Source organism: Artemia sp. Qi Xiang Cuo, chromosome 3 (genome assembly GCF_049724085.1).
Source record: "Artemia sp. Qi Xiang Cuo chromosome 3, ASM4972408v1, whole genome shotgun sequence".
NCBI lineage: Eukaryota > Metazoa > Arthropoda > Branchiopoda > Anostraca > Artemiidae > Artemia > Artemia sp. Qi Xiang Cuo.
Genome location: NC_142796.1, coordinates 4,162,539 through 4,305,653, shown reverse-complemented (window position 1 = coordinate 4,305,653; position 143,115 = coordinate 4,162,539). Strand labels below are relative to the sequence as shown.

The window sequence follows — 143,115 nt, the reverse complement described above, 5'->3', positions numbered from 1 at the left end:
CCGGGTTGCAGCGGTAGCTAGCAACCTAGTAAGAGACGATCACGTCCAATGTTAAGAAATATAAAAACCCATAGTTCTTAAAAAAAGAGTCAGATCAAAACAAAAAGTACACCATTAGAACCGCCTTGTCCGAAACCCCTGCATATTAAAATTTCTGTCCCTTGGCTCGAACAGCAAGGGAAATATATGGGCTTGAAAATCAAGAAAAGTGGCAGCCTCTACAACATTCTGCCTAAACGGGATATTTTTTCTTTTTTTTTTCTTTTTTTGTATCCAGAGATAGCTTGGCACTGGAACATCGTAGAGGGTTGTTCAATAGCTCATTTTAAAGGAAATTAATTGGGTTAAAAATCTATAGTAACTAAAATAAATTATTTCTAAAAGAGAATAAATTTTTCCACCAAAAACTGCATTTTGATGTCTTTTCACACTGTATTATAATAAAGATCGAACTCTTCCCTATACTAACTTGCATATTACATTAAAAGACGATCATTGGAATAACATACCACTGTATACATTGGACTTACTTACTCTTCTTTTGGACTTAGTTCGTCTCTTACTATTCCAAAGAAGAAAAAGCCGTAGGCTTTTTCCTGTTTGTAATTTATTTCATAATAAAGTATTACAGTAAAGAACGATCTTTCACCCGTAGTAACTGATATATGGTTGTTCCATGGGTAGTCCGGGTTGCAGCGGTAGCTAGCAACCTAGTAAGAGACGATCACCTCCAATGTTAAGTAATATAAAACCCCCCAACTCCTAAAAAAAAGTCAGATCAAAACAAAAAGTACACCATTAGAACCGCCTTGTCCAAAACCTCTATAAAGGAAACTTACCGCCCTTTGGCTTGAATAACAATTTATAATAAAGAACGACCTCTTGCCTACACTAAATTTTATACGCCACTTAGTTATAGTATAGGTTAGTAATTCAACAGATAGTTATAATAAAGAACGACCTCTTGCCTATACTAAATTTTATACGCCACTTAATTATAGTATAGGTTAGTAATTCCACAGATAGCTTGGCACTGGAACATCGTAGAGAGTTGTTTAATGGCTCATTTTAAAGCAAATTAATGGGGTTAAAAACTTTTTGTAGTTATAAGACAAATTATTTTTAAATAGAATCATTTTTCTTACGAAATTATCCGGGTTGCAGCGGTAGCTAGCAACCTAGTAAGAGACGATCACGTCCAATGTTAAGAAATATAAAAACCCATAGTTCCTAACAGAGGAGTCAGATCAAAACAAAAAGTACACCATTAGAACCGCCTTGTCCGAAACCCCTGTATAGGAAACTTTCTGTCCCTTGGCTTGAACAGCAAGGGAAATATATTGGCTTGAAAATCAAGAAAAGTGGCAGCTACTACAACATTCTGCCTAAACGAGATATGTTTTTCTTTTTTTCTTTTTTCTTTTCCACAGATAGCTTGGCACTGGAACATCGTAGAGAGTTGTTCAATAGCTCATTTTAAACGAAATTAATTGGGTTAAAAATCTATAGTAACTAAAATAAATTATTTCTAAAAGAGAATAAATTTTTCCACCAAAAACTGCATTTTTGATGTCTTTTCACACTGCAGTCTTTCAAACATAATCGTATACCAGCGGTAAGATTTGAACCCACACCTCCGAAAAGACTGGTGGCTAACACCAGTGTCTTGGACCACTCGGCCAGGCTGCCTCTTATAATTTGGGTTGCAGCAGTATTACATATAGGACAGATGTAGTTCATCATAAATGGTGTTTGTCAATACCTTTTTTTTATATAATTATTCTTTATTACAATAAAGAACGAACTCTAACCTATACTTACTGAAAGATGTGTATGTGTGTGTGTGGAGAGGTTTTAGTACCATGGTAGCAGCTGTGGCTGTAATCTAATTTACAGTAAAGAACGAGGTCTAGCCAATTTTAACTGAAATAATTTAGTGTTTCAAGATATCTTGAAGCAAATAGTTTTTGAAATTTGCTTCTTTAAGGTATTTTTTATAAGGGATCATTAATCATAAATAAGGATTATATAGGTTTCATCGATATCATGAGCGTAGAGATGACTGAGAGCCAGTAAAGAACAAATCAGGACACACATTGGACTTAGTTAGCTGCCTGATTCTCTAAACCTCGTCTCTTACTATTCCAAATAAAAAAAAATCCATATGTTTTTCCTGTTTCATAGGCAGTGCAATAGCGCTGCCTAAGCAAAGAACGATGTCGGCACAATGTGTTATTTATTTTTTTCTTGGTTTTAGACCAGGGCACTTAGTATTGAAGGAGTTGTCGTAAAAACTTCTAAAAGGGCTCATTTGATTGGAAATTGGAGTGGTCAGTGTCCTTTTTAATAGTCAAAAGTGATTGGAAGGAAACTAGACCCCCCCCCACGTCCATCATTCCCCAGACACATTCAATAAAAATTTTGAGATATCCATTTTGTTCAGCGTAGTTAATTTCCAGATAGAAATATAATAAAGAACGACCTCTTGCCTATACTAAATGTTATACGCCACTTAATTATAGTATAGGTTAGTAATTCCACAGATAGCTTGGCACTGGAAGATCGTAGAGAGTTGTTCAATGGCTCATTTTAAAGGAAATTAATGAGGTTGAAAATTTTTTGTAATTAAAACAAATTTTTACATTAAAAGACGATCACTGAAAAGGCAAACCATTCCATACATTGGATTTAGCTACTTGATTGTTTGAGTTTCGTCTCTTACTATTTAAAGGAAGAAAAAGCCGTAGGCTTTTTCCTGTTTGTATTTACAGTTAAAAAACGAACTCAAGCCCAAAGAAACTGAACCCTGTGGTTCATTCATATTATCTCCATTATTTTAGCTAGAATGTAAATAAACAAATTTCTTTTTTAAATTTTAAATTTAAAGAATAGTGATTTTAATTCAACACATTAAAAGTGCTCCCCAACAGGGAATCGAACCCCGTTCTCCCATGTAACAAGTGGGCAGTGCTTACCATTAGACTATCGAAGACTTATAAAATAAAAGTTACATGTAAGGTATGATAATAATTTTTATCCGGGTTACAGCAGTAGCTAGCAACCTAGTAAGAGACGATCACATCCAATGATAAGAAATATAAAAACCCATAGTTCCTAACAAAGTATAATAAAGATCGAACTCTTCCCTATACTAACTTGCATAGGCAACTTCACTATAGTTAAGATTACAGTATTTATATTATACATCATTATAAATTATAAAAGGTTCAAATTGTTCGAAGATTATAGAGTTAAAAATTTTCCACACCGGGAATCGAACCCGGGCCTGTTGAGTAAAAGTCAATCATCCTAGCCACTAGACCATATGGGACCATAAAGAAGTATGATTTAAGAACCATATGCATATTATTATTTCACCATATCAATTATAATAAGGCCAAAACAATATCGTCGACTTGCAACCTTAATTTTGACACATTAGTTAAATCTTCATCAGACTTAAAAAATGTTTTGCTAGTTTTACATTAAAGAACGAACCTTAGCCCACAGTAGCAGAAATAAGAATATCTAGGTTGCAGCGGTAGCTAGCAACTTATTAATTACATAATCTGAGTATAAGTGGTAGCTAGCAACCTAGTAAGAAACGCCAAATTAAAAGATGATCATTAGAAGAACAAACAATTGCTTATATTGGACTTAGTTAGCTGCCTGATTCTTTGAGGTTCGTCTCTTACTATTTCAAAGAAGAAAAAGCCATAGGCTTTTTCCTGTTTGTAATCCGGGTTGCAGTGGTAGCTAGCAACCTAGTAAGAGACGATCAAGTCCAATGTTAAGAATTATAATAAAGAATGACCTCTTGCCTATACTAAATTTTATACGCCACTTAATTATAGAATAGGTTAGTAATTCCACAAATAGCTTGGCACTGGAATATTGTAGAGCGTTGTTCAATGGCTCATTTTAAAGGAAATTAATGGAGAAAAAAATCTGAGTTGCAGCGGTAGCTAGCAACCTAGTAAGAGACGGTCACGTCCAATGTTAAGAAATATAAAAACCCATAGTTCCTAACAAAGGAGTCAGATCAAAACAAAAAGTACACCATTAGAACCGCCTTGTCCGAAACCCCTGTATAGGAAACTTTCTGTCCCTTGGCTTGAACAGCAAGGGAAGTATATTGGCTTGAAAATCAAGAAAATTGGCAGCTACTACAACATTCTGCCTAAACGGGATATTTTTTCTTTCCTTTTTTCCTTTTTCTTTTCCACAGATAGCTTGGCACTGGAACATCGTAGAGGGTTGTTCAATAGCTCATTTTAAAGGAAATTAATTGGGTTAAAAACCTTTTGTAACTAAAATAAATTATTTCTAAAAGAGAATAAATTTTCCCACCAAAAACTGCATTTTTGATGTCTTTTCACACTGCAGTTTTTCAAACATAATCGTATACCAGCGTTAAGTACAATAAAGAACGACCTCTTGCCTATACTAAATTTTATACGCCACTTAATTATAGTATTGTTACATTAAAAGACGATCATTGGAATAACAAACAATTGCATACATTGGAATTAGTTAGCTACTTGACTGTTTCTACATTTAAGAACAAACTGTAGTCCATTATAACTGAAGTGCTATAAGGAATAAAATTACATTAAAAGACGATCCCTTAAATAACAAACCATTCCATACGTTAGACTTAGTTTGCTAATTGATTGTTTAAGTTTCGTCTCTATCTATTTAAAAGAAGAAAAAGCCGTAGGCTTTTTCCTGTTTGTATTTATAGTTAAAAAACGACCCCAAAGAAATTGAACCCTATGGTTCATTCATATTATCTCCATTATTTTAGCTAGGATCTAAATAAACAAGTTTCTTTTTTAAATTTTAAATTTAAAAGATAGTGCTTTTAATCCGGGTTGCAGCGGTAGCTAGCAACCTAGTAAGAGACGATCACGTCCAGTGCTAAGAAATATAAAATTATAATAAAGAACGACCTCTTGCCTATACTAAATTATGTACGCCACTTAACTATAGTTTAGGTTAGTAATTCAACAGATAGTATGGCATTGGAACATCGTAGAGAGTTGTTCAATGGCTCATTTTAAAGGAAATTAATGGAGTTAAAAACTTTTTGTAATTAAATTATAATAAAGAACGACCTCTTGCATATACGAAATTTTATAGGCCACTTAACTATAGTATATGTTAGTAAAGTTTACGTGTTTACATAAAGAGGCGATAGAGTTCATCATAATCAGAGGCAACGCAATAGCGTTGCCTAAAGTAAAGTCCTTACGGCTCCAATGTGTTAGTATTATTATTATTTTTTTCCAGAGGCACTCCATATGAAAGGGGTCGTCGTAAAAACTTCAAAGGGGGCTCATGCGAATGGAAATCGAGAGTTCTAGTAACCTTTTCAAGGGTCAAAAGTGATTTAAAGGCAACTAGCCCCCACCCCACGCCCATCATTCACCCAAAAACATCCAATCAAAATTTTGAGATAGCCATTTTGTTCAGCGTAGTTGATTTCCAGATAGAAAATATGTTTTTGAGGAGGACACTCCCCAACAACCCTCAGGTCAAGGGTTTTAAGTCCGGGTTGCAGCGGTAGCTAGCAACCTAGGAAGAGACGATCACCTCCAATGTTAAGAAATATAAAACCCCCCAACTCCCAAAAAAAGAGTCAGATCAAAACAAAAAGTACACCATTAGAACTGCCTTGTCCGAATCCTCTATAAAGGAATCCGGGTTGCAGCGGTAGCTAGCAACCTAGTAAGAGACGATCACGTCCAATGTTAAGAAATATAAAAACCCCTAACTCCTATAAAAACAGAGTCAGATCAAAACAAAAAGTACACCATTAGAACCGCCTTGTCCGAAACCCCTATAAAGGAAACTTACCGCCCTGCGGCTTGAATAACAAAGAAAATATATTGGCTTGATAATCAAGAAAATTGACTTTAACCACGTTATTCTCCACAAACGGGATATTTTTTCTTTCTTTTCCACAGATAGCTTGGCACTGGAACATCGTAGAGAGTTGTTCAATGACTCATTTTAAAGGAAATCTCTAGATCTAGCGCTATTTGTACTTAATTTTTTTTTTTTTATGGATTTTTTTTACGAAAAAATTAATTTTTTATATAAAATATTAAACAATGACGTCATAGTCTTTGGATGTATTAGTACATAAAGTCTGGATCATCGAATTAAAGCTGAAACTAAGTAAAGAACAATTATGCCTCCATATATTAACAGTGATCTATAAAATTTCCCATTACATCTATAAACTGTTCCACAGTTGCCTGTTCATACCTTGGAAGCTTTTCACTAAACATGCAACATTTCTTTTGGATATTACTATGAAGTTTTGCGAAAGCATCTCTAGCTGACTTTTCAACAAAATCCATTCTTTCAGAAATAATTTTAATCTTTAATTTTGAATATTTTTCGTAATCCCGGTAAAAAATTCGTAAAATTTTTCTAAATTTACTAAGATCAGTCAGCATTGTTGCCATGTTTTTGGACTTCTGAATATAATTTTTAATTTTGCCCTTATGCGTTCATTGCAGCTTGTGTAAACTGCAAAATATCCATGGTATCCGAGCAATAGTTTGAATATTTCAATTCAAGCTAGAAAAATACCTGAAAATGTTAAAATTAGTTTTATTTTTAGTTAGGTTCTAACTACCCGATGTGGAATTTACTATGTATTTTCAGACCAAAAAATTCAATTTTTTAATATATTTCATTTTTCAGTTTAGAATCGCTAAAGTTATTATGTAAACTGCAAAAATATTTATGATATATGATTATAATAAAGAACGAATATTTTACCGATTATCTACTAATAACCATATATGACGTAATAAGTGGCATGACGTAATATCTAAAACCTATTCTGTACTAATAACCATATATGACTTAATGAGCGACGTGACGTAAAAATTGAAAAAATTAATTTTTATTTTATTTTCGTTTTTAGTTCAGAATCTCTAAAGTTATAAACTGCAAAAATATTTATGGTGTCTGAACAATAGTTTTAATCTTTTAATTTAGACTAGAAAAATACCTGAAAATTTAAATATTAGTTTAATTTTTTGTTAGGTTCTTGATACTTGATACGGGAAATAAAAATTCAACTAATGGTCACATAATGATTTCAATTAAGCAAGCTAAACGCAAGTTAAAAAAAGAGTACTACCAAAAAAACAGAGATAGCATCTTGAAAAGAGAAAAGCAAAGGTATTCAACCGATAAGGCGTATCGAGATGCGAAAATTGATAGTGACAAACAGCGTTATTATAATGATGTAGTTTATAGACCTGCGAAAATTGAGACAGCCAAACAAAAGAGCAAGGAACGGTATGATAACGATATAGATTACCGAAACAAACATAAGAAAAAACTTGCTACCAGAATAATGGGTAGATACTGGGGTGACAAAAGCTATAATGAAAAAATTAAATTCTCTGCGAGGTTGTACCGAAGAACGCATAAGGACAAAGGGAAAAATTACATTCAGAAATACAAGAAGATGGTAAAAATGCAAGCTGATCTTTATAAATTGAGAAACATTTTACGCATGTTTTATCGGGATCACGAAAAGTATTCAAAATTACAGATTCAAATTCTCTTTGAAAGAGCGGATGCTGTTGAAAAGTCGGCTAGATCCGGGTTGCAGCGGTAGCTAGCAACCTAGTAAGAGACGATCACGTCCAATGTTAAGAAATATAAAAACCCATAGTTCCTAACAAAGGAGTCAGATCAAAACAAAAAGTACACCATTAGAACCGCCTTGTCCGAAACCCCTGTATAGGAAACTTTCTGTCCCTTGGCTTGAACAGCAAGGGAAATATATTGGCTTGAAAATCAAGAAAATTGACTTTAACCACGTTATTCTCCCCAAACGGGATATTTTTTTCTCTTTTCTTTTTTTTTCCACAGATAGCTTGGCACTGGAAATATCGTAGAGGGTTGTTCAATAGCTCATTTTAAAGGAAATTAATTGGGTTAAAAATCTATAGTAACTAAAATAAATTATTTCTAAAAGAGAATAAATTTTTCCACCAAAAACTGCATTTTTGATGTCTTTTCACACTGCAGTCTTTCAAACATAATCGTATACCAGCGGTAAGATTTGAACCCACGTTACAATAAAGAACGACACCTAGCCCATGTTAACTGAAACATAAATAGGGATTATGTAATTTCCATCCGGGTTGCAGCGGTAGCTAGTTTACAGTAAAGAACGAAGTTCCAGCCCATAGTAACTAAAATAAGATTATAATTTCATCATGTCAAAGATTGATCAATGATGCCATAATCGTAGATTGTAGCCAGGTTGTCTCTTACTATTCCAATTAAGAAAAATCCCTAGGCTTTTTTCTGTTGGTTATATTATTGCTATTTAAGTTGTGTTCTAACAAATACTTATATTATGAGATGTCATTACTCCTTGTATTATGACGTCAGAGTCATGACACATCCGGGTTGCAGTGGTAGCTAGCAACCTAGTAAGAGACGATCACGTCCAATGTTAAGAAATATAAAAACCCCTAACTCCTGAGAAAAGAGTCAGATGAAAACAAAAATTACACCATTAGAACCACCTTGTCCAAAACCCCTATTAAGGAAACTTATCACTCTTTGGCTTGAATAACAAAGAAAATATATTGGCTTGAAAATCAAGAAAATTGACTTTAACCACGTTATTCTCCACAAACGGGATATTTTTTTGTTTCCGCTTGATTTTCCTCCTCAACTAGCTGGGCACTGGAAAATCATAGAGAGCTGTATAATAGCTCATTTTAAAGGAAATTACAACATCTAGTCACTTTTGTAATTAAAAATAAAATACTTTTTAAAGTAGAATCAATTTTGCCAAAAAATTACATTTTTGATGTATTTTCATACTGCAGTCTTTTCAAAGATATTTGAATTTTGAAGCAATCAAATCCGGGTTGCAGCGGTAGCTAGCAACCTAGTAAGAGACGATCACCTCCAATGTAAAGAAATATAAAACCCCTAACTCCTAAAAAAAGAGTCAGATCAAGACAAAAAGTATACCATTAGAACCACCTTGTCCGAAACCCCTATTAAGGAAACTTACCGCCCTTTGGCTTGAATAACAAAGAAAATATATTGGCTTGAAAATCAAAAAAATTGACTTTTACCACGTTATTCTCCACAAACGGGATATTTTTTTCTTTCCACTTGATTTTTCTTCTCAGCTAGCTGGGCACTGGAAAATCATAGAGAGCTGTATAATAGCTCATTTTAAAGGAAATTGCAACATCTAGTCACTTTTGTAATTAAAAATAAAATACTTTTTAAAGTAGAATCAATTTTGTCAAAAAAATTGTATTTTTGATGTATTTTCATGCTGCAGTCTTTTCAAAGATATTTCAATTTTGAAGCAATCAAACCGTTCATGGTAATGAACTCTATAGTAATAATAGCTACTTGTCTCAATAGTAACCGAAACTCCTGGAACCAAAATTTTCTTTTTTGGCTTAATCGCTAAAATTATTATGTAAACTGCAAAAATATCTATGATGCCTAATCAGTAATAGAAATTTCTTAATTTAAACAACAAAAATACATGAAAATTTTATAATTAGTTTTACTTTTTGTCTCCTGGAAGAAAATTTTTTTTCATCTCAGTTCAAAGTTATTATTGTATCGTGGAACCAAACTTTTTTTGGTTTGTAACCCGTAAAGTACGTATCTCCATATTATTGTCTTATAATTGCAATTATTTTAGTTTTCAGTCCAGAATCGCTAAACTTATTATGTAAACTGTAGTGATAAAGAACAACATCTTGCCTATACTAAATTTTATAGGTTATCCGGGTCGCAGCGGTAGCTGACAGTCCAGTAAGAGATTACCACGTCCAATGTTAAAAAATGTATAGACCCATAACTCCTAAAAAAGAGTCAGATCAAAACACAAAGTACCCCATTAGAACCGCCATGTCTGAAGCCCCTGTATAGGAAACTTTCTATCCCTTGGTTTGAACAGCAAGGGAAATATATTGGCTTGAAAATCAAGAAAAGTGGCAGCTACTACAGCGTTCTGCCTCAACGGAATCTTTTTTTTCTTTTTATTTCTTCTTTTCCACAGATAGCATGGCCCTGGTACATCGTAGAGAGTTGTTCAATGGCTTATTTAAAAAAAATTAACTGGGTAAAAAAAAACTTTTGTAACTAAAACAAATTATTCTTAAAACAGAATAAATTTTTTCACTAAAAACTGCATTTTGATGTCTTTTCATACTGCAGTTTTTTCAAAGATATTTGAATTTTGAAGCAATTAAACAGTTCGTGGTAAATTCATGTTAAAATTTTATATACCATAGATAGCATGGCACTAGAACATCGTAGAGTTGTTCAATGGCTCATTTTAAAAGAAATTAATGGGGTTAAAAACCTTCTGTAATTAAAACAATTAATTTTAAAATAGAATCATTTTTTACGAGAAACTGCATATTTCATGTTAAAGATTGATCAATGACGTCATAATCGTATACCAGCAGTAAGATTTGAACCCGCGCCTCCCAAAAGACTGGTGGCTAACACCGGTGCCTTCGGCCACTTGGTCAAGCTGTAACTCCTAAAAATAGAGTCAGATCAAAACAAAAGTAAATTATTAGAACAACCTTGTCTGAAACCCTACTAGATAAAATAATGAACTTCGTCATAATTTTATTAGAACTATGACGTGAATAGAAAAACACGACATTATGTTGTTGTTTCTGAAGACGTCATGAAATACTATCATTACAATGGTTTCATCCATGCACTGACAGTAAAGAACAAACTTTCAACCCATAGTATGTAAGATAGGATTATAACTCCATTTTAATGATTGATGAACGATGACATAATTGTAAGTTGTAGACAGGTCGTCTCTTACTATTCCAATTAAGAAAAAGCAATAGGCTTTTTCCTGTTTGTAATTTTAGATAGGGGATCGATACTGTAAAGCGGAATTTTGTAATCCGGGTTGCAGCAGTAGCTACCAATCCGGGTTGCAGCAGTAGCTAGCAACCTAGTAGGAGACGATTACGCCCCATAGTAAAAACTAAAGTAACCCATAACTCCTGAAAAAAGATTTAGATCAAAGCAGCAAGTACTTTATTAGAACCGCCTTGTCCAAAACTTGTATATAGCAAACTTACCGTCATTTGGTTAAAAAAAAGAGGCCGTATATGCAGAATATTGTGGTTTCAGCCACTTTTCTTGATTTTCAAGTCAATTTTTTTTCCTTGTTGTTCAAGCCAAGAGAAAGTAAGTTTCCTATATAGGGGTTTTAGACAAGACAACTCTAATAGTGTACTTCTTATTTTGGTCTGACACTATTTTTAGGAGTTATGCACTATTTTATGTCTCAGTATTGGACGTGGTCATCTCTTACTAGGTTTAAAGCTACCACTGCAACCCAGATAATAACTTTAAACTGAGAGACAAAATAATATTATCTTATTGAAAATTTTCAGGAATTACTCTAATTTCGGTTGACAAATCAGATCTTTTGTTAAGACTCTGAAAGAATTATTGTATGTTACATAACCATATCTAAACGCTGTTTATAATAGAGTTAAAAATCCTATTTTGATTTTTGTCTTCAAGATGATGTTTATATACAATAAAGAACGACACCTAGCCCATGTTAACTGAAAGCTTTTTCTTTCTCCTCAGCTAGCTGGGCACTGGAAAATCATAGAGAGCTGTATAATAGCTCATTTTAAAGGAAATTTCTACATCAAGTGCTTTTTGTAATTAAAAAAAAAGATTTTAAAGTAGAATCAATGTTGTAAAAAAACTGCATTTTTGATGTATTTTCATACTGCATTGTTTTCAAAGATATTTGAATTTTGAAGTTACATTAAAAGACAATCATTGGGATAAAAAACCATTGCACATATTGGAATTAGTTAGCCCTTTGATTGTTTGAGGTTCGTCTCTTACTATTTCAAAGAAGAAAAAGCCTTAGGCTTTTTCTTGTTTGTTACTAGGTAGCTAGCAACCTAGTAAGAGATTATCTGGGTTGCAGTAGTAGCTAGCAACCTAGTAAGAGACGATCACGTCCAATGTTATGAAATATAAAAACCCATAGCTCCTAAAAAAGGAGCCAGATCAAAACAAAAAGTACACCATTAGAACCGCCTTGTCCGAAACCCCTGTCTAGGAAACTTTCTGTCATTTAGCTTGAACAGCAAGGGAAATACATTGGCTTGAAAATCAAGAAAATTGACTTTAACCACGTTATTCTCCACAAACGGCATATTTTTTTTTGTTTCTTTTCCACAGATAGCTTGGCACTGGAACATCGTAGAGAGTTGTTCAATAGCTCATTTTAAAGGAAATTAATTGGGTTAAAAATCTTTAGTAACTAAAATAAATTGTTTCTAAAAGAGAATAAATACAGTAAAGAACGATCTCTCTCCCATACTAACTGATATATGGTGGTTCCAGGTGTAGTTACATTTTCCGGGTTGCAGCTGTAGCTAGCAACCTAGTAAGAGACGATCACGTCCAATGTTAAGAAATATAAAAACCCAAAGTTCCTAACAAAGGAGTAAGATCAAAACAAAAAGTACACCATTAGAACCGCCTTGTCCGAAACCCCTTTATAGGAAACTTTCTGTCCCTTGGCTTGAACAGCAAGGGAAATATTTTGGCTTGAAAATCAAGCAAATTGACTTTAACCACGTTATTTTCCACAAACGGGATATTTTTTTTTCTTTTTTTCTTTTTTTTTGTATCCAGAGATAGCTTGGCACTGGAACATCGTAGAGGGTTGTTCAATAGCTCATTTTAAAGGAAATTAATTGGGTTAAAAATCTATAGTAACTAAAATAAATTATTTCTAAAAGAGAATAAATTTTTCCACCAAAAACTGCATTTTTGATGTCTTTTCACACTGCAGTCTTTCAAACATAATCGTATGCCAGCGGTAAGATTTGAACCCACGCCTCCGAAGAGACTGGTGGCTGACACCAGTGCCTTGGACCACTCGGCCAGGCTGCCTCTCATAAATAAATATATATGTGAATTTGGGTTGCAGCAGTAGCTAGCAACCTAGTAAGATTTATAATAAAGAACGACCTCTTGCCTATACTAAATTTTATACGCCACTTAAATATAGTATAGGTTAGTAATTCAACAGATAGTTTGGCACCGGGACATCGTAGAGAGTTGTTCAATGGCTCATTTTAAAGCAAAATTAATGGGGTTAAAAACTTCTTGTAATAAAAATAAATTATTTTCATTACATTAAGATCCGGGTTGCAGCAGTAGCTAGCAACCTAATAAGAGACGATCACGTCCAATGTTAAGAAATATAAAAACCCATAGCTCCTAAAAAAGGAGTCAGATCAAAACAAAAAGTACACCATTAGAACCGCCTTGTCCAAAACCCCTGTATAGGAAACTTTCTGTCCCTTGGCTTGAACAGCAAGGGAAATATATTGGCTTGAAAATCAAGAAAATTGACTTTAACCACGTTATTCTCCCCAAAAGGGATATTTTTTTCTTTTTTCTTTTTTTGTATCCAGAGATAGCTTGGCACTGGAGCATCGTAGAGGGTTGTTCAATAGCTCATTTTAAAGGAAATTAATTGGGTTAAAAATCTATAGTAACTAAAATAAATTATTTCTAAAAGAGAATAAATTTTTTCAATAAAAACTGTATTTTTGATGCAGTTACGTCATAATTACTATATAAGAAACGTCAAAACTGTAAATGGTCTCATTTATGAATACATAATGGTTAGATCAAAGCAAGCTACACGCCAGTTAAAAAATCAGTACTAAAAAATCAAGAAAAGTGGCAGCTACTACAACATTCTGCCTAAACGGGAAATTTTTTTCTCTTTTCTTTGTTTCCAGTATAATAAAGATCAAACTTTTCCCTATACTAACTTGCATATGCAACTTTACTATAGTTAAGATTACAGTATTTATATTTTTTTTTACATTAAAAGACGATCACTGAAATAACAAACAATTCCATACATTGGACTTAGTTAGCTACTTGATTGTTTGAGTTTTGTCTCTTACTATTTAAAAGAAGAAAAAAGCCGTAGGCTTTTTCCTGTTTGTATTTATAGTTAAAAAACGAACTCAAGTCCAAAGAAACTGAACACTGTGGTTCATTCATATTATCTTCATTATTTTAGCTAGAATGTAAATAAACAAGTTTCTTTTTTAAATTTTTAAATTGAAAAGATAGTGCTTTTAATTACATTAAAAGACGATCACTGAAATAACAAACCATTCCATACATTGGACTTAGTTAGCTACTTGATTGTTTGAGTTTCGTCTCTTACTATTTAAAAGAAGAAAAAGTTACAGTAAAGAACAAACTTCCAGCCCATAGTAACTAAAATAAGATTATAATCCGGGTTGCAGCGGTAGCTAGCAACCTAGTAAGAGACGATCACGTCCAATGTTGAGAAATATAAAAACCCATAGTTCCTAAAAAAGGAGTCAGATCAAATTCAAATGTACACCATTAGAACCGCCTTGTCCGAAACCCCTGTACAGTAAACTTTCTGTCCCTTAGCTTGAACAGCAAGGGAAATATATTGGCTTGAAAATCAAGAAAAGTTGCAGCTACTACAACATTCTGCCTAAACGGGATATTTTTTTCTTTTTTTTTCTTTTGTATCCAGAGATAGCTTTGCACTGGAACATTGTAGAGGGTTGTTCAATAGCTCATTTTAAAGGAAATTAATTGGGTTAAAAACCTTTTGCAACAAAAATAAATTATTTCTAAAAGAGAATAAATTTTACCACCAAAAACTGCATTTTTGATGTCTTTTCACACTGCAGTCTTTCAAACATAATCGTATACCGGCGGTAAGATTTGAACCCACGCCTCCGAAGAGACTGGTGGCTAACACCAGTGCCTTAGACCACTCGGCCAGGCTGCTTCTCATAATCTGGGTTGCAGCAGTAGTTAGCAACCTAGCAAGAGACGATCAGTCCAATGCTAAGAAATATAAAAACCCAAAACTCCTAAAAATACAGTCAGATCAAAACAAATTACAGTAAAGAACGATTTCTCTCCCATAGTAGCTGATATGTTACATTAAAAGACGATCATTGGAATAAAAAGTTATTGCATTCATTGGACTTAGTTAGCTACTTGATCGTTTGAGGTTCGTCTCTTACTATTTCAAAGAAGAAAAAGCCGTAGGCTTTTTCCTGTTTGTAATATTTTCCTGTTTGTTATCAGGGTTACAGCGGTATCCGGGTCGCAGCGGTAGCTAGCAACCTAGTAAGAGACGATCACGTCTATTGTTAAGAAATAAAAAAAAACATAGCTCCTAAAAAAGGAGTCAGATCAAAACAAAAAGTACACCATTAGAACCGCCTTGTCCGAAATCTCTGTATAGGAAACTTTCTGTTTACAATAAAGAATTATAATAAAGAACGACCTCTTGCCTATACTAAACTTTATAGGCCACTTAACTATAGTATAGGCTAGTACAGTTATTATATTTAACGTCAATATATTAATCCGGGTTGCAGCGGTAGCTAGCAACCTAGTAAGAGACGATCACGTCCAATCTTAAGAAATATAAAAACCCATAGCTCCTAAAAAAGGAGTCAGATCAAATTCAAAAGTACACCATTAGACCCGCCTTGTCCAAAACTCCTGTGTAGTAAACTTTCTGTCCCTTGGCTTGAACAGCAAGGGAAATATATTGGCTTGAAAATCAAGAAAAGTGGCAGCTACTACAACATTCTGCCTAAACGGGATATTTTTTCTTTCTTTTTTTCTTTCTTTTCCAGAGATAGCTTGGGACTGGAACATCGTAGAGAGTTGTTCAATGGCTCATTTTAAAGGAAATTAATTGGGTTAAAAATCTATAGTAACTAAAATAAATTATTTCTAAGAGAGAATAAATTTTTCCACCAAAAACTGCATTTTTGATGTCTTTTCACACTGCAGTCTTTCAAACATAATCGTATACCAGCGGTAAGATTTGAACCCATGCCTCCGAAGAGACTGGTGGCTAACACCAGTGCCTTGGACCACTCGGCCAGGCTGCCTCTCATAATTTGGGTTGCAGCAGTAGCTAGCAACCTAGTAAGAGACGATCAGTTCAATGCTAAGAAATATAAAAACCCAAAACTCCTAAACATAGAGTCAGATCAAAGCAAAAGTACATCATTAGAACTACTTTGTCTTAAACCCTACTAGATAAATAATGAATGTCGTCATAGGTTTATATTAGACCTATGACGTGAATAGAAAAACACGACATTATGTTGTTGTTTCTGAAGACGTCATGAAATAATACCATTGCGCCATGACGTTTTGAAATATCCGGGTTGCAGCGGTAGCTAGCAACCTAGTAAGAGACGATCACGTCCAATGTTAAGAAATCCGGGTTGCAGCGGTAGCTAGCAACCTAGTAAGAGACGATCACGTCCAATGTTAAGAAATAAAAAAACCCATAGCTCCTAAAGCAGGAGTCAGATCAAAACAAAAAGTACACCATTAGAACCGCCTTGTCCGAAACCCCTGTATAGGAAACTTTCTGTCCCTTGGCTTGAACAGCAAGGGAAATATATTGGCTTGAAAATCGAGAAAATTGACTTTAACCACGTTATTCTCCCCAAACGAGATATTTTTTTCTTTTTTTTTTCTTTTTTGTATCCAGAGATAGCTTGGCACTGGAACATCGTAGAGGGTTGTTCAATAGCTCATTTTAAAGGAAATTAATTGGGTTAAAAATCTATAGTAACTAAAATAAATTATTTCTAAAAGAGAATAAATTTTTCCAATAAAAACTGTATTTTTAATGCAGTGACGTCATAATTACTATATAAGAAACGTCAAAACTGTAAATGGTCTCATTCATGAATACATAATGGTTAGATCAAAGCAAGCTACACACAAGTTAAAAAATTTATAATAAAGATCGAACTCTTCCCTATACTAACTTGCATACGCAACTTCACTATAGTTAAGATTACAGTATTTATATTATGCATCATTATAAATTATAAAAGGTTCAAATGTTCGAAGATTATAGAGTTAAAAATTTTCCCACCCCGGGAATCGAACCCGAGCCTGTTAAGTGAAAGTTAACTATCCTAGCCACTAGACCATATTGAACCATAAAGAAGTATGATTTAAGAGCCATATGCGTATTATTATTTCACCATACCAATTATAATACGGCCAAAACAAAATCGTCGACTTGCAACCTTACTTTTGACACATTAGTTAAATCTTCATCAGGCTTAAAAAATGTTTTGCTAGTTTTACATGCAAGAACGAACCTTAGTCCATATCCGGGTTGCAGCGGTAGCTAGCAACCTAGTAAGAGACGATCACCTCCAATGTCAAGAAATATAAAACCCCCCAACTCCTAAAAAAAGAGTCAGATCAAAACAAAAAGTACACCATTAGAACCGCCTTGTCCGAATCCTCTATAAAGGAAACTTACCGCCCTTTGGCTTGAATAACAAAGAAAATATATTGGCTTGAAAATCAAGAAAATTGACTTTTACCACGTTATTCTCCACAAACGAGATATTTTTTTCTTTCCGCTTTTTTTTCTGCTCAGCTAGCTGGGCACTGGAAAATCATAGAGAGCTGTATAATAGCTCATTTTAAAGGAAATTGCAACATCTAGTCACTTTTGTATTTAAAAATAAAATACTTTTTAAAGTAGAATCAATTTTGTCAAAAAAATTGCATTTTTGATGTATTTTCATACTGCAGTCTTTTCAAAGATATTTGAATTTTGAAGCAATAAAACAGTCCATGTAATGAACTCTATAGTAATAATAGCTACTTGTCTCAATAGTAACCGAAACTCCTGGAACCAAAATTTTCTTTTTTGGCTTAATCGCTAAAATTATTATGTAAACTGCAAAAATATTTATGATACCTAATCAGTAATAGTAATTTTTTAATTTAAACAACAAAAATACATGAAAATTCTAAAATTAGTTTTGCTTTTTGTCTCCTGGAAGAAATTTTTTTTTAATATCAGTTCAAATTTATTATTTTATACTGTAACCAAGCTTTTTTTTTTTTGTAAACAGTAAAGTACATATCTCCATATTATTGTCTCATAATTGAAATTATTTTAGTTTTCAGTCCAGAATCACTAAACTTATTATGTAAACTGCAAAAATATTTATGGTGTCTAACCAATAATACTAATTTTGTAATTCAAACAAGATAAATACCTGAAAATTTTAAAATTAGTTTTGTTTTATGCTAGGTTTTAGATACTCGACACGGGATTTTGTGTGCTTAATAATTTTAAACCTTGAAAAAATATGATCTCACGCGAGTGGAAAAAAAGAAAGAATAACCAAAAACAATATCAAAATAGAACAATCCAAATTTCTACTAATAGAAAACTTTACTACACAAAAAATAAAGCTAACATCCTGAAATATCAGAAAAGTTTATTTAAAAGAGATAAAAATGCCACCAAACGCAATAAAGCTCGAGCACGCGTAAGGATTGCTACTAAGATGTCTTGTGATCCAGGATTTAAGAAAATGAAATATGACAGAGCAAAACAGAGGTATCTTACGGATCAGGGGTATCGAGAAGGGAAAATTGAGACAGCGAAACAAAAGAGCAAGGAAAGGTATGATAACGATATAGATTACCGAAACAAACATAAGAAAAAAGTTGCTACCAGAATAATGGGTAGATACTGGGGTGACAAAAGCTATAATGAAGAAATTAAATTCTCTGCGAGGTTGTACCGAAGAACGCATAAGGACAAAGGGAAAAATTACATTCAGAAATACAAGAAGATGGCAAAAATGCAGGCTGATCTTTGTAAATTGAGAAACATTTTACGCATGTTTTATCGGGATCACGAAAAGTATTCGAAATTACAGATTAAAATTCTCTTTGAAAGAGCGGATGCTGTTGAAAAGTCGGCTAGAAATGCTTTGGCAAAGCTTCATAGCAATATCCAAAAGAAATTTTGTCAGTTTAACGAAAAGCTTCCAAGGTATGGATTGGCAACTGCGGAACAGTTTATAGATGCAATGGAAAATGTTCGACAACACAGTGAATATACGGAGGCGTACTTCTTAGAAAATTCGTATATTAATTTAGCGTATATAAGGCAGTATCAAAATGTAAGATTATACAACATATTAATCTACTAAAAGTCGAGGGTTCGTACAAGGAACTAAGTCATCCGGGTTGCAGCGGTAGCTAGCAACCTAGTAAGAGACGATCACATCCAATATTAAGAAATGTAAAAACCCATAGTTCCTAACAAAGGAGTCAGATCAAAACAAAAAGAACACCATTAGAACCGCCTTGTCCGAAACCCCTGTATAGGAAACTTTCTGTCTCTTGGCTTGAACAGCAAGGGAAATATATTGGCTCGAAAATCAAGAAAATTGACTTTAACCACGTTATTCTCCCCAAACGGGATATTTTTTTTCTCTTTTCTTTTTTCTTTTCCACAGATAGCTTGGCACTGAAACATCGTAGAGGGTTGTTCAATAGCTCATTTTAAAGGAAATTAATTGGGTTAAAAATCTATAGTAACTAAAATAAATTATTTCTAAAAGAGAATAAATTTTTCCACCAAAAACTGCATTTTTGATGTCTTTTCACACTGCAGTCTTTCAAACATAATCGTATACCAGCGGTAAGATTTGAACCCACGCCTCTGAAGAGACTGGTGGCTAACACCAGTGTCTTGGACCACTCGGCCAGGCTGCCTCTTATAATTTGGATTGCAGCAGTAGCTAGCAACCTAGTAAGAGACGATCAGTCCCATGCTAAGAAATATAAAAACCCAAAACTCCTAAAAATAGAGTAAGATCAAAACAAAAGTACATCATTAGAACTACCTTGTCTGAAACCCTACTAGATAAATAATATTATATTAAAGAACGAACTCAATCCCAGAGTAATTGTTGAGGTATTTATACTATAGAACGAACGCTAGCTGATAGTAAATAAAATATAAAATAATAGTAGTAGCCTTAGCTTTAGTGGTAGTATTATCATCGGTAAACTTTTCTAGGGTATCCGGGTTGCAGCGGTAGCTAGCAACCTAGTAAGAGACGATCACGTCCAATGTTAAGAAATATAAAAACCCATAGCTCCTAAAAAAGGAATAAGATCAAAACAAAAGTACACCATTAGAACCGCCTTGTCCGAAACCCCTGTATACTAAACTTTCTGTCCCTTGGCTTGAACAGCAAGGGATATATATTGGCTTGAAAATTAAGAAAAGTGGCAGCTTTTACAACATTCTGCCTAAAAGGGATTTTTTTTTCTTGTTTTCCAGAGATAGCTTGGCACTGGAATATCGTAGAAAATTGTTCAATGGCTCATTTTAAAGAATTTACAATAAAAGACGATCATTGGTTATTACATTAAATACATAAAGGACCGATACAGTTAAGTATAAATGGGGAATATGTACGTTTCATCGGATATAGCTGAAATCCGGGTTGCAGTGGTAGCTAGCAACCTAGTAAGAGACGTTCACGTCCAATGTTAAGAAATATAAAATCCGGGTTGCAGCGGTAGCTAGCAACCTAGTAAGAGACGATCACCTCCAATGTCAAGAAATATAAAACCCCCCAACTCCTAAAAAAAGAGTCAGATCAAAACAAAAAGTACACCATTAGAACCGCCTTGTCCGAATCCTCTATAAAGGAAACTTATCGCCCTTTGGCTTGAATAACAAAGAAAATATATTGGCTTGAAAATCAAGAAAATTGACTTTTACCACGTTATTCTCCACAAACGGGATATTTTTTTCTTTCCGCTTTTTTTTCTGCTCAGCTAGCTGGGCACTGGAAAATCATAGAGAGCTGTATAATAGCTCATTTTAAAGGAAATTGCAACATCTAGTCACTTTTGTATTTAAAAATAAAATACTTTTTAAAGTAGAATCAATTTTGTCAAAAAAATTGCATTTTTGATGTATTTTCATACTGCAGTCTTTTCAAAGATATTTGAATTTTGAAGCAATAAAACAGTCCATGTAATGAACTCTATAGTAATAATAGCTACTTGTCTCACTAGTAACCGAAACTCCTGGAACCAAAATTTTCTTTTTGGCTTAATCGCTAAAATTATTATGTAAACTGCAAAAATATTTATGATGCCTAATCAGTAATAGTAATTTTTTAATTTAAACAACAAAAATACATGAAAATTCTAAAATTAGTTTTGCTTTTTGTCTCCTGGAAGAAATTTTTTTTTCATCTCAGTTCAAATTTATTATTGTATCCTGGAACCAAGCTTTTTTTGGTTTGTAACCCGTAAAGTACATATCTCCATATTATTGTCTCATAATTGCAATTATTTTAGTTTTCAGTCCAGAATCACTAAACTTATTATGTAAACTGCAAAAATATTTATGGTGTCTAACCAATAATACTAATTTTGTAATTCAAACAAGATAAATACCTGAAAATTTTAAAATTAGTTTTGTTTTATGCTAGGTTTTAGATACTCGACACGGGATTTTGTGTGCTTAATAATTTTAAACCTTGAAAAAATATTGTCTCACGCGAGTGGAAAAAAAGAAAGAATAACCAAAAACAATATCAAAATAGAACAATCCAAATTTCTACTTATAGAAAACTTTACTACACAAAAAATAAAGCTAACATCCTGAAATATCAGAAAAGTTTATTTAAAAGAGATAAAAATGCCACCAAACGCAATAAAGCTCGAGCACGCGTAAGGATTGCTACTAAGATGTCTTGTGATCCAGGATTTAAGAAAATGAAATATGACAGAGCAAAACAGAGGTATCTTACGGATCAGGGGTATCGAGAAGGGAAAATTGAGACAGCGAAACAAAAGAGTAAGGAAAGGTATGATAACGATATAGATTACCGAAACAAACATAAGAAAAAAGTTGCTACCAGAATAATGGGTAGATACTGGGGTGACAAAAGCTATAATGAAAAAATTAAATTCTCTGCGAGGTTGTACCGAAGAACGCATAAGGACAAAGGGAAAAATTACATTCACAAATACAAGAAGATGGCAAAAATGCAGGCTGATCTTTGTAAATTGAGAAACATTTTACGCATGTTTTATCGGGATCACGAAAAGTATTCGAAATTACAGATTAAAATTCTCTTTGAAAGAGCGGATGCTGTTGAAAAGTCGGCTAGAAATGCTTTGGAAAGCTTCATAGCAATATCCAAATGAAATGTTGTCAGTTTAACGAAAAGCTTCCAAGGTATGGATTGGCAACTGCGGAACAGTTTATAGATGCAATGGAAAATGTTCGACAACACAGTGAATATACGGAGGCGTACTTCTTAGAAAACTCGTATATTAATTTTGGAAGGAGCAATTGCAGTTTATGCAGCAGTAATAAAAATATATATACAAGCATACCTATCAACAGCGAAGAAAAACCAATGTTTTTAAATTATGGCGAAAACGAGCCTGTTAGGGTTATTAGTAAATGTGTTTGTAAGACTAATGATTCAGAACAAATTCCTGGAACACCGACTCAAGAAAAAAGCATTTCTAACTGTGTTTTAAACAGTTCGTTTAGTTCTACTGAATATTTGGCAAAAAATTCTCTGTGTAGTAGAACAAACTGCCCTGAAAAGTACGAGACAACTATTGAAAAATGCTCTAAGACTAGATCTGACAAGGAAATTATGATGGCTGAAGTCACCTATAACAATCTGAGTAAACATTCAAAACCAAAAATTGGGCAGCAGGTTACTTGGGAATGTCACCCTGATATCTGCAAGCTCTATCCGACGGATATTGAATTATGTCAAATTCTTTTTGATATCCTTGAAAACAATATAGCATTAAAATTTTCAACTGACAAAGTGGTTAATTTCTACCTTGGCGGCTTGGATTATTGTGAAATCAATTACAGGGACACAAGAAAGCATGGGCATTCGTTATACTGTAGCCCAAATGAGGGATGTCAGAGCTATTTGCGTTCTCTAAGGGCACTAGCTCCACATTTTCCTGTCTTGAACTGTTTCATTAATAGCGTATATAAGGCAGTATCAAAATGTAATTACAGTAAAGAACGAACTTCAGCCCATAGTATTATAATAAAGAACGACCACTTGCCTCTACTAAATTTTAAAGGCCACTTAACTATAGTGTAGGCTAGTACAGTTATATTTAAGGCCAATATATTAAAATTTTCCATTAAATACGACCATTGGAATAAAAACCCATTACATACATTTGATTTAGTTAGCTATTTGATTGCTTAAGGCTAGACTCTTACTATTTCAAAGAAGAAAAAGCCGTAGGCTTTTCCTGTTTGTAATCAATTAGAAAAATTTATAATAAAGAACAGACTCTAGCCAATAGTAACTTAAATATTTTATATAAAGATGTTTAGTAAAGAATGGGCTCAATTCCAAAGGAACTGAACCCTGTGGTTCATTCATATAATCTCCACTATTTTAGCTAGGGGGTAACTAAACAAGTTTCTTTTCAAATTTCAAATTTAAAAGATATTGCTTTAAATTCAATAATTTAAAAGTTCTCCCCAACGGGGAATCGAACCCCGTTCTCCCATCTAACAAGTGTGTATGCTTACACTGTACCATCAGAGACTTGTAAAATACAAGTTACATGTAAAACATGATAATAAATTCGTTAATACAATAAAGAACGACACCTTGCCCATGTTAACTAAAACATAAATAGGGATTATGTAATTTCCAATAGTATCATGGCTGTAGAGATGGCTGAAACCTAGTTACAATAAAAAACGAGCATTGGAATAACAAAAATTGCATACCTTTGGAATTAGCTAGCTACTTGATTATTTGAGACTCGTCTCTTACTATTTAAAGGAAGTAAAAGCCGTAGGCTTTTTCTTGTGTGTAATCATTTTATTATCATAGGCAGCGCGCTAGCACTGCCTGAGTAAAGAACGATGTGGGCACAATGTGTTTTTTTTCGGGTTGCAGCGATAGCTAGCAACCTAGTAAGAGACGATCACGTCCAATGTTAAGAAATATAAAAACCCATAGTTCCCAACAAAGGAGTTAGATCAAAACAAAAAGTACACCATTAGAACCGCCTTGTCCGAAACCCCTGTATAGGAAACTTTCTGTCCCTTGGCGTGAACAGCAAGGGAAATATATTGGCTTGAACATCAAGAAAATTGACTTTAACCACGTTATTCTTCCCAAACGGGATATTTTTTTCTCTTTTCTTTTTTTTCTTTTCCACAGTTATAATAAAGAGCAAACTCTTGCGTATAGTAACCAAAATATTAAAATTAACAATTACATAAAAGCTTGATTTAGTTCATTATAATTACATTAATAGAATGTACTGTAGCCCATGGTAACTGAAGTATTAAAAGGAATCATTATATAGAGGATGAAGCAACACATACTAATCTTTAGATAAGGTAATATAGCATAAATTAATTTTGATTAGTTTCCTTAAGTAGTCATCATAAGTAAAAGTTTCCCATACCGGGAATGGAATTAATTTTATAATAAAGAACGAATATTCTACCGATTGTCTACTAATAACCGTATAAAACGTATTAAGTGATATAACGTAATAGCTAACACCGATTGTGTACTAATAACAATATATGTGATGAGTGACGTCACTTAAATTAAATTTACGAACGAACTATCTTCCATAGTAATCCGGGTTGCAGCGGTAGCTAGCAACCTAGTAAGAGACGATCACGTCCAATGTTAAGAAATATAAAAACCCCTAACTCCTAGAATTATAATAAAGAACGACCTCTTGCCTATACTAAAGGCTTGAAAATCAATAAAAGTGGCAGCTACTACAACATTCTGCCTAAATTACTACTTAAGAACGACAAAGATGTAAATTCTCTCATTCTTGATTAGATAATGGTTAGATCGAAGCAAGCTATACGCAAGTTGAAAAAACAGTATTACACAAACAACAGAGATAGTAACTTGAAAAGAATGCTGATAAGGAGTCATCCTACCAAGCTCTTTAATCATTGGCATCAGAAGTCCCAACAAATGACCTTCTTTGTGTGGTTGGGGACTTCAAATCAAAGGTCGGAGATGAAAGAGACTACTGCCCGCAAGTCCTAGGGAGACATGGTCTTGGTGAAATGAACGAAAACGGAGCCCTTCTGGTAGATTATTCTCTGAGGAATGATCTTACGGTCGGCACAACTCAGTTAGAACATAAAACCATCCACAAACAGTCATGGATCTCGCCAGACGGCAGGACGAAGAACCAATTAGATCATTTCCTAATCTTAAGGAGATGGCGGACAAGTCTTCTAGACGTACGTGGCTTCAGAGGGGCAGATGCCCAGTCGGACCACATCCTTATGGTATCAAAATTGAACGTTAAGCTGAAAGTGCCCAAAAACGCAAAGTCAAACTCTACGAAGCTTTATGTTGTGGATAAGTTACATGTCTGAGAAACCTGAAGAAAATTTTGTATGGAGCTGAAGAACTCATTCGCTCTGCTTGAAATAGAAAACGGTACAGACAGTCCTGAAACAGCATGGCAAGAAATGAAGACAACATACAATCAAGTTGCTAGGGATGTGCTCAGGATAAAGAAGAAACCGAAGGAAAGATGGATATCACAAGAAACTTGGAAACTAATTGATGAGCGCAATGACTTGAGACAGCAAATTTTCTCTGCTGGCGGCGACAGACCTTCGGTCTTCACAAATGTCTAATATAGAATGAAGGACAGAGAAATCAAGAAGTCGGCAAAAGCTGACAAGCGGAGATGTGCAGAAGAGAAGGCTAGACTAGCAGAGGAAGCAGCTAAAAAAAGAAACTCCAAAGCAGTTTACAGGCTCACAAATGAAATGCTAGGAAAGCTAACCAGCAGATTCAACCAAGTCAAAGATGAGAGAGGAAATGTTCTCACCGAAATTATAATAAAGAACGAATATTTTACCGATTATCTACTAATAACCATATATGACGTAATAAGTGACATGACGTAATATCTAAAACCTATTGTGTACTAATAACCATATATGATTTAATGAGCGACGTGACGTAAAAATTAAAAAAATTAATTTTTATTTTATTTTCGTTTTTAGTTCAGAATCGCTAAAGTTATAAACTGCACAAATATTTATGGTGTCTGAACAATAGTTCTAATCTTTTAATTTAGACTAGAAAAATACCTGAAAATTTAAAAATTAGTTTAATTTTTTGTTAGGTTCTTGATACTTGATACGGGACCTAAAAATTCAACTAATGGTTACATAATGGTTTCAATCAAGCAAGCTACACGCAAGTTAAAAAAAGAGTACTACCAAAAAAACAGAGATAGCATCTTGAAAAGAGAAAAGCAAAGGTATTCAACCGACCAGGCGTATCGAGATGCGAAAATTGATAGTGATAAACAATGTTATTATAATGATGTAGTTTATAGACATGCGAAAATTGAGACAGCCAAACAAAAGAGCAAGGAACGGTATGATCCGGGTTGCAGCGGTAGCTAGCAACCTAGTAAGAGACGATCACGTCCAATGTTAAGAAATATAAAAACCCATAGTTCTTAAAAAAAGAGTCAGATCAAAACAAAAAGTACACCATTAGAACCGCCTTGTCCGAAACCCCTGCATAGTAAAATTTCTGTCCCTTGGCTTGAACAGCAAGGGAAATATATTGGCTTGAAAATCAAGAAAAGTGGCAGCTACTACAACATTCTGCCTAAACGGGATATTTTTTTCTTTTTTTCTTTTTTTTCTTTTGTATCCAGAGATAGCTTGGCACTGGAACATCGTAGAGGGTTGTTCAATAGCTCATTTTAAAGGAAATTAATTGGGTTAAAAATCTATAGTAACTAAAATAAATTATTTCTAAAAGAGAATAAATTTTTCCACCAAAAACTGCATTTTGATGTCTTTTCACACTGCAGTCTTTCAAACATAATCGTATACCAGCGGTAAGAATTGAACCCACGCCTCTGAAGAGACTGGTGGCTAACACCAGTGCCTTGGACCACTCGGCCAGGCTGCCTCTCATATATAGTAAAGAACGAGCTCTAAATGATAGTTGTAGCTATAGCTGCAATCAAGTGAAAGACAAACCGAAGCATATAGTAACTAAAAGTTTTAAATATGTTTTGGAAAATCATAATTGCTATAGATGGCAAAACCTAGTGAAAGGCGAACCAGAGCCCATAGTAACTAAAAATTGAAAAAACGCGCTTTGAAAACACGCTTTGAAAACATCCGGGTTGCAGCGGTAGCTAGCAACCTAGTAAGAGACGATCACGTCCAATGTTAAGAAAGATAAAAACCCATAGTTCTTAAAAAAAGAGTCAGATCAAAACAAAAAGTACACCATTAGAACCGCCTTGTCCGAAACCCCTGCATAGTAAAATTTCTGTCCCTTGGCTTGAACAGCAAGGGAAATATATTGGCTTGAAAATCAAGAAAAGTGGCAGCTACTACAACATTCTGCCTAAACGGGATATTTTTTTTTTTTTTCTTTTTTTTTTCTTTTGTATCCAGAGATAGCTTGGCACTGGAACATCGTAGAGGGTTGTTCAATAGCTCATTTTAAAGGAAATTAATTGGGTTAAAAATCTATAGTAACTAAAATAAATTATTTCTAAAAGAGAATAAATTTTTCCAATAAAAACTGTATTTTTGATGCAGTGACGTCATAATCCGGGTTGCAGCGGTAGCTAGCAACCTAGTAAGAGACGATAACCTCCAATGTCAAGAAATATAAAACCCCCCAACTCCTAAAAAAAGAGTCAGATCAAAACAAAAAGTACACCATTAGAACCGCATTGTCCGAATCCTCTATAAAGGAAACTTACCTCCCTTTGGCTTGAATAACAAAGAAAATATATTGGCTTGAAAATCAAGAAAATTGACTTTTACCACGTTATTCTCCACAAACGGGATATTTTTTTCTTTCCGCTTTTTCTTTCTGCTCAGCTAGCTGGGCACTGGAAAATCATAGAGAGCTGTATAATAGCTCATTTTAAAGGAAATTGCAACATCTAGTCACTTTTGTATTTAAAAATAAAATACTTTTTAAAGTAGAATCAATTTTGTCAAAAAAATTGCATTTTTGATGTATTTTCATACTGCAGTCTTTTCAAAGATATTTGAATTTTGAAGCAATAAAACAGTCCATGTAATGAACTCTATAGTAATAATAGCTACTTGTCTCAATAGTAACCGAAACTCCTGGAACCAAAATTTTCTTTTTTGGCTTAATCGCTAAAATTATTATGTAAACTGCAAAAATATTTATGATGCCTAATCAGTAATAGTAATTTTTTAATTTAAACAACAAAAATACATGAAAATTCTAAAATTAGTTTTGCTTTTTGTCTCCTGGAAGAAATTTTTTTTTCATCTCAGTTCAAATTTATTATTGTATCCTGTAACCCGTAAAGTACATATCTCCATATTATTGTCTCATAATTGCAATTATTTTAGTTTTCAGTCCAGAATCACTAAACTTATTATTTAAACTGCAAAAATATTTATGGTGTCTAACCAATAATACTAATTTTGTAATTCAAACAAGATAAATACCTGAAAATTTTAAAATTAGTTTTGTTTTATGCTAGGTTTTAGATACTCGACACGGGATTTTGTGTGCTTAATAATTTTAAATCTTGAAAAAATATGGTCTCACGCGAGTGGAAAAAAAGAAAGAATAACCAAAAACAATATCAAAATAGAACAATCCAAATTTCTACTAATAGAAAACTTTACTACACAAAAAATAAAGCTAACATCCTGAAATATAAGAAAAGTTTATTTAAAAGAGATAAAAATGCCACCAAACTCAATAAAGCTCGAGCACGCGTAAGGATTGCTACTAAGATGTCTTGTGATCCAGGATTTAAGAAAATGAAATATGACAGAGCAAAACAGAGGTATCTTACGTATCAGAGGTATCGAGAAGGAAAAATTGAGACAGCGAAACAAAAGAGCAAGGAACGGTATGATAACGATATAGATTACCGAAACAAGCATAAGAAAAAAGTTGCTACCAGAATAATGGGTAGATACTGGGGTGACAAAAGCTATAATGAAAAAATTAAATTCTCTGCGAGGTTGTACCGAAGAACGCATAAGGACAAAGGGAAAAATTACATTCAGAAATACAAGAAGATGGCAAAAATGCAGGCTGATCTTTGTAAATTGAGAAACATTTTACGCATGTTTTATCGGGATCACGAAAAGTATTCGAAATTACAGATTAAAATTCTCTTTGAAAGAGCGGATGCTGTTGAAAAGTCGGCTAGAAATGCTTTGGCAAAGCTTCATGGCAATATCCAAAAGAAATGTTGTCAGTTTAACGAAAAGCTTCCAAGGTATGGATTGGCAACTGCGGAACAGTTTATAGATGCAATGGAAAATGTCCGACAACATATAATAAAGAACGACACCTTGCCCATGTTAACTAAAACATAAATAGGGATTATGTAATTTCCAATAGTATCATGGCTGTAGAGATGGCTGAAACCTAGTTACAATAAAAAACGATCATTGGAATAACAAAAATTGCATACCTTTGGAATTAGCTAGCTACTTGATTATTTGAGACTTGTCTCTTATTTTATAGTAAAGAACGAGCTCTAAATGATGGTTGTAGCTATAGCTGCAATCAAGTAAAAAACAAACCGAAGCATATAGTAACTAAAAGTTTAAAATATGTTTTGAAAAATCACAATTGCTGTAGTTGGCACAACCTAGTGAAAGGCGAACCAGAGCACATAGTAACCAAAAAGTGGAAAAAAACCGTTTTGAAAACATTAATAAAGAAAGAAATCTAGGCCATAGTAACTGAAATGTTAAAATAAATCAACATATTCATTTTTGCTAAATCCACAATTTTAAATCCGGGTTGCAGCGGTAGCTAGCAACCTAGTAAGAGACGATCACCTCCAATGTCAAGAAATATAAAACCCCCCAACTCCTAAAAAAAGAGTCAGATCAAAACAAAAAGTACACCATTAGAACCGCCTTGTCCGAATCCTCTATAAAGGAAACTTACCTCCCTTTGGCTTGAATAACAAAGAAAATATATTGGCTTGAAAATCAAGAAAATTGACTTTTACCACGTTATTCTCCACAAACGGGATATTTTTTTCTTTCCGCTTTTTCTTTCTGCTCAGCTAGCTGGGCACTGGAAAATCATAGAGAGCTGTATAATAGCTCATTTTAAAGAAAATTGCAACATCTAGTCACTTTTGTATTTAAAAATAAAATACTTTTTAAAGTAGAATCAATTTTGTCAAAAAAATTGCATTTTTGATGTATTTTCATACTGCAGTCTTTTCAAAGATATTTGAATTTTGAAGCAATAAAACAGTCCATGTAATGAACTCTATAGTAATAATAGCTACTTGTCTCAATAGTAACCGAAACTCCTGGAACCAAAATTTTCTTTTTTGGCTTAATCGCTAAAATTATTATGTAAACTGCAAAAATATTTATGATGCCTAATCAGTAATAGTAATTTTTTAATTTAAACAACAAAAATACATGAAAATTCTAAAATTAGTTTTGCTTTTTGTCTCCTGGAAGAAATTTTTTTTTCATCTCAGTTCAAATTTATTATTGTATCCTGTAACCCGTAAAGTACATATCTCCATATTATTGTCTCATAATTGCAATTATTTTAGTTTTCAGTCCAGAATCACTAAACTTATTATTTAAACTGCAAAAATATTTATGGTGTCTAACCAATAATACTAATTTTGTAATTCAAACAAGATAAATACCTGAAAATTTTAAAATTAGTTTTGTTTTATGCTAGGTTTTAGATACTCGACACGGGATTTTGTGTGCTTATTATAATAAAGATCGAACTCTTCCCTATACTAACTTGCATACGCAACTTCACTATAGTTAATATAGTTAAGATTACAGTATTTATATTATACATCATTATAAATTATAAAAGGTTCAAATATTCGAAGATTATAGAGTTAAAAATTTTCCCACACCGGGAATCGAACCCGAGCCTGTTTTATAGTAGAGAACGAATTCTTGCCCTTAGTTACCTATGTCTTGTCAAATTAGCTAATTAATTTCACCTGATTTTGTTTTAAAAATAATTCCCACACCGGGATTCGAACCCAAGCCAATTGGTTAAAAGCCAACTATCCTAAACCACTAGACCATATGAGATATGTGTAAAAAGCTAATTAATTGTTTTATGATATTATAATAAATTACAGTAAAGAACGATCTTTCTCCCATACTAACTGATATATGGTGGTTCCAGGTGTAGTTACATCCGGGTTGCAGCGGTAGCTAGCAACCTAGTAAGAGACGATTACGACCAATGTTAAGAAATATAAAAACCCATAGTTCCTAAAAAAGGAGTCAGATCAAATTCAAAAGTACACCATTAGAACCGCCTTGTCTGAAACCCCTGTATAGGAAACTTTCTTTCCCTTGGCTTAAACAGCAAGGGAAATATATTGGCTTGAAAATCAAGAAAAGTGGCAGCTACTACAACATTCTGCCTAAACGGGATATTTTTTTCTTTTTTTTTTCTTTTGTATTCAGAGATAGCTTGGCACTGGAACATCGTAGAGGGTTGTTCAATAGCTCATTTTAAAGGAAATTAATTGGGTTAAAAATCTATAGTAACTAAAATAAACTATTTCTAAAAGAGAATAAATTTTTCCACCCAAAACTGCATTTTTGATGTCTTTTCACACTGCAGTCTTTCAAACATAATTGTATACCAGCGGTAAGATTTGAACCCACGCCTCCGAAGAGACTGGTGGCTAACACCAGTGCCTTAGACCACTCGGCCAGGCTGCTTCTCATAATTTGGGTTGCAGCAGTAGCTAGCAACCTAGCAAGAGACGATCAGTCCAATGCTAAGAAATATAAAAACCAAAAACTCCTAAAAATACAGTCAGATCAAAACAAAGGTGCATCATTAGAACTACCTTGTCTGAAACCCTACTAGATTAATTAGAGCTATGACGTGAATAGAAATACACAAATCCGGGTTGCAGCGGTAGCTAGCATCCTAGTAAGAGACGATCACGTCCAATGTTAAGAAATATAAAAACCCCTAACTCCTAGAAAAATAGTCAGATCAAAACAAAAAGTACACCATTAGAGCCGCCTTGTCCGAAAGCCCTATAAAGGAAACTTACCACCCTTTGGCTTGAATAACAAAGAAAATATATTGGCTTGAAAATCAAGAAAATTGACTTTAACCACGTTATTCTGCACAAACGGGATATTTTTTTCTTTCTTTTGTTTCCAGAGATAGCTTGGCACTGGAACATCGTAGAGAGCTGTTCAATGGCTCATTTTAAAGGAAATCTCTAGATCTAGCGCCTTTTGCACTTAATTTTTTTATTTATTATTTTTCACGAAAAACTTAATTTTGTATATACAATATTGATCAATGACGTCATGGTCGTTGGATGTAGTACATAAAGGCTCGATCATCGAATTTAAGCTGAAACTAAGTAAAGGACAATTATGCCTCCATATATTCACAGTGATGTATAAGATTTCCCATTACATCTGTAAACTGTTCCACAGTTGCCGGTCCATACCTTGGAAGCTTTTCACTAAACATGCAACATTTCTTTTGGATATTACTATGAAGTTTTGCGAAAGCATCTCTAGCTGACTTTTCAACAAAATCTATTCTTTCAGAGATAATTTTAGTCTTTAATTTTGAATATTTTTCGTAATCCCGGTAAAACATTCGTAAAATTTTTCTCAGTTTACAAAGATCAGCCTGTGCGTTCTTTGCAGCTTGTTTAAACTGCAAAAATATCCATGGTATCCGAGCAATAGTTTGAATATTTCAATACAAGCTGGAAAAATACCTTAAAATGTTAAAATTTGTTTTATTTTTGGTTAGGTTCTAACTACCCGATGTGGGATTGACTATGTATTTTCAGACCAAAAAATTACATTTTTTAATATATATTTTATTTTTCAGTTTAGAATCGCTAAAGTTATTATGTAAACTGCAAAAATATTTATGATATCTGAGCAATAATTTAAATTTTTTCATTCAAACTAACAAAATACCTGAAAATTTAAAAATTAGTTTTATTTTTTGTTAGGTTATGGATACCTGATACGAGTTATAAGAAGTGTTAATTAGATGAAAATATTATTTCTTGTTTTGTAATAAGATGCCTTCTAAGCGAGTTATTATACGTATTTTAAAAAAACAGTACTATACAAAAAACAGAGACAACATCATGGAAAGAAAAAAGCAAAGGTATTCAACTGACAAGGCGTATCGAGAAGTAATAATTGAGAGAGCAAAACAAAACAGCAAGATGTGTTATCACAATGATGAAGATTATAGACATGCGAAAATTGAGACAGCTAAACAAAAGAGTAAGGAACGGTATGATAATGATGAAGATTACCGAAACAAACATAAGAAAAAAGTTGCTACCAGAATAATGGGTAGATACTGGGGTGACAAAAGCTATAATGAAAAAATTAAAATCTCTGCGAGGTTGTACCGAAGAACGCATAAGGACAAAGGGAAAAATTACATTCAGAAATTACTATATAAGAAACGTCAAAACTGTAAATGGTCTCATTCATGAATACATAATGGCTAGATCAAAGCAAGCTACACGCAAGTTAAAAAATCAGTACTAAAAAATCAAGAAAAGTGGCAGCTACTACAACATTCTGCCTAAACTGGATATTTTTTTCTCTTTTCTTTGTTTCCAGTATAATAAAGATCAAACTCTTCCCTATACTAACTTGCATACGCAACTTTACTATAGTTAAGATTACAGTATTTATATTTTTTTTTACATTAAAAGATCCGGGTTGCAGCGGTAGCTAGCAATCTAGTAAGATCCGGGTTGCAGCGGTAGCTAGCAACCCGGGTTGCAGCGGTAGCTAGCAACCTAGTAAGAGACGATCACGTCCAATGATAAGAAATATAAAAACCCATAGTTCTTAAAAAAAGAGTCAGATCAAAACAAAAAGTACACCATTAGAACCACCTTGTCCGAAACCCCTGCATAGTAAAATTTCTGTCCCTTGGCTTGAACAGCAAGGGAAATATATTGGCTTGAAAATCAAGAAAAGTGGCAGCTACTACAACATTCTGCCTAAACGGGATATTTTTTTACATTAAAAGACGATCATTGGAATAAAAACTTATTGCATACATTGGACTTAGTTAGCTACTTGATCGTTTGACGTTCGTCTCTTACTATTTCAAAGAAGATCCGGGTTGCAGCGGTAGCTAGCAACCTAGTAAGAGACTTATAATAAAGAACTACCTCTTGCCTATACTAATTTTTATGCACCACTTAATTAAAGTATAGGTTAGTAATTCCACAGATAGCTACACACTGGAACATCGTAGGGAGTTGTTCAATGGCTCATTTTAAAGGAAATTAATGGGGTTGAAAATATCCGGGTTGCAACGGTAGCTAGCGACCTAGTAAGAGACGATCACGTCCAATGTTAAGAAATATAAAAATCCCTAACTCCTAAAAAAAGTCAGATCCAAACAAAAAGTACACCATTAGTATTACAGTAAAGAACGACATGACCATGCTAAGTGAAATAATCTATTTTACATTAAAAGACGATCATTAGAATAATAAACCATTGCATACATTCGACTTAGTTAGCTACTTGATTGTTTGAGGTTCGTCTCTTACTATTTCAGAGAAGAAAAAGCCGTAGGCTTTTTCCTGTTTGTAATATTTTCCTGTTTGTTATCAGGGTTACAGCGGTATCCGGGTCGCAGCGGTTGCTAGCAACCTAGTAAGAGACGATCACGTCCAATGTTAAGAAAAAAAAAAAAACATATCTCCTAAAAAAGGAGTCAGATCAAAACAAAAATTACACCATTAGAACCGCCTTGTCCGAAATCTCTGTATAGGAAACTTTCTGTTTACAATAAAGAATTATAATAAAGAACGACCTCTTGCCTATACTAAATTTTAAAAGCCACTTAACTATAGTATAGGCTAGTACAGTTATTATATTTAAGGTCAATATATTAATCCGGGTTGCAGCGGTAGCTAGCAACCTAGTAAGAGACGATCACGTCCAATGTTAAAAAATATAAAAACCTATAACTCCTAAAAAGAGGTCAGATCAAAAGTACCCCATTAGAACCACCATGTCTGAAAGCCCTGTATAGGAAACTTTCTGTCATTTGCCTTGAACAGCAAGGGAAATATATCGGCTTGAAAATCAAGAAAAGTGGCAGCTACTACAGCATTCTGCCTAAACGGCATCTTTTTTTTCTTTCTTTCTTTTCCATTATAATAAAGAACGACCTCTTGCCTATACTAAATTTTATACGCCACTTAATTTTTGTATAGGTTAGTAATTCCACAGATAGCTTGGCACTGGATCCGGGTTGTAGCGGTAGCTAGCAACCTAGTAAGAGACGATCACGTCCAATGTTAAGAAATATAAAAACCCATAGTTCTTAAAAAAAGAGTCAGATAAAAACAAAAAGTACACCATTAGAACCACCTTGTCCGAAACCCCTGCATAGTAAAATTTCTGTCCCTTGGCTTGAACAGCAAGGGAAATATATTGGCTTGAAAATCAAGAAAAGTGGCAGCTACTACAACATTCTGCCTAAACGGGATATTTTTTCTTTTTTTTTCTTTTTTTTCTTTTTTCTTTTCCACAGATAGCTTGGCACTGGAACATCGTAAAGGGTTGTTCAATAGCGCATTTTAAAGGAAATTAATTGGGTTAAAAATCTATAGTAACTAAAATAAATTATTTCTAAAAGAGAATAAATTTTTCCACCAAAAACTGCATTTTTGATGTCTTTTCACACTGCAGTCTTTCAAACATAATCGTATACCAGCGGTAAGAATTGAACCCACGCCTCTGAAGAGACTGGTGGCTAACACCAGTGCCTTGGACCACTCGGCCAGGCTGCCTCTCATAAATAAATATATATGTGAATTTGGGTTGCAGCAGTAGCTAGCAACCTAGTAATAGACGATCAGTCCAATGCTAAGAAATATAAAAACCCAAAACTCCTAAAAATAGAGTCAGATCAAAACAAAAGTACATCATTAGAAATACCTTGTCTGAAACCCTACTAGATAAATAATGAACGTCATCATAGTTTTATATTAGAGCTATGACGTGAATAGAGTGACGTCATAATTAGTATATAAGGAAAGTAAAAACTGAAAATTATCTCATTCTTTATTATAATAATGGTTAGATCGAAGCAAGCTATACGCAATTTGAAGAAAGAGTACTACACAAACAACAGAGCTAGTATCTTGAAAAGAGAAAAGCAAAGGTATTCAACCGACCAGGCGTATCGAGAAGTAAAAATTGAGAGAGCAAAACAAAGGTATTCATCCGGGTTGCAGCGGTAGCTAGCAACCTAGTAAGAGACGATCACCTCCAATGTCAAGAAATATAAAACCCCCCAACTCCTAAGAAAAGAGTCAGATCAAAACAAAAAGTACACCATTAGAACCGCCTTGTCCGAATCCTCTATAAAGGAAACTTACCGCCCTTTGGCTTGAATAAGAAAAAAAATATATTGGCTTGAAAATCAAGAAAATTGACTTTTACCACGTTATTCTCCACAAACGGGATATTTTTTTCTTTCCGCTTTTTTTTTCTGCTCAGCTAGCTGGGCACTGGAAAATCATAGAGAGCTGTATAATAGCTCATTTTAAAGGAAATTGCAACATCTAGTCACTTTTGTATTTAAAAATAAAATACTTTTTAAAGTAGAATCAATTTTGTCAAAAAAATTGCATTTTTGATGTATTTTCATACTGCAGTCTTTTCAAAGATATTTGAATTTTGAAGCAATAAAACAGTCCATGTAATGAACTCTATAGTAATAATAGCTACTTGTCTCAATAGTAACCGAAACTCCTGGAACCAAAATTTTCTTTTTTGGCTTAATCGCTAAAATTATTATGTAAACTGCAAAAATATTTATGATACCTAATCAGTAATAGTAATTTTTTAATTTAAACAACAAAAATACATGAAAATTCTAAAATTAGTTTTGCTTTTTGTCTCCTGGAAGAAATTTTTTTTTCATCTCAGTTCAAATTTATTATTGTATCCTGGAACCAAGCTTTTTTTGGTTTGTAACCCGTAAAGTACATATCTCCATATTATTGTCTCATAATTGCAATTATTTTAGTTTTCAGTCCAGAATCACTAAACTTATTATGTAAACTGCAAAAATATTTATGGTGTCTAACCAATAATACTAATTTTGTAATTCAAACAAGATAAATACCTGAAAATTTTAAAATTAGTTTTGTTTTATGCTAGGTTTTAGATACTCGACACGGGATTTTGTGTGCTTAATAATTTTAAACCTTGAAAAAATATGATCTCACGCGAGTGGAAAAAAAGAAAGAATAACCAAAAACAATATCAAAATAGAACAATCCAAATTTCTACTAATAGAAAACTTTACTACACAAAAAATAAAGCTAACATCCTGAAATATCAGAAAAGTTTATTTAAAAGAGATAAAAATGCCACGAAACGCAATAAAGCTCGAGCACGCGTAAGGATTGCTACTAAGATGTCTTGTGATCCAGGATTTAAGAAAATGAAATATGACAGAGCAAAACAGAGGTATCTTACGGATCAGGGGTATCGAGAATTATAATAAAGATCGAACTCTTCCCTATACTAACTTGCATACGCAACTTCACTATAGTTAAGATTACAGTATTTATATTATGCATCATTATAAATTATAAAAGGTTCAAATGTTCGAAGATTATAGAGTTAAAACTTTTCCCACCCCGGGAATCGAACCCGAGCCTGTTAAGTGAAAGTTAACTATCCTAGCCACTAGACCATATTGAACCATAAAGAAGTATGATTTAAGAGCCATATGTGTATTATTATTTCACCATACCAATTATAATAAGGCCAAAACAAAATCGTCGACTTGCATCCTTACTTTTGACACATTAGTTAAATCTTCATCAGGCTTAAAAAATGTTTTGCTAGTTTTACATGAAAGAACGAACCTTAGTCCATATACAATAAAGAACGACACCTTGCCCATGTTAACTAAAACATAAATAGGGATTATGTAATTTCCAATAGTATCATGGCTGTAGAGATGGCTGAAACCTAGTTACAATAAAAAACGATCATTGGAATAACAAAAATTGAATACCTTTGTAATTAGCTAGCTACTTGATTATTTGAGACTCGTATCTTACTATTTAAAAGAAGAAAAAGCCGTAGGCTTTTTCCTGTGTGTAATCAGTTTATTATCATAGGCAGCGCGCTAGCACTGCCTGAGTAAAGAACGATGTGGGCACAATGTGTTTTTTTTCCGGGTTGCAGCGATAGCTAGCAACCTAGTAAGAGACGATCACGTCCAATGTTAAGAAATATAAAAACCCATAGTTCCTAACAAAGGAGTCAGATCAAAACAAAAAGTACACCATTAGAACCGCCTTGTCCGAAACCCCTGTATAGGAAACTTTCTGTCCCTTGGCTTGAACAGCAAGGGAAATAAATTGGCTTGAAAATCAAGAAAATTGACTTTAACCACGTTATTCTCCCCAAACGGGATATTTTTTTTTACATTAAAAGACGATCACTGAAATAACAAACCATTCCATACATTGGACTTAGTTAGTTACTTGATTGTTTGAGTTTCGTCTCTTACTATTTAAAAGAAGAAAAAGCCGTAGGCTTTTTCCTGTTTGTATTTATAGTTAAAAAACGAACTCAAGTCCAAAGAATGTCTAACCAATATGTCCTGTTGTAGGTGTTCTAAAATCGTGGCCATCATTACATCAAAACCTTTCTTATTTGAAAGGGATCTTAGACTCTTCAATTGGTATTTTGTATTTATCTGCTCGCAACTGTCACAATGCATTGTGGGGTATACATCCCTGATGTTAGCTACCTTATCAAGGCTCTCACCAAATAATTTTATTATTGTATTTTCATCCACAGAAACTCTAATATTGCTATCACCGTAGATGAAGTCTTGACTATTATCACGACATAGTCTACTTGACACTTCTTCTATATAATGACTTAGTTCCTTGTACGAGCCCTCGACTTTTCGTAGATTAATATGTTGTATAATCTTAGATTTTGATACTGCCTTATATACGCTATTAATGAAACAGGTCAAGACAGTAAAATGTGGAGCTAGTGCCCTTAGAGAAAGCAAATAGCTCTGACATCCCTCATTTGGGCTTCAGTATAACGAATGCCCATGCTTTCTTGTGTCCCTGTAATTGATTTCACAATAAACCCAAGCAGCCAAGGTAGAAATTAACCACTTTGTCAGTTGAAAATTTTAATGCTATATTATTTTCAAGGATATCAAAAAGAATTTGACATAATTCAATATCCGTCGGATAGAGCTTGCAGGATGACATTGCCAAGTAACCTGCTGCCCAAGTTTTGGTTTTGAATGTTTACTCAGATTGTTATAGGTGACTTCAGCCATCATAATTTCCTTGTCAGATCTAGATTCAGAGCATTTTTCAATAGTTGTCTCGTACTTTTCAGGACAGTTTTTTCTACTACACAGAGAATTTTTTGCCAAATATTCAGTAGAACTAAAAGAACTGTTTAAAACACAGTTAGAAATACTTTTTTCTTGAGTCGGTGTTCCAGGAATTTGTTCTAAATCATTAGTCTTACAAACACATATACTAATAACTTTGCTAATAACTTTTTTTCAATTTGGTTTCCATAAGTGAAAAAAACACTTTCAAGAATTGTTAAATATTGCTTCAAACAAGTGTTGAGCAATTTCCTCTTTAATAGCAAGAAAGTTGTACTTTTCTACTATGTATATTAATGCATCTCTGTTTCTTGATTCGAAACCAGAAGCCTTGTTCCAGATAATTTGCTCATTGTTCCACAAACCTGTTTCAAAACCTTCCTTATAGTAATCTATAATACTTTTCATAGTTTCAAAGTTCAAATCATGGGCTAGAACAAGATTGGTTCGTTTTTCAAGCATGTCCGTTTCTAGCATGGCCTTGAAGACATCACTAACAGCTGTTAAAAGTGATTTCTGGACTTCAATGTCACCATTATCACATTGAATAGTAATCACAGGGCTTTGTTCCATATTGAAATTGGTCAAAATTTGTGTAAGTCCAGAAATTCGACTCATTTCTGAAACCGAATTTGTCTTATTCTCTTTGTCTTGTGGTTGTGTTTCTTTACGTTTGAAGATTTTCTTTTCTTTTCTTTATTTATTTGTTTCTTTCTTTCCTTTTACTTTTTTAATACTTAAATCGGAGAATTTTTGTATACCGTTCAATAATGATTTAGTCATATTTAATTGAAACCTCACCTCACATAAAGGATGTTCAGTTCTCGTATCAAGTAACAAAAAACCAACAAAAAATAAAACTAGTTTCAGATTTTTCAGGTATTTTTATAGTTTAAATTAAAAAATTAGAAATATTGCTCAGATACCATAAATATTTTTGCAGTTTATAACTTTAGCATTTCTGAACTGAAATCTATAAAAAAATTGATTTTTTTCAATTTTTACGTCACGTTACTCATTACATCATATTTGGTTATTAGTACATAATTGGTGCTAGATATTACAACATGTCACTTAATACGTCATATATGGTTATTAGTAGACAATCGGTAGAATATTTGTTCTTTATTTTAAAAAAAGGGACAATCAATACGTATCTGTGATCTTTCTTCTGACAAAAAATACAAAATTCCACGTTTTTACAGATAGGAGCTTTAAACCTCTACAGTAAGGATCTCTGATACGCTGAATCTGGCGGTGTGATTTTCATTAAGATTCTATGACTTTTAGGGGGTTTTTCTCTTTTTTCAAAAATAGGGCAAATTTTCTCAATTTTCTCATCACTTTTGATGGGTATAACTAAACTTAATGAAACTTACATATTTAAAATCAGCATAAAAATTCATTTCTTTTGATGTATCTATTGTTATCAAAATTCCGTTTTTTAGAGTTTCGTTTGCTATTGAGACGGGTCGCTCTTACTATACAGTTCGTTACCATGAACGGTTTGAAAAAAAGAGAGAAAAAAAAGATGCCGTTTAGTCAGAATGCTGTAGTATCTGCCACTTTTCTTGATTTTTAAGCCAATATATTTCCCTTACTGTCAAAGCCAAATGACAGAAAGTTTCCTATATAGGGGTTTTGGACAATACATTAAGGAACGAACTGTAACCCATAGTAACTGAAATATTAAAAGGAATCATTATATAGATAACTGTGTTAATTATATTCGTTAAAATCAAACAGTTAGTGCTAACGAACTGTAAAGTAAGAGCGACTAGTCTCAATAGTAACCGAAACTCTAAAACACGGAATTTTGATACCAATAGATACATCAAAAGAATTGGATATTTATGCAGATTTTAAATATATAAGTTTCATCAAGTTTATTTTTACTGCTAAAAAGTTACAAGCCTGAGAAAATTTTGCTTTATTTTCGAAAAAACGGGGAAACACCCCTTAAACCTCATAGAATTTTAATGAAAATCACACCATCAGAATCAGCGTTTTAGGAAATATTACTGTCGAGTTTTCAAGCTCCTATCTGCAAAAATGTCGAATTTGGTATTTTTTGCCAGAAGAAAGATCACGGATGTGTGTTTATTTGTTTTTATTCCCAGGAGTGATCGTATCGAACCCTTGGTCCTAAAATTTCGCAAAAGGGCTCTTTGGAACGGAAATTCAAAGTTCTAGTGCCTCTTCAATTAAAAAACAAAAAAAAATTAAATAGAATCACTTTATACAAAAAAACTACATTTTTGATGTCTTTTCATACTGTATATTTTCAAAGATATTTGATTTTTCAAGTAGGTCCAATTTCTAACACCGATTGTCTAGAAACAATCAAACAGTTCGTGGTAACGAACTGTATAGTAAGAGGCACTTCTCAATAGTAACCGAAACTCTAAAAACGGAATTTATTATTATAGATACATCAAACGAATAGATTTTTACACTGATTTTAAATATATAAGTTTCATCAAGTTTACTCCTGTCCATCAATAGTTACGAGCCTGAGAAAATTTGCCTTATGTTAAAAAAAAGGGATAATCACCCTCGAAAATTCATAGAATCTTAATGAAAAACACACCATCAATTTCAGTCTATCAGTTTCAGTGTAGAAAACCTTACTGTAAAGGTTTCAAGGTCCTATCTAGAAAAATATGGAATTTTGTGTTTTTTCCCAGAAGAAAGATCACGGATGCGTGTTTATTTGTCTTTTTTTCCCAGGGGTGATCGTATCGACCCAGAGGTCATATAATTTTGCGAGAAGGCTTATTTGAACAGAAATTAAAAGTTCTAGTGCCGTTTAGTAAAAGATGAAAAAAATAAAATCACTTTTGATGTCTTTTCACACTGCAGTCTTTTCTAAGATGTGATTTTTTTATTACATAAGGATTAATGCTAAAGTTTGATCAATGATGTCATAATTGAGGGTTGTAATCAGGTCGTCTCTTACTATTCTAATTAACAAAAAGTCAGGGGATTTTTTCTGTTTGTAATTATCAAGCAGTTCGTGGTAACGAACTGTATAGTAAGACCAACTCGTCTCAATAGTAGCTGAAACTCTAAAAAGGGAATTTTAATATCAGTAGATATATCAAAAGAATAAAATTTTTATGCCAATTCTAAATATATAAGTTTCATCAAGTTTACTCATTTGTTTCAAAAGTTACGAGCCTGAGAAAATTTGCTTTATTTTCAAAAAATGGGAAAAACACCTCTTAAAAGTCATAGAATCTAAATGAAAATCACACTTATGATTCAGCGTATTGGAGAACCTTACTGCAGAGGTTTCAAGCTCCTAACTGCAAAAATCTTGAATTTTGTATTTTTGCTAAAATTATAGTAAAGAACGACCTCTAGAATATGCTAAACGAAACAAGCTATTGACAATCATATAAAAGGCAGTAATGTTTATAGGTTTACTTTAAGAACTGGACATTGTCCGGGTTGAAGCGGTAGCTAGCAATTCGGGTTGCAGCGGTAGCTAGCAACCTAGTAAGAGACGATCGCGTCCCTTACCAAAAACCGCAATAGCCCATAACTCCTGAAAATAAAGGCAGATCAGAACAAGAAACGAATAAATCCGAATGGCTTAAGCAAAGGCACAATGTACATAAAGGATCAAAATAGTTCATTATAAATGGGGACTAAGTAAGTTTCATCGGATATAGTTTAAATCCGGGTTGCAGCGGTAGCTAGCAACCTAGTAAGAGACGATCACGTCCAATGTTAAGAAATGTAAAAAATTATAGTTCCTAAAAAAGAAGTCAGATCAAAACAAAAAGTACACCATTACAACCGCTTCGTCCGAAATCCCTGTATAGGAAAATTTTTGTCATTTGGCTTGAACAGCAAGGGAAATATATTGGCTTGAAAATCAAGAAAAGTGGCAGCTACTACAACATTCTGCCTAAACAGGATATTTTTTTTCTGCCTTGTTATCCAGAGATAGCTTTGCACTGGAACATCGTAGAAAGTTGTTCAATGGCTCATTTTAAAGGAATACATTAAGGAACGAACTGTAGCCCATTGTAACTGAGACTCGGATTTAAACCCAGAGTACCGCTGCAACCCGGATTTAAAATATCAAATATTTTTTCAAAATGTTTTGTAGCTTGAAATAAGATAGGGAAATAGGCGATAGTGTTGCGTAAAATCTACTGTTACTTGAAATTTAGATGAAAAATAAGCAAATACATTATCAACAACGCAATGTCTTTTTAAGACATAAAAAAGTTTAAAAAAAATAAGTCCAGTTCAGAATTGCTAGAGCTATTATGTAAACTGCAAAAAAACCTATGGTTTCCGAGCAATAGTTTTAATATTTTAATTCAAACTAGAAAAATACCTGAAAATTTTTAAATTAGTTTGTTTTTTTGTTAGATAAAATCATCTCGATACGTGATTAAGCTTACATAAAATGAAATCAAATGCTAGTTGTGATAGATGTTTCGGGTAACACACCCTTACACTTCGGAAAATTAGCTGTTGGTAAGTTGTTAGTTTCAAATGGTGACAACGTAAAATATTTTGACACAGGGTAGGCCACACCTTTACACAATGCTGCTGAGCAAATAAAGTAACAGCTTGTAATTGGCTGCTTTCAAAAGGTTACAATATAAATGCCTCCATGAATTTGAATTACAAACTATTACACAGTGCTGCTGTAAAAGGAAAAGTAGCTGTTTGTAATCTATTAATTTCAAAAGGTGCTAATATCAATGCCGCCGACAGTGACTTTTATCTCACACCGTTAGTTATAATAATGGATGAATCTTTACGGAGATTAGATAGTATTTTTAAGGTCAAACAAATTATCTGGTTTTTTAGTGGCGGAAGAATTAACCTTTTTTTGATTGTTGTAAAGGGTATCTATAAGACTAGCCCTAACTTCATCTGGGTTCGAAATAGATGTATAAAATTTGTGCACAGAGGTCTCTAGAGAAGAAATTAAATCTGCCACAGGGACATGTCTTGGAAGAAAAGAGAATTTTGGACCTTTTTCGAGAATTTGAATTTCCTTTGGTTCAAGCGATATAGGGGATAGATTAGCAACAGCCGGTCCAGGAGTGATTCTTGGAGTGTAAGTAGGGCTATTCCTCGAAAATTCATATCGTAGGTTTTCCAATTTCTTAATAAGTCGTTCCCTTGATAAGCAGAAATCATGTTCTTGATAAGCGGAAATCAAGCGGAATTGAAAACCAGAATTTAGAAAAGCGCATACAAAAGCATAAAGATGATATAGTCAAAGCTCTAACTTCTAATATTTCCACTGTTTCATTGGATTCTGCGTTAGCGAGCCATATTTTTGAAAATCGTAGCCACAATATACTTTTTGATGAATCCGCCCTTATTAGCAATGAACTAGGCATAAAGCAGGTAGTCCGAGAATCAATTGAAATCAGACTTAAGATTATCAATCATATTTCCTTAAATAGGGACTTGGAGGAATATACACTAAATGCTCTATACACAAATTTAATTAAAAATGATCTTACAAAATATTTAAAAAAACCAATAGACATTAACACAGAACCGAACACAAAAAGACCTTTAAGGTTAGCTGCCAAAAGGGCTGGATTAGCAATAAGAACGTGTTTTTAAATTATTTTTCTTTCATCTCATTGAATCGCCTTGTTTTAACTTACTTTTTATCAGTCCTGGTTGAATTTCGCTGAAGTAAGGATGCTAGGACTGCTTTGAAATTTTTGTTTTATTTTTGGTTTTACTGGTCGCATGTTGCTGTGAGTATTTTTCTTTTAAATATTTCTGTCTTGCTGAGGACGGCCCTTGGACATAGGGCCGAAATATTCATTCAAATTATCTCCACTGTCTTGCAAAAAGATTTCCCTGTTGTTCTTCGTGCTTTTGTTGCTTATTACAACAACTCAAATACCTTTAAAAAGAAAACCTTTTTGAATGCAACCAGTTATATACTGCAGTAGGAAGGCCCAAAAACCGAAAACTTCCAATTATAAAAATGATGATTCTCTATTTTGACAAGAGATTACAACAATTCAAATACATTAAAAAGAAAACCAAAAGTTTGAGGCTCAGTACATATCGTTGTTAGAAATTGGACTTGCTTCAATAATCAGATATCTTTGAACAGACAACAGTATGAAAAGACATTAAATTGCGTAAAGAGCAAAAAACTGGTAACTGCAAAAATATTTTTATATATTTTAACAAGGGATTACAACAATTCAAAAACCATAACAAAACCAAGCTTAGTAGAAATCGTTGATAGAAATTGGCTTGCTTTAATTACCAAATATGTTTGAAAAGAAACAGTATGAAAAGACATTAAAATGCGTAAAGAGCGAAAAACTGGTAGTTGCCAAAAATATTTGTATATATTTTTAGCAAGGGATTGCAACAATTCAAAAGCCTTAAAAAAGAAAACCAAAAGTTTGAAGCTTAGTAGATATCGTTTTTAGAAATCGGACTAGCTTCAATAATCAAATATCTTTGAAGAGAGACCAGTACGAAAAGATATTAAATTGTGTAAAGAGCAAAAAATTGGTAACAGAGGCACCATTTCAGCCAAACCTTAGGGTGGGCAAGCAATCGACATGGGCCCCGAAGCAGGCTTGTATAAAAAAAAATTGCCTCTAGCTTTATCCCCCCAAAAAAAACTGCCTTCCATGGGAGTTACCGTAAAAATTAAGGAAATTGTCTCAATTGCTTTGCCTTTCCTTCTTTCGCTCTTATGCCATAGGTTCGGAAAAGGCCAGATATCTGAAGAAAGCGGAAACAGTATGTGCGATGTTAAAAAAACAGCCGTTTGGGAATCTTCCACTTTTCCGAACCTATAACTTAACAAAAGCCGAACCTCAGTAGAAACTGACGCCTTGACTAACGTATATTTTGTAGCCGAATTCTTCAGCTCGCTGCTTACAGTAAATACTTTAGTCCAAGTCGGAGTCACGCTACGGCTATGAAGATGCAAAACTTTGATGGATCAAGTATTTTAAAAAAATAGAAAATAAAACAAAATTTTGAAACAGATCAGTGAACACTCAAGGCAACAAGGGGAACCATCGTGGCTTCATCTTCGCAAAGTCGTCAACAAGCTAGTCAAAATCCAAGCTTTTGACTAAATCCTTCTCTGCAAAGATAAAAAGCAGGTGACTAAGACAATCATCTCCTGTGGTCGAGCGCAGATAGTTCTACACTATTTCCAGCCCAGAAAACAAGCGTTCATTGCTGGCTGTCGTGACAGGAAGTATGGCAGCAATATGAAGAACTTTGATAATTTCTGAATAGGCCACTGGAAGTGTCTCGATATTATCGATGACGCCTATGAAGTTTTTCGGCTTTGCCTCCTTCTCGAGCAAAAACCGCTTGGCAATACCAGCCTGGGCCTCAAGAAGAATCTAGTCAATGTCCATTTCAGAATAAAGTTCAGAGAATTGCTTGAGGAGCCCTGCATCCATGAACTTGTTAGAGCTGGGGTCCAGAGCTTCGAGTGTACTGAGCACTGGAAGGTTATCTCTAAACCGTCTGTCGAATTCCGCAGTCAGACGATCTACAGTCTCCAGGTATTCTCTATTCAGTTCTTCCGCTAGACTTGGAGCTCTATTGTCGGATTCAACAAAGTGTTTTCCTAACGTCGAAGTGGTCATGAATTCTTTCAGGTGTTTGAAAATTTTTTGGGTTCTTTTAGGTCGTCCCTTCTGACCCGCAGAGGAGGATCCGGTCGCGGGTCCATTCACGTCAGGTACTTCAATTTCAAGACCTTCAGCAAACTCTTTTGCCTTCTCCAAAAGCGATGCAAATGAAGTGTCAGAGCACAGTTCAGCTATTTCCTTCCTTGTTGCTTGAATCAAGGTGCGGGACCTAGATATTACCAGATCAACTGCCTAAAGCTGCTCAGAAAAGGAGTTTATCGTCCTCAGAATCACTTTCATATAGAGAAACTGGAATATAACTGTGGAAGATTCCATTTTTCTCTGGAGCCCAGCTACTTCTGCTCGAGCTTCACTATCAGCTCCCTCGCTGACTGCAGACAGTACAGCCAGAACGTATTCATATCGGAGTCTTATCTTTGATATTGATCGATACCAGTATGACCATCTTGTCGCAGCACTCCTTTCTAATTACAGGACTGGCAGTTGAGTAGCCTTTTGGGACTTGAAAAGAAGCTGATGTCTGGTGTTGCTGTTGGAAATGAACGTGTACAGATTTTGGACTAACGAAAAAAATGATCCAACAGTCCAAAGACCTTCAACGCAGTTTGCAATGACCAAATTTAGTCTATGCGCATGGAAATGAATGTATATTGCTTGTGGCGCTTTCGCTCTCAGTCGCGCTTGAACACCAGAGAAGGGCCCGCTCATTACGCTTGCTCCGTTGTAGCACTGAGCAACACAATAGTTCCAGTCGAGACCAAGTTTCACCACTGTGTCGTGAATGAAGCTAGCTAAACTGTCAGCATCCAGGCTTTTCATATGGTAGCATCCTATTGGTCTTTCTCGTACTTTTCCCTCGTCAAAGTACATCAGAAGAATGGCGAGCTGTTCTTTCTTCAAATTATCTTTTGTCTCGTCGACAATAACAGCAAAGTATTTGGCACGCTTAACTTCTTGCACTATTGTAGACCGAAGCCTAGATCCGATAACTGAAATTAGATCGTTTTGGTATTTGTGGGACGTATAGTGGCCGTATCGTCCTTGTAGCTTGTTGAAAAGCGTCGGAGAATACTCGGCGAGAAGACTGCAAGTTTCGACGAAATGTCCTTTGTTTGCCGAAGATTCAGTCTCATCGTGGCCGCGAAAGGCTGTACCCAGTCGCCCCAGTAGGGCCTTTACTTTCAGTAAAGCCTTTACGTGTTCCCTGTTTTCATTCATCTCCTTAATCCTTTCCGTTGAAAAAACAGATACGATGGGTTGCATCTCCTTGGCATGTATAGCTTTGCACTTCGTCCACGAAACTGCACTGTCCCTGTGGCGGTCACTTTTCGCATGCTCTTCTAGAACGCTTGAGATGTCCTTCCATCTTCTAACGCCAGTCTCGATGAAAGGCCTCGCCCCGTATCTCTGTCCGCGAAGGGTTGACGTGCCGCCAAAGTGTCTGCAGCAGTATAATAAAGATCGAACTCTTCCCTATACTAACTTGCATAGGCAACTTCACTATAGTTAAGATTACAGTATTTATATTATACATCATTATAAATTATAAAAGGTTTGATTTGAACCCACGCCTCTGAAGAGACTGGTGGCCAACACCAGTGCCTTGGACTACTCGGCCAGGCTGCCTCTCATAAATAAATATATATGTGAATTTGGGTTGCAGCAGTAGCTAGCAACCTAGTAAGAGACGATCAGTCCAATGCTAAGAAATATAACAAAACTCCTAAAAATAGAGTCAAATCAAAACAAAAGTACATCATTAGAACTACCTTGTCTGAAACCCTACTAGATAAATAATGAATGTCATCATAATTTTGTATTAGAGCTATGACGTGGATAGAAAAACGCGAAATTATATTATTGTTTCTGAAGACGTCATGAAATAATACCATTGCGCCATGACGGCATGAAAAAAAATCATTACACCGTGACGTCATAATCCGGGTTGCAGCGGTAGCTAGCAACCTAGTAAGAGACGATCACCTCCAATGTAAAGAAATATAAAACCCCCGAACTCCTAAATTAAGAGTCAGATAAAAACAAAAAGTACACCATTAGAACCGCCTTGTCCGAATCCCCTATAAAGGAAACTTACCGCCCTTTGGCTTGAATAGCAAAGAAAATATATTGGCTTGAAAATCAATTTTACAATAAAGAACGACACCTAATCCATGTTAACTGAAACATAAATAGTGATTATGTAATTTTCATCAGTATCATGGCTGTAGAGATGGCTGAAACCTAGTAAAGAAAAAACCATTACAGTAAAGTACAGCACGCAACCTAGGTTGCGTAGGTTGCGGTAGCTAGCAACCTAGTAAGAGATGATCACGTCCAATGTTAAGAAATATAAAAACCCATAGTTCCTAAAAAAGGAGTCAGATCAAAAAAGAAAGTACACCATTAGAACCGCCTTGTCTGAAACCCCTGTATAGGAAACTTTCTGTCCCTTGGCTTGAACAGCAAGGGAGATATATTGGCTTGAAAATCAAGAAAAGTGGCAGCTACTACAACATTCTGCCTAAACGAGATATTTTTTTTTCTTTCTTCTTTTCCACATATAGCTTGGCACTGGAACATCGTAGAGAGTTGTTCAATGGCTCATTTTAAAGGAAATCTCTAGATCTAGCGCCTTTTGCACTTAATTTTTTTTTTAATTAATAATTTCTTACGAAAAACTTAATTTTTATATAAATTATTGATCAATGACATCATAGTTGTTGGATGTTTATCCGGGTTGCAGCGGTAGCTAGTAAGTTAGAACCATTTAGAACCGTCTTGTCCGAAACCCCTGTATAGGAAACTTTCTGTCCCTTGGCTTGAACAGCAAGGGAAATATATTGGCTTGAAAATCAAGAAAATTGACATTTACCACGTTATTCTCCCCAAACGGGATATTTTTTTCTTTTTTCTTTTTTTGTATCCAGAGATAGCTTGGCACTGGAAAATCGTAGATAGTTGTTCAATAGCTCATTTTAAAGGAAATTAATTGGGTTAAAAAGCTTTTGTAACTAAAATAAATTATTTCTAAAAGAGAATAAATTTTTCTAATAAAAACTGTATTTTTGATGCAGTGACGTCATAATTACTATATTAGAAACGTCAAAACTGTAAATGGTCTCATTCATGAATTATAATTATAATTATCCGGGTTGCTACACTAAAGAACGATCTCTCATCCATAGTAACTGATAAATGGTGGTTCCAGGGGTAGTACACTTGAGGTTCGTCTCTTACTATTTAAAAGAAGAAAAAGCCGTAGGCTTTTTCCTGTTTGTAATGATTATAATAAAGAATTACTTCTTCCCTATGCTAAATTTTATACGCCACTTAATTATCCGGGTTGCAGCGGTAGCTAGCAACCTAGTAAGAGACGATCACGTCCAATGTTAAGAGAATATAAAAACCCATAGTTCCTAAAAAAGGAGTCAGATCAAAACAAAAAGTACATCATTAGAACCGCCTTATCCGAAACCCCTGTATAGTAAACTTTCTGTCCCTTGGCTTGAAAAGCAAGGTAAATATATTGGCTTGAAAATCAAGAAAAGTGGCAGCTACTACAACATTCTGCCTAAACGGGATATGTTTTTTTTCTTTTTTTCTTTTGTATCCAGAGATAGCTTGGCACTGGAACATCGTAGATAGTTGTTCAATGGCTCATTTTAAAGGAAATTAATTGGGTTAAAAATCTATAGTAACTAAAATAAATTATTTCTAAAAGAGAATAAATTTTTCCACCAAAAACTGCATTTCTGATGTCTTTTCACACTGCAGTCGTTCAAACATAATCTTATGCCAGCGGCAAGATTTTTCTACAATAAAGAACGACACCTTGCCCATGTTAACTAAAACATAAATAGGGATTATATAATTTCCATCAGTATCATGGCTGTAGAGATGGCTGAAACCTATCCTGGTTGCAGCGGTAGCTAGCAACCTAGTAAGAGACATTCACGTCCAATGTTAAGAAATATAAAAACCCATAGTTCCTAGCAAAGGAGTCAGATCAAGTTCAAAAGTACACCATTAGAACCGCCTTGTCCGAAACCCCTGTATAGGTAACTTTCTGTCCCTTGGCTTGAACAGCAAGGGCAATATATTGGCTTGAAAATCAAGAAAAGTGGCAGCTACTACAACATTCTGCCTAAACGGGATATTTTTTTTTCTTTTTTTCTTTTTTCTTTTCCACAGATAGCTTGGCACTGGAACATCGTAGAGGGTTGTTCAATAACTCATTTTAAAGAAAATTAATTGTGTTAAAAATCTATAGTAACTAAAATAAATTATTTCTAAAAGAGAATAAATTTTTCCACCAAAAACTGCATTTTTGATGTCTTTTCACACTGCAGTCTTTCAAACATAATCGTATACCAGCGGTAAGATTTGAACCAACGCCTCCGAAGAGACTGGTGGCTAACACCAGTGTCTTGGACCACTCGGCCAGGCTGCCTCTTATAATTTGGGTTGCAGCAGTAGCTAGCAACCTAGAAAGAGACGATCAGTCCCATGCTAAGAAATATAAAAACCCAAAACTCCTAAAAATAGAGTAAGATCAAAACAAAAGTACATCATTAGAACTACCTTGTCTGAAACCCTACTAGATAAATAATGAATGTCGTCATAGATTTATATTAGAGTTATGACGTGAATAGAAAAACACGAAATTATGTTGTGGTTTCTGAAGACGTCATGGAATAATATCATTGCGCCATGACGTCATCATGAAATAAAATCATTACGCCGTGACGTCATAATTACTACATAAGAACTACAAAGATGAAAATGGTCTCATTCGTGAATTACATAATGGTTAGATCAAAGCAAGCTGCACGCAATTTAAAAAAACAGTACTACACAGACAACAGAGATAGTATCTTGAAAAGAGAAAAGAAAAGGTATTCAACCGACCAGGCGTATCGAGAAGTAAAAATTGAGAGAGCCAAACAAAAGATCAAGGAGCTTTATCACAATGATGAAGATTACCGAATCAAATATAAGAAGAAAGAAAAGCAAAGGTATTCAACCGTCCAGGTGTATCGAGAAGTAAAAATTGAAACAGCCAAACAAAAGATCAAGGAGCGTTATCAAAATGATAAACTTTATAGAGAAGCAACAATTGAGCAGGCTAGAAAAAAGAGCAAGGAACGGTATGATAATGATAAAGATTACAGAGAAGCAAGAATTGAGCAGGCTAGACAAAAGTTTACAGTAAAGAATGATCTCTCGCCCATAGTAACTGATATGTGGTGGTTCCAGGGGTAGCTGCAAGTTATCCAGATTACAGCGGTATCCGGGTTGCAGCGGCAGCTGTAACCCGGACTCTCTTTGCTTAACTAACAATTCGGGTTGCAGCGGTAGATAGCAACCTAGTAAGAGACGATCACGTCCAATGTTAAGAAATATAAAAACCAATAACTCCAAAAAAAAGTCAGATCAAAACAAAAAGTATACCATTAGAACTGCCTTGTCCAAAACCCCTATATAGGAATCCGGGTTGCAGCGGTAGCTAGCAACCTAGTAAGAGACGATCACGTCCAATGTTAAGAAATATAAAAACCCATAGTTCCTAACAGAGGAGTCAGATCAATCCAAAAAGTACACATTTAGAACCGCCTTGTCCGAAACCCCTGTATAGGAAACTTTCTGTCCCTTGGCTTGAACAGCAAGGGAAATATATTGGCTTGAAAATCAAGAAAAGTGGCAGCTACTAGAATCGTCTGCCTAAATGCGATATTTTTTTCTTTTTTTTTCTTTTTTCTTCCTTTACCACAGATAGCTTGGCACTGGAACATCGTAGAGAGTTGTTCAATACCTCATTTTAAAGGACATTAATTGGGTTACAAATATATAGTAACTAAAATAAATTATTTCTAAAAGAGAATAAATTTTTCCACCAAAAACTGCATTTTTGATGTCTTTTCACACTGCAGTATTTCAAACATAATCGTATATCAGCGGTAAGATTTGAACCCACGCCTCCGAAGAGACTGGTGGCTAACACCAGTGTCTTGGACCACTCGGCCAGGCTGCCTCTTATAATTTGGGTTGCAGCAGTAGCTAGCAACCTAGTAAGAGACGATCAGTCCAATGCTAAGAAATATAAAAACCCAAAACCATTTTATATGTTCCTTAAGAAATCATCATAAGTAAAAATTTCCCATACAGAAATTGAACTCAAGCCTACTGGGGGAGAGCTATCCCAATTTATGGAACAAATACATAATGATACGAAAAAGCCTTAGGCTTTTTACTGTTTGTAATAATATATTAATAATGACGGTATTTCTAATGACCATATCAGAATTTACACAAAGAATGGTAAGGAATGAACTATAGACCATAAAATACATCTGTCAAACAGTTCATGGCTTAAAACTGTATAGTAAGAGCAACCCGGCTCAATAGTGACCAAAACTCTAAAAAAAGGAATTTTGATACAAAGAGATAAAAGAGCCCATGGAACGAAATGTAGCCCATGGTAACTGAAGTATTAAAAGGAATCGTTATATGGAGGATGATGCAACACATACTAATCTTTAGATAAGATAGTATAGCATAAAATAATTTTAATTATCCAGGTTGCAGCGGTAGCTAGCAACCTAGTAAGAGACGATCACGTCCAATGTTAAGAAATATAAAAACCCATAGCTCCTGAAAAAGGAGGCAGATCAAAGCAAAAAGTACACAAATAGAACCGTTTTGTTCGAAACCCCTGTATAGGAAACTTTCTGTCATTTGGCTTGAACAGCAAGGGAAATATATTGGCTTGAAAATCAAGAAAATTGACTTTAACCACGTTATTCTCCACAAACGGCATATTTTTTTTCCACAGATAGCTTGGCACTGGAACATCGTAGAGAGTTATTCAATACCTCATTTTAAAGGAAATTAATTCGGTTAAATATCTTTTGTAACTAAAATAAATTATTTCCAAGACAGAATAAATTTTTTCACTAAAAACTGCATTTTTGATGTCGAAAACTGCATTTTTGATTTTTGTACATAAATCATAATTGTATACCAGCGGTAAGGTTTGAAACCATTTATCCGGGTTGCAGCGGTAGCTAGCAACCTGGTAAGAGACGATCACGTCCAATGTTAAGAAATATAAAAACCCATAGTTCCTAACAGAGGAGTCAGATCAAAACAAAAAGTACACCATTAGAACCGCCTTGTCCGAAACCCCTGTATAGGAAACTTTCTGTCCCTTGGCTTGAACAGCAAGGGAAATATATTGGCTTGAAAATCAAGAAAAGTGGCAGCAACTACAACATTCTGCCTAAACGGGATATTTTTTCTTTTTTTTCTTTTTTCTTTCTTTTCCACAGATAGCTTGGCACTGGAACATCGTAGAGAGTTGTTCAATAGCTCATTTTAAAGGAAATTAATTGGGTTAATTACATTAAAGAACGATCTTCAGTCCATAGTAACTGAAGTGTTATAAGGAACCATTATATAGATCCGGGTTGCAGCGGTAGCTAGCAACCTAGTAAGAGACGATCACGTCCAATGTTTAGAAATGTAAAAACCCATAGTCCCTCAAAAAGGAGTCAGATCAAAACAAAAAATACACCTTTAGAACCGCCTTGTCCGAAACCCCTGTATAGGAAACTTTCTGTCCCTTGGCTTGAAAATCAAGAGAAATATATTGGCCTGGAAATCAAGAAAAGTGGCAGCTACTACAGCATTCTGCCTAAACGGTATCTTTTTTCTTTTTTCTTTCTTGTATTCCACTGATAGCTTGGCACTGGAACATCATTGAAAATTGTTCAATGGCTCATTTTAAAGGAAAATAATTGGGTTAAAAGTCTTTTGTAACTAAAATAAAATATTTCTAAGAGAGAGTAAATTTTTCAATTAAAAACTGCCTTTTTGATGTCTTTTCATACTGCAGCCTTTTCAAAGGCATTTGATTTTTATACACAAATCATAATAGTATACCATTATGTCTACTAATAACCATATATGACGTAGAAAGTGACATGACGTAATATCTAAAGCCTATTGTTTATTAATAACCATATATGACGTAATCCAGGTTGCAGCGGTAGCTAGCAACCTAGTAAGAGACGATCACGTCCAATGTTAAGAAATATAAAAACCCATAGTTCCTAAAAAAAAGAGTCAGATCAGAACAAAAAGTACACCATTAGAACCGTCTTGTCCGAAACCCCTGTATAGGAAACTTCCTGTCCCTTGGCTTGAACAGCAAGGGAAATATATTGGCTTGAAAATCAAGAAAAGTGGCAGCTACTACAACATTCTGCCTGAACGGGATATTTTTTTCTTTTTTTTTCTTTTATAATAAAGAACGACCTTTTGCCTATACTAAATTTTATACGCCACTTATTTATAGTATAGGTTAGTAATTGAACAAATAGCTTGGCACTGGAACATCGTAGAAATTTGTTCAATGGTTCATTTTAATTACAGTAAAGAACGAACACAAAGGATCGATCATCGTTGTCCGGGTGGTAGTCGTTATATAAATAATTATATTAAAGAACGAACTTTAGCCCATAGTAATCCGGGTTAATCCAGGTGAACCTAGTAAGAGACGATCACGTCCAATGTTAAGAAATATAAGAACTCATAACTCCTAAAAAGAGAGTCAGATCAAAACAAAAAGTACACCATTAGAACCACTTTGTCCGAAACTCCTATGTATGAAACTTTCTGTCCCTTGGCGTGAACAGCAAGGGAAATACATTGGCTTAAAAATCAAGAAAAGTGGCAGCTACTACAGCATTCTGCCTAAACGGCATCTTTTATTTCTTTTTTTTTATTTTCTTCTAAAGATAGCTTGATACTCGAACATCGTAGAGAGTTGTTCAATGGCTAATTTTAAAAGAAATTAATGGGGTTAAAAACCTTTTGTAATTAAAACAAATAATTTTTAAAATAGAATTAATTTTTCTATAAAAAAAAACTCCATATTTCATGTTAAAGATTGGTCAATGACGTCATCATTATAGGTTGTAGCCAGGTCGTCTCTTACTATTCCAACTTAGAAAAAGTCATAGGCTTTTTCTGTTTGTAATTTCACATCAAACAAAAAGCATCTATATTAGAGAACAGCCAGCTTAAGTTCATCCTTTTTTTTGTCTTTTTGTCTTTACAAAAAGGATCGATATATTTCATCCTAAATTATGTCAGTCAAGAGGATCTCATGTTGTAGTTATTAATAGAAGTTTTGTTTAATGACTCATTTTATTATTAGACTTTATTTGAAAAATGTGTAAAAATTGCCCGCAGCAGGAATAGTATTTGCGACCTTCGGAATAGAATTCAAACAGGCTATCCACTGCACAACGTAGGCTCTTAAAGACCCAATGTTAAAATACTTTATGTTATACTTGCTACAGACGTAGCTAGCAATCCAGGTTGCAGCGGTAGCTAGCAGCTTAGTAGAAGGTGATCATCATAGGCAGCGCACTAGTGCTGCCTAAGTAAAGAACGATGTTGGCACAATGTATTATGTGTTTTTCCATACCAGGGCACTTGGTATCGAAGGAGTTGTCGTAGAAACTTTGAAAAGGGTTGATTCGATTGAAAATTGGAATGACTAGTGCCCTTCTTAATAGTCGAAAGTGACTGGAAGGAAACTATAACCCCTTCTACACCCACCATTCCTCCAAGCACATCTGATCAATATTTTGAGATAGCCATTTTCTTCAGCGTAGTTGATTTCCAGATAGAAATTATGCTATTACGAGGACACTCCCCCACAGCCCTCAGGGCAAGGGTTGTAAGTTATGCCCTGGGGGCGTATAAGGTTCTTAGAGAAAGCGTTGTCGTAGAAACTTCAAAAAAGGCTCATTCAATTGGAAATTCAAAGTGCTAGTGCCCTTTTTAATCGTCGAAAGTGATTGGAGGGCAACAATTACTTGTTAAAAGTTCTGGAAACTAGGTCTTTGAGGATGACAAACCCTGCCCCCCCCCAAAGCCTTCGGGGCAAGGAGTGTAAGTTCTGCCCAAAAGGCATATAAGGTTTTTATAGAAAGTATTGTTGTAGAAACTTAAAAAGGGCTCATTCGATTGGAAATTGAAATGACTAGTGACCTTTTTAATACTCGAAAGTGATTGTAGGGCAACTAACACTCCTTCCAGACCCATCATTTCCTCCAACACATTTTGAGATAGTTACATGAAAAAATTTTAAAATTAAAAATTTTGAGATAGTTACATGAAAAGACGATCATTGGAATAACAAATCATTGTATATATTCGATTCAGTTATCTACTTGATTGTTTGAAGTTACAGTAAGAACCGAAGTCTATCTCATATCAACTGATGCAACACGGAAAAGAAAATAGGTCTGTGGTATATATGAAGTCATAGGCGGTTTCATTTGATCCGGGTTGCAGCGGTAGCAAGCAACCTAGTAAGAGACGATCACGTCCAATGTTAAGAAATATATAAACCCATAACTATTACTTTTTTGTAGCTTATGGATGGAATTAGAGCCAACTTTTTATGTTCTAAAATCAAAAGTGGCCAATATTTTCCGTTTGAAAAGCTTTTTGGTACCATCGCGAGCGACGCAAAGCTTGTGAGCGGCAAAATTTTAGAAAATGACACTTTTTATACGAAATTGACACTATTTTGCCACCGAAAGTGGCACCAGAAAAACCTACTTAGTGACAACCCTGCTTTTTGGCTCGTCTACTTCTCTCTGGACCTGCAGACCGCAAACACTGTACGACAGGGGGATATAGATGACAGAAAAACCTTCTTCTTGCATAATGGCGGATTACAGGAGCCTACCTAGACTAATAATGTAGGCCTCTACCCTTTTTATTGCTTGTAAGATAGTCTAATTATTTTTTTAGATATCATTGATAGCTTAAACATAATCATACCACTGGATGCGCTTTTTAATGCTGATTCCAAATGTGCTAGGCTATACTAGGTTAATTACCATCACCACAAATACAACCCCCCCCCCCTTCCAATAGGATCTGGAATAGCCTTAGACTATCCTATAAATAATTTTGAAGTACCTACCTCCACTCCTGCCTCTAGATAGTAATGCCCTTTAAAAATCTGTGTGCTATAAAAGTGAAACCTTGCAAAATAGATCTTCTGCTGAGATGAAGTACAACAAAGTTGTTTTCAGCTTCACAACTTTGCTCAATCTTATGTTGGAGCAATCAACTTTGCTCAAAATTTATAAGGTTTTAAAGATATGCAAATACATTTCCTAAATTTGAAAAAAAATCATTGTTATGGCTTAAAATACTACTCAAATGACAGGAATTGCATTTTCAGAACTAAAGTGAGAGAAAAAGTAACCAACAAGTGAAAATTAAGGTAAAATGTTGTTTTGTCAAAATTGCAATAGGTATAGACCTGTCATGTATGCAAATTTCAGGACCCTCTAGAGGGAGGAGTAGAGGTAGGTACTTCAAAATACCATCCCAGGACATACTTTGATAAATTTTTTGCAGGTAATATTATTGTCTTATGAATAAAGCAGGAAACAGAATTGGGAAAAATCTGCATCCCTAATAATATGCTCATTAAAAAAAAAAAAATATCTTGCTTTTGCTATTAACAAAGCTGAACATTGATACACAGTCATATGAAAAATAAATCAACAACACAAAACATATCAATACTCCAGTGGAATGTAAGATCACTCACAGAAAACAAGCTAAATGAACTTATATCTTTTATGAATAATAAATCCATCAATATTGCTTGCCTCCAGGAAACTCATTTAACCCAAAATCAACAAATTAAGTCTCTGGGATATACTATCCTGAGAAAGGATAGATCATCAGAGAGAAAAGGAGGTGGAGTAGCATTAATAGTTAATAATAATATAAAATTCTGTGGCATCAACTTTCCAGATTTTGTAAATGATTGTTGGTGCAATTGGAATCAGTGTTTGGCTGAATAATACAAAAACTTACATAATAAGCTTTTATAACCCTAATGGCCAAACTACAGATGCCATGGATTTCTTCAACTATATAAATAATTCTAATATGTTAAAAAATATCATTATTTGTGGAGACTTCAATGCCCACAGCCTCTTGCAGGGGAATAAACCAGCAAATAAAGCTGGTAATTTCATTGAGCATATGACTTCAAATATTTTTGAATTAGCTGCTGCTACCCCTTCAAACCTGAATACATATTTCAACCACAACAGCGACAGCTTCTTTACAATTGACCAAAACATTGTGTCATTAAATATTTTGAATGGAATTTGAGAAAATGAAATTGACAATCTATGTACTGACCACTTTGCTATCGTTTGCTCCCTAAATGAACCTGCTGAAATCTTATCACCTACCTCTAGATATGTCAACACTAAAGCCAATTGGGCTATGTTCCAAAATAAGCTTTATGATGAAGTTACAATTTTCACCCAAAATTCATGCATTAGAAACACAACAGCCGACACACATGTTGAAATTTTGGCATCTTTACTAATAAATACAGCTAATCAGGCTATCCCAAGGACAACACCCAAGAAAACCTTCCCTAAACACATTCCCAAAGCACGGTGGACTAATGAGTGTCAAAATAAATGGAGAAGGAAAAAGGCAGCTAGGAGAACATTCATAAAAAACCATCACCTACTATGTATTTAAACAAATTACAAGCAGAATCTAATCTGAAAAGGACTATAATAAATGCTAAATATAACTACTGGAATAATTTTGCAAATAATCTCTCCAGAGAAACACATGGGCCAATTATACATAAAGTTGTAAGCCACATCTGTGGGAAAAAGACTTCCCCCAACCCACTCCTGTATGAGCTTAACTCAGGCACTTCTTTAGGTACTTCCTAAAACACTTGAAGCAAGATTATCTATAATACTGATACAATGGTAAGTGTCAATGTCCAACTTATACTGAGGAGCTGAGGCCAGCAACTCAAGGCTTGATAAAGAATCGGAATATACTATAATATTATCTGAATTAGCAATCAAAGCTTGTTTTTTCTTAAGGGGTTCTATTGACATGATTAAGGCTTTTAACGAGGAAAATACTCTGGGCACTGTATTATAATCTGTTACCCATTGCAATGCTTAAGAGAGGAAGGACAGCACCACTTGCGACCTTCTCATTCATTTAGGACAAGTCAACAAATATTTGGAAATGATTTTTATAGGTAATTGTATTAAATTCAGCAAATTTTTTCTGGACAAAAGTAGTGGAGGTTAAATCTTTATTCCACTTGGAGAAATCAGTATTTATATTATGGGAATTGACCAATTCCATGGAGGGGATTGGGGGAAAGTAAGTGCAATAGACTTTGCGGGTACGCGGAACATCTTCTGAACATTGGCATACTCATCTGCAATGCCTCTATACATAGCTGGATTTCTTAACCAATTATGTAGGGTGTGTGAGCTGTTTGATTCAATTTTTGTAAGATGTTTTGTCAAGAGAATGCTACATTTCTCCCTTAATGTTGATAAGGGAGCAGATGAGTAGTGAAAAAGCTTTATGTATAATAGAAAGCAGAAAGGACTTGTACAAGAAATATCAGAGTGATAGATCGTATGAAAATAAAAGAAATGTAAAGAGAGTGGAGAAAGCATTGAAATATGAAGTAAGGAGGTGTGAAGTGGAGGCCATGGATAAAGTTGCCAAGGATCTGGAAGATGCAGCTAGACGGCATAATAGTAAAAATATTGTACTGGCACGTTAACAAATTGAGTGGGAGTAGTGAATCTGGACTTGTCCCAGTTAAAGATAGGAATGGGGTCACAATTAGTGATAAGGAAAAAACTAAAGCGAAATGGGCTGAACATTTTGAGAACTTGCTTAACTGAGATAGAGTTGCAGGAAAAAATATAGAGGAAAATGAAAAAGTTTGTGATACCTTGGATGTGAAGGAAGATTTGTTTTGTGAGGAGGAATTAGCAACAGTACTAAAAGGATTAAAGAATAATAATGCTCAAGGTGCTGATAGGGTGGTAAGTGAGTTTCTTAAATATGGCGGCTCTGAGGTTAGAAATAAGTTATTGAAGATTATGAATATGATTTTTGAAAAAGGGGAAGTACCTAACGAATTTAGGAAAACCTAAATTAAGCCACTTTATAAGAAAGTTGATAAAAGTGAGTTTGGTAATTATCAAGGCATTAGTCTGGTCTCTGTAAGTAGCAAATTACTTAGTAATATGATACTTTTTAGACTGAGAGATGCCATAGACAAAGTTTTAAGAGAAGAGCAGTGCGGTTTTAGAAAAGGTAGAGGAGGTGTCGACCAAATTTTCACTCTTAGGCTAATAATTGAGAAGTGCCTGAGTTTTCAAACACCAGAAAACAATAATCTTTGCAGAAAGATGCAAGATCTTAGTCTTAAAATGGCCCTAATATCTAAAATCTTGCATCTTTCTGCAAAGATTATTGTTTTTTAACTCATCTTTGTTCTAAGGTCTTACAGCTCACTGATGTTAGCAAAAAGTTTGAAGAACACCACTGTTCTGCCATATAGAACAATGATGAGAGAACTTTGATGATATACTCATCAATAGGACCAGTTTTTTGCTCATCAATGTGCTAAGATCTTTTGTCAGAAAACGCTTAGAAGTGAAATCTTTTAACTAAGATCTTGCATCTTTTGTCATTTTTATGCAAATGTCTTTCATCATTCTGCTCTGATCAGTGGTCTGAGAACAATGATGAGTATATCATCAAAGTTCTCTCATCATTGGTGTTCTTCACACTTTTTGCTAACATCAGTGAGCTGTAAGATCTTAAAACAAAGATGAGTTAAAAAACAATAATTGTTGCAGAAAGATGCAAGATCTTAGTGCTAAAAAACAGCCCTGATCAGAGCAGAATGATGAAAGACGTTTGCATAAAAATGACAAAAGATGTAAGATCTTAGTTCAAAGATTTCACTTTTAAGTGTTTTCTGACAAAAGATGTAATATCTTAGCACATTGATGAGTGAAAAAACAGCTCTATTGTTCTATATGGGAGAAAGATGGCATCTTTCACACTCTTTGCTAACATCAGTGAGCTGTAAGATCTTAGAAAAAAAGATGAATTAAAAGAATGGAAATCTTTGCAGAAAGATGTGAGATCTTAGATGTAAGATCTTAGTGCAAAAGAGCAGGCCTATAATAATAATTTTTGTCAGAAATGAATTTTACCCCCACCCCTATATATACCAATTCAGGGTATGTATTTGCACATAAGGGGGGGGGCGTAATGGTTAAACTTACCTCTCATTTACATCAGCTAAAATTTACCCCCCCCCTCCCTAATGTGCAAATATATACCCTGTATGGACATATATAAGGGTGTGGGTAAAATTTCCAACAAAAATAATTATTATATTTGGAAAGAGCATAAAAAAGGCATCAAGTGGTATGTTTACTTTATTTGTAAGTCAATAATATGAACTGCAAAAAATTTACCCATACTTTAGCCTGTAGACCCATCCCCAAAAGTTTCATTTTCCTAACCTAACCCCTTTCCAAGATAGCCAAAATTAGCTTAAGTAGAATTTTGCCAAATTTATTTTATTAATCCTCTCTGAGAGATGTGGAGTCACCAGTGGTATCCTGCAGGATAGTGTCTTAGGACCTACCCTATTCAATATCTATATAAATGATGTTTTCAATTAACTATAAATCATCTAAATCTCTATGCTGACAGCTAAGTTGATTGGTTCAGTCAATTATGAGTTACTACAGGCAAATCTCAACCATATTCAAAACTAGGCTACAGTATGGCACATAACCTTCAATATTGACAAATGTAGTGTTATTTGTCATGGCAAGTCCAACCCAAGTTTCAAGTATACTATGGTCAATCCAGCTGTAAGTAACATTCAAGAGCTGCAAAGTGTGGATAAGGAAAGGGATCTTAGAATTGTTGTTGACAGCCAGTGTAAATTCCATTCAAACTGCAAAATGACTGTCTTATGAAACTCTATCCTAGCACTCTTAAAAAAACTATCCAGCAGGTCTCCCTAGGTTTTTGTAAGGTTGTACAAGGTCCTTGTTAGACCAGTGCTTGATTTTGGAATATGCATAGCATGACCAGGATACAGGGATGATGCATAGCTTCTGGAAGGGGTGCAAAGGAGAGCCACAAAAGCAGTAACTAAGATGAGAGACAAGTCTTATGATGAATGTTTGAAGGAGCTGAATTTATACTGGTTTACTGACAATGAAGAGCTGATCTGTTTATGTCATAATAGCTTACTTCACAAGACCCCCCCCCCAATTCATTTGTCTATTTACCAAAATATTGGCACTAACAGGAGAGGACATTCAAAGAAGTTTTTCAAGCCATCTGTCAAAACTCAATACCAACAACAGTTTTTCTCCTGCCATGTAGTAAACTACTGGAATAGTCTTTCAAATACAACAGTCTCAGCACTCAAGGATGAATTTCAAGAAGTTAGTTCAAGAAGTCACTTTTTCCAAATATTATCTTTGTTTTTGCAACAATGTGCTGTAATCCTGCTGCTAGTCCAAAATACCAGAACACTTCCACCAAACACCTGTTAATTGCAGGTGTCAAAGATTTCCACCAAACACTTCATCTTGCATTACCATTTAATTGACACTGAAGTTATTAACACCCAAAACTTAGGCAAAAGGACCCAATCAGCAGTACTCCAGCAGGACCAACACCAATTGTCCCAGTAGTATTCACAGTGAGTAGCCCTTAAGTTGCATTTAAAATAGCCAAACAGAATAAGTGAGCACTCAAAGATATAGTAAAGTTTTGTAAAAACAACTTGAAAGAGGATAGAGAAAAGCAAAGAGCTCTAGTTACAGAGCTGCAGGACTGGATGTCTAATGGAAAAAACAATCTTGTCATAAGAGGTAAAAAAATTGGAGCCAATGCAGCAATTTGTAGCAATGCTCCATCTTCTTTGTATAGTGTATTTAGTGAGCAAAGTTTATTGTCTGAAAGTAAAGACTGTTTATCTGAAAGTGTTGCCATATTGATATAAATAATGAAATGCAAAGTGATTCAATATCTAGTTCAGAATCAGCAGCGTTTGTCACAGCTGAATCTTTCTCAAGTATTAATTATGTTTCATCCCTTCCATTTGAGTTGATGTGTAGTGACAACAGTGTCTCAGAACCAAGCAGAGCAGATGAGGTTGAAAAAGAATATATTCAAAAACATAAGGAGTTTCTATGAAGCATTTCAGAAGCAACAGCAACATTTTAAGAAATTTAAAATAAATTTTCTTGTGAAATTTATCTCAATTAATCAGTAGTTGTATTGAACCAATCCGGCTCAATTCATCCTCAGGGCTATACTGTGGTGTTTCTCCTCCCAATAGTATAGTGCAGATGGTTTGATATCTTTCTATTATCCCTTCTTGTTTTAGTTTTGTTTTTGTTTAAAGCTTTGTACAATAGGCAATGGTAAGAAGTCCTCCAAAAAAAAGTCCCCCCAGATCCCACCTCAAATAACAATGGAACTGATACTCATCTTAGCTGATCAACCTCACTATTTCAAAGTTCAAATGATAGCTCCAATTCTGAGAATAGGACAATGATAAGTGTAGGGGCTAATGTCACCATAAATGATGATAATGGATTTCAAGAGGTCCTTTCTAGAAGCTCTAAAAAAGGAAAAAAAAATCTCCCCAATCAAAAAAATTTCCCCTCTCCCTGCCCAAGATCCACCCTCCCAAAACTTAGGAATTTATCTTAAAATTACTCTTATCACCCCCTTTGAAATAAAAAAGATTACTGCAATAAGAGTTGCAATTTTCAAATTGCTAAAATCAATGTTCTCTCTTAATATTTACCGTGATGGATCTCTGCTAATATCTGTCCAAGATCAGAAATCAGCAGACACAATAATTAACCTAAAATCCCTTCTGAATACTCCAATTAATGCATCTAAATGGAACCCAAAACAATCACCAACAAAAATAGTACTTTATAGTATTCGCCCAGAAATATCCATTCAGGAGTTAAAAGAAGGGCTCTCAGATAGGGCTGGCAACACAATCCCAGTTGAAGATGTTACCCAACTTGGCAAACCTAACTCTAATGGCCTAAAAACAAGTAGATCCTTCTTATTTACACTGAAGGAAAAAATTAATATCCCAGAAAAATTATTCCTATTTGGGCAAATCAAACCACACAAGGAATACAAACCTAAGCCTATCCAGTGTCAGAAGTGTCTCAAACTGGGACACAAAACAAACAAATGCAATGAAATTCTCCTTGAGTGTAGTAATTGTAAAGCATTCCATCCTAAAGAGTTGACAACTTGCAACAACACTCAGCCTACATGCATCAATTGCAAAGGCCCACATGAATCTACAAATAAATCACTATGCCCTGCATATAAGAAAAGAGCTCTAACACTCCAAATAGCAACAGAGAAGGCCATCATATACCCCTTTGCAGCAATGGAAGCAAATGCTGCCCAACAATACCAAATAAAGCCCGTAATGAAACCAACCATAATCCCCAAGTCAAACGCCCCCAATGCATCAAGTACCCCATATAAAACACCATCTTCTAAGCCCCCTAGCTCATATCCCTATCAGAAGGAATCACCAAGTCAACTAGCCTCCTTGTCCGGTGAGATGAGGTCAGCCTGGCCCCCCACTCCCAAGAAGATACAAACCTGAAACACTACCAGGAATTAATCCCTTAACTGACAAACAGGATGCACAACCAAACATGCAATCCCCAAATATATGCTTATTCGTTCTAAACTGTAATGCAGTTCAGGCCATGAACATACATCAAATACAGAAACTTAAAATCATTGCAGAATTGGCAAAAATCTACATCCCTGATGATATGCTCATTCAAGCAAAAAAAGATCTTGCTTTACTTCTAACAAAGCTGAACATTGATACACAGTCATATGAAAAATAAATCAACTACACAACACATATCAATACTCCAGTGGAATGTAAGATCACTCACAGAAAATAAGTTAAATGAACTAATATCTTCTATGAATAATAATTCCATTAATATTGCTCGCCTCCAGGTAACTCATTTAACCCAAAACCAACAAATTAAGTCTCTGGGATATACTATCCTGAGAAAGGATAGATCATCAGAGAGAAAAGGAGGTGGAGTAGCTTTATTAGTTAAAAATAATATAAAATTCTGTGGCATAAATTTTCCAGATTTTGCAAATAATGTTGATGCAATTGGTATCAGTGTTTGGCTGAATAATACAAAAACCCACATAATAAGCTTTGATAACCCTAATGGACAAACTGCAGATGCCATGGATTTTCTTAGCCATATATATAATCCTAATAATTAAAAAAATATCATTATTTGTTGAGACTTCAATGACCAAAAACATTTGTGGGGGAATAAACAAGTAAATAAAGTTGGTAAATTCATTGAACTTATGACTTCAAATAATAATGAATTAGCTGTTGCTACCCCTCCAAACCTGAATACATATTTCAACCCCAAAACTGACAGATTCTCCACAATTGACCTATAAATTGTGTCTTTAAATATTTTGAATAAAATTTATATAAATAAAATTGACAGTCTATGTACTGACCACTTTGCTATAGTTTGCTCCCTAAATGAACCTGCTGACACTCTGTCACATACCTCCAAATATATCAACACTAAAGCAAATTGGTCTATGTTCCAAAATAAGCTAAATGATGAAATTACAAGTTTCACCCAAAATTCATGCATTTCAAAGACAACAGTTGACCCACATGCTGAAGTTTTGACATCTTTAATAATAAATATAGCTAATCATGCTATTCCCAGGACAACACCTAAGAAAACATTCCCTAAACACATTCCTAAAGCATGGTGGACAAATGAGTGCCTAAATAAATGGAGAATAAAAAAGGCAGCTAGGACAGAATTCATAAAAAAAAACATCACCTACTACATATTTAAAAAAAATTACAAGCAGAATCTAATCTAAAAAGGACTATTATAGATGCTAAATATAAATACTGGAATAATTTTGCTAATAGTCTCTCCAGAGAAACACATGAGTCATTTATACGTAAAGTCATAAGCCACATCTGTGGGAAAAAGACTTCCCCAAACCCACTCCTGTATGGGCTTATACATAATAATACCATTATGACAATGATAATCAAAAAGCTAAGCTATTTGCAACTCTTTTTGGTAATAAGCTAACATCAAACAATCAAAGCAAAATGTCCCCAATTCCTATGAACCCAAGTTACCAACCAAGCCCAGGATCCGAGTATATAACTAGCTCATTTTCAATCCAGGAAATGAATAAGGCAATACATCATATTAGGACCAAAACTAGCGGCAGCTATGACAATATACACCCTACATGGATAAAGAATCTCACCCCTTCATACAAACAAGAACTGCTAAATTGTTATAATCACGCTTGAGCATAGTTTGTATCCGTCAGTATATGGAAATTTTTGTCCCTTCTAGCAATCCTAAAGAAAAATAAACTCAAAGAGAAACCTTAGTCCTATAGACCCATACTGATTAATTCTTTGATAGTAACAATCAGGGAGAAAATGATCTACTACAGATCCATGATTTTTTGAAAAAAATAATATGATCCCTCACACTCAAACTGGATTCAGGAAACACCTCCTCAACAGATGGTTTCATTTTGCTAACAAATGCAATCAACGAATCTTTCTAAAAAAAATAATGTCCTAGTTGCAGCTTTCCTAGATTTTGAAGGGGCATATGACAATGTGAACCACCAAATCCTTTTAAACAAACTTGCAAACCTTGGAGTACCCCCTAAGCTAGTATCTTTTATTAAATATTTCATAGAAGTGCGAAGTTTCATCATTTGTGTTGGTTCAGCCACTTCACCCCAAAAGACAATAACCAAAGTTCGACCCCTGGGAGTAGTCCTCAGTTACCTCCTGTTTGCCCTACATCTCTTGGACATGAACCCACTCCACACAAATCTACGATATGCTGACGATCTGGTGCTCTGGTCATCTGGCAAGACCTTTGAGATAGCACAGTCAAATCAGCAAAAGTCACTTTTCCAATTTGAAAAATTCTCTCAACATTCAGATTTAATCATTGCACCTAGGAAGTCATAAATAATCCAATTTCACCAAAAGAGAAACCATATTAATGCAAAATTAACTAAATAAAACAGATTTTCCAAAAGATAATAATATTAATTACATAAGTCTCATGCTTGACCAAAAACTTAATTTCCACCTCCACATTTCAAACACAATAAAAATATGCTATAGAAAAACAAATATACTAAAAAGACTCCTTTCCACTCCCTGGGGTTGTAAGGAGAAAACCTTACTCCAGTTTTATAAATCACATATAAGACCCCATATTGACTATGGGCTCATCGTTTATGCTGCATGTGCAAAGACACAGATGAAAAAAATTGAAACAACACAAAATGATATAATGCGTCTCATATTTAGTCTTAGGAAACCCACAAGCACCAAGTTTCTGCTTATGGAGAGTGGATTAACAACAATAAGGGAGAGACGTAGCTTTCTCTTGACAAAACATCTTACAAAAATTGAATCAAATAGCTCACACACACTACATAATTGGTTAAGAAATCCAGCCATGTATAGAGGAATGGCAGATGAGTATGCCAATATTCAGAAGAAGATCCCCATACCAGCAAAGTCTATTGCGCCCAATTTCCCCCAATCCCCTCCATGGAATTGGTCAAGCCCCATAATAAATACTGAATTCTCAAAGTGGAACAAAGATTTAACACCCATTGCTTTTGTCCAGAAAAAATTTGCAGAATTTAATACAATCACCTATAAAAATCACTTCCAAATATTTGTTGATGTGTCAAAAATGAATGAGAAGGTTGCAAGTGGTGCTTTCCTTCCTCACCTGAAAATTGCAATGGGCGAGAGATTATATAATAATTTATCTATAATGTCTGCTGAGTTAAATGCCAAAATCGTGGCATTAAAACACCTTAAGGAAAACCAACCTTTGATTGCAAATTCAAATAATATTATCATATATTCCGACTCTCTATCAAGCCTTGAGTTGCTGGCCTCAGCTCCTCAGTATAAGTTGGACATTGACACTTATCATTGTCTCAGTATTATAGATAATCTTGCTTCAAGTGGCATAAAAACTTATTTTCAGTATATTCCTAGCCACTCTGGAATAAGTGGTAATCATCAGGTTGATGAAAGAGCAAAAAATGCTATAAATATTGACCAGCCAAGTGGGAGACCAATCCCAACTAGAGATATTTACCGATGGAGGCTATCAGATATTAATTTTAATAAGATTAATCCTATCCTTTCCCCCTTTCCCAATAAGTATCTTTCTAAAATGTATCATAGAATTCGTTATGGAACAAATGGAATAGATTTTTTTGCATTCCCATACAAATTTTCTAATTCAAGCGGCTCAACTCCCCTTTCCTGTTTTTACAGGAATTGCAATATGAATAATGAAACAATTGACCATTATTTATATTTATGTTATACGCTGATGTCTGCACAATACACCTTGCTTTGTAAATTGTTAAAATGCTTCAAACACCACAAAATCTCATTATCAGCCAAGAGCCTAGCCAACTATACCTGCACACTGAGCACAGAAATTGATATCTATCATCTTATGTTTGAACTCCTTGAGTCGAAAGATCTACTGAAAGATATCTGAGAATATCTAATAAATAAGAGACAACCAAGCCAGTAGCTCTGTTGCCCACAGAGTGAAGCAAAAAGAAAAGGGCTAAATAGTATCAACTGAATAGCCTGCCTGCTGTGAATTAGAAGAAGAAGAAGATTCTATTCAAAAACATAAGGAGAACTAAACAACAACAGCAACACTTTAAGAAATTTTAAAAATAAGTTTCTTGTGAATTATTGTCTCGATTAATCAGTAGCTGTACTGAACCCCTCGTGCTCAAAATCCTCCTCAGGGCAATACTGTGGTGTTTCATTTGTGGATGGTAAAGTTTTCACCACTGTAGAGTGCACACGGTCTGGTATCATACTATTATCCTTTCCTTTTTAGCTTAAAGCTTATTCAAAAAGGCAATGCAAAGAACCCCCCCCCCCAAAAAAAAGGTCCCTCTGGATCCCACCCCAAATACTAATTAAATTGATCCATTTTTGCCCCATCCTGGCTGGTCAAGCTCCCTATCACAAAGCTCACATGAAAGCTCAAATTCTGAGAATAGGACAACGATCAGTGTTGGAGCAAATGTCACTATAGATGATAAGGGCTTTCAAGAGGTCCTTTCTAGGAGCTCCAAAAAAAGGAAAAAAGTATCCCCAATCAAAAGTATTTCCCCGCCTCCTTTCCAAGATTATCCTTCCCAAAACTTAGGAATTTACCTCTAAATTTCTCCAAATACCCCCTTTGAAATAACAGATTACTACAATAAGGGTTGCAATTTTCAAAATGTTATAATCAATGTTTTCTCTTAACATTCACCGTGATGGATCTTTGCTAATAGCTGTCCAAGATAAGAAATCAGCTGATATAATACTTAATCTAAAATCTCTTCTGAATGCCCCAATTAACTCATCTAAATGGAACCCAAAACAATCCCCAACCAAAATAGTAGTATATAATGTTCCCCTAGAAATACCAATTCAGGAGTTAAAAGAAGGGCTCTCAGATAGAACTGGTAACACAATCCTTGTAGAAGATGTCACTCAACTGGGTAAACCCAACTCTAATGGATTCAAAAAAAATAGATCTGTGCTATTTACACTGAAGGAAAAAATTAATATCCCAGAAAAGTTATTCCTATTTGGGCAAATCAAACCAAACAAGGAATACAAGCCAAAGCCTATCTAGTGTCAGAAGTGTCTGAAACTGGGACACACAACAAATAAATGCAATGAAATTCTCCTAGCCTGTAGTAATTGTAAAGGCTCTATCCTAAAGAGTTGACAACTTGCAACAACACTCAGCCTACAGGTATCAATTGTAAAGGCCCACATGAATCCACCAATAAATCACAATGCCCTGCATATGAGAAAAGAGCACTAACGCTCCAAATAGCAACAGAGAAGGCCATTCCATACCCTTTTGCAGCTATGGAAGCAAATACTGCCCAATCACACCAAATAAAACCTATGTTGAAATCAAATAAAACTCCCAAGTCAAACACTGCCAATGCATCAAGTACTCCATGCAAAACACCATCCTTTAAGCCCCCCAGCTCACATCTCCAACAGAAAGAGTCACCAAGACAACAAGCCTCCTTGCCTAGTGAAATGAGGTCGGCCTAGCACCCCCTCCCAGCAAGAAACGAACCAGAAACACTACCAGGAATTAATCTCTTAACTGAAAAACTGGATGCACTGCCAAACATGCAAACCCCAAATATATACTTATTCATTCCAAACTGCAGTGCAGTTCAGGCCATGAATATACAACAACAACAGAAAACAAAAATCATTGCTGAATTGGCAAAAATCTACATCCCTAATCATATGCTCATTCAAGCAAAAAAAGATCTTGCTCTACTTTTAACAAAGTTGAACATTGATACACAGTCATATGAAAAATAAATCAACAACACAACACATATCAATACTCCAGTGGAACGTAAGATCACTTACAGAAAATAAGTTAAATTAACTAATATCTTTTATGAATAATAATTCCATCAATATTGCTTGCCTCCAGTAAACTCATTTAACTCAAAATCAACAAATCAAGTCTCTGGGATACACTATCCTGAGAAAGGATAGATCATCAAAGAGAAAAGGAGGGGGAGTAGCTTTATTAATTAAAAATAAAATACAATTCTGTTGCATCAACTTTTCCTGATTTTGTAAATTATTTTGATAGAATTGGTATCAGTGTTTGGCTGAATAATACCAAAACTTACATAATAAGCTTTTATAACGCTAATGGCCAAACCCCAGATGCCATGGATTTCTTCAGCTATATAAATAATTCTAATATGTTGAAAAATATTATTATTTGTAGAGACTTTAATGCCCACAGCCTTTGGTGGGGGAATAAACCAGCAAATAAAGCTGGTAAGTTCATTGAGCATATGACTTCAAATAATAATGAATTAGCTGTTGCTACCCCTCCAAACCTGAATACATATTTCAACCCCAAAAGTGGCAGTTTCTCTACAATTGACCTACAAATTGTGTCTTTAAATATTTTGAATAAAATTGATAGTCTATGTACTGACCACTTTGCCATAGTTTGCTCCCTAAAGGAACCTGCTGAAACCCTATCACATACCTCCAAATATATCAACACTAAAGCAAATTGGCCTATGTTTCAAAATAAGCTAAATGATGAAATTACAAGTTTCACCCAAAATTCATGCATTTCAAACGCAATCGTTTAATAGCAAGCTTAAGTTATGGCTATGAAACTTATATGTGCTACTATTCGTGCCATGCCCATGATCACACAAAGGAAAACAATCCTTAGACATAGTATAAGCGTATGGTGTACAACTTATTGCAAACATATAGGGAGAACAAAAAGGCCGCTTGGAGAACATTCTTAAAAAAACTATCACCTACTACATATTTAAAAAAATTACAAGCAGAATCTAATCTAAAAAGGACCATAATAAATGCCTACTACATATTTAAAAAAATTACAAGCAGAATCTAATCTAAAAAGGACCATAATAAATGCTAAATATAACTACTGGAATAATTTTGCAAATAATCTCTCCAGAGAAACGAGCCAATTATACATAAAGTCATAAGCCACATCTGTGGGAAAAAGACTTCCCCCAACCCATTCCTGTATGAGCTTATACATAACAATACCCAGTATGACAACGATAATAAAAAAGCTAAGTTATTTGCCACTCTTTGTTAATAAGTTAACTTCACAGAACTGTAGCAAAATACCCCCAATTCCTATGAACCCAAGTTACCAACCTCTCCCAGGATCCGAGTATATAACCAGCCCATATTTAATCCAGGAAATGAACAATGCAATACATCATATTTGGACCAAGACTAGCGGCAGCTATGACAATATACACCCTACATGGATAAAGAATCTCACCCCTTCATACAAACAGAAATCTAAATTGTTATAATCATGCTTGGGCTTCATCTATGTTCCCCAATATCTGGAAATGTTCGTCCCTCTTACCAATCCTAAAGAAAAATAAACCCAAAGATAATCCTGAGTCCTATCGGCCCATAATGATTACTCCTGTGATGGGGAAAATAATGGAGAAAATGATCTATTACCGACTCCTCTGGTTTGTTGAAAAAAATAATATAATCCCTCACACTCAAACTGGCTTCAGGAAACACCATTCCTCAACAGATGCTTTCATATTCTCAACAAATGTAATAAATGAATCATTCTAAAAAAATAACATCCTAGTTGCAGCTTTCCTAGATTTTGAAGGGGTATATAACAATGTGAACCATCAAATCCTTTTAATTAAACTTGCAAACCTTGGACTACCCCTCAAGCTAGTATCTTTTATAAAATCTTTCATAGAATTGCGAAGTTTCATTGTTTGTGTATGTTCATTCTCTTCACCCCAAAAGACAATAACCAAGGACCTTCCTGAGGGAGCAGTTCTCAGCTGCCTCCTTTTTGCCCTGTATCTCTGGGACATGAACCTCCCCCACACGAATCTACAATATGCTGATGATCTGGTACTATGGTCATCTGGCAACACCTTTGAGATTGCACAGTCAAAGCTGCAAAAGTCACTTTTCCAGTTTAAAAAACTATCTCGGCATTCAGATTTCCCCATTGCACCTATCAAGTCAAAAATAATCCAATGTCACCGAAAGCGAAATCATGTTAATGCAAGACTAACTCTAAATGGAACAACTATTCCAGAAGATAATCATATTAATTACCTAGGTCTCATGCTTGACCAAAAACTTAATTTCCCCCTCCACATTTCAAACACAATAAAAAAATGCTATAGAAAAACAATTATACTAAAAGACTTCTTTGTACACCCTGGGGCTGTAAGGAGAAAACCTTACTCTAGTTTTATAAATCACATATAAGACCCCATATTGACTATGGGCTTATCATCTATGGTTCCTGTGCAAAGACCCAGATGCAAAAAATTGAAACAATGCAAAACGATATAATACGTCTCATATTTGGTCTTAGGAAACCCACAAGCACCAAGTTTCAGCTTATGGAGAGTGGATTAACAACAATGAGGGAGAGACGTAGCTTTCTCTTGATAAAACATCTTACAAAAATTGAATCAAATAGCTCACACACCCTACATAATTGGTTAAGAAATCCAGCCATGTATAGAGGCATTGGAGATGAGCATGACAATATTCAGAAGAAGTTCCCTGTACCCGCAATGTCTATTGCACCTACTTTTCCCCAATCCCCTCCATGAAATTGGTCAATCCTAACAATAGACACCAATTTCTTAAAATGCAGTAAAGATTTAACTCCTAGTACGATGGTCCAAGAGCATAGTGCATTTCTCAAAACACTAAGATCCAACCGCTACGTCTTAAACTGCTTGATTTGACATTACCTGACTACAAAGGTCAAGAGTAATACCATCCGTTCTCGCCTTTCCCTTATCATGATTTTCGAACTATATAGCTAAGCGTCAATTATATCTGAGAAATTAAATACCACAATCATGACATTAGAACACCTTATGGAAAATAAACCCTTGATTGCTAATTCAAATAATATTATCGTTTATTCTGACTCTTTATCAAGCCTTGAGTTGCTGTCTTCAGCTCCTCAGTATAAGCTGGATATCGACACTTATCATTGTCTTAGTATTATAGATAATCTTCCTTCAAGTGGCATAAGAACTTATCTTCAGTATATTCGTAGCCACACTGGTATAAGTGGTAACCATCAGGTTGATGAAATAACGACAAATCCTATACATATAGACCAGCTAAATGGGAGACCAATCCCGATTAGAGATATCTACCGATGGAGACTATCAGATATTATGTTTAATAAGAAAAATCTTACTCTTTCCACCTTTCCCAATATGTACTTTTTCTAAAATTCATCACAGAATTCGTTCTGGAACAAATGGACTAAATTTTCTTGCATTCTCATATCAGTTTCCTAATTCAAGTGGTTCAGTTCCCCTGTCCCCGCTTTACAGGTATTGTATTATGAATATTGAAACAATTGACCACTGCCTATTTGAATGTAATATGCTGAAGTCTGCACAGCATACCTTGCATTGTAAACTGTTAAAGCGCTTAACTGTTAAACTGTTAAAGTGTTAAAGTGCTTCAACTGTTAAAGTGCACAAAATCTCACTATCAGCCAAGAGCCTAGCCGACTATTCCTGCACACAGAGCACTGAAATCGATATCTATCATCTTATATTTGAACTCCTTGAGTCGAAAGATCTACTGAAAGATATCTGAGAATATCTAATAAATAAGAGACAACCAAGCCAGTAGCTCTGTAGCCCACAGAGTGAAGCAAAAGGAAAAGGGCTAAATAGTATCAACTGAAAAGCCCGCCTGATGTGAAATGGAAGAAGAAGAAATTCTATTACTGGTAGCCAATGTAGATCAGTTAACCAGTAAGATTGAGGAAGTAAAAAACCTTTTAACAAATAAGGAGTACAATTTGATGGTGTTAACAGAGATGAGTCCCAAGAATAATAATATTTGATTGGAGGATAGTGATATCTCTATTCCTGGATACCAGGTAATGTCAAACGTTAGTTCAAGTAATTGCAGAAGCAGTGTATTGGCAATATTTAGAGCAGAATGTGATGTTAAAGTGGTAGATACTCCCCCTATTAATGATTATGTTGAGTTTGTCTGCCTTTATCTAAAGGTTCCACTTGACTCTGGTACAATATTACAAGAATTGCTTGTATTTATTGAAGCCCTTCAGCTCGATCTAAAATTCTCACAGAACAAGCCATAGCAGATCATTTTTGAAAAATCAGTGCATCACATAAAGGTAATTTGCTAATAGCTAGGAACTTTAAATTCCCACAAATATCATGGAAAGAAGGATTTGGTTATCATGAAGATGTTGCAACACAACAGCCATTCCTTGATTGCATACATGACCTCTCCCTATATCAACTAGATATACAATCTTCCAGAACCCAACCCTATTAGACCTTATTGTCCATAATAACCAAGACCTTTTGGAACATATTGAATACTTACTCCCCATTGGTAAGAATGACCACATAACTATAGAAATAAAAAATAAGCAAAGAGAATAATCTCTAAAAAAAAAAAAAAAAAAACAAACGAGACGGTGGCCAGTGGAGAGAAAAGAAAACAACAGAAACAAAGAAACGCGGATATTTTGCGTGTTTACAAATTTTTCGTGCTGAAGACGCCTTGTTTGTATACAGGCGAAAGATCCGCGTTGTTTTGTTTCTGTTGTTTTCTTTTCTCTCCACTGGCCACAGTCTCGTTTGTTTGTTTTTTTTTATAGATTTTTCTCTTTTTTTGTTTTTTGTAATGTCTGGCCAGTTAGGCTTAAGATATTTCATTCGTCAACTATAGAAATGCAGCTCTGTCTAAAGGCTTTGACTGATAGATTTATTATAAGGGTCTTCACAGATTATAATTCTATCAGGAAAGAACTGAAAAGGGTGAACTGGAGTGAAATTCTACAGGGATCAGTAGAGGAGCAATGAGAAAATTTTAAGTTAACTTTACAAATTTTTAACTTTTAACTTTAAGTAACTGATACAAAAATCAGGGAGTTTTCCAGGAAAAACAAGCAGGAATTATTTATACTCTCTCACATAAATTATAGAAGTATTTTTCTCTTTGTGTTGATATAAAAAAAGGTAAATGTTAGCCTATACTTCTATTTGAGTTCAAGGCAGTTCCCAGGCCACAACCATGCTGAAGATAAACATTAGCCTATTCTTCTAGGGTGAAGGTCGGTCCACACCTAACATATTGCTTTTTGTAAAATTTACCACAGTTGGTTCTTATTGTATCATATTATCTTTTGTAACACTAAACTCTTTTAGAAATTTATAGTGATTAATTAAAAAAAAAAAAATTCTGAGGAAACTAATGGGCATACATTAGAACTTAAAACAAGCAAAAATTATTGCTTCATAGTCTATCCAAACCAACTGATGATATTTGACTATAGAAAACTAGTGCTCTACTAAAAAAAAAACAAAAAAAAACAATGCAGTAGTTTTTGGTACAGTAAGAGCAACCTGATTAAGGACACTTCTTAAACAACAAAAAAAGGATTTAAGGATTAAACAAATAAGTAGAACAACAGGGAAATTTTTATATCAGTACCACTGGTCTGGAATATAGAGTCTAGTGCTGCATGCCTAACCTTACCTTTACATATGTACAATGAGCTCAATCCAATTATTGGATCTGCTTTTGGTTCTGAAAACGACATTCCATGATTTGTTTTGTGTACATGTCCATCTTGATGGTCTCAGGACTATAATCTGGCTCTAGAATGTATATCATAGCTTAAAATTTTACATTGTATAGAGAGAACTAAGTGGATTTCCGGAGCTCATATAATGGTTAATTTGTTCTTCGTTTTGAGCTATATTAGGCTAAAGTGTGTTTTTTACAATTCAAAATTGTATATTACTCACTATTGTTGTTTATAGCTGATGAGACCAAGATATTATCTGATAAATTAATCCATAATTTTTGTATGCTGTTCAATGACTTAGTGGCTATTAGTATAGCCTAATATTTATTTTTATACTTGAGTTTTAAGATAATTTCAATTGTATACTGAAAAGTACTGATATCACAGCTGATGTAAGACTATTAAAAGCATTATAGATTAGTTTATTGTTGCCAGACTATGTGCTCACTTTTGACTCCTAAATCAATATTCTTGTTTTATATGCTTGGCTTTTGTGTTTTCACTGAAGTGCTAGTTTTCTATAATCCAATATCATCAGTTGTATAATATGCACTAATTTTTATCAATATATGTTAGATAGACTGTGAAGCAATAATTTTTGTTTCTTTTAAGTTGCAACTTGGCTCTTTTCTTACCTCAGAAAAACTTTGTTTTTTAAATTAATTTTTGCCCATTTCTAATGTAAAGTTAATAATTTCTGTTTGTTTTAAGTTTTAAAGTTGCTCTTTATTCCTGTTCATTTTTTCATTAAGTTTGTGATGGTTTTTCAAATAATGCCAGGAAATCCCCCCACCCCCCTCCATGTAAAATTTCTCCTGGAAAGTCTCCCCAGAAACTTTCCTTTCAATGGAAAATCCCACCATAAAAATGTCCAAATATTTCCCAATAACAAATACTAGGATATATGTGAACAATGGGCAAATTGAGTAACTTAACCACCAGGTATGCATAATGTTCCAGAGCTGCCAATAGCAGAAGTTAACCAACTTCTTAAAGCTGCCAACACTTTAGCAGCACAACTTGTGTTTTGACAGCTTTGCTTTGAGCAAAAAGTGTTTTTACATGTAAAACTTGCAGAAAAGTAACAAATGAAAATTAGTATAGCCTGCTGTTAGAAATATCAATTTCTTTCTTACTTAACAGTGTAAACTAATTCAGTGCAAAGTGATATACTAGCCATAAATATTATATTCTATAATTTTATATACACCATTTTATCAAAAGTACCATATCATAAGTACTCTAGTACTGCTAGAGGATGTAGTATTCAAAGTCTGAAGTGTATCATATATAGCTTACTGCTGTTATTTTATTGGAGTTGTACACTCCAGTGTTAAATGTAGTATGAAATTAATGCATAACCTACTGCATGGTTGATATGCATTGCTCACTATAACTATAAAAAGCACTGCTTGATTTTCTGAGAGAACAATATTGATTGACAGCCTGGCAGTCACATGCATTCTGAAGCTGCGATATTAGCTATGCCCTATTCTAATCCCCAAAAGAAACTGAGAAGTGCTGCTACATTGCAGTGTGGCTGTTTTAGGCTACAAATAATCCACTTCCCAGTTTTCCCATTACCTGCTTTAACTGTATGTATGCATTGATAACTACCAGCCCTTTTTAGATTCTTTCTATCTGACAAATAAACAGTTTTGAGATATTAATAGGTTTATGAAACTGAACAGTTAACTAATTATTAATGAAACTTATGAATTAATTATTAATTTCACTATTAATGAAACTGAACAGTTTTATTAATAGGAGGGCCCTGTCACTGGGTAACTAACTCGCTACAAAGAGGGGTGGTAATAACACTATGGCTACGAGTACGTGTGTCCTCAATACTGTCCATGCTCTTGACAACAGATTTGCATAACTTTTTGCACATACATTACAATAAAAGGCGAAGAAATTCAGGAATGCCATCATAGAGTGCTGGGTGCTCAAAGAATAAATAAAGCTGTTGTAGTACACTAAGATAGGAATGGTTAGGATCTGCTTTTATGCTAGAAATATGCTCTCACCATGTTTTGTACTGGTCTGCATGGTGCCAAATTCTGAAAACCCTCTGAATTTACAAGATCAACTTAGTGTCCAAGTGCATCCAATTTTCCACTCGTCAATTCATCCAAGTATATCCCATATAATGGCAGTTTATCCATCAATTGGTTTGTACCTATTTTTAGCAGTGAAAAAGCCCAAATTGAGATTATTCACAAGTTTATCTAAGAAGATGCAAAGTATCCAGGGAGTTGCAGCTACCACCTCTCTAGCCATTCCTGCTGAATCTCCAAACTCAGAAATGACATTGCTATCAAACATAGACCGCGTCTTTAATGACATTAGGGGCTTCTGGTGTAAAACAACAGGAACACCATGGTATAAAATTCTGTTGATAAGGAAGACACTGCTTTCAAGAAGCAAGGAAGTAGTTGAGAATCAACTGGATCATCTGCTGACAACTCCAACTTCATTTTAGTGAAGTTATCAATGTTTTTGTTCTGTATATTCGTAATTTCCCATGGCATGAGCTTCACCTTTTTGAGTGAAAAGAAAAAGTTGGATATTGTTTTGTAAGTATCAATGCTCTCTTTTAAACTAAATATGAAATAGGCATGGCAGATCTAGTTCAAATAATCATCTTGATTGGTGCTGAGTAAGGAAAACATCAGGAGGTAGTTGTCCCTGAAAATTTTTGAAAACTTGTCCTGAGCGTGTGGCAAATCTAGTGGAGGAAAATAGTGATGGTTTCTGGAAACTGACACCTTGTGCCTTGTCAACGGCTATCATTGCTTCAAAACTTTACTATATTTTATCGGTTTTTGACTGGTGGATATGAGGTCCCAAAGATCTGAGGCCCATTGTTACAAGTTTGCGGCATATCGTTCAGACAATTCAATATGATGCACTGGATCCTAGTTGAAAAAGTTTCAAGCAGAGTTACAATGTCTAATCCTGTATGCCCATTAACGACTAGTATGCCCACTAAGTTCATAATGAATCCCTAAAATTCAACAAGATAATCTTTGATGAAATGGTATAATCTTATGAACATTATGCTTTTCCTAACATAGAAGGAAATGTTCATATTCCAGTTATCTCTGTCTGATTTTTGATGAGTTGTAAAAAAAAAATGATAAAACAATTTTGGTTAGTAGTGAAAAAATTATGTCAAGTATAAGTGAAAGTGATAGTCACTAGGGGTTGATAGTCACTAGTGATAAATCACTAGGGGTGGGAAACCTGGGCGAAAGGTGAGTTTTGGGGAACTTATATTTTTTTTTGAGGAGACACAGAAATTTTTGGGGAAATCCCCAAAAATTCTGGAATAACAGAAGCACAGCACTTTCTGAAAAAATCTGCTGACAAATTTTGCTAGGCCATTGAAACTGCCAAGTTGCATACCCCACTTTTTTCACGCCTGCTTACAATCCTTTCTTTGAAGACTATGGGAGCGAAAATAAACAATGGATTGATAAATTTGAATAACTTGATTTATTTGTTTTTTCTCAAATGCTAAAAGAAAATGTAAAAAATGTAAAGCCAATTTTTTTAAGCAGAGCCATTTTTTTCATTCAGAAATATCAGAAAAAAGTATCAAGCTCAAAATCACTAGAAATTTTGGCTGTTAATCACGATTTTTGGCAGAGTAGGAAAAAAAGCATTGGTTAAGAATTGCAGCAGTCAGCCCTAAAGATTTTAGGGGATGGGTCCTTTTGGGGAGGAGACCGGCTGCCCTCCAATCTTTTTGGTCACTTAAAAAGTGCACTAGCAATTTCTTTTGTTCAAATGAGCCATTAAACATCTCACTATGATGTTCTGGTAACCTGTTAGGCTTTGTAAAAAAAAACAAAAAAAAAAACAAAACAGGAGACACATTAGTGCTATCCATGCAAAAGAGTGATTTTCCTTGTTGTTCAAGGTGGGGGACTGTAATTACTCTGTACAAGGTTTTTGACTATGCTGATTCTAATGGTTCAATCTTTATTTTGATGTGGTGCCATTTTAGAGGGGTTGTAGGCTCTTAAAATCACAATAAATTAATTTTCTTGATGAACTTTTAAGATTAACCACATAATAATTACCATTCCTGTTACAGTGTCAGATGGCAATTTTTTCTCATTAGGCTGTTTTTTTTTCAAAACACATTTTTCAACCTTTGGTTACTATTGGCTATGGTTTGGTCTTTACTAGGTTGGAGCTACTGCTGAAATAATGACAGTGGAGACCTTGTATTGAATCTCCTTCGAATTATGCCAAGTGTCTGATTGACCTGGCAACAGTTGCTTGTCCATGGAGATAAAAATTTAGCTCATTGTTAACCAGCACACCAAGGTCTCTTTATGGACTGCTGCTGTAGATATCTTTTCTGGATTCATCCTTAAACTCCATATTGTATTGGGTGCTTGGGTTTTTTTCCTCAGATGGATGGTCTTGCATTTGTTCACATTGAATTCCAGCTTCGAAACGTTAGTCCAGTGTGTTGCATTGAGGTCTTGTTTAATTAACTGATTATTTTTTACTGGGTCTGCTCAACAAACAAGTTTACTCATCTGCATAGAGGTTTATATTAGTATCAAAGATTATTGGCAGCTCGACTTGAATATTTTAATTTTATTTATTCGTTTTAAGATTCATTTATTCATCTGGATCAATGTTTGTTATTTTTAAGTTTGATATGGTCATTTTAATTTCTTTTCGATTTGGGTTTCGTTTATTCTTTGATAGCAATTTCTGGTCGTTTTGAGTTGGAATTATTATAAGACTGGTCTTAAGTTTAATAATGCTAGTCCAGTGTGTACATGCATTTATACACACAGTACTTGTCACATTTCTATGGGTTTTCGACGTTGTGTGTTGATCTTTGGTGTTGAATGAGATTACCTTTCTGAGAAAATCTTTTTTGTATATGTCAGACTTGCCTTTTCACCATTGTCAACTCCTATGCATAACAAGAGCACTATTGTATGAAAAGATTTTTTGTATATGTCGTATTTGTCTTTTCACCATTGTCAACTCCTATGCATAACAAGAGCACTATTGTATGAAAAGATTTTTTGTATATGTCACATTTGTCTTTTCACCATTGTCAACTCCTATGCATAACAAGAGCGCTATTGTATGAAAAGGTTTTTTGTATATGTCATATTTGTCTTTTCACCATTGTCATCTCCTATGCATAACAAGAGCGCTATTGTATGAAAAGATTTTTTGTATATGTCACATTTGTCTTTTCACCATTGTCAACTCCTATGCATAACAAGAGCGCTATTGTATGAAAAGATTTTTTATATGTCACATTTGTCTTTTCACCATTGTCAACTCCTATGCATAACAAGAGCGCTATTGTATGAAAAGATTTTTTGTATATGTCACATTTGTCTTTTCACCATTGTCATCTCCTATGCATAACAAGAGCGCTATTGTATAAAAAGATTTTTTGTATTTCTTGCATTTATATAACTTTTCACCAGTTTGAATTCTCAAGTGTCTACTAAGAGGATTATTTTTATTAGATGTTTCATTTTTTTTTGGCGAAGCGTTTCATTCTTCAGAATTTTTTTTTCGCTAAGTTTTGACTACTGGATTAGAAATTATAGTACCATAAGAGATCTATCTAAATGAGCGCATTATACAAATTGATCTTATACGAATTTCATTTTAGGAAAAAGGCAAAAGTACAAATACAAAGGCTGAATGAAGCTGATTTAAATCAGTGGTTACATCATTCTAGTGATGATGAAACTGATGAGAACCAACAGATGGAAAGTGGAATTAGTTCCGCTTCAGATGATACTTCTTCCTTCCAGCAAAGGAAGTGCAGAACAAATAAAGAAGGAAAAAAGAAGAAAAATGGTGAATCACGTCTTAGAAAGAGAAATCAAACACGGAAACAAAGGTTGCGTGAAGATGACTTGAGGCATATGCTGAATGAATCTGATAGTAATGAGTCTGATAACAGGCAACAGAGTCAAGGGGGGCTAATTTCTAGTTCAGATAATTCCCCCTTGGTGAAATTTACGAAGAATAAAAAAATTGCCAACAAAGAAGTTAGACAAAAGATCAGTAATAAAAAAACTATAGATTTCTTATCTGATAGTAATGATGAAATTGAATATAAAAAGACTTCACTAGAGTCTAGTTCTTTTAGGTCTAATAGGATTGAAAAGAAATGTGCCAAAGTTTCGAAATTGCCCCCAAAATCAAATACTGGAACAAAAAATGAGTCAAAAACTAAAAAAAAGGACATTATGTTTCATGCTGAGGAAAACTCAGAAACAGATACAAAGTCAATGAAAGAGAACAAAAATTTGCGTAGAAATCGAAAACGAAGATACAGTTTAGCCAAAACAAAAGAAGATCAATCTGTGCAACAGTCATCAAGCGGTTCAGATGAAGAAGTCTTGCTGAAAACTAAACCGAAAAAAAAGAAGCTGTCTGAAAAATCTGAAAGCTCAGATGAAGATCTTCCACTCAAAGAGAGACTTGTTGGGGTAAGCAGACCTGAAAAATTAAGTCGTTCAAATGCAAGATCTTGCACAACTCGGAGAAATATCAATCGTGGTTATATAGAGGAAGAATCTGAAAAATCGAAGTCTTCAAAATCAAGTTCTGACAAAATTCAGAAAGAAATTAGAAAATTTAAAAAAAAATCAAACAGCTCTGAAAATGAGCTATCAATCTGTTGAACAATCTTCAAGTAGTTCGGATGAAGATGCCCCACTTAAAAAGACACTAGCCAAGGTAAACAGATTTCAAAAATCAACTCCTTTAAATTCAAGATCTAACACAACTCAGAGAAATACAACGAGTTCTGATTACAAGGATGATTCTGAGGAGGAATCCTTAAGCAGCTCAGATGAAGATGTTTTGATGAAAAAGTGTAAATTAAGGTAAGATAAGATGTTTATTGAAACTAGTCGAAAAATATCATTTATATAGATATTGAATAGGATAGGTCCTAAGACACTACCATGTGGGGCACCACCAGTGACTCTACATCTCTCAGAGAGGATCGATTCTCCTTCATTAGTAAAAAGCCTCACTCTCTGCGTTCGATCTGTAAGAAATGCTGAGATCCAGCTCACAAGGTCTGCATTAATTCCACATGAGATGAGTTTTTTGTTCAAGTGTGTGGATGTGGAACTTTGTCAAATGCTTTTGACAAGGTGAAGAAACAGGACATCCACAGGTATGCCCTGATCAATCAGATCTGTTATTACATCATAAGTGTCCAGCAAATTTGTTTCTACAGATTTTCCTGGTTAAAAACCATGCTGGCTTGGCAATAGTATCCCATTAAGTTTGAGATGCTTCATGAAATAGTCACTTGCCATTGTTTCCAGGATTTTAGCAACAGCAGAAGTAATAATTATGGGATGGTAGTTTTCTGTGCTGGATTTTTTTGCTTTTTTGAACAAAGGGGTGACAAATGTTGTTTTACAATCTGTTGGCACTTCCTTGGTACATAGGGAGACTTTGAATAATTGGGAGAGTGGCTTGGCAATGCCTTCAGCAACTTCTTGTAGAAGGTGTGGATGTAACCTATCTGGCCCAACTGATTTGCTGACATCTAGCAATTTAACTCATTTAAGGATATTTGTACTATGAATCTCAATGGGCGCCATTGGAGGGTGGATTTTTGTGGGCTAAATATTGGGTGGTTCTGTATCTGATGTGCTACTAAAAACAGACAGAAACTGGTGGTTCAATTCACCTGCAATTTCTTTGACATCTGTTAGTTCAGCTCCTGAAGCAGTTAGTTTAGATATTGATCACCAACCAGGACTTTTACTAGACACATATTGCCAAAATTTCTTTGGATATGCTTGCATTCTTTAGGTAGTGTGGCTTCATGGTTCTGATAATGTTCCCTGGTTAAATTTCTCAACTTATCTGTTGCTATTTCAAACTTCTTGTACTGGCCTGGATTCTCAGCTTCTTTGTATTTTTTTCGATATCCCTTTTTTTTTCATTGAGCTGCTTTTATTTATCTTGGTGATGTACTAAAAAGTCTTTGGCCTTCTCCTGTAAGATATAGAAGAGTTGCTGACTTATATTCTAAGTAAAGTTATCTTGAAATTTTCTCATTGCTCCTCCACTGATCCCTGTAAAATTTCACTCCAGCTCACTATTTTCAGTTCCTTCCTGATAGAATTATAATCTATGAAGACCCTTTTAATAAATCTATCAGTCACAGTCTTTAGGCATAGCTGCATTTCTATAGCTATGTGGTCACTCTTACCAATGGAGAGTAAGTACTCAATATGTTCCAAAAGGTCTTGGTTATTATGGAAAATAAGGTCTAATAGGGTTGGGTTCTGGAAGATTCTATATCTAGTTGGTTCATCAACAGCTTGGTATAGTGAGAGGTCATGTATGCAATCAAGGAATGGTTGTTGTGTTGCACCATCTTCATGATAACCAAATCCTTCTTCCCATGATATTTGTGGGAATTTAAAGTTCCCAGCTATTAGCAAATTACCTTTATGTGTTGCACTGATTTTTCAAAAATGATCTGCTATGGCTTGTTCTGTGAGAATTTTAGATTGAGCTGAAGGGCTTCAATAAATACAAGCAATTCTTGTAATACGGTGCCAGGGTCAAGTGGAACCTTTAGATAAAGGCAGACCAACTCAAAATAATCATTAATAGGGGGACTATCTACCACTTTAACATCATATTCTGCTCTAACTATTGCCAATACACCCCTTCTGCAATTACTTGAACTAAAGTTTGACATTACCTGGTATCCAGGAATAGAGATAGTGAGAAAAATAAGGTCCAATGTTGGTTCTGCTTAGCTGTGTTTTTGAGATGGCAGTTAAAACACTTTATACAAGATATAAAAAAAAATAGGGTTGTGACTTTGATTACTGCCCAGTGACATGCCTTCCAACTAAGTCTGCTAGGATAGATGCAATTGAAGCCCAATTGGTAACAGTGACCACATATAGGTATGATCAAGAGGACCATTCTTCTGTAGTTTAAAGTAGACACCACCACACAATATAAATTTCTGATAGTGTGTGAGTTGGGTTGGGTATGACAAGCAACATCTTGCACTTCTTTCAATCAGATTTCATGTATTTGTGTTTTTGTAATTAAACCAGCCTAAATTGGCGTTACTGTCCAGATTAGAACTTCATTTGGTTTAATTGTTTTTCAAAACTAAGTAAAGTGTTCGTTTTTTTTTTGCAGAGGGGAATTTATTGGCGAACTAAAATGGTATTGTTTTGGTACCATCCATTTTTGTCAAGCTTTAGTTAGTATATTTGAAGTCAGCATTAAAAGGCTTATCAAGTGGTGTGGTTATCTTTTACATTGTAAGATAATGTAAAAAAAACAAATATTTACTGCTTATACTGGCTTTTGTGTCAAGGAACTCAGGGTAATTATTTTAGCTAAGCAAACTAATCTTGGACATAATGTAGATAATTTTAGATTAGACCAGTCTAGTTGGGATTTCTAAGTGGTACTAGGCACTCAGACAGTTCCTAGGCCAATAGTCAGTTTGATTAAAATGTATCGTAGGCAGCGCGATCGCGCTGCCTAAGTAAAGAACGATGCTGGCACAATGTATTATTTATTTATTTTATTTTTGTATTTTGTTTTCCATAACAGGGCACTTCATATCGAAGGAGTTGTCGTAGAAACTTCGAAAAGGGCTCATTCGATTGGGAATTGGAGTGGCTAGTGCCCTTTTTAATAGTCAAAAGTGATTGGGGGAAACTACCCCCCCCCCCCCACGCCCATCATTCCCCGAACACATCCAATCAAAATTTTGAGATAGCCATTTTGTTCAGCTTAGTTGATTTCCAGATTGAAAATATGTTTTTGAGGAGGTCAATCCCCCAAAACCCTCAGGGCAGGGGTTTTAAGTTATGCCCTGGGGGCATATAAGAACGATGTTGGCACAATGTATGATTCATTAATTTTTTCCATCAGAGCAGGTCACTTCGTTTCGAAGAAGTTGTCGTAGAAACTTCGAAAAGGGCTCATTCAATTGGAAATTGGAGTGGCTTGTGCCCTTTTTAATAGTCGAAAGTGATTGGAAAGTGACTAACACCCCTTCCACGCCTACCATTTCCCGAAACACATCCAATAAAAATTTTGAGATAGCCAATTTGTTCAGTGTAGTTGATTTTCAGATAGAAATTTTGTTTTTGAGGATGACACTCCCCCACAGCCCTCAGGGCAAGGGTTGTAAGTTATGCCCTGGGGGGATATAAGGTTTTTTACAGAAGGCGTTGTCGTAGAAACCTCAAAAATGGCTCATTCGATTGGAAATTCAAAGGGCTAGTGCCCTTTTTAATAGTCGAAAGGGATTGGAGGGCAACTAAGCCTCCTATCACGCCTTTTCCCCAAACACAACTAATCAAAATTTTGAGGTAGCCATTTTATTCAACGTAGTTTTAAGTTCTGGAATTTAGGTCTTTGAGGATGACACCCCCCCCCCCCACAACCGTCAGGGCAAGGGTTTTAAGTTATGCCCTGGGGGCATATAAGGTTTTTATAGAACACGTTGTCGTAGAAACTTCAAAAGGAGTTTATTCGATTGTAAATTGAAATGGCTAGTGCCCTTTTTAATAGTCGAAAGTGATTGGAAGGCAACTAACACCCCTTCCACGCCCACCGTTTCCCCAAACACATCCAATAAATATTTTGAGATAGCCATTTTGTTCCACGCAGTTCAAAGTTCAGGAAATTATACCTTTGAGCAGGACACTCCCCCCACAGTCTTCAGGGCAAGGGTTATAAGTTATGCCCTGGGGGCTGAAAAGGTTTTTATTGAAATCTTTGTCGTAGAAACTTGAAAAACGGGTCATTCGATTGGAAATTCAAAGGGCTAGTGCCTTTTAATAGTCGAAAGTGATTTGAGGGCAACTAACCCCCCTCTCACGCCCTTTTCCCCAAACCCATCCAATCAAAATTTTTAGATAGCTATTTTATTCAACGTAGTTGAAAGTTTCGGAAATTAGGTCTTTAAGGATGACAACCCCTCCCCCCCAGAGCCCTCGGGACAAGGGTTGTAAGATATACCCAAGGAGCATATAAGGTTTTTATTGAAAGCGTTGTCGTAGAAACTTCAAAAGGGCTCATTCAATTGATAATTCAAGGGGCTGGTGCCCATTTTTATATTTGAAAGTGATTAGAGAGCGACTAAAACCCCTCTCACACCCACAATATTCCCAAACGCATCCAATCAAAATTTTGAGATATCTAATTTGTTCAACGTAGTTGAAAGTTCTTGAAATTCGGTCTTTTAGGATTATAACCCCATCAGAGCCTTCAGTGCAAGGGTTGTAAGTAATGCCCTGGGGGCATATAAGGTTTATATAGAAAGTTGTTGTAGAAATTTCAAAAACAGCGCATTTGATTAGAAATTGAAATTGCCCTTTTTAACAGTCGAAGGTGAGTGGAGAGTAATTAACCCCCCTTTACGCCCACCATTTCCCCAAAAACAGTCAATAAAAGTTTAGAGATAGCCATTTTGTTCAACGTAGTTGAAAGTTCTGAAAATTATGTATTTAAAGATGAAAAAACCCCCAGAGCCCCCAGAGCAATGGCTGTAAGTTATGCCCTGGGGACATAACAGGTTCTTATAGATAGAGCTGTCATAAAACTTCAAAAGGGGGCTCATTCAATTGGAAATTGAGAGGGCTAGTGCCCTTTTTAATAGTCGAAAGTGATTGGAGGGTAACTAACTCCCTCTCACGCCTGCCATTCCTCCAATCATTTTCAATAACAATTTTTAGAGAGTCCTTGTTTTCAACTTAATTGTATGCTCTAAAAGATGGGTCTACGAGATTGACACCCCCCCCCCCAGACCTCCAGGCAAGGGTAGTAGATTATACCCTCGATGCATATAAGATTTTTATTGACAGTTGTGCCGTATAAACTTCAAATGGGCTCATTTGATTGGAAATTCAAAGGGCGAGTGCCATTTTTAATAGTTGAAAGTGATTGGAGAGCAACTACCGCCCATCTCATACCCATCATTCCCCCAAAGACATCCAATAAAAATTTTGAGATAGCCATTTTGCTTAATGTAGTTGAAAGTTCTGGAAATTCGGTCTTAGAGGATGACAACCACCCTAACAGCCCTTAGGGTAAGGGTTGTAATTTATGCCCTGGCGGCATATAAGGTGTTTATAGAAAGTATTGTCGTTTCAAAAAGGGCTGATTCGATTGGAAATCGAAAGGCCTAGTGCCCTTTTTAATAGTCGGAAAGGATTGGAAGGCTTGACATTTTTATAGTGAAAATCGATGTGGGTATAATGTATTATTTTTTGTTGTTGTTCTTGTTTAGACCAGGGCACTTCGTATCGAAGGAGTTGTCGTGGGAACTTCGAAAATGGCTCATTCGATCTAAAATAGAAAGGGCTGATGCCCTTTTTAATAGTCGAAAGTGATTGAAGGGCAACTAATCCCCCTCCCTCGCCTACCCTCCCATTTGCCCATTATCTTTAAAAACTAAATTCTGCCTTAAGATTAAATGGAAATGCGCTCTGTCAATGCTAATTCCCGATAAGGCATCTCAGCAGTATCCCAAGAACGACTGAGGGTATTATGTTCAATTTTTCGGGGCTACTTCTGCTCCTAAAATTTAACCAAATCAAAATAGCGTAAGTGTATCCAAGCTATCAAAGAAAGTAAACAGATTCTATTCCGAATGGTATCAAGTTTTCCGTTTCAGGTCAACTAGAGGAGGTATGAAACTAAATTAAACACTACTATTTTTGTCAAGATTTTTAAAAGGGTGTGTGTTGTTAAAAATTGCTGAAAATTTTTCTCCAGCATTCAAATAGCAGGCCAAACTATAAAGTCTTAAAAAAACGAAAAGATTTAAAGTATTATTTTCTTTTTCCCTGAAAAGACTGTCAATATAAAACGAACAGAAATTAATTAAAAACACGTTTTCCACAATATGAGTTTTTCAAAGAAAAGTAAAGAACTCCATTAAACAAAAAATGAGCAAAAATAAAATCAAATAATCTACCAAGCGTGAAACTACCACAAACCAGCATCGATAAATAAATGAAACCCAAAACGAACAGAAATTACAATAAATAACCGAGTCACGCTCAAAACGAGCAGAAATTAACATAAGTTGGGCTCAAAACTCCTATGACTTCCCAAGGCCATAACGAGGTTTGCACTTTACTGAAAAAAATATAAATGTTTTTACTTTTATAACTTTAATAAATCAAACAATATTTGGGTTTCATTTATTTCTCGATGCTGATTTGTAGTAGTTTCACGCTTGGTAGATTATTTGATTTTATTTTTGCTCATTTTTTGTTTAATGGAGTTCTTTACTTCTCTTTGAAAAAGCTTATTTTGTGGAAAAAGTTTTTTTAATTAATCTCCTAAAATGATAGCAGGTTCTTAGTCTTGCATATGATGTAGACATATTTAAATAATTTGAATTAGCTGATGGGTTTGAGTGATTGAGTGGGAATTGGCTGACTAACTCTTGGAAAGCTTCTTTATCTAATATCTAAGCTTAAGTAGAAGTTACTCTTATAGACTAGTCTATTTTAACACAATTATTCATTGTCAGAACACTTTTTTTTTAATTAGCTAGCTGTTTTTATATTTTAGTTTATGTACTTTTAAACACTTTATGTGACAACCATGGTGGGATAGTTATGCGATATGTAGACTAATGTTAGTGATTTAAACAAGAACACTCTGTACAATGTCTTAATACAACCCTACGATATTTTAAAGTGTTGATGTGGCCTGTGCCAAATATATCTCTGTGTGACTGATACTGAAATTGATGTGGCTCCAGTTAAAGCCCAATATTTATTGGAGGATTGCACATATATGAGTGGTTGATTTGCTCAAATGTCAACTAAACAACAGCAACAACACATCTATGATTTAAATCCTTTGTACCCATTTTAAGATCCTGCATCTAAGATTTTGCAGTATTTTCCATTATTAGACTTGTCTCTACTATTAACTTTAGTTACTACTCTAGTTAAACAGTCAACAGTTAAGCTGTAGCTATCAAGGAGGCACACTTGTGCCTCTTTAAAGAGGCGACCCACCACAATGTTAAGCGATTTCCGGTCCTAGCGGTCGCAGAGAGACAGCGGTGATCGTATTTTGTAGTCCAAGCTCCAACTAAGAAACGTGCAAAATTTCACCCCCCTCCGACTTCATCTTCATGGGTAAAAGTGGGCCAGAAGTTTCGACCCTCCGACCACAGCCCCCCTTTAACATTGTCCGATTGGGTTGAAATTTAGAGGTTAAGCTGTCCTAGGGCCCGGGAGCTTATCCTCGAAATTTCAGCTCAATCCGATCCTTCCTTCCCTATTTTCCAAAAACCAAATATCAAGTTTTGTGGGGATTTGCTTGCGTCAAAAATAGATACAAGAGACTAAAATAATATAACAAGTGTCTCTGTGGTACAATGGCCGCTGTTCCTGACTGCTAGGTGGAAGATCCGGGTTCGATTCCCTGTCATAAAAATTTTTTTATATACTGAATTTAAAGTTTAAAAAAGAAACTCAGTTTCTTTTTTAAATCCAATCTATTAACTCCTTCGGCTCAACAGGCGTCTCCAGAAGAATATCACAGTCGGCCTTCAGGTTACAGGTAAGTCTCCACTGCCGTGATAACATGCCGTATACCCGCATGCTCGAAAAAAGTTGAAAAAGAAAATCTTACTGTGCATTTGATTTGAGTATTCAGGAATTAAAAGCCTTAACACAAGAATCTTCAAAAGCGGGGGTTTTGGGAGGCGGCAGCCCCCCATCTTTAACTCCTGAAGGTGCAGTTGGGGGGCTACCGCCCCCCAAACTCCTGCTTCCGTATATGAAAGGGGCTGTGCCCTCCTCAACGCCTCGCTCTTTACGCTAAAGTTTGACTTTCTCACAACTCTTTTTTTAATCAATAAAAACTTTAGCGTAAAGAGCGAGGCGTTGAGGAGGGCACAGCCCCTTTCATATACGGAAGCGGGGGTTTAGGGGGCGGCAGCCCCCCAACTGCACCTCCTAATCCCTGTACGTTTTAAGGTTCGAACTTGTGACTCAGCCTCTTTAACTCTTTAGAAAACGTAGTTTTTTTTCAAATAATTCTACTATAAACTGATCACCATCACCACATTTAAAATATGTAGTATTGCATGTGGTTATCTCATTACACATCTCCCTTCCCAAAGGGCAATGATGCCCTCATTATAACAAACTTTTATCGCCCAAACAATCTGAGTTTACGATGTAATTAAATTTTTAGTTAGATCAAACTTGAGATGACCAAGATAAAAAATAAAACAATAATTTTATGATATGAAAAGTGCAGATAAGGAACTATCAATGACACAACACTTAATTTGAAAACACGTGAAGTTTAGTTTAAATGACAATAGTGGATATACAGAGGCATGTAAAGGTTTATAACAAGGAATTTGAAAACAAAACATGGGATTATAGTGATTCATGTGCAAAATATATGACTTGAATCTATTACTTGATATAAACATTTCAATTGTGTCATGCATGTTATTTTTAAAACTTCACACCACACCATTACCCTTTCCGACGAAGTGGTTCCTCAGTGAAACCACCTTTTCATATTTTTTTTTCCATGAACCATAGGTGGTTAAAATAAGAAACCATTGGTCTAGCATATACCTAGCAGCGCTATCTGACGGGCGAAATTTTATGGGCCGCCTAATCGACCCCTAGTGAGGCATAGCTCAGTATTTCGATGGGACCACGTGCTGTTTTTTAACAAAAAGTAAGAAAGTTCAAAATACTTGATAATTGTTATATCTTTAATATTGTTTTCCTTCCAATTTGTTGTTTGTTTAGCAGAGTACGAGTTAGTAGCATCACAGTTTCAGATACAAGCACGATAAGAAGATATTGGACATGAGAGGCTGGCCATCCCCGATGACCACCTTGCAACACATGCTAAAAAGTTGTTTCTTGTTTTTTTGGAGTGGTTTGAGCTTGAGGCCACTTCGCCAGCTCAACAAAAAAAATGAAACTCAAGCAATTTTCAAAAGACTGGGTCTAGCATCTAAAATCTCAAATTAAATTTGCTCTTTTTCAGCTAAATCGTTATGGCAGGCCGTCCTTTGCGGACACAGCGCAATTTCAAAGTTATTTAATGACATACCTTCAGATCTAGAATCCGAACTTGACATGTTATCAATGGATGATGCTGATGATTGGCTGCCGGACCTTCCAGTTTAAAATTCTGAATCACTGAGCAACTTACTGGCTAGAGAGCTATCATCAAGTGACGACGAAACCGCTAATCAAGTGGACGGAGTAATAGAAGCAAACGACAAGCCAGAATCAAGTAACGACAAAGATTATCTTTCCCTTCTAGTCATAGACTCATAGAGAAGAAGTGGAGTAAGACATTTGAAGTCAAAGATGTTGAGCCCTTCACCGAGTCCAGCTGACACTACCGAGTTTGGACTTGGAGAATGAGTAGTTATAGATCTTACGACGGGATTAGAAGGCAAAAATATCACATTTATTTTGACAATTTTGTCATTTTAGTAAACCTCATGGAAAAAATGAAGAACAACGAGCTCTGCTGCTGTAATACAGTTCGTGCAAACCGTAAAGGTCTACTCAAACTCAAAGCCGAAAAAAAGCTGAGACAAGGTGATTCAGACTATGCTGTGAGGTCAGATGGAATCCACTGTTTACGATGAAAGGACAAACGATGTATACAACTTCATTTGACGATTCATAAAGGAGGAGAAGTGACACAGATTAGTAGGAAGGGCAAAGATGGATCTGTTACCCAAGTTATATGCCCAAACAAGCTTGGGCATGCAACCCAAATAAGGTTGGTCGTCCAGTACAAGTTTATGGGTTGCATGAATAAAGCTGATATGTTCAAGTCTCTATGCATAGACAGGAAAAGCAGAAAGTGATGGTACCGCCTACTGTGGTACTTCATCGACATTACAATGGTCAACGCCTTTGTCTTGTTCAGGTTGTCCACTATACCAGGTGCTAACAAGATGATGTTGAAGGACTTTAGTTGTCATATTGTCACTGGTTTCGTTTGAAGTTATTCGTGCACGGGTGAGAGAGGTTAGTCATCCAGAAAATCGGAAGTTATCTCCAAATTCAAGCCTTATGTTGCTCAAGAAAAAAGATTGGATCAATCAAAACACTTACCTATTCAGGGTACTTCAAGAAGACATGCTCAATATTGTACAAAGGTTGAGCCCCATCGCACAATATGGCAGTGTTCAGTTTGCAAAGTTCCATTGTCCGTGAACTACACGAAGAACTGCTTTAGTTCTTTTCACTAGAAGTGGGGTTTTTCTGCATATGTGTCAAAGTGGTCTCTACCGGAGACCACCTTATATTTCATTTCATAGTTGGAATAATTTTTTTTAAGATCAGTATTTGTCGGTTTCTAAGTCCAGGGACATAGGAAACGCAAAAAAAAAAAAATGGAATTTTCTGACGATTTCATAATTCGTGCTGGAAAAGGCTAGGGGGGGCAGCCAATTCTGTCATGAAGGGTGGGGGGCTGAAGTTCTATTGGGAGTTCACAAAAGCTTACATTGCCAGCAAGCTATATCATTCCTATGAAATCTTTATTAATAAGTAATCACCAAAAATCATCAATAAGCTTCAGCATTAATGTTCTTGGATTTGAGCTAGATCTTTCCATGACATTATGGATAATTGCATGTTTTTTTACTTTTATTCTGTCATTCCAGCTGTTTATTTCCAGCTTTTTCAACCATCTACCTTTTATCAACTGCTTTTTTAGCTATCTACCTTTTTTCAACTGTTTTTTCAATCATCTGCTTTTTCAGCCATATCTAGTGTAAATTTGAATTTCTAGGGGGAGGGGCAAGTGCCCCCCCCCCCTCTGTCCCTCTGCCCTCCTTTCCGTACGCCCACGATATCAAGTGCATAGGTAGTACAATAAACAATATTGTGTGGGATAGAATCAAAATGTAAAATTCTAGGGATATTTAATGAAATGGGAAATTATGACTTCAGTGATATCTTAAAAAAAAAGAGATGGAAACCAAAAATGACTGTAGAAGTCATGCTCAAATTTGATACAAAAATCAGGGAGTTTTCTAGGAAAAACAAGCAGGCATTATTAATACTCTTACACATAAATTATAGAAGCATTTTTCTCTTGCAGTTGGAAATGTTCCCTATTTAAAAGAAATTCTAATGAATATTTTCTCCGTCTTCAGTCAGCATTTCCTCAATTGTAGGCATCCAGCAAGTATCTTGTTCAATTTGCTATTTGGAATTTATTGTTACCTGTAAGTCACAAATAATAAAGTTGTTCTTTTCTTAAAACTTATGTCTTTTACTTGCTTTTGTTGATATAAAAGAGGTAAATGTTAGCCTATTCTTCTATTTGAGCTCAAGGCAGTTCCCAGGCCACAACCATGCTCAAGATAAACATTAGCCTATTCCTCTAGGGTGAAGGTTGGTCTACACCTAACATATTGCTTTTTGTACAATTTACCGGAGTTGGTTCTTATTGTATCACATTATCTTTTGGAACACTAGACTCTTGTAGAACTTTACAATAATTAATTTAAAAAAAAATTAAGTTTTTCTGTGGGAATTAATGAGCATACATTGCAACTTAAAACAAACAAAAATTATTGCTTCACAGTCTATCCAAACCAACTGATGATATTTGATTACAGAAAACTTGTGCTCTACCAAAAAAACAACAACAATATAGTAGTTTTGGTACAGTAAGAGCAAACTGATTAAGGACACTTCTTCAACTACAAAAAAGGACTTGAGGATCGTTGCTTTATTTTTGATTTTTTCATTTAATTTGGTGTAATTTATGCTCTATTCCTAGCTGATGGGTGGGGGTATGATTCCTGGTTTGGCCAGTTATTTGGTTTGGAATTAGGGTCAGTGACGTGACTCTGTAAGCTCACCTAGCGTCAACCCAGCTTTAAATTGATACCTGGACAAATCTGGGAAAGGTAAGCAGGAAGGGTATGCAAAAGCACAGAATGACTAGCCCCCAACCCCCATTGTAGTTTCTGGATGAAGGGCCATGCAATGGAGATCGGCACTGCTGGTTTGGAATATAGAGTCTAGTGCTGTATCCTCTACCTTACCTTTACATATGAACAATGTGTTCAATCTAATGATTGGATCTTTTTTGGTCCTGAAAACGACATTACATGGTTTGTTTTGTATACAAGTCCAAAATGAAGCCATCTTGATGGTTTTAGGAGTATAATCTGGCTCTAGAATGTATTTCATAGCTTAAAATTCTACATTATATAGAGAGAAATAAGTGATGTAAGACTATGAAAAAGCATTATAGATTAGTTTATTGTTGTCAGACTATGTACTCACTTTTGACTCCTAAATCAATATTCTTGTTTTGTATACTTTGCTTTTGTGTTTTCAGCAAAGTGCTAGTTTTCTATAATCAAATATCATCAGTTGTTGCACTAATTTTATCAATATATGTTAGATAGACTGTGAAGCAATAACTTTTGTTTGTTTTAAATTGCAACTTGGCTCTTTACTTCCCTCAGAAAAACTTTGTTTTTAAATTAATTTTTGCCCATTTTTAAAATAAAGTTAATAATTTCTGTTTATTTTAAGTTTTAATGTTGCTCTTTACTTCCTGTTGATTTTTTTTCATTTAGTTTGTGATTGTTTTTCAAATAATGCCACGAAATCCCCCCCCCTCTCCATGCAAAATTTCTCTTTGAAAGTCTTCCCAGAAACTTTCCTTTCCATGGAAAATCCCACCCTAAAAATGTCCAATATTTCCAAATAACAAATACTAGGCTATATGTGAACAATGGGCAAACTGAGTAACTTAACCACCAGGTATGCAAAATGTTCCAGAGCTGTCAGTAGCAGAACTTGACCAAATTCCTTAAGCTGCCAACACTTTAGCAGCACAACTCGTGTTTTGACAGCTTTGCTTTCAGCAAAAAGTGTTTTTACATGTAAAATTTGCAGAACAGTAACAAATGAAAACTAGCATAGTCTGCTGTTAGAAATGTCAATATATTTCTGACTTAACAGTGTAAACTAATTCAGTGCAAAGTCATATACTAGCCATAAATATTATATTCCATAATTTTATATGCACCATTTTATTAAAAGTACTATATCATATGTACTCTAGTACTGCTAGAGGATGTAGTATTCAAAGTCTGAAGTGTACTATATATAGCTTACTGCATTTACTTTATGGGTAGAGTTGTACACTCCAATGTTATATGTAGTATGATAATAATGCATAACCTACTGCATGGTTGATATGCATTGATTGGTAGCCTGGCAGTCACGTGCATTCTGAAGCTGTGATATTAGTTTTGCCCTAATCTAATCGCCACAAGAAACTGAGAAGTGCTGCTACATTGCAGTGTGGCTGTTTTAGGCTACAAATAATTTACATTCCAGCTTTCCCATTACCTGCTTTAACTGTACGTATGCATTGGTAACTACCAGCCCTATTTAGATTATTTCTGTCTGACAAATAAACAGATTTGAGAGACTTTGGTTTTTAGTCCAAGACCTGGGCAAATATTCGCTTTCTGTTGAGGAGAAGTCAAGTAAGTAAAAACTCGTTCACAAGAACAAAGCATAATGATGGCTAAAAATGAAACTTTTCTCAGAGCAACATTGAAACTCAATGGACTTTTAGTTTAAGCAAGTTTTAAAAAGCAGCAGCAGGAGAGCTTCTGCTCTCCTTTGAAGATACTTTTTCATTTCTTTTGGACACATTCACCCATAAGTTTATTACTTCTTTAAATGTGTACTAAGATCAGTTCAATGGACTAATTGAATTCAATGCTGGTCTCTAGTATTACCAATATTTTTGTTTTTATACATTAGAGATCAGGATTGAATAATCTTTTTAATGAGAATATAGGATGTATTGGTATTTATAAAACAAGTGGAACACAGGACTTTTGGGAGCCAATCTGGTCCACTTCTTCACTAATGAAATGAAATTTCTGTTTTGGGACAATGCCTCTACTTCTGTTAACTGAAGTGAACATCCAAGGCCACTTCAATGAATGGCTTACGTGTTTCATTAATAGGGATACCCTGCCACTGGGTGACTAAATCGCTACAAAGAGGGGTGGTAATAATACTGGCTACGAGTACGTGTGTCCTCAATACTGCCCATGCTCTCGACAACAGATTTGCATAAAGTCTTGCACATACAGTACAATAAAAAGTGAAGAAATTCAGGAATACCATCATGCAGTGCTGGCTGCTCAAAAAATAAATAAAACTGTTGTAGTACACTAAAAGAGGAATGCTTAGGATCTGCTTTTATGCTAGAAACATGCTCTCCCTATGTTTTGTACTGGTCTGCACTTGGTGCCAAATTCTGAAAACCCTCGGAATTTACAAGATCATCTTAGTGTCCAATTCAATCCAATTCAATTTATTAAATACTACAATAAATGCACTTAAGCGCTAGAGGTCCCAAGAAGCATAGCTTGCAGAGGACCTCGTATCAATCACAAATTCCACATAAAACAAATCAGGGAAGGGAAAAAAAAATACAACAATATCTCAAAAATATAAACACAATGCGAGAAAAAAAAAAACAACAACAACTGCTACACAATAACCTTTGACAAGTGTATCCAGTTTTCTAATCGTCAATTCAACGAAGTATATCCCATATAATGGCAGTTTATTTATCTGGTTTGTACCTATTTTTAGCAGTGAAAGAGCGCAAATTGAGATTATTCAAAAGTTTGTCCAAGAAGCTGCAAAGTTTCCAGGAAGTTGCAGCTACCAGCTCTAGCCATTCCTGCTGAATCTCCAAACTCAGAAATGACATTGCTATCAAACATCGACCGCGTCTTTAATGACATCAAGGGCTTCTGGTGTAAAACAACAGGAACACCATAGTATAAAAATCTGTTGATAAGGAAGACACTGTTTTCGAGTAGCAAGGAAGTAGTTGAGAATCAACTGGATCATCTGCTGACAATTGCAACTTCATTTTAGTGAAGTTATCAATGTTTTTGTTTAGTTTATTCGTAATTTCCCATGGCAAGAGCTTCACCTTTTGGAGTGAAAGGAAAAAGTTGGGTATTGTTTCGTAAGTATCAATGCTCTCTTTTAAACTAAATATGTAATTGGCTAATTGGTATGGGAGATCTCGTTCAAATAATCTTCTTGGTTGTTGCTGAGTAACTAAAACATCAGGAGGTAGTTGTCCCTGAAAGTTTTGAAAACTTGTGCTGAGTGTATGGCAAATCTAGTAGAGGAAAATAATGATGGTTTCTGGAAACTGACACCTTGTGCCTTGTCAACGGCTATCATTGCTTCTAAACTTTTTCTATATTTCGTCTTTTTGTGACTGGTGGATATGAGGTCACAAAGATCTGAGACCCATTGTTACAAGTTTCCTGCATCTCGTTCAGCCAATTCAATATGATGCACTGGATCCTAGTTGAATCTGTTCCAGGGAGAATTGTAAAGACCAATAAGCGTCAGAACATGAGTAGGCACATGAAGCATGAAATATTTTTCATCCATCACACCACCAACAAGCTGCTGCTTGATATACTGTCAGAGATTGATGCTTCTAAGTTTCAAGCAGAGTGCATACAATGTCTAATTTTGTATACCCACTAACAACTATCAAGGTAATAATGAATCCCTAAAATTTAACAAGAGAATATTTGATGAAATGGCATAATCTTATGAACATTATGCTTTTCCTAACATAAAAGGAAATGTTCATATTTCAGTTATCTCTGTCTGGTTTTTGATGAGTTGTAAAAAAAAAAAATGATAAAACAATTTTGGTTAGTAGTGAAAAAGTTATGCCAAGTATAAGTGAAAGTGATAGTCACTAGGGGTGGATAGTCACTAGTGATAAATCCCCAGGGGTGGGAACCCTGGGCGAAAGGTGAGTTTTGGGGAACCGATATTTTTTTGAGGAGACACAGAGATTTTTGGGGAAATCCCCAAAAATTCTGGAATAACAACAGCAAGGCCGTACCCAGAGGGGGGGGGGGGGTACGATGGTTTGATCCCCCTCGAAATGTTTGTTTGACTCGTAAAAACGTAACAAAAATAAATATAAACAAATTTTGTATGCTTTTTTTTGTTTTTTTAGTACCCCCCCCCCCCCCCGCCCGAAAAAAAATCCTGGGTACAGCCTTGAGCAGAAGCACAGCATTTTCGGAAAAAATCTGCTGATAAATTTTGCTAGGCCATTGAAACAGCCAAGTAGCATGGCTACTATGCTACCCCACTTTGTCCTCGACCGCTTACAATCCTTTCTTTGAAGACTATGGAAATGAAAAGAAACAATGGATTAATAAATTCGAAGAACTTGATTTATTTGTTTTTTCTGAAATGCTAAAAGAAAATGTAAAAAAAAGGTAAAGCCAATTTTCTTTAATCAGAGCTAATTTATGTTTTTTTCTTCATTAAGGAATATCAGAAAAAAGAATCAAGCTCAAAATCACTAGAAATGTTGGCTGTTAATCACGATTTTTGGCAGAGTAGGAAAAACAGCATTGGATAAGAATTGCAGTAGTCAGCCCCAAAAACTTTAGGGGATGGGACCTTTTGGGGAGTGGACTAGCTGCTTTCCAATCTTTTTGGTTGCTTAAATGAGCACTATCAATTTTTGTTTGTTCAAATGAGCCATTAACCATCTCACTATGATGTTCTGGTAACCCGTTAGGCTTGGTAGAAAAAAAAAAACAGGAGACACATCAGGGCTATTCATGCAAAAGAGTGATTTTCCTTGTTGTTCAAGGTGGGGAACTGTAATTACCCTGTACAAGGTTTTTGACCATGCTGATACCAATGGTGCAATCTTTATTTTCATAGGGGGCCATTTTAGAGGGGTTGCAGGCTCTTTTGAAATTATAATAAATGTATTTTCTTCATGAACTTTTACTTTTAAGATCAACCAAATAGTAATTACCATTTCTGAAACAGTGTCAGATGGCAATTTTTTCTCATTAGGCTGGGTTTTTTGTTGTTGTTTTTTTCAAAAAAATTTTTCAAGCTTTGGTTACTATGGGCTATGATTTGCTCTTTACTAGGTTGGAGCTACTGCTGGAACAATGACAGTGAGGCCCTTGTATTGAATCTCTTTTGAATTATGCTAAGGGTCTGATTGACCTGGCAACAGTTGCTTGTCCATAGAGATAAAAATGCAGCTCATTGTTAACCAGCACACCAAGGTCTCTTTATGGACTGCTGCTGATTATTCTTTACTGGGTCAACTGGCTCAACAAACAAGTTTAATCATCTGCATAGAGGTTTATATGAGAGGTTTATATGAGAGTATCAATGATTATTGGCACATCATTTATATGCATATATATAGTAACTCCTTTTTGTAGTAATTGTTGTTCTTTTTAAGCTCGACTTGAATATTTTAATTTAATTTATTCGTTTTAAGATTCATTTATTCATCTGGATCAATGTTTGTTATTTTTAAGTTTGATATGGTCATTTTAATTTCTTTTCGATTTGGGTTTCGTTTATTCTTTGATAGCAATTTCTGGTCGTTTTGAGTTGGAATTATTATAAGAATGGTCTTAAGTTTAATAATGCTAGTCCAGTGTGTACATGCATTTGTACACTCTGTATTTGTCAAACTTCTATTGTTTTTCGACGTTGTGCGTTGATCTTTGGTGTTGAATGAGATTATCTTTCTGAGAAAATCTTTTTTGTATATGTCACATTTGTCTTTTCACCATTGTCAACTCCTATGCATAACAAGAGCACTATTGTATGAAAAGATTTTTTGTATGTCTTGCATTTATACAATTTTCCACCGGTTTGAATTCTCAAGTGTACTTAGAGGATTATTTTTTATTACATCTTTCATCTTTTTGGCAAGGCGTTTCATTCTTCACAATTTTTTTTTCGCAAAGTTTTTTTTTAATATTTATTTTCTGCAAAAAGAAAGTCATGAGTACTTGATTAGAAAATATAGTATTATAGAGATCCATATAAATGAGCCATTATGCAAATTGATCTTATACGAATTTCATTTTAGGAAAAAGGCAAAAGTACAATTACAAAGGCTGAATGAAGCTGATTTAAATCAGTGGTTACATCATTCTAGTGATGATGAAACTGATGAGAACCAACAGATGGAAAGTGGAATTAGTTCCGCTTCAGATGATACTTCTTCCTTCCAGCAAAGGAAGTGCAGAACAAATAAAGAAGGAAAAAAGAATAAAAATGGTGAATCAAGTCTTAGAAAAAGAACTCAAACACGGAAACAAAGGTTGCGTGAAGATGACTTGAAGCATATGCTGAATGAATCTGATAGTAATGAGTCTGATAACAGGCAACAGAGTCAAGGGGGGCTAATTTCTAGTTCAGATAATTCCCCCTTGGTGAAATTTACGAAGAATAAAAAAATTGCCAACAAAGAAGTTAGACAAAAGATCAGTAATAAAAAAACTATAGATTTCTTATCTGATAGTAATGATGAAATTGAATATAAAAAGACTTCACAAGAGTCTAATTCTTTTAAGTCTAATAGGATTAAAAAGAAATTTGACAAAGTTTCAAAATTGCCCCCTATATCAAATACTGGAACAAAAAATGAGTCAAAAACTAAAAAAAAGCATATTATATTTGATGCTGACGAAAACTCAGAAACACATACAAAGTCTATGAAAGAGAACAAAAATTTGCGTAGAAATCCTAAACGAAGATACAGTTTAACCAAAACAAAAGAAGATCAATCTGTGCAACAGTCATCAAGCGATTCAGATGAAGAAGTCTTGTTGAAAACTAAACCGGAAAAAAGGAAGTTGTCTGAAAAATCTGAAAGTTCAGATGAAGATGTCCCACTCAAAAAGAGACTTGTTCAGGTAAACAGCCCTGAAAAATTAAGTCTTTTAAATTCAAGATCTTGCACAACTCGAAGAAATAACAATCGTTCTTATATAGAGGAAGAATCTGAAAAATCGAAGTCTTCAAAATCAAGCTCTGACAAAATTCAGAAAGAAATTAGAAAATTTAAAAAAAATTCAAGCAGCTCTGAAAATGAGGATCAATCTGATGAACAATCATCGAATAGTTCAGATGAAGACGTTCCACTCAAAAAGAGAATCGCCAATTTAAACAGATTTGAAAAATCAACTCCTTTAAATTCAAGATCTAACACAACTCAGAGAAATATAACGAGTTCTGATTACGAGGATGATTCTGAGGAGGAATCCTTAAGCAGCTCAGATGAAGATGTTTTGATGAAAAATAAAAAAAAGGTAAGGGTAGACTGCAAAAGACACAGTCTTCAAAATCAAAGGTATTCAGTTTTTTTACTTTGTTAAAGTCAAATTAATTAATAGTGAATTAATAATAATGATTGTTATTATTTTTATAATTATTAATTAATAGTTTAGTTAATAATTCATTAAGCTAATTAATTTAAGTACTAGCTGATTTTAGTATCATTTTAGAAATATAATATCTTCTTCTTGATGGCGTGGTTGTATGGATGGCAAGCCTGGTATCTTTTCAACCAAAAAAATAACTTCTTTTCCATTCTGGAATCTTTTTTCCCCTAAAAATTGCTACACAATTCCTTGTACTGAGTTTTTTCCCTTACTGCCTGGAATATATTCCATTTTTCCAGCCCATTATTACTGGAATACATTACTGTAAATTACCTTAACTTTTGTTATGATGCTTAGTACTGGAACTGCTAAAACCGTATGTATGTATATTATTATAATGTTTAAGGCTGCAGCTGCTTTTTTCTGTTCAAATTTTGATTTTGTTTCTTGTTGTATGATTAAGGTTATCTCTCTATCCTAAACTCACATGATAAAGATATATCAGTTGAAGATCAATATAAAAAAACAGGCATATTTCAAACTGCGTGGTTAAGCTACATATTTTAAACCTTCTGTCGTTTTCTCCTAGTTTACAAGACACAGGAAAAAAGTTTTAGAATTGGTCTTCCTAGTACACAACCTCCAGTACCTCAGAGTTTTATAAAATGGAGCTACTGATGAGGATGGGAGAGACAAGTAAACAGGGCTTGCTAATAACTCAACAAAAAAAAATTTCAGCTTTTATAACCAATCCAAATTTTATTTTACTTTTTTGTACTTTTTCTCTTTTTGTGAAAAACAAATGTTAAATTTGTCCCTCTATGGAAATAACTTTTACGTCCTCAGAAGTCTAAGAGAGACTTTTAGAAAATTAACTGCCACTACTACTAACAACTCACTGCAGCACCAAACCGCCTAAGGGCAGCATAGCTATGCATGCTCTTCCTCCATCCCGGTATATCCCTCTTTACACCCTCCCAAGAAGCTTTCATTCCCTTAAATCTTTCCTTGTGACATCCTCCCATCCCATTCGAGGACGACCTGCTTTTCGTCTGGCCCTAGACGATTGACCAATAATCTTCGGCATTTTGTCATTCTTCATCTACAGAAAGTGTTGTAGCCATCTCGTTCTTTCATTATAGCCCTAGAAAGCGGGATTGAACCACATTTTTTGTACAGCTTATTGTTTGAGATACGGCTAATTAGTCAGGTACCCAAAACAATCTGTAGGCAATTTCTCTAGAAAACATCGTGCAAATTTTCTTCCATTTGTCAGATCGCCCATGTTTCAAAACCATACTTGACCACTGTCATCACTGTAGCTTCCAATATTATAATTCTGGTTCGCAGAATTATCTTCCTAATCTGTTTTTTACTTATAATAATACATAGGTAAGTGAAGCTGTCCTCTTGATAAGTCTTCTCGTTACCCGGCATCATGTCTTGACCTTCACTTACTCCTAGTCTTAGCGATTTAGTCTTCTTAATATTAATTTTCAAACCTATTCTTACACCCTGAACTTGAAAAATCTAAGAAGTTCATTCATTTTGCTAACATTTTCATGTGGGATGCTTCAGTCATGAGCATTATCTGATTATAGAAGGTTTTTGCTTCCCTATTTGATTTTGTGTTCTCCCATTGCCTGTGCAATGCTCCTTGGAACAAAATTCGTCAAAGTGATCCGTATAAATAGGGATAGAACGCAACCTCGCTTGACTCCTGATTTAAAATCACTCAGTCTTTCTCTTTTTCAAAAATCATGTTCATAATCTTCAGTAACTTATATCTAACCTCATAACCACTATTTAAAAAAAAAGTCATTTACCGTACTATCAGTACTTGGAGCCTTGTTATTTTTTAATCCTTTTAGTACTGTCACTAATTCTTCTTCACAAAATAAGTCTTCCTGTAACTCTATGACAGTTTGACACATTCTCAAAATGTCCTGCCCATCTGTATTTGATTTTCTCCTTCTCACTAATTGTGGCCTGTTCCTCAAAGTCAAGATTGATTATTTCCTCTCAATTGATTAACATAACCGTACAATATCATGCTATTCCACCGTCTGGCTGCATCTTCCAAATCTTTATTCATGACTTCCACTTCACACCTCCTTGATTCACCTTTTAATGCTTTGTCCACTTTCTTTACGTTCCTCTTATTTTCATATGATCTATCACTCAAATAATTCTTGTACAGGGCACTTAAACATTTTCACTAATAGTCCTTGCTGCGTTTCTAATTTTCTTCTTTAAGACACCATTAGCGACTTCACAAACTATTTTCCAAAAATTATTCGATCTGTCTTCTATATTTTCAAATTTTAAACTCTCTATTTTAGTATTCAAATATCATACAGTTCGTGGTAACGAAGTAAGAGCGACTCGTCTCAATAGTAACCGAGACTCTAAAAAACGGAATTTTAATATCAATAGATACATCAAAAGAATCGGATTTTTATGCTGATTTCAAATATTTAAGTTTCATCAAGTTTAGTCTTACTCATCAAAAGTTACGAGTTACCCGAGTTACCTGAGAAAATTTGCCCTATTTTCGAAAAAAGGAGAAAACATCCCCTAAAATTCATAGAATTTTAATGAAAATCACACCATCAGTTTCAGCCTATCAGAGAACCTTACTGTAGACGTTTCAAGCTCTTATCAGCAAAAATGTGGAATTAGGTATTTTTCGCCAAAAGAAAGATCACCGATGCGTGTTTCTCTTTTTGTTTTTTCTTTTCCCCAGGGGTAATCGTATCAACCCAGTGGACCTAGAATGTCACGAGAGGGCTCATTCAAAGGAAATTAAAAGTTCTAGTGTATTTTTACAAAAAAACTGCATTTTTGATATCTTTTCATACTGCAGTATTTTCAAAGATATTTGATTTTTGAAACAATCAAAAAGTTCGTGGTAACGAACTGTTGTATAGTAAGAGCGACTTGTCTCAATAGTAACCGAAACTTTAAAAAATGGTATTTTGATACCAAAAGATATATCAAAAGAATCGGATTTTCATGCTGATTGATCAATTGATTGATCAATGATGTCATAATCGTAGGTTGTATCCAGGTTGTCTCTTATTATTCCAATTAAGATAAAACTATAAGCTTTTTCCTGTTTGTAATCAAACAGTTTGCGGTAACGAAGTGTATAGTAAGAGCGACTCGTCTTTTAATCAAAAAAACAAAAAAAAATTAAAAATAGAATCAATTTTTCAAAATATACTGTATTTTATGTCTTTTCATACTGCATTCTTTTCAAGGATATTTGATTTTTGAAATAATCAAAAAGTAGTAGTGGCAGTAGTGGGAACAATATTTGCAGTAATAGTGTATAATTATTAGTAGTAACAGTAGTAGCAGCAGTATTAATAGCAGTAGTAACAGCAATATCCTCAGCCTTAGTAGTACTCGATGCAGAAGTAGTAGTTTTAGTGATAATAGTGGTAGTAGTAGTAGTTCTTGTGGAAAAAGTAGAAACAGCAGTAGTTATAGTAGTAGTAGCGTGCAAATATTGCCTTTTTGGTCAATTGATCATCTCCCTTATCACTTCTTGAAAATCCCAAATTAATATACTCATTTATTCCTCAGTTAATAACCGTTTTGACAACCCATGGACACATAACATGTTATGATTTAGTTCAACACTCCCCTCAACATTCCCTGAAAGACTCATCTTAATAGCCTTCATATTTTGGGAAAGTAGAAGTCAAACATACATAACTTTTCTCAATAACATATGCTATATGTAAACAATGAACAAATTGCACAACTTGCAGCCCATGCCCTGATGCCTCGGGAGGGGGGGGTGACATCCCCAAGCGCATAATTACTGAACCTTTCAACAATGCTTAAAAAATTGTTTTGAAGTTTGCTATGAAAAATAAAGGGCGTGGAGAGGGGTCTCTCAAATCCCTTTGACTTTTAAAAAAGGCACTATAACTTCCAATTTAAAATCGAATGAAACCCACCTGAATTTAATACGACCACCCATTCCATAGAAACATTATATGCCCCCAGGGAAAAACTTAAAGCCCTTGCCCCAGGACTCTGGGGAGGTGTGCCAACCCTGGGCGCATCGTTATATGTTCTTTGGACTATTTTAAACAAAATTGCCGTCGCACAATTTCAATCAGATACATTTGGTGAAACGAGGGGGGGGGTTTGTTGACATTCATCACTATTGACTCTTAAAAGGGAACTAGAACTTCCAATTTCAACCAAATGAACCACCTCTAAAGTTTATAAAACCGTCCCTTCCATAAGAACCTTAAATGCCCCAGGGGCATAGCTTACAACCCTCGCCCTCAGGTTCTGGTGGTTTGTATTAACCTAAACAGCCTTGTTATCTGATCTTTGGACTATTTTGAATAAAAGAACGGTCTCAAAATCTCTCTAGAATGAATCGCGGGAAAACACAAGACGTTTTTGTGTGTATGTGTCTCGGAAGGGGGGGGGGGGGTAGCTGCGCTCTGATCACTTTGACTCTTAAAAAGGGCACTAGAACTTCTGATTACCAATCCAATGAGTCCCCTCCGAAGCGTATACGACCATCCTTTCTATAAGAAAATTTTATGCCCCCAGGGCATAACTTACAACCCTTGCCTGAAAGCTGTAGGGGGGGGGGTTTGTCATTCTCACAGACATAATCTCCTGACCCTTCGACTACGATGAACAAAATTGTTGTATCTGAATTTTGATTGGAGGTGTTAAGGAAAATGATGAGCGTATGGAGGGGGGGGGCTGGTTGCTCTTAAATCACTTTAGCCCGTAAAAAAAGGCTTTAAAAATTACCAGTTTTAAATGAATTGAGCCCTATTTGTAGTTTATACGACCCCCCACTCCATAAAAAACCTTATTTGCCCTCATGGCATCACCCAACCCTATTCCTAGAGCGCTGGGGGGCTGTGTCAACCCTAGAGGCATTATTATATGTTCTTTGGACTATTTTGAACAAGATCGCTATCTCATAAATAGCGACGAAGACCACACTGCCTTTCCATCATAAACAAATAAGTAGAACAACAGGGAAATTTTTATACAAGACAGTGGAACGCAACTTTAAATGAATATTTCGACCCTATATCCAAGGGCCGTCCTCAGCAAAACAGACGAAGAGAAAAAAAAACAATATAAAAGAAACTTACATTAAAATTCAATCATTAAAACTGAAAGGTTTTTTTTTAATGTTTTAAAACAGCCCTAATATCATTACTTCAAGGAAGTTCAACCAGGACTGGTTGAACTTCCTTGAAGTTATGATATTAGGGCTGTTTTAAAACATTAAAAAAAAGACTTTCAGTTTTAATGATTGAATTTTAATGTAAGTTTCTTTTATATTGTTTTTATTCTCTTCGTCTGTTTTGCTGAGGACGGCCCTTGGATATAGGGTCGAAATATTCATTTAAAGTTGCGTTCCACTGTCTTGTAAAAAAATTTCCCTGTTGTTCTACTTATTTGTTTATCGCTATCTCATATTTTCAATCAGATGCGTTTGGTGAAAAGAGGGGTTGTCGGGGGGGGGAGGAGGTTGGCTAAATGCCCTCAATCACTTTTGACATTTAAAAAGGAATTTGAACTTCTAATTTTCAACCAAATGAGCCTCTTCTAAAGTTAAACAACCATTTGTTCCATAATAACCTTAAATACCCCGTGGCACAACTTACAACCTTCGCCCCCAGGCTCTGGGGGCTTGTATCAACCCCAAAGCTTTGTTATATGATCTTTGGAATATTCCGAATAAAATGACTGTCTCAACAATTTTTATTCGATCGGGAAAAACGGCGTGTTGGTGGAGGGGGGGGGGGTAGCCGCCCTCTGATCACTCTGGCTCTTAAAAATGGCACTAGAAATTCAGATTACCAATCCAATGAGTCCCCTATGAAGTATGTACGACCGCCCTTTCTATAATAACCTTATATTCCCAGGGGCATAACCTACAACCCTTGCATAACCTACAACCCTTGCCCTGAGAGCTGTGGGGGCGAATGGGTCTTCCTCAAAGACATAATATTGCTATCTCCAGATTTTGAACAAAATTGCTATCTCCAGATTTTGATTGGATGTTTTGGGGAAATGATGAGCGTGGGAGGGGGCCAGTTGCTCTCAAATAACTTTTGGCTCTTAAAAAGGGCACTATAACTTCCAATTTCAAATCAAATGAGCCACATCTTTAGTTTATACGACCACCCATTCCGTAAAAAAAACCTTATATGCTCCCACACGGTAAAAAATCCGTTCGTACTTTAACGCTAGATTATGGTGCAACAAGTGGACCTTATGCAAAAATAGCGTACTTTTAATAACGGACGCTAATTCAGCTTGTTTCAGTCAGAGGGGTAAAAAAAAGGCATTCTAGCGTACATTGTGACTGATTTAACGTTATGGGCGGACCTACTGAACTCGTCACAGCCAATCCCTGTAATCCTGAAATTACAATTTTTCAACATAAAATGACCCTTTTCTGTTGCGAAATTACAGTCATTTAGCGTATTTTTTTCGTTGGTTTGACGTGAGAGGCGTGGCCTTCCAGTTTCATTTCTACGTATCAAAGAAGCCTCCGCGTCTTGATTTTTTGGCGTACAATTACAGTCCTTTAGCGTAAATGGATAATGATTAGCCGTTAGGGGTGGGGCAACCCATACAAGTTTATATTGGGGGGTGCACGTGATTTGTTGGGGTCAAGACAAAATAATTTTTTTTGGGAACGGGGAGGGTCCCGAGTTGAAATTTTGAATTGCAGCTTTTACAATTTGATTAATTTTAAAATTAATATAGTCCAACTATATTATGTACAACTATTATTCAAACTAACATTATTGTTCAACAATTGGTAAAAATAGTCTATAATCTAACAGCTGTATTACAATTAAATCGTTTCCAATAGCAAACAGGTTGTCAAACGACTGGAAAACAGTAGTTCGACAGGTGTACCGCAATCGAATCCTAATGTATTGAACAAAAAAAAACAGCTTTTTCAACTGAAAGTAAGGAGTAACATTGAAACTTAAAACGTACCAAAATTATTATCTATATGATGGGGTTTGCCCCTTAGTCAATACCTAGCTCTTTACGCTTAAGTTCGAATGTTGTTCCAATTCTTTAAGAATGACCCTTGAACCACAAAGGCCGTTTAATTAGAATAGATAGCTCTTTTGAAAGTACTAAAAAAAAGTTTAGCGTAAAGAGCGAACTATAGACTAGGGGGCACACCACCTCATATAAATAATAATTTCTTATCGTTTTAAGTTTTAATGTTGCTCATTACTTTAAGTTCAAAAAACTTGTTTTTTTTAGCTTAATTTCTGGTCGTTTTTTAAATAATTCTTTTAAATACAGCGCCCCCTTAATATAAATATCCCGTCCCCCACGAAAATCTCGTTCCACTTAATCTCCTCCCCCCCCCCCTGCGAAAAAAAATCCCTCCTGAAACCGTCTGAATACGTCCCCATAACCCATACTGTATGTAAACAATGGGCAAAGTTCATAACTTGCAGCACTTTCCCCAGGGACGTTGGGGGATTAGGTCATCTTTAAAGACATAGTTATTAAATTTTCGACTATGCTGAACCAAGGGGTTATTTCAAAATCTTGATCGGGTGACTTTGAGAAAAAAGCATGGGGGGGGGGGGTCTAGTTGCCCTCCAGTTTCTTAGTAATTTAAAAAGACACTAGAATTTTTGATTTCCGTTTGAATGAACCCTCTCGCGATACTCTAGGACCGCTGGATCGATACGATCACCCCTGGAAAAAAAAAAAAAATAAACACGCAACCGTGATCTTTCTTTTGGCGAAACATAAAAAATTCCACATTTTTGCCGATAGAAGCTTAAAACCTCTACAGATGAGTTTTCTGATACGCTTGATCTGATGGTGTAATTTTTATTAAGATTTTATTACTTTTAGGGGGTGTTTTTCCCCCTATTTTCGAAAATAAAGCAAACTTTTTCAGGCTCGTAACTTATATATTTGAAATCAGCAAAAAAAATACATTTATTTTAATGTATCTAATGGTATAAAAAATTTCATTTTTTAGAGTTTCAGTGATTATTCTGCCGGGTCGCTCCTTACTTACAGTTCGTCACCACGAACTGTTTGAAAGGCTGGATTTAAACACAGATCCAGATTTCTGGGGAAAATATCAAGTCAAATGGCAGTAGAAAAAAGTACGAAAAGACCTTGATCCATCGTACCATACAAAGCTTAAATTCAAAGGGAAACTTGTCAAGCGAAACCTCTTCTATGTCCAGCGCAGTTGCTCCTGCCCAGTATACTAAAAACTGTATACGAAAACCAACTACATGACGAAAAAAAAAGCTTAAACAGTCTTGGCCTATCAGTTTTGACTAATTGGTATCAACTTAAAAACGACCATCAGACCAAACACTACGGAAAAAGACAAACGAATCCAATTATTTCTTTATTATTCAATATAATTAGATACCTCAATATAATCAATATCACAAATATTTGACTAAGAAATTACAATAAAAGCAAGAAAAAATATTTTTAAGCTTGCTTCAAAATTCGCTGACTCTATCTGGTAGTAGATCTTTCTTCACTGGTTCTATCTTGGCAACATACCAGCAAAGATAGTTCATTAGGTTGCTACAATCAGGAAGGGTTCTCCGTAACAAAGTATTCATGTTAAGTCAAGCTGTGATTAACAATATCTTCAGCAACGGCAGTAGCGAAGACAGGATGTTATTTTCGGAGGAAGACCTAGAATATAAAAGACGGATGACTCCTTGGTTATATCAAGTAAAAGTGATTTAAAATTATTGAAGGCTAGGTTAGTTTTAGCAAGATGGAGGTAGAACAGGTTGCAAAATTAGTCCAGCAGAGTTTAAAGAGGCCAGGAAATACAGACGTAATAGACACAAAAAGATAGCTCAGTTTCCCTGAAGTTTCAAGCATGAGTCAAGAAGGAGTGGGGCGAGGGTTTTTATTCTAAGCTGGGACCTACGAATGATTTGTTTAAATTTTGGGGAGTTAAGATCTTACTTACAAGTAAAGGACTGCATGCTCAAAGCAAAAGTTGCAACTTGCAAAATTTGAAGAAATTTAAAACTGATGAATAATATGTAGAATAAGGTTGCTTCTTTGCGAAAACGGTCAAACTTCGAAGTGGAAGCCAATCTTGTGGCTATTGTTAGATTCAGAATTTAAGTTTAAAGTTTTAATGTAGTTTTAAGTTATAATATAGCTCCTTACTTTCAGTAAAAATAAAACTGGTTTTTTTCAGTTAACCCTTCATAAAACAAGTCAATGATACTGCAAAGCGATCTATTTTATTACTTATTAAGGAAATACAAAGAATTTACTATTTTGTCAAAATTTACCCTAAGATCAGCCACGTCGAACTTGCCCTTAGTAGCTAAATGCAAGTTGATATATTTTTCTGCTTAAGTCGCAAGTTCAATTAAATCATCCCAAAATATAATACAAACCTCCTGCAAATCAAGCATGCAACAGAAGCATTGACAACAAATAAAATATAAAGCATTCTTACTAATGATTTCCAGTCAAGCAATATTCTAAATAAAATAAAACAAAAAAAATGTATCAAGGCTATTTACAAGTTAAGGCTATTTCACTTAAGAATTTATTTACCCTTTGAAAAGAACTCCTCATAACACATGGCTGAAATAATCTTCTTCTGTTGCTGACATTCCAATTTTAGGGACTTTAATGACAAAGAATCCACTTTGAATAAACACTCCCAGATAAGGCCACGATCTTGAACTATGCAAATATCAAACGAAGATGGGATAATTGTAAAATAGAGTGATGCTGTCTTTGTGATGGATGCTCTGCTTAGCGATATGTACATCTATTACACCTAGAAGTAGACAGCAGTTAGAGCAAGACGTAGAGCAAGACGGTTACTGGCACAGTAACCTTTGAAATTGAACAAGAAAGCATTGCTTCCCGAAACATCCAAAAGATTAAGGCGTTCTGAAATTCAAAGTAATTAACACAGGTAACCATAAAAAAGAAAAAAATTCCTATTATAGAAGTATTCGCTTTGCAAATGTAACCATCTCCTCCCATAAAAAGTCCAAGATGAGTTTAACACGCAAAAAAGAGAAAGGATATTTCGGCTTTCTAAATTCGAAACACCTTATCTTGAACTTGAAATTATGGCTATGATGTGCTGATACATCATCCAATGACCATCTGTCTCAAACTCTCTGAAGAAAAACTGCAGGATTTGTAATGAAAGAATATCAAAGACTAAGCTCTGGAACTAAGCATCAGGGAAAAGTACAGATATATTGTCTTGATGCAGGACTGCTAACCTCTAATTTTAACAATCATACACACCTTCAAAACAAAGCTCTACACGACAGATAACACCTTCCACGAATGATATGTTGATGCGGGATTAAGATCAAAATCAGGTACTTCTCTAATGTTCCAGCAAACAAGAGTGGAGCTCTCTTCAGCAACACAGTAAAGATACACCAGCTCTTGATCATAGCTTAGCGATTTCCTTGACAGAATGAGAAAGAACTGTCCCAGCGACCTAACCACATCCACTATTTCTGCAGCTTCCACAGCTGAGTCTGTCACATCGCTACTCACATAAAGTCTTTTCTTATAGACAACACCCTTGAAAATGAGCTCCTGAACTAAGCATGTGTCTTTCCCTAGCTTATGTGGAAACAGTATCAAGTAGCAAGTGTTTGTCAGCTTTCCATTTTTAGAAACTGTACAGCTGATTTCCTGACACATTCTATTTGAAAGAGATAGGTAATTCTGGTACTTCTGGTAACTCTTGGCCAGTGCCTTGGTTAGATTTCTAGTTGAGGATGCACTTTTAGCAGCATCTTTAAAATATCTATGTCTTGATTCAAACTGAAAAACGAATAGTGAATTAGGGGGCCCAGTGTTCGCACATGCAAAGGAAAGTGACGCATTGTATGGTCCTTGAACCTATTTTCATCATCCTCAAATATTTTTGCTTTCAATTCAAGGTACATTCTTATTGTAAAACCTAACTTTGCAATAAGCATGTCTGTAAACCTCCGACTTGACACAAGCAATACAATTTTCCTCATCAGCAACATTAGAGACCAACATTCGTTTTCAGCCTTTCTTGAAACTAAATGGCCAAGTATTAGAGGAAACTGGTGAGGAAATACAAAATTTTGGATTGCATTATCTTCAAGGCACTTGAAATCATTTGAGAAAGGGGGAGGTTTGTCCTTAGCATCTATATCCTTGTAATCAAAGTTGGCAACACTAGCACTAAGCTCTGATTCTTTGAAAACACCATCAATAATCAAGTGCTGTAAACATTTTCCAGCATCCCACTTCATAACAGCTTCATACAAGTCATGGGCTATGCATGGTGGTAATCTGTGACATGAAAGTTGGGCAAGGCATTGAAATCAGAATTGAATTTCACGCCATTTACAGACTGCTTCCTAACATTTGAGTCCTGCAGCTTGTTTAAAGATTCCTTATAGGATACTTTAGTTCTAAGAGAAAACTCATTTTTCCAATAGTGTTTAGCTGCTGTTTTTCCGGAGAGCATACAGACTCTGCAAGGATTCTGTACATTTCAGTTAAAGCATTTCACGAACCCCCCAATAAAATTCGAGCCCAAGTTATCTCCACATATACAGAAAACTATAATTTTGAACCTTGTCCCATCAATCACAATGCCTTCAGTACAAAGAAACTCTAATTCATTCACAACCTTCTTGAAGACTTTTTCAGTACCAATGATCTTGAAGTTCGATGCCAGCACTAGCATAACTAACTGCACTAGATCTAGCCTTGCTCGAAGCCAAGGTGGGATGTTGAGAACTCATATATAAAAAGCTAGAGTGCTGTACTTTCCTGATGTAGACTTTTTAAGTGTTTTTTTTTATTTGTACCTCATCTTGGTAGAGCTGAAGAAATATCACATTTTTCTTCATGTCTGGATCAGAAGCATATAAAGAAGCAAAACGGTTACCATCATAGAAGTCTCTATATACACCTTCTGTTGAAGGATGATACCAATCCAGAAATCCAAGAAGTCCTCTATGTTTGAAAAGATTCTCCAAGGTGGCTGCAACTGAAACTACTTGAACAAATCTTCTGTTTCCATACTTATCAAGTCCGATAAAGACTTGCTCCGGTACCACAGTACCGCAACTTGTAAAATACTGGTTTCTCATGTACTGAGATCTCAGTAATCCAGTGGCAGGGTCTGTAACAAGCAGCAAAGGATCCTGCATATAATGACTTTCAATTTCATCACATATTTTCTGAAACGAATCTGGCTGAAAAACAGAAGAGATGCATTTAGCAACACGTTCTTTAAGTTCTTCTGCTACAATTTCATGAGACTCAGTGAAGAGAAGCCTAAAGTTCTCAAGAATAAAACTAACAGTAGAGGCAGCTACATGTTTCTCTGATTCTAATCGAAGGAGAAGCAAAGCAAGCCGATCTGCAAGTGCTTGCCTTCTAGGCTCCATATCACGGATACCCGAGTCCCCTGAGGATGTTTGTTTCAATCCTGATGTTTTATTTGTAGCTGCTAAACGAGCTCCCATTATTTCATCTTGGTTCAAATCTAGCATTTCTGAGTCTAGAGGCTCAGAAGATTCATTTTCTTCAACACAATCTTTATCATGGTCAGGGGGAGTGTTCAGATTGTTTCTCGCAGGCTGTGAAGTTCCAATGAACAAAATGAACAAACTAGGATTTGCCATGAAGTTCTGCAATTTGATGCCGTCAAGATCGGATCTACAATGAAGTTTGACAATATACAAAACTGGAAAAGATGACTTTAGAAAATTCGAGATGCGCACCCCCCCCCCCCCTTTTCCATAGCGAATAACGCCCTTAATTTGCAGCTTAGAATTCCTCTCATGCTCTTTTGAGTAGAAACTTAAGCATGAATGAATAAGTAATAAAGTAAATAGAAAAAATGCTTAAATTTTTGCAGCAGATCATGGTTTGATAATTTATGTTCATCAAGAGTATGACAAAATATTGCAATGCACATCCAAAATATTGATAGCCCTACAGAGCATGTTCTATGAATAATGTGTTTCTGAAAGAAACATAGTTAGTTTATTTCTGTATGTTGACTTGTGACCCAACCTGTTAAAATAAGCTAAAGCTCATTCTAAAAAAAAAAAGTCAACAATGTATTTCAGCCATTTTCTTGGCAGGTAGGCTAAAACAGAAAAACAGAACAGCTCCCGTTGGTACTGTAGAAGCCAAAACACCTTTCACATGTTTCAAATTTGACATACAGATGAAGGTACAGAAAAAACTTTTAGTGAACAAGAATTTCTGAATTTTGACTCAATTACTAAAATACTTCTAATATACTAATGTATGTGAAAACTTTTGCAATTTCGTGGTTTAGTGTGGGATGCAATGTGGAAATTCCAGAATTTTCTAATTTTCTGACTGGAGCTTCCAGAGGAAGGGGCCGTTACACTCAAATGGAGGATTGAATTCTGAATCACATGATTTTTTTAATGAATAAAAATCAGACAATTCCATTATGTTACACTTCTCTGCGAAGATGAGGCGCCACCCATAAAATATCAGATTCAATTATTAGAAAATTTGACATTGGAAGGAGCCGGGACCCAAAGGCCAACGCTCCTTTGTATATGAATTTTATCCCGTACCTCCTCTTGAAGCTAACACAAAACTCAAATGTCACTTAATTTGCTTAATTTATATTAGTACAACCCTACAATCTATTTGAAGTCAGATAAATATATTATCGAATTTCTATTTGACAACATGTATAAATATGGAAAGAAACATGAAAATCTTATTAATAGAATTTTCATGTATATTAATAGTGTATTATAAAAGTGTTTTCTGATAAGAATCCCCTTTCTCTTTTGATTTCACAAATGGACGCCACTGTACAGAGAGTGGTCACTGGCATTTCCCCCCCCCCGGAAAATACCCCCGTTGAATATTATACCCCGCTGGGTATTTTCCACAGGGGTATTTTCCAGGGAGGGGTAAACGCCTAGAATCACTGAGAGCATTGTTTAATTCTATTGGTAAAAGGTTACTTTAGCTACTTTTGACTATTTTGGAAAGGGCTTAAGCTAGAAAAAAAAAACTTTCATGGATAGGTCTACAGGCTAAAGTATGTCCCGGGAAAGTATTTTGAAGTACCTACCTCCACTCTTTTTGCCTCTAGACTCCTGAAATTTGCCTACATGACAGCTAGCAATTCCTGTTATTTGAGTAGAATTTTAAGCCGTATCTATGTTTTTTTTTTAAAATTTGGAATTATATTTGTATATCTTTAAAACCTTATAAATTGGGATTGAGCAAAGTTGTGAAGCTGAAAAGAATTTTGTTGTACTTTATTTAAGCAGAAGATCTATTTAACAAGGTTTCACTTTTATAATACACAGATTTTTGAAGGTCATCAAAAGTTAGGATCCTCTAGAGGGAGGAGTGGAGGTAAATACTTCAAAACACCTTCCCGGTACATACCTTAGCCTGTAGACGCATCCCTGAAACTTTCATTTTCCTAACCTAATCTCTTTCCGAAATAGCCAAAAGTAGCTAAAGTAGAATTTTACCATTCTATCTGCAAAGTTCATAAGACTTATATAAAAGTAAAAAAAAAAAAAAATCAAAAGAACTTACCTTTCAGAAATAAGTCCACAACAACAAGTGAAAGGTCTTCGTTTGTGTAGCCTTTTAATCCCAATAGATCAAAAACCCGGACGACCCCCTTTCACGATATTTTTGCATCGGTCATGCCCCGCGGTATGACCCATTTTCGCTAGATTTGATTGTCAATAGCTCCTCCCAGTACACTGAACTAGTTTAAACATATATTCGAGGAATGCAAAAATACGGCAGAAGTACCTACACACTAAAAAAGTGTATTTTCACGCTAATCCAACAACTAGAAAGTACGCTGATCAAACGTGATATAATGCCATCAACGTCAAAGTACGTTTTTTTTTTACCGTGCAGGGCATGACCTACAACCCTATCCCCTGGGCACTTAGGGGTTGTGTCTATCCTAGAGGGTTTGTTATATGCGCTTTGGACTATTTTGAGCAAAATTACTTTTTTACAATTTCACTAAGATCTGTTTCTTGAAGAAGGTTAGTCGAGGGGGGCTAGCTACATTCCAATATTTTTGACTCTTAAAAGGGAACTAGAACTTCCAATTTTCAACCAAATGAAACTCCTCTGAAGTTTATACAACCAAACCCCAAATGCCCCGGGCGTAACTTACAACTCATGCCCCCAGGCTCTAGGGGTAAATTAAAGCTTTCAGAGGGGTAGTTTGGGAGGCCAAGGGGACTTCCAATGTAAAACTGCGAAAGGTTTTTGTGTCCTAAATATTCCCCCTCTACCCAAATAGGACTGGCATTTTTTCTTAAAAGCTTAAAACTTACGTCCGTAGATTATTTTGGGAAAGAGGACCCTTATACCCAGAAAGAAACTTGAAGCAAGTATGTTTTGCCCAAAGCTTGGTACAAAACTTTTTTCTACCCCGCTTTCCAATCAGCTCTTTTTTTTCAATCAGCTCTCTTACAGATACGAAAACGCTGTGGTGAGTGTGTGGGGTGTATGAAAAAAGACAATTGCGGAGAATGTGCCCACTGTAAAAATGATAAAAGTCACCAAACTTGTAATCTGAGACGATGTGCCAAATCAAACAGTTCGTGGTAACGAACTGTAAGTAAGGAGCGACCCGGCTCAATGGTAACCGAAACTCTAAAAAATGGAATTTTGGTACCAATAGATACATCAAAAGAATCAAATTTTAATTCTGATTTCAAAAATATAAGTTTCATCAAATTTAATCTTACCCATCAAAAGTTACGCGCCTGAGAAAATTTGGCTCATTTTCGAAAAAAGGGGGAAAGACCCCCTAAAATTTATAGAACCTTAATGAAATTCACACCATCATATTCAGCGTATCAGATAACCCTACTGTAGAGGTTTAAAGCTCCTATCTACAAAAATGTGAAATTTTGCATTTTTTGCCAGAAGAAAGATCATGGATGCGTGTTTATTTTTTTTTTTTCCAGGGGTAGTCGTATTGACCCAGTGGTCCTAGAATATCGTCAGAGGGCTCATTGGAACGGAAATTAAAAGTTCTAGTGCCCTTTTTAAGTGACCAAAAAAAATGGAGGGCAACTAGGCCCCCTCCCACGCTCATTTTTTTCTCAAAGTCACCCAATTAAAATTTTGAGATAGCCATTTTGTTCAGCATAGTCGAAAACCTAATAAATATGTCTTTTACGATGACTTAATCCGCCACAGTTCCCAGGGGAAGGGCTGCAAGTTATGAACTTTGCCCATTGCTTACATATTGTATTGGTTATTGGGAAGTATACAGACATTTTCAGGAAGAATGTTTTTCTGGTGGGGGGGGAGGGGGCTGGAGAAGGGGGTTACTCGGGAGAATCTTTCCGTGGAGGATGTTTCTTTGGGGGTAAGGGACATTTCTATGAAGGGGGCACCGGATTTCCAAGCATTATTTAAAAAACGATCAGAAATTAAATTAAAAAAAAATAAGTACTTTCAACTGAAAGTGAGAAGCAACATTAGAACTTAAAATGAACAGAAATTATTACGTATATGAGGGGGTTCTCCCCCAAGTCAATACTTCGCTCTTTACGCTACAGTTTTTTTTTAGTGCTTTCAAAAGAGCTTTGTATTCTATTTAAACTGTCTTTGTAATTCAGAGGTTTTTGAATTAAATTTTTTTTAAATTTTAGCACAAATAGCTTGTTATTTAATAGAGGGATAATCCACACATATACGTAATAAAAAAAAAAAACAAAAAAAAAAAAAAAACCAAAACAGCACAAAAGTAATCGAAAATTTTAAAAACGAAACTTTTATTTAAAAAAATTTATAAAAATAATTGTATTGAAATAATTCTTATAAATAAATGAATTTATTAAGTTTAGTATTACTAATCAAAGGCTAAAAGCCTCAGAGAACTCAACTGATTTTTTAAAAAGGGGGGGAAAAACCCCCCAAAGTGAAAAATTTTTAATGAAAGTCACACCATCAGATTCAGCGGTTCAGAAAACCCTATAACATAGGTTTCAAGCTCATATCTGCAAAAATCTGCAACTTTGTATTTTTTGCCAGAAGAAAAATATACGAATATAGAAGTTCGTTACGAAAGTTAATTTGTAAATTACGTCAGAACCAAATTTAGAAACAGCCATTTAGCAAAAGAAAAGTAAATTTTTTATGAAAATTTTGTTTACTTATTCAATGACGGCGAGCCAAAATAAAAGCTGCATTAACTAAAAAATGATCAGAAATTAAATAAAAAAAAAAAGTTTTTTAAACTGAAAGTAAGGGGCGACATTAAAACTCAAAACGAACAGAAATTATTCCGTATATGAAAGGGGCTGTCCCCTCCTCAACGCCTCGCTCTTTACGCTAAAGTTTGACTCTGTCTCACAACTTTATTTTTTAAAACAATAAAAAACTTTAGCGTAAAGAGCGAGGCGTTGAGGAGGGGACAGCCCCTTTCATATACGGAATAATTTCTGTTCGTTTTAAGTTTTAATGTCGCTCCTTACTTTCAGTTTAAAAAACTTGTTTTTTTTATTTAATTAACAGAAAAGAAGCCAAAGGTATGTACTTTTTTATCTATTACTTAATTCACGTCTCGTAGATTTGTATTGTATACTACTCATCTTCATTTACTCAACTTCATTTAGCACACTCTAACACAAGGACAAGCAAAAACTAGCCTTATTGGCCCAAAGCAAGAATTATACATGAATAATTGTCTACTGCTGGGAGCGAAGCAAAAAAAAGGGAAAATACTATTTGGACGAGAACTAAATCTGATCCCCCCCCCCTGTTACTGTATAATTCCTCATTTTTTCAAAGACACGTTTGTTATTATTTTATTTCACGTGAGTTTGTTTCCTGTCCTGTTGGAAGGGGTTCATTGGACTGGTAATTAGAAGTTCTAGTGCCCTTTTTATAAAACTCAACTTCATTTACCACACTCTAGCACAAGGGCAAGCAAAGACTAGCCTTATTGGCCCAAAGCAAGAATTATATATGAATAAATGAGGGCAACATGACTAAATTACAAAGCAAGAATGACACATGACTAAAGAACTTCAGACCAGTATTTTGAGTTCTGAGTATGAAAGAAAAATTTCGAAAGTGATCCAAATATCTTCATCCTGTTTAGTAGTATAACCATGGTTTTTTTTTAACAAGCATATTAGCAAAATACGTTCCAATATTATTGTTCAAAATATGGTGTTTAAATCAAACATTACCAGCCCCGCGAGAGGGACTGTATGAACAAAGACAATTGCGGGAATGTGCCCCCTGTAAATATGATAAAAGTCATTCTTGCTTTATCATTTAGTCATGTTGTCCTCATTTAGTCATATGTAATTCTCAATCTGGGCCGATAAGGCTAGTTTGGCTTGTCCCCGTGCTAGAGTGTGGTATTTATATACGACATAGGCGTGTAAAAATATAAAATAAAAGGGATGTAATGTCGGATGTAAAAAAAATTTGGGGAGGGGACAGGCACTGATAAGCCCAACAGTAGTTCGGTCACTCCACTCACACCGATGGGCATTTTGTGCATGATTGTTTTTCAAGAAGGTTCTAATTGTCCACTTTTTGTGATTTGTGCACTTAGATTTTTTTTTAGCTTCATCGCCCTCCCCTTAATGGCCTCAGATATAGTTATGGGCTATATGAATAACTACTACTCAGAAAAGAAAATAACAACCTCACAAAACTTAGTTTTCAAACCAGCACTAAATTATTTGTTATGCCTTGGATTGAACTGGTAAATATTTATAAATTCATGGATATTTTAGAACCCTAGGACTCGGGCTGAAATTGGCCATTCAACTAATTGTTTGTTGAACTAATTTAAACGTTCAAGTAATATTGTTCTTAAATTCTATATACAAGTTAAAAATTGCCATAAGAAAAAATGTTGAAAACAGAAGGTCAAGTATGGTTCTGAAGCATGGGTGATCCGGAAAATGGATCAAGATTTGCTAGATGTTTTCCAGAGAAAATGAATACGAAGTGTCTTGGGTACCCGACTGACTGACCGTATCTCAAACAGTAGGCTGTACGAAAAGTGTGGTTCAATTCAGCTTTCTAGGGCTATAACGAAAGAAAGGCTAAGATGGCTGGGACACGTTCTGGGGATGAATGATGACAGATTGCCAAAGATTGCCTAGTTTCCATCGGATCACTTTTGACTCTTAAAAACGGAATTAGAACTGTCAATTTTTAATCATTTGAGTCCCTTCCCAAGTTTATACGACCACTTCTTCCACAAAAACCTTATACGCCCCCGCACCTAGTCAATCCGGCTATGACCTCCGGGGAAATTATGATATTGGTAGACTCCAGGATGAGAATTTGAGAGAAACTTTCACAGGAACAGTTGAATACTAAACTGGAGAGTTTAACATGTGACAATGTGGAAGATGGATAGAAAATTTTTAGGAAAGCAATTTGTGAAGTTAGGAATACGCACGTAGGAATATTACTGAAAAAGCTTTATGTTTAATAGAGAGAAGAAGGGGCTTGTACCAGAATTATCTGACTGAAAAATCATTTGAAAACGAAAGGAATGTAAATAAAGCGAAGAAAGCATTAAAATATGAGCTAAGGAGGTGTGAAGTGGAGGGCAGGGATAAAATTGCCAAGGATCTGGAAGATGCAGATAGACGGCATAATAGTAAAATATTGTACTGGCATGTTAATAAACTGAGAGGGAGTAGTCAATCCGGACTTTTCTCACTTAAACATAGGAACTGGGCCACAATTAGTGGAAAGAGTTTTTAAGGAAAGGAAAGGAAAGAGTAATAGAAATAACATTTTGCCACAATAAGGAAAGAGTAATAGAAATGGACAGAACATTTTGAGAATGTGCCAAACCGAGATGGAGTTGCAGGCAAAGATATAGAGGAAAACGAAAAAGTTCGCGATGCCTTGAATGTGAAGGAAGATTTGTTTTATGAGGAAAAATTAGCGACAGAACTTAAAATTAAAAATAATGAAGGCTCCAGGTGCAGATAGTGTGGTAAATGAGTTTTTTAAATATGGTGGCTCTGAGGTTAGAAATAAGTTACTGAAGATTATGAATATGATTTTGAAAAAGGAAAAGTACCGAACGACTTTAGTAAAACCTTAATTAACCGACTGTATAAGAAAGGTGATAAGAGTGATTGTGTTAGTTATCGAGGCATTAGTCTGGTCTCTGTAGGTAGCAAATTACTTAGTAATATTATACTTTTTAGACTGAGAGATGCAATGTTATAAGAGATGAGCAGTGGGGTTTTAGAAAAGGTGGAGGATGTGTCGACCAAAATTTCCCTCTTGAGCTAATAATTGAGAAGTGCCTGAGTTATCAAACATTTTTGTTCCTCAGTTATATAGATTATGAGCAAGCGTTTTGATTCTGTTTATAGGAAGAGCTTTAGCGAAGGTCTTATCCTTGTATGGTATACCATAAAAATACATTGAAGTGATTAGTGTACAAGAATGACACTACTGTGGTTAAGGTAGGAAATGAGGTTAGCAGCAATTTCTAGAGGTTTTGCGAGTTCAGGGTGCTGGAATAGGTTTGGAAATTAATGTTAAGAAGACTTAAGTCACTAAGGCTAGGAATAAGTGAAGATGAAAAGGTGACGTTGGGCAACGAAAAGATTCATCAGGTGGACAGCTTCACTTACCTTGGTAGCAGTATTAGTAAAGACACTGGGAGCAGTGAAGATGTTAAAAGTAGAATAGGGTGTAGGCTCAGGTTTTTTTTTCCACAGTTAGATAATATTCAGAAGCACCTTTAATTGTGCTTCTGAATAGATTTTCAATTTTTATTGGGGGTAACTATTGTTAAATAAGTCATTGCATTCTTTCTTCGAATTTTATTGAGGTCTATTCTTGACTGTAAACAGATGAATTAGGCGAGGTTTTGTGTAGCCTATTCAAACTATTTTCCGCTTCTCTTGTTTTTATTTTAAACTCTTGCAATTGTAAAGGAAACTTCTTTTCCTACCTTGTTTGTTTATTTGTGCTGTTTTGGAGATCCTTGTGTAATTGCCCTTTTGCCTCTCTTTGTCTAAGATTTCATTTTTAACACAGCCACTTTTGCCTATGAAAGAAATATTGCTACCTGTTGATACAATAAAAATTACCTGTACAATGTTAAACATAATGTGTATCAAGAAAACTGGCTATTCTGGGGCCTTAGACCTTATAAAGCCTGAATCTTATTATCTGACATTTTAAAGGCTTTTATTATAGCTCATCTGTAATTTATTACAGCACCCTTGTATGGTATTTAATAGCTGGAATTGTTACTAATTAAGGAGCTCACGTTCTCTATCTTCTTCAAATGTAGCAGGGTATACAGCCCACAATGAAGATCCTTTCACCTTGTAAGGGTGGTCTGTAGAACAGGCATTGTGGCTTTAAAATCTTGAAATTCCCATGCAAAAGGTAGACACTCATACGAAATATGCTGAGTTTTTTATTTGTTTGATAGCAATGTTGGCAGAGAGAAGAGTGATGCAGCCCATGACTAAAAAGGACACCATTAATAAATTATGGACAAGTCCCTAAACTGACAATATTTGAGGATGATGAGTCTTTGGTTTTGCTCTGTACCTCGAAGTATCCCCAATATTCCACCTCGAAGGAGGATCGGACAGTGGGGTATCTGCTGCCTTATTGACTAACTGATTGGGAATTTCATTCCATTTGTTCTCCTTGTGACTAGGGATATGCGTAATCGTGAGTTTTTTTTCCCTTTCTCCTCGGCTGGCAAAGAAGTTCAAAGAATCTCATTGTAATGGGTTAAAACTTCTAAAGCTATCACAATTAGTCATAAGTTTTGGTGAAAGTTCGAATAATATTTAGACAGAGAGGAGGTAATTGTACAGCTTAAGGGGGGGGGTGTGAGAGGCAACATCTTTGCTATATTCTTTAGTTGAGCCATTGGAATACAATTCAAATTTCAAAATAGTTCGGAAAGTGAAGAGACTTCTTGTCATTTTAAATTACTATTTTTAGGATATACTGGTTATTTTATTTCTTAACATTGGACGTGATCGTCTCTTACTAGGTTGCTAGCTACTGCTGCAACCTGGATCAGCACTTCATCATTTGAGTAATACAATCTATGTACTTGGTAGATATTGGAGATTATAATAGAGTGGATGAGTTAATCCAAAGTGGTGAGTCTATAAAAGAGTAGCTGTCATTGTACATATCCTTCTAACTTGAAGTTGCTGATTGAAAACCTGTCAAAGCAGAAATGATATAAAGCAGGAAGAATTAACTGCATGGAGGCTCTTGTCGTTCATAGAACTAAAACCAGAGAGTTCTCTAAAATTTGCACAACATTGTTTGTGCAGTTTCATAATAATAATACGAACGGCAAAATTTGGCAATTTAGGAACTTAAAAAAGAAAGGTAAACACTTGTTGGAAAAATACTTTCTAACTTCAATTTAGGCCCAATTTCTGTTAGGTAGAAATTTTAAAGTGAAACCTATTTCCATGCTCTATTTAGAGGATTAATTCTTTTTAATTTTCTCAAAACGTTCATCACAAAGTGATTAAATCTGGCGAAAAACCAAAATGCAAAACAGATGGCTCTATCCCCCTCAACCACCGGAAATTATAATGAGATGTCATAGATCATTTACTTAAAACATTTTGCGCTATAGGATTAATAATTTGATTTTTTTTTTTTATTATTTTTTTTTTTCTTTTTTTTTTTTTTTTTTGTAGCCGTTTTTGGTTTAAATTAAAAAGGCTGTGAATTTCTAGCTGTTTCGGTTTTTATGAAAGTGTGGATCTCAGGTCGGATTCACGAGTATGGTATTATAATAGAAATAGTGCAAACACCTAATTAAGAACATTAATCACGTTAAATTTTCTGTTTTATTTTAGAACGATAAAGAAGCTAAAGAAGCAAGAAGGATAAAGAAGCTGAAAAAGTACCTTAGGGAATGTGGATACCAAATGAAATGCTATGAAACTTTTTTCCTAGACTGCAAATCAGAAGCAGCAAAAAGGAGGAAACTTATAGCAAAACTGGAAGAATTTGGAATAAAAGGTAGCTGAGCAGTTTAAATTGTATTATTAAAATATTCTTCGAAGAAATAAGGACAAGGGATTGCTCAGTGAACAAGTCGGTGTGTAGTCCAGCACATGCTTGTAGGTGCACGCATTTGCACGAATGGGCAGTCTATTTTACAGAGATTGCTGGAAGTTCATATTTGCGAATCCTCACTATAACAAATAACAATTGAATTCTTGGTTTTCTTGAACCCCCCCCCTCTCCCCCTTAGGAGATCGGGATGAAATTTACAGCACATGAAATGATAGTTTCGAGAACATTGTAAAAATCTATGTACTCTTTGTCATCTCTGTACAGACTTCGTTGGTTTTCTATATATTCCATGATTTTTGTTGGCTTCCCCTGCCTTCTTGGGCCTTAGGACCTTGTAAATGTAGCTAGATAACGCGCTCCTTGCACTCAATATGGTTGATAGTGTTGACCACCAGGCCTAGTGAACAGGTTTAGGCCTTGTTTTTTTTTTTTTTTTTTTTTATATTTTTGATTTTTTAGTTTACATCCTCTGACTCCTGGAAGGATCAAAAGCCAAACAACATGGGTTAGGTGATCTTTGCCCATTCCAACCATTTTCCTCAGTTGCGACATCAACTGACTTTGATCTTATTATTCGCAAGTAGCTGTTTAGCATTTCCCCAGATAAAAGCTTTAGTCATCGGCCACGCGGCAGGCTTCTATATATCAATTCTCATTGTCGATGACATTTCGTCTCTACAGGTTCGATACAACCACCCTGGGAAAAATTACTAATTCTTTCTTGAAGTTGTGACCTATTTACATCGTATTTGTGGCCAGAAATGTCAATGTACCAGTTTTAAGAAAAAACTATGCAGCCGATTTGAAGAGCTTCTTCTTGATGTCATGGTGTCTCCATAGGTGCGATATCAATCACCTGGGAAACATACAAATTCTTCCTTAAAGTTTTGACCGTTTTAGATCGTTTTTGTGACCAGAAATGTCAATAAATACACTTGGCATTTTATACTTAGCCATGTTCCTTTTGTAATGTTGCATGCGTTAGATATAAAAACAAGTTCTTGGGGGGAGGGGTGTGTAACTTATTCAGTTCAAATATTTTCATAAATATGACGTCAATCATATGATTTTTCTTGTCAATCATATGATTCTAGTGTAATTTTGCCTGCATCATAAACACTAAAAACGAAACAACCGCTACTGAGGCAAACATGACCTATTTATACTCTTGAAATATGCTCCATAAGTCTGACGTTATTCACGGAATTTTGTTTCCAAAATTAAGTCTTTTAATCAATTTTCTCAAACTCGTGACCTATATAGATCGTTTTGTCCCCGGCGCAGCTACGCGGCAGGCTTCTATATATGGTTTCTCATTGTCGCTTGTCTTTTATCCGCTGAAAATATAAGCCTCTTCTTAACACCATAGGTTCGAAACAACCACTTTGGGAAAAATACGAATTCTTCCTTAAAGTTGTGACCTATTTATATCGTTTTTGTGGCTAGAAATGTAAATATGCCAATTTTAAGGGAAAAAAATGTGTAGCCGATTTTGTGGCCGGGCCCCAGCTCGGCTACGCGGCTGGCTTGTATATATTGATTCTCATTGTCGCTTATCTTCTAAACGCACACAAAGTGAGCCTCTTCTTGATATCAAGGCGTCAACATAAGCTTAATAAAACCACCCTGGGAAAAATACAAAGTCTTTCGTAGTTGTGACCTTTTTAGATCGTTTTTGGGGCCAGAAATGTAAATTTGCCAGTTTTAAGGGAAAAGGTGTTTAGCCGATTTTGTGGCCGGGCCCCGACACGGCTACGTGGCTGGCTTGTATATATTGATTCTCATTGCCGCTTATCTTCTAACTGCAGACAATGTGAGCCTCTTCTTGATGTCACGGCGTCATCATAGGTTCTATACAACCACCTTAAAAAAAACAAATTCTTTCTTAGTTACCTATCTAGATTGTTTTTGTGGCCAGAAATGTAAACTTGCAAGTTTTAAGGAAAAATATATGTATCCGATTTTGTGGCCGGGCTCCGGCGTGGCTAAGCGGCTGGCTTGTATATAATGATTCTCATTGACGCTTATCTTCTAACTGCAGACAATGTGAGCCTCTTCTTGATGTCACGGCGTCATCATAGGTTTTATACAACCACCTTGAAAAAAAAACAAACAAATTCTTTCTTAGTTGTGACCTATTTAGATTGTATTTGTGGCCAGAAATGTAAACTTGTTAGTTTTAAGGAAAAACATGTAGCTGACTTTGTGGTCGGGCTCCGGCATGGCTACGCGGCTGCCTTGTATATATTGATTCTCATTGTCGCTTTTTTACAACTGCAGACAATGAGAGCCTCTTCTTGATTTAATGGCGTCACCATAGGTTTGATAGAACCACCCTAAAAAAAACATAAAAATTCTTTATTAGTTGTGACCTATTTAGGCTAGATTGTTTTTGTGGCCAGAAATGTAAATTTACGAGTTTGAACGGGGAAAAATGTAGCCGACTTTGTGGCCGGGCCCCGGCACGGCTACGCGAACGGCTTGAATATATTGATTCTCATTGTCGCTTTTTTTTCTATCTGCAGACAATGGGAGCCTCTTCTTGATGTCATGGCGTCACCATAGGTTTGATAGAACCACCCTGGAAAAAATACCAATTCTTTCTTAGTTGTGACATATTTAGATCGTTTTTGGGGCTAGAAATGTAAATATGCCAATTTTAAGGAAAAAAAAATGTGTAGCCGATTTTGTGGCCGGGCCCCAGCACGGCTACGCGGCTGGCTTGTATATATTGATTCGGATTGTCGCTTATCTTCTAACTGCATGCAAAGTGAGCCTCTTCTTGATGTCAAAGCGTCAACATAAGTTTAATAAAACCACCATGGGAAAAAAACAAGGTCTTTAGTGGTTGTGAGCTTTTTAGATCGTTTTTGGGGCCAGAAATGTAAATTTGCCAGTTTTAAGGGAAAAGGTGTGTAGCCGATTTTGTGGCCGGGCCCCGACACGGCTACGTGGCTGGCTTGTATATATTGATTCTCATTGCCGCTTATCTTCTAACTGCAGACAATCTGAGACTCTTCTTGATGTCACGGCGTCATCATAGGTTCGATACAACCACCTTTAAAAAAAACAATTTCTTTCTTAGTTACCTATGTAGATTGTTTTTGTGGCCAGAAATGTAAACTTGCAAGTTTTAAGGTAAAACATTCGTATCCGATTTTGTGGCCGGGCTCCGGCGTGTCTAAGCGGCTGGATTGTATATATTGATTCTCATTGACGCATATCTTCCAACTGCAGACAATGTGAGCCTCTTCTAGATGTCACGGCTTCAACATAGGTTTGATACAACAACCTTGAAAAAAACAAACAAATTGTTTCTTAGTTGTGACCTATTTAGATTGTATTTGTGGCCAGAAATGTAAACTTGTAAGTTTTAAGGAAAAATATTTGTAGCTGACTTTGTGGCCGGGCTCCGGCATGGCTAAGCGGCTGCCTTGTATATATTGATTCTCATTGTCGCTTTTTTTCCAACTTCAGACAATGAGAGCCTCTTCTTGATTTCATGGCGTCACCATAGGTTTGATAGAACCACCCTGAAAAAAAATACAAATTCTCTCTTAGTTGTGACCTATTTAGACTAGATTGTTTTTGTGGCCAGAAATGTAAATTTACGAGTTTGAACGGGGAAAAATGTAGCCGACTTTGTGGCCGGGCCCCGGCACGGCTACGCGAACGGCTTGAATATATTGATTCTCATTGTCGCTTTTTTTCTATCTGCAGACAATGGGAGCCTCTTCTTGATGTCATGGTGTCACCATAGGTTTGATAGAACCACCCTGGAAAACTCCCAATTCTTTCTTATTTGTGACCTATTTAGATTATATTTGTGGTCAGAAATGTAAATTTGCCAGTTTTAAGGAAAAAAATATGTAGCCGACTTTGTGGCCGGGCCCCGGCACGGCTACGCGGCCACCTTGAATATATTGATCCTCTGTGTCGCTTATCTTCTAACTGCAGACAACGTGAGCCTCTTCTTGATGTCATGGCGTCACCATAGGTTTGATACAACCACCCTGGGAAAAATACGAATTCTTTTTAAGTTGTTACCTTTTTAGATACATTTAGTTTCTAGAAATATCAATACGCCAGTTACGAAAAAAAACTATGTAGCTAATTTTGAGGCCTGGCCCCAGCATTCGGCATTTGACAGGCTTGTATATATTGATTCTCGTTGTAAGTAGCAATCTCCAAATGAGTCGGCTTTGTTTATTGCTCTTTCCTCGGGAAAATAGAGGGCTTCCCTCTTACAAACATATGGCGTTGAAGGGTCCCAAACACTTGTAATCAAGGGTTGCGTAGTTTATTGTATCTTTGTAAGTTTGCACTGGGTTCTGCGCCACATTTTGTTGGCGTCGAAGATTGTGGTGGCGTTGTTCTTCCAACGTATTATTTCTTTCTTGTTCACTTTCATTTTTGACTCGTTCTGATTTTTGCTGTCGCTTGTCTTCTAACAGCACAATTCTTTGTTCTTCACTCCATTTTGAAACGTTCTGATACTCGCTTTCTCGCTATCAGTTGTAATTCTCGCTATCGCTTATCTTATAACAATATATTTCTTTGTTGTCGCTATGGCATATCTTTTAGCTGCATATTTCTTCGTTCTTCACTGTTATTTCTAATTTGTACTCCTCGTTGTGGCATGTCTTGTTACCGCATATTTTTTTATTTTCACTTTTGTTTTTGACTCGTTTTAATTCTTGCTGCTGCTTATATTCGAGCCGGATGTTTTTTGTTCTTCATTTTCGTTTATCGTTACTAAGACATTTTTTTAATACCCTTTACCTTAGCTGCTCGGTAATACCCTTGTTCCGAGCAGCTTGATGGTCTAGGTTGTTCATTTGTCCTCTAGGCATTGGTAAACTGCTTAAAACGCCCTTTCTAAATTGACTAATTACACTTGGTATTTTATACTTAGCTATGTTACTTTGTAATGTACTTATTAATATGATGTTAATCTTTCTTTTCAATCATGTGTTCCTTGTGTAATTTTGGCTGCATCATAATCACTAAAAACGATACACCCACTACTGAGGCAAATATGACGCATGTATGCTCTTGAAATGTGCTCATAAATATGACGTCACTCACGGTTTTTTCCCCAAAATTACGGCTCTTAACGAATTTCATCCGTGACCTATATAAATACTTTTTTTGGCCAGAAAATCTCAGTATGCCAATTTCCCCCAAAAAATATAGAGGTGATTCCGATAAAAATATGGAGGTGTCTCCGAGAAACGAGCAATAATCGAATATGTATATATGTTGCATATGAATTTATACAACATATGTATATGTTGTGTTGTATGTTGCATATATATCCATACCGTAGTATCGCATTGACTTCAGACAATTTTTATATTCTCTGTGCATCTTACGTTTGAGGTTAAAAACGATTCCACAATGCGGTCTGTTGCATTCGTTCAATATTTTTAACTTTAGCTTTTCCTTATTTTCTAAATTCTTTAAATTAGGATCCAGAGACCAAATAGGTTTTTGTTACCTGTTTTGGTAGCACAGCAACTGCCTCGGTTCTTTTTAGACAATTAACTATTTGGTCAAACCGTTTGTGGTAACGAACTGTAAGCAAGGAGTGATGCGGCTCGATAGTAATCGAAAGTCTAAGAAACAGAGCCTTTATAACAATGGATACATCAAAAGAATCAAATTTTGATGCTTAAAGAGATAAGATTTATCAAGTTTAATGTTACCCATCAAAATCGACGAGCCTAAGAAAATTTGCCTAATTTCTGAAAAGGGGGGAAACACCCCCAAAACATCCAAGTGATCTCAATGAAGTCATTTAATCAGATTCAGCATATCAGACCATCCTACTGTAGAGGTTTCAAGCGCCTATATTGAAAAGAGAGGAATTTTTCATTTTATGCCAGAAGTAAGATCATGGGCGAGTGTTCATTTGTTTGTTTGTTGTTCCCAGGGATGATCATATCGAACCAGTGATCTTAGAACGTCAGGAGAGGGTTCATTTTATCAGAAATCAAAAGTTCTAGTGGCCTTTGCAAGTAACAAAAAATATTGAAGGGCAGCTAGCCCCCTCCCACGCCCCTTTTGTCCCAACTCGTCCGATCAAAATTATGAGATAGCCATTTTGTTTAGCACAGTCGAAAGATCTAATAACTATGTCTGAAGATGACTTGACCCCCCTACAGCCCGGGGGAAGGGCTGCAAGCTATGAACTGTGTCCATTGATTGCATATACTATTGGCTATTGGGAAGCATACAGGTATTTTTCGGGGTTGGGATTCTGATGGGGGCCTTACGTTGGAGGATCTTTCCATGGAGAAATTTTTTGTGGGAGAAGGGAATTTTCGATGGAGGGGGAGCTGGAATTCCCGGCATTATTTAAAAAACGATCAGAAATTAAATATTAAAAAAAAAACGTTGAAAAGTTTTTTCAACTGAAAGTAAGGAGCAACATTAAACGAACAGAAATTATTATGTATATCAGGGGTTTGCCCACCCCCGCTCAATACCTCGCTCTTTACGCCAAAGTTTTTTTAGAACTTTTGAAAAGATTATTGTTCTAATTAAACGACCCTTGTGTTTCAGGAGTCATTCTTAAATAATTGGAACAAAAAGTCGAACTTTAGCGTAGAGATGTAGCGAGGAGGGGAAAACCCCTACATATACGTATTAATTTTGGTTTGTTTTAAGTTTTAATGTTGCTCCTTAGTTTCAGTTGAAATAAACTTGTTTTTGTTTTTTTATTGAATTAAAACCAGATCAGGGTCCTTTTCGTAATTCGCTGGTACAGTGTATTGGAACAGATGGTAGGGAAAGGAACAGCAATCAACAGGTTTGTTAGTTCGGAAAGAGGAAAATTAGCGTTTTTCCTGTTACTTTTTCCAAACCCTTTGGAAGACCAGGATACTCACTAATGCTTCTATGGTTTGAATTAAGTGTAGAAGTCAATAAAATTGGGAGGTTGTCTAAATTTTGTGCGTCATTATGTACAGACACTAATGACGTAGTCTCATTAGGTGAACAAATAATATGATCAATATTGCTTTCACTAGCTGAATTTTGAATGTGTAAAAACGGTCGAGGTTTAAATGTAATTTGATATGATGGAAAGCAGTCCAATAGTAAATCACTTCTTACTGACGATTAATTTACATTAAGGTCATTAATGACTATCAAATATGTAAAATAAGAAAGTATTTCAGCCACCAGTAACTTCAGAGTGTTACACGCTTTAGCAAATCGAGTTAGCGAGTTGGTAGAATGATCATCATATGGCAGATAGAATTAATGGAAACAGTTGTGCACATACAGGCAACCACAAAAACTCAACCGAGTTAAAAGTTACTGACGAAGTCGCATTCTGATGACGCTTAAAAGCACAAGCTAGCCCATTGTATTTATCACAAAGGCTTATGCTCGATCCTTCACTGAAAGTTTCGAAATTACCCAATGATTTTTTCTTGGACTGTGTCTGCAAGGATTAGACTAGACTCCTCTTCACTCTTATTCCTTTTGAGCTGAAACTAAAAGCACTCAATACTGACAGCCCCAAAGAAGTAGCACTGTAGTTTTTAATAATTGAATTTTGTTACAATACGTCGTAGAATTTGAAATTCGGCGTTTCGAAGAATTATTAAAGGGCTGTGATGTCGTCCTAACAGATCAGGGAGCCAAAAATCAGCTTATACTTATCAGCTTATGACTCATTCTGACAATCCAGTGTTTGCTTTACAACTCTGTCCATTTCTGAAATGGCTGTAGATGTATGCTGTTTTTTTACCATACGTTGCTGTATCTTCTCTAGCTGCAGTTGTAATTTTTGTTGTAATGATTTAGCCTACTTGAAGTATTACATTATCCACGTGTCCCTGGAAGTAACCTGCATTTTCGAGAGTTGGTTAGGGTTGTCTTTAAACATCGACTCATAAGCAACATTCATTATATAGGAATAGTACATTAAGTAATTCCCATATTGATCTTGAAATTTACAGAAAGTTGTGATAATGCATTCAATAAATTGTTTAGAAAGGCAAAGCAGAATTATTTTGTTGGCAAATTGGAAGATCCTAGTGTAAACTCTGTTGGAATGTGAAAACATATCTGGTCTATTTTTGGTGATGGAAGTGAGAATTTAAATGTAATGAAATCTTCTAATTTTGAGAAAATTGCTAGTAATTTTTCCAAAATTGGTTCTAATGTACAAATATCACTTAGGAAAGAGACAAATAATGATGCTTATGAACAATGTTTGCCTCTTTGAAATTACAACAGTTTGTTACTTGGGCAAACCAGCGAACTGGAAGTAACTGATAGTATTGATGAAAAGATAGATGGTGCCATTGGTTCTAGTCTTTTGTCTTTGAGGACTGTAAAGTTTATTTTGCTTTCTAATTTTACGGACGTTTTTAGAAATCATGGACAACTGTTTTACAGCTGGTATATTTCATAGTTCATTTTAAAAGGCCAGGCTTGTGCCTGTGCTTAAAGGTGGTTGGTCTATGATTATTGCATTAACAACCCGGTATCTCTGCTACAAATATAGTCTAGAATCTTAAAAAAATTATTTATAAGAGGATTGAACAATTTTTGAGAAAATAAGAAGTATTTTTATAGTTACTAATTAGGTTTTAGAAAAGAGTATTCCACTGAGCTAGCGTTGTAGTTTTTAGCGACATTTAATAATGATTGTTTGGGTATTATTTTAGATCAGTTTTTTTTCTGAGGATTTTGAGTGTATTTGTGCAAAGGTGGCAGAAAATACTGGTGTTCTATGAAAATTGAAGTATTTATTTCCCACCACTTGTCTTAAAGCTATCGTATCTCTCATTAGTACACCTGTACCTTTTGTTTTGAAGTTTCATTTTTTACTTAGACCAATACGTGCACTGCAAAATTTATCAATGAGTGGTGTAAATAGTTTTCAATTTCTGAGTTTCTATTAGGTTTACTTATGAGAAGACTCGGATTATGCCACTCGCTGATCTTTTTCTCATTTACAAGCCTCAGATTTTGTATGATATTTTGAATGGTTTAACACCCGACTGTTTTCGTATTATTTTCACAACCGTAGCATAGGGTCATAGTTACAGCGTTATAAATTATAATCAATTTTGGAGGTCACAAATCAGGGTTACCACCATGGTCAGTTCCTAAAGTGCTAAAATTGCCCAAAGTTGTAGGTTAAAGCGATGTCTGGGGCTGCAGTCAAAAAATTTTGACATGGTCCGTTTAAGTGTACTTTTAATAGTTTTAGATTATTTTTTTCATCTTTTTATGTCTGGTTATTTCAAACTTAGTGCCAATATTTCGAAACGAACACGGTTCTGGTTATATCAAACTTTGCGTCAATCTTTCGAAACAAATACAGGAAGAAAAAACTGCAGCACGTGCTACAGTGCTACACTTGATAAAATAATTCTAAAATAACACTTTAGTGCTACCGGTGGCAACCCTATCACTGATGATAACTGCGTGTTCTAGTTTTCTACCCACTTCACGGAGTATCATTCCTGAGAGTGTTTGTAACTTGGCCGAGAGGCTAATCTGTCGTTATCTGGTGAGAAACCACTGTCTGAGATGCTACTACTTGTCATGCACTTTATTTGCTTTTCTAATGGTTTACTCTTGATTATCTCTCAAGCGATTTATGGGAAGAATATCAAGAAGATTAAAGAATAATTTATGAAAAATGTAAAAAATAGTTTATCAAGAATAAAAGATCAAGTTAATTTTTCTAAGAGAGCTTCTAGACTTTTTTCTCTCTAAACTATCTTCCATTCCAGTTTTAACCTCGAGTGGGTCGAGTCAAACCCTGAGGGAATTAACCCTTATGTTTGTAAAATTCCAAAACTACGTTGACATTTTCGTAGTAAATTAGTAGATTTATACTGTTTATTTTTAGTGTTTAGGAGTTTTTTCATTGGTCTATATTTGTTTTTTTAGGCCAGCCCACGTTAGAAAAATGTAAGAAAATTAGACTGAAGCGAAAAAAGGAGAAGAAAAAAGAAGTAGAAGAACTGGACCGTGGAAACATCATAGAAGGCCAAGTTAAAATAGGTATCATAAACTTGTGCTAAAATGACAGAAAAGATTTTTGTCTTTTTTTTTGTATTTTTCGGCATGGAACGAATTTCTTTTATTTAAAAAGAAAACATGAAAATCTAGTATCCTTTGTCCCCTAATGTTGCTTAGCTTCGTTGAGTTGATAGACCAAAAATTAAGATTGTCGAATAGTTATTTTTAATTTTATTAATTTTAAAATAAATGTAATATTAAATATAATAATATTATATAATATATTATTAAAATAAAAGGGGGTGGAGATTGTTATCGTCAGTTTGGTGCCACAAGAGTAAGAAATAACTGATATGTCACCATCATGTCGCTGCAAACTCTTGTTGTTAAGATAAAGAGATAATTCAAATGATCAGTAAGTGATCCTAAAAGCAAAGAATTTAAACTTATAACTTTTTCGCACGCAGAGCAATGGTCCTTGTAGCGCACCGTACCGATCTCCTGAATCTCTGCCTTAGGCTAGGAGTGCAATGCGAGGTTGAGGGCTTAACTTAAAGTAAAGAGACTGTTTGAACTAAAGCTAGAGGCAAGAAAAGGTCAGAAACATAGTCATAGCACTCTTTGAAGTTGTTAAGAAAAATTTGTTTCACAAACTCTGTTGTGGCCTTTGAAATGTAGCTTCTGGTTCAAAAATGGCCGAGTGCCATGACGTCAGATGACATCGCAACTTGAGAGGACGGGGAAAGTAATGAAGGGATAGATCAAGTTTCAGGGGGCCTGATCGTATCCAATCTTTTTTTTTTATATATCCTTTCTATATAAAATAATTGTTTACTAGAGACTGTGATTTCGATGGCAGATGCTAATGTCAACTCTCGAAAAGTTTATAAGGTTTGTTAGTTAAGTTCACTAGATAACTAGATTGCATAACATTGTTTTGGTGATTCTATCTGCTAACTTTTCCGTGGCACATTAAAATAAAAATAAAAAAAAAATATTAAAACGCCTCGTGAGGATAAAGAAGTCGCAGTAGGTAGCCGAAATTGGCGCAGGATATAGAACAGATGTTTACCTAATTTAAGAGATTTATTGCTTATGGATTATTTATTCCTATGGATTAATGAGCTTATATATTATTACACAGTTCGGTGACTCATCCCTGAGTTAAAGATATTATTGAAACGACGGGTTTGAAGGGGATGAAAAGGATGATTTAGATTGTATGGAAATCTTCTACGTCGCATTCTGGGAAGGCTGGGCCACATGGGCCGTGTCGTGGGTGATTTTTAGGCGAAGAGTCACCCGAAAGAATAAACAGTTTGACTACGAGGCCACTGAAGAAACTCTATTATCACCCGAACCCAACCTTCAGAACAGGATACTTCCTGGTGATAGTAGATCAAGCACTGGTGTCTGTCCAGAAACATTTTGAACAATTGCAACGCTGTTCCCATCTCTTTGGATTTCTGTTCGATATGGAGAGTTTACGACTACTGAATGACAACTGAATTATTTTCTAAAGTCCTGCATGAATTTGGACGTCTCCTTACGTAGTGGAGAAACGCGCGATTTGAATGGGACTGACTTGTGTACAAGAATAAAGATTTTTCGTGACTTTATTCAAGATGTCGTAAAAACAACCATGCAATGTCTCCAATATGTTTAGTATGTTCGAGGCTCTTTTACCAATGCTGTCGTCGCGCTCAGAATTATGATGACAGTACCTGTCACAGTTGCAAGTGCGGACAGAAGCTAATAAAAAATTACCTGTGATCAGCAATGTCGCAGGATAGGTTGTGCGGTCCGTTAGAACTAAATCTCTTAATTAAGTGCTTCAGTATTAAAATTTGCAACCTCCGCGTTTTATCTCCGGGTACGAATATTTATTTACATAGATGCATGCAATTTGGTCTCTTGGGGGGGGGGGGTGTTTCTAAGTACAAAAATGGCATTTCTTACTCTTTATTTCAATCTGACTGGGGGGAGGGGGATTTTCTTTTTACCAGAATCAGGAAGTAGTCGTTCTACTACCCCCCCCCCCTCCACAAAAAACTCTGTCCATAAATGTTTTTTTTTTGGCTAGGCTCCAACCGGTAGAGAAAGTTAAAATCCGATTTGGCAATAAAAATAAAGGCAATTTCCTGGCTAGCTGCTTAACATCTTTTTTACAGTGTGCTTTTTGGAGATATTTTCAAGTTTCAGGGCCCGGAGATAAAGCCAAAAATGAGCCCATTAAAAGAAATTTAGGACACGTTCATTTCTTGTGTGAGGCTTTCCTTGTTGGAAAAGTACTATTTTGATCTCATCTTTTCTTCAAAAGCTGAAGTTTTTTAGTTTTATTGCAATTTACTTTTTAGCACTTTTTCATAATTTTTTAGGGTCCAGGGCTAATGTGAATATTGTCAGTATTTTGACAAACCTACTAGGCGAGAGCGGCTAGAAAAGCTAGAGTGGAGTTAAATTGTCATTTATACGTTTCTGAAAACGGTACTTATTTTAAAGCCTTTTTACCATAATATTAAAAAAAAATTCTTTAAATACTGCGTTAATCCAGTTTCCATAGAAGAAAATAATTTCTCGAAACAAAGACATAAGTGACATTAAATATAGTTCTAGTATTTTAAAATGACCCTTGCGCATTTTAGTCATATTTAATCTTACAAATTTTGTCCCGTTCTAACCCCCCTCCCCTCGCCAAAGGCTAGAGAGGCATTTTCACTTTACTGAAAATAACTTTGTCACTTTCTTTGCTCCTGCAGGAGACTCTCCTCTTGTACCAGTTTCATTCCGTAAAGCCCAAATGACACTTTAGACTTTCAGGAGCGACAACCCAACTCTTTTTTGTAGAAATTTCTATTTGTTTTAAGTTTTGTTTTCATTTATAGTAATTTTATTATGTCCTAAGCTATTTGAATGTTTGTCCTCATCCAGTTTTTAATGCCTACTGCTCTTTACTCTTCCTTTAAATTTTCTTCTTTTTTTATAATTAATATCTGCTCGTGTATAATTAGCAAAGGTTTACTGTGTGAAAAATATTAATATTTTTTAGAGGTAAGATTTTGGATTGCAATTGAAATTTCACGCGAAATTTGAGCATGCTATCGGAATTCGTAATTACTCGTGATTTTCTTTTCGTTTTTTTTTCTTTCTTTTTCTTTTTGCCATAATCTTTTAAGGTTAGCATCCGCGATATTTTGCAAAAATAAACATTAAATAACAATTTACAAGCAAAGTCTTATTTTTAAGTTACACAATTGAATTGGTAATTTTACTGAGGTGGCAAATATATTACTGGTCAAAACAGTATTATATGTTGAGCTGTCTGTGTTGACTTGTCATTGATTTGCAACTGCTTGAGTTTATACTATGCATTTTCTTTGAAAATTGAACAGTGTCGATGAATTATGCACTTTACCGGTGATAAATTTGCTCAATTTTTTTGTTCTCATCATCCGTAATCAACAACCCTAGAAATCCTTAAATGCCTGGTTTGATAACAATCCAACATCATTTGGAGAAATGTGGACCTAGTTTGTTTTGATTTAGGACATACATACTTTGATCCCACAAAAGGGGCTGGTGATGGAGCGTTCATAGTGTTGATCCAAGGTAGGGTCTGAGAGGGAGTATAAGCACCGTTGACTAAAGGGAGTCAGTTACAGATGGTATGTTTTGTTTTCCAAAATGGGTTTGAGGAGGAGTATACACACTATTTCAAAAGAGGTTGTAGACGAAGCGTACTCATTGCTGACCGAAGGAGGTATGGTTGATGAGAGAGAGTGCTCATGTTGACCAAAAAGAGGTCGAAGATTTAGCGTAGACTTTTTTCACGCAGTGGACGTGCTGCTTAACTAAGAGGATCTAAGACGAAGTTTTCGAATTGCTTACTAATCGGAGTCAAAATTCGTATCTATACCTCTGTGAAATGGCATCTATGAAATCTCTGTTTTTTATGGATGTGTTTATAATATGGAACCCTTGTCCCCAGGACTATATGTATCGTTCACCACCTGGAGGTGTATTGTTGAACCTTGTAAAGTACCAAGAAGAGTAAAAATGAAATTCGATTCTTTGAATTGGTTGCTACAAATTTCACAACCATAATACGTTTTAAAAAATTAAGAAAGCCTGGGAACTCTATTTATAACGCAAAAGACCTTCGAGGCAGGTATGTAGTTTTAACAATTAGCGGGCACCAACCTTAAAAATAAAAGTGTGTGTGGAAAATTGGCTGAAAATAAGCGAAAGAAAGATCAAGGAGCTCTAGAAAGTGTAGCTTTCATGGTTGTTGTAAAAAAAGACAAACATTCCCATTAATTGGTATTTTTTAAACTGGGTGAAAGACTAGGGATTGAGTGGTTAAAATTCTGTAAGAATATAACCTAACATCTTATTACCAACCAAATGTATATATCAGTGAATAGCTAGAAATTTAATCAATACATTAGTAAGGCTGCTATCAAAAATTATTCAAGTTTACAAACTTCAAATTATTAGTTAATTCATGGATCTGACGCCATGTTGGATTTCAGCGGTTGGCTCGGGTTAAATGAGGCCAAAACGGTCATGTGATCGAGTTGGGCTCTTAAAATAGGAATTAGAACTTTTAAATGTGATAGAATGATCCCTCGTAGGTTATTATAACCACTTGTGCTATACGAGGAGGCCGTTTAAAATACATGGGAGAACATCGCTCCTAGTGAGTTCTATTGCTTAGTCTAACAATAAACGTCGCATGGTTGCACATAGATGGAGTGAAATTCACTCGAGATCTTTTTTTCTTGATCTAGTAACTTCTTGATGATAAGAGACAAAAGGTTGTAAATGAAAAATAAACTTTTATTTTTTATAATTGCATTATAATTAACTATATATAATTAGTTTTATTTTATGTTATTGTATTATAATTAACCTGTGTAAACAAAAAAAAATACATCTTATCATGTCCAAGAAAAAATGTGATTCGACTGTTAATATACCTAGAATATTGCCTGTTTTTTTTTGTTTGTTTTTTTTAATGAAGAATTGTGCATGTCTACCAATAGTACTTTTTAACAGCATTGTTGACGACTGTCGAAGTGTAGGCACCTTTCTGCAATTCAGTTTGTAATAATTGATTGTTTTGGCCGTCACTAATGGAAATACATGATTTGCATTGAAATTTTGAGCGCAAAATATAAATGAGTTATGAACTCAAAATTTTATGGAATTAGAAAGCGGAATATTGAACCTGTAGTTTCTGAGTTTAAGGGCTTGGAACTTCATGTTTGAATTCTAGCGTCTTTCTTTTGCACTTTTTTTTTCTAGGTCGATCTCTTCGCGGCACCACTGCGTCAGAAGAAACACGCCCCTCAGAAGAGATATCTGTATTGCAAGTGTCGCGTTTTAAACGATTCAAAGGTTTTATTGAGTCTGATTCTGACTAGAAGCTTTTAAGTGATCAAATATCTACATGGTTGTTCAATTCCCAACTTCTGTGTCAAATAATTTTAAATTTAAGGTTTTTCTATCAGTCATAAAAAAAAAAAAAAAAAAAAAAAAAAAAAAAAAGTCAAAAGCTGTTCTGCTGTTTCGAAATTACCCTTATTAATGTGAGAGACTGACTGACACATGTTACTGAAACGTCGAAAATATCGTTCCAATAATATTGATATTTTAGAGTACTCCTCCTAATCCTGGTAATATCAATAGTTTTGAGAAGAAAAGATTGAGATACGCATCTAATTGAAAAGACAAAATAACCTGATATTAATTGGTCCTCAAATGAAAATGTGTTAGATACAGACAACCCAGACAATACAATCTGAAGATAATATAATAACCTACAACCTACAGACAATATAATCTGAAGTTGTTATTTTCCTGTTCCAAAAGCTCCTACATCAACGCCAGTAGAAAATTCAGTGTAAGAGTAGATAAGGAGCTCCACATAAGGAAACATGTTAAGAAAACAATTCTTGCTTCATAATATGCAGAATAATTATAGTTAATACATTTTTCATGGGGAGAACCTTTATCTTCACTTCTTTCATTGTTTTACAATTTTTCTCTGGAAAAAAAAAACAACAAAAAAACATGCATTGTATAACCATTTTTAAGTTTCGAAAATCAAAGTGAAACAACTGACATCTACAGAATTGTTTTATAGGCGGCATTGATCCTGGCAATTTCTGTTAATTATCAAGTTTCTCATCGTTTTCTGTATTATCGCCACTGCGTTTTGTATATAGTGGCATCTAATTTGTAGATCCCGTTTG

At 35.1% G+C, this 143,115-nt stretch overlaps 1 protein-coding gene and 2 non-coding genes across 7 annotated transcripts; 1 reads left to right on the top strand and 2 right to left on the bottom strand.

Annotated features, from left to right (window-relative positions):
• Window positions 1-3,259: 3,259 nt before the first annotated feature.
• Window positions 3,260-3,331, bottom strand: TRNAK-UUU (transfer RNA lysine (anticodon UUU)). Its single transcript has one exon. It is a non-coding gene; the product is annotated as a tRNA-Lys (tRNA).
• A 27,698-nt stretch (window positions 3,332-31,029) lies between these two features.
• TRNAK-UUU (transfer RNA lysine (anticodon UUU)) lies at window positions 31,030-31,102 on the bottom strand. The gene has a single exon. It is a non-coding gene; the product is annotated as a tRNA-Lys (tRNA).
• A 52,807-nt stretch (window positions 31,103-83,909) lies between these two features.
• Window positions 83,910-142,415, top strand: LOC148953672 (uncharacterized). 5 transcript variants are annotated; one of them, XM_089108415.1, is made up of 6 exons: window positions 84,136-84,269; window positions 92,991-93,132; window positions 102,403-103,627; window positions 126,640-126,805; window positions 136,787-136,900; window positions 142,166-142,415. In XM_089108415.1, exons 3-6 carry the CDS (start codon window positions 102,500-102,502, stop codon window positions 142,282-142,284), a joined length of 1,527 nt encoding a protein of 508 aa, XP_088964541.1. In that variant the 5' UTR covers window positions 84,136-84,269; window positions 92,991-93,132; window positions 102,403-102,499; the 3' UTR covers window positions 142,285-142,415. The 5 variants fall into 5 exon arrangements, with proteins under 5 accessions (XP_088964538.1, XP_088964537.1, XP_088964540.1 ...); XM_089108412.1 differs by lacking the exon at window positions 92,991-93,132 and having other exon boundaries at window positions 83,910-84,269; window positions 136,787-136,891; XM_089108411.1 differs by lacking the exon at window positions 92,991-93,132 and having other exon boundaries at window positions 83,910-84,269.
• Window positions 142,416-143,115: the final 700 nt, after the last annotated feature.

Coding starts and splice junctions, on each gene's coding strand:
- LOC148953672 (XM_089108411.1), top strand. CDS start 84,046: ATGAGCTATCAATCTGTTGAACAATCTTCAAGTAGTTCGGATGAAGAT. Junction 103,628..126,639: donor TGATGAAAAATAAAAAAAAG/GTAAGGGTAGAC, acceptor GTTTTATTTTAG/AACGATAAAGAAGCTAAAGA. Junction 136,901..142,165: donor AGAAGGCCAAGTTAAAATAG/GTATCATAAACT, acceptor TTTTTTTTCTAG/GTCGATCTCTTCGCGGCACC.